Consider the following 144179-nt stretch of genomic DNA (forward strand, 5'->3'; position numbering starts at 1 on the left):
GCTGATTTTCTCATTTTTTCTTTTACATAGTTGTTACCGTTAGAACCTTGCTTCGCGGACGGGCTTCGCTCGGTATTACCTTTACTATTCAATTATTCTTCCTGTCCTTAATCCTTTGATTTCTTTCCTGTGTTTGACTATTTCCACATTTATCTTGTTTTGAGAAAACACGTGTAATTTGACAGGAAGTGGTCCTCTATCTTTGACAGTTCTCTCGAAGTTATTTCTAAAACAACGTTTCTGATTGGTCAAAAGTCTTAGATTTAAACGTTTCAGATTTCATGTTTCACTTGTTGTGCGGGGTATTGTAAAGTCGAGTTTCATTGGATAGAGGGGACATAAAAACGTGAACGAGGCTCGTTACTTTGGGTTGTGGTAAAGGAACTCAAGGTTCGACCACTCTAATATTAGCTAGGCATTGTTCGAGCTTTTGTTGCACAATTTTCTCGCCTTGCTTCTCTTACCGTTCCGTTTTGGCAATGAATTAAATTCTTTCTGTTGTTAAAACCCAACCTTAAAGTCTTGCTCAAGTTGAATTAGATCTCTTAGTTTGTTAAATAATATTTTCTTTCTACATAGGGCTTATAATTTATAAGTAGTAGTTTTATATTGCCACTGGAAAGATAGAGTAGGATACTTTAAGGTTCTGACTCACGTTGAAAAGTATGGAGGTCCATTTGTGTACTTTATAGATATATTTGTTTTTCTTAGATCTACTCCTTCCCATAATACTCAGGTTATTTTTCAATATTTTCACTTGTTAAGTTTTTTTTTCTAATTTCACAGTTGTTATTCCTATATTACATTAACTTTTGATGTAAACTCTTACACTGGTGTTTTCATTCCAGAATTTTTGTCTCATAAAGGACATAGTTCAAGTATACACGAACCTGGGTTGACAAATATCTTGAACCAATTGTAGCATCTACACTACTTTGTTTATGCGTTGTGCTTTGCTTGTATTAGATTTATTGGCCTATGAATATATTTGATTTGAATTACACTGACTACGGATAACTTCGTTTACCTGATAGTTTCTATATTCATATGAAGCAGAATTTATTCAAAAACTTCTACGCGAGAAGAAGATCTCTCGCTGTGGCTTTCAATTCGACATTTAAATATATCGATGACGTTTTGTCTATTAACAACAATAGCTTTCATTTATATGTCGATTTGATATATCCCCGTGAGCTCGAAATAAAGGACACCACAGAGTGGTCCACTTCTGCTTCATACTTAGATATTTTATTGAAAGTAGACATTAACGGCAAACTGACAACTCAACTGTATGACAAACGGGGTGATTTCAGCTTCTCCATCGTCAACTTCCCATATTTATGTAGCAATATTCCATTATCACCTGCATATGCTGTTTATATATCTCAACTGATTCGATATGCAAGAGCTTGTTCTGCGTATAGTCAGTTTTTAAATCGATGTAAGCTACTGACAAACAAGTTGATGGTACAGGGGTTTCAACAGTCTCGATTGAAGTCAACATTTCGCAAATTCTATGGTCGTTATAACTATCTAGCTCGTCAATACAACCTATCATTGGGTCAAATGCTGTCTGATGTGTTTCATACCGATTGTAAAGCCGTTCTTGACACACTGATTTTGACTGCGGATAACTCCGTTTACCTGATCAGGATATAGGGCTCACGGCGGGTGTGACCGGTCAACAGGGGATGCTTACTCCTCTTAGGCACCTGATCCCACCTCTGGTGTGTCCAGGGGCCCGTGTTTGCCCAACTATCTATTTTGTATTGCTTATAGGAGTTATGAGATTGATCACTGTTCGTTATCTTCACCTTGCATACCTTATCCACGTCTATTTTAACGGTTGGGAATTCCGGCAGAAATGTAAGTAAAATGTAAATATAAGAAATAAATTTCAAATTTTAAAATACCTGAGGGTATGAACTACGACGCTACATGTCGGCATATTGCACGAAACGCCAATGGACGTCATGAAATATGCCAACGTAAAGCGTCGCTCATTTCATGAAGTACATGAAACGTCATATAGTTCATACACTCCTATTTTAACGCGCTTCGTGGAGTATGCGGGCGTGAAGCGTCGCGCAGTTTACACCATCATGTATTTTCAAAAATGACTTTTATTCTTAAGTTTTATTTATTTATACAGCAAGGCAACGGAAGTGATCAATATAGTTCTAGCAAGAAAAGTGAAATTGTAAATTTCCTGAACGGCCTGAGGCCCTCTCTCAGAAATAAAGTGCAATAGAAAGAAAACGATAGAGTCTAATTTACCCACAGGCACTCGACGTTTTAAATATCTATAATAAAAAAAATTGTCTTCCTGTAAACATAATATTGACAATTATGTTTACAGGAAGACAATTTTTTTTTATTATAGATATTTAAAACGTCGAGTGCCTGTGAATTTACCATAAATCAGTCGGAACACAAAAAAGCGCATCACATTGGGGGAAATATAGATACTCACGAAATAAAATCAATTAAAGGGGTATCAATTCAACGGGGAAACACGCTTAGGTATATAGACAAAACGCGAGTATACAAAGAAAGACCTGATTCCAGAGGGGAAGTTCTGGGATTATTTTGCATAGAATTATATTCTAATACCTTTGGTAATTCTGTTAGACGTTGGGTTTCCTTCACCGCTTTTGTTTGGGTACCATTCCCACTCTCTGACGTCATCCTAAGTTAGGGTTCAATGATGGACTGGAATTCATTAGAATAATGTGTTGAATATAAATTGTACAAAGTATAAAAGATGATGAATTATACACGCTGCGTTACTGTCTTTTTAAGCGATAGTATGATTTAACCTCTAGCAGAATATCGCTACTTACTTATGAGATGTATTTCCCCTCAAAAATAGTATAGATTTATTAGTTCTGAAGCGTCACTGCGTCTTATTTGGAGAAACGATGCAGTGATAAAACTTGATAATCTTCCGTATATAAAGACATAATCAGCTGATCTGCCACGTTTCCTTTTTAGATTTCAATGGATATCTATCTGACATCGGAAAGTAAATTTATGCACCCACTTCGTCTTATATGTCTAAACTTCCGCCAGAGTTCGTTTGCACACAAAGCAAACTCTTCCATGCAAGCATCGTGGGATAGGGAAATCCAGCGAACCACTTTTCATAAAGATGGCGATGGGGCATCAGAAAGAAATGGCATCTGCTGAAAAATCACATACTATTTCCATGACCAGGTGGTAGTACTTAGGAACACTCTGCAAAGACAGGAAATACAGCAACTTGTTCCGACTTTGTTTCGCACGTGTTATGTCTGAATCAATGGGTTTTGTTGTTTACACCCTAGACATTACATATGAAATGACATGTGGGAAAATCGTATTTCTCAAAGTACATGGATACGGCAGGAAAGACTGGAGGAGGCACATGTCACAGTTAGAGAAATTACAGATAGTATCCACCGTCAAAAATTATATCATGATAGAAAATTACACTGGTAATCGCTTCATGCTGGTGATGTTTACTCTCCAAAACTTGCATTTTTGGCACATGGCATAAATTAAATTTTCGTCACATTGGCGGGGACCATTTAAAGTAATGGAAAAATGCTCTAATCAAAGACGAAGATAACGAACAGTGATCAATCTCATAACTCTTATAAGCAGTACAAATTAGAGAGTTGGGCAAACACGGACCCCTGGATATACCAGAGGTAGGATCAGGTGCCTAGGAGGAATAAGCATCCCGTCGACCGGTCACCCCCGCCGTGAACCCTACGTCTTGATCAAGTAAACAGAGTTATCCGTAGTCAAATCAGTTTGCCAAGAACGGCCTAACAATCTAATGTAATGTATAAACATGATGTGATTGCTACGCGTAGCCATGTCCCCCACCACCGAAAAAAAGTTAAAGCACAAAAATCCCATAACTCCTGTAACATTTGTAGAATCAATATTGCGGTAAAACAAGATCAACTGCATATTGTGGCTAACAATCCTGCAAAATTTTAACAAAATCCGTTTAGCGGTATATGAGGAGTTGCATCCCCAAAGTGTTCTTATAGTGTAGCATGTACAAATTCGACAAAGTCCCATAACTCCTGTCTTTGTTGAATTAAAATGGTGGTGCAATATGATGAACTACTTATGGTGACTGACAATCCTACGAATTTTAAACAAAGATTTGTTGTTTAGTTTTTGAGGAGTTGCATCCATAACGTGTTCCTATTGTGTATCATGTACAAATTCCCATAACTCCTATAAAATTTGTCAAATCAGAATTTGATCAACTACATAATATGGTAACTAACAATCCTACAAAATTTGAACAAATCCGTTGAGCGGTTTCGGAGGAATTGCGTCCACAAAGTGTCCCTATAGTGTAGAATGTACTAATTCCACAAGTCCCATAACTCCTGTACAATTTGTCGAATCAAAATGGCGGCGCAACATGAAATACAGCAAATAACTCCAGTAATGGTTCATTAAAGATCAATATGATTATTACATGTTATGATTGCCGCGGAAACGTCAATCATTAAAACGTTGGTGACGTCAAAAGTTCCTGCGGTGACGTAACTTAATTCAAACAAGGTTGTCGAAGTCAGAGGGTTGAACGAGGCATAAATTAGATTGATTAGAGAAGAGTAGATTTACAATTTGAAGCGTATCGTAGAGGAGCAGTTTTTAATTAGATTGAGGTGGGGAGAGGCCATCAGGCCGATATGATATATTTTTTTCATATCCAAAACAGCTAATCTTAATTAGATTGATGGAGGGTTTGAGATGGGTGGAACACTAATCCGACCTCTATTCCAAAGAGAAAACATTGACTCCCACAGCCCTCGATGCTATTAAATACATGCCAGTAATGGAAGAACTCGATGCAGAGCCAACCATGGACGAGCTGAGTAAGGTCATTAATAATTTGGCTGCAGTCAAGGCAACAGGCAATGACAGTATCCCTCCAAACTTCATCAAGCGCTACTCTACTGCATCCATTGCATGAAGTACTCTGCCAGTGTTGGAGAGAGGAGGCTGTGCCGCAGGACATGAGAGATGCCAAGATTCTCACTCTCTACAAGAACAAGGGCGAGAGAAGCGACTGTAACAACAACAGAGGCATCTCCCTTCTCAGCATCGTTGGCAAAGTTTATGCCCGGGTCCTCCTGATCCTCCTGCAGAAGCTGGCTGAGGCTGAGCGTATCTACCCAGACACATTGTGGTTTCCGAGCTAAAAGGTCCACGATAGACATGGTCTTCTCCCGTCGTCAACTCCAAGAGAAGTGCAGAGAGCAGCAGATGCCCATGTATATTGCATTATTCGACCTCACCAAGGCCTTCGATCTTGTCAACAGAGATGGCATCTTTAAGGTTCTCAGAAAGATTGGCTGTCCTCCAAGACTACACAGCCTAAACGAGTCCTAGCACACCAACATGAAGGGGACTCTGCAGTTCAACAGCAACCTTTCCGAATCCCATACGAAGTGGAGTCAAACAAGGCTGCGTGCTCGCCCCAACCCTCTTTGGGAATTTCTCGCACTCCTCCTGAGACACGCCTTAGGCACAGCCCAAGAGGGTATTTACCTGTGGACCAGATCAGATAGCAGGCTCTTCAATCTTGCGCGCCTAAAGGTGAGGACAAAGGTCCACACGACCCTCATCAGAGAAATGCAGTTCGCTGTTGACGCCGCAGTTGCGACTCACACCCAATAGGATCTGCAGCTGCTGATGGATCACTTCACCCAGGCCTGCAAAGACTTTGGGCTGACCATTAGTCTTAAGAAGACAAACATCCTGGGCCAAGACACACCGGCACCATCAGTCATCATCATTTACAACTATGAGCTCGAAGTCGTCCACCAGTTTACGGACCTTGGTCCACCGTTACCGATAACTTCTCCCTCGACGTTGGGATCAACAAAAGGATCGGGAAGGCAGCCACAACACTCATCCGCCTAACATCAAGAGTGTGGAACAATCCTAAGTTGACTGTGAAGACGAAGATGGCTGTGTACAACGCCTGCGTCCTCAGCACTCTCCTGTAAAGTAGTAAGACATGGACAACATACGCCCACCAGGAGAAAAGGCTCAACACCTTCTATCTCAGAAGCCTCCGACGTATACTCGGTATTTCCTGTCAAGTTAAAATCCACCTATGACGTCATTCTTTTGTTCGAACACTCCATCATTTTTCAGGAATGGAGTGTTCGGAAAGCAGGTCAACCTTTATACAAGTAGATATAAATGCATGCAACAAAAGAATGAAAAACGTAAGACATGATTAAAATGCACAAAGTTTAGTTTTTATTAATGTGGATTTTAAGTGGATCAATGTACTCGTATTACTCCATTCCTTAAAAGCAATGGACCTCGGCCCCTTCGGGGCCTCGGTCCATTACTTTTAAGGAATGGAGCGATACTCGTACATTAACCCTTACATAAAGTGACCAACGCTGAAGTTCTGTCTCGTGCTGGCCTTCCCACTATGTATACTCAGCTGAGACGACGTCGACTGCGCTGGCTTGATCAAGTTCGCCGTATGGAGGATACCGAATATCAAAATATTTCCATTACGGCGAGCTTGTCTCTGGGCAGAAAAGCATTGGCGGCATGCAGCTAAGGTACAGGAACGTGTGCAAGAGAGACATGAAGACGCTCGACATCAACATTAATTCCTGGGAGGACCTTGCAAATGACCGCGCCAGCTGGAGAAGCACCCTTCACAAACAGCTGCACGATAGTGAAGAGAAGCTGACAGCAGTGGCAGGAGAGAAGCGAGCCCGCAGAAATGAAATGACAGCCAACAGACAAGAATTGTCGTACAGATGCCACCAATGCGACAGAGACTGTCACTCTCACATCGGTCTCTACAGCCACAAGAGGCACTGCTCAAGTTGAGCAGACTCCCCTAACAGATAGTGGATGAAGGGTCATTATCCATGGTCAGCCTTGACCGAAGGAGGTCTGCTGCTGCTGTATGTTAGTCGTATCTAGATCGCTTATTTTACTATAAACATTAACTCAGGACTGACTCTATCTGCCATTTTGAGAAACGCACTAAAGACCCGAAATAAAAAACTTTAAAGTAGGGGGAAATAAGTAAAAATAATTTAAATGAAATAAAATAGACAAAAAACTTTTTTTTTAAAAAGCCAGAAAATAATGTTCAATTTCCTTCTCCGGGTGCACTCTTACAAGAATAATCTTTTGGTCAAATTTAAGGTTTTTGTGATTTTAAGTATATTGGGTCTTTAGTGGTTTCATGATGCTGCTGAGGTAAAGATGAGTGATGCAACGTTTACACGAAGAACATAATTCATTAAATTATGAGGAAGAAAGTATCGTATATTTGATGTGAAATTTTAATTGATCGGTCCGAAATCTTCCACATTAGTCTGAATTTAGCTGCTGTCATTGGTTAGAAACCACCCGGTGACCTGGACCGGTAAATGACCGAGTAAAAATTAGCTGCAGAACAGTAGCTCTCTGAAAAAAGTATTGTCACGTAACAGAGAGCTACAGATCCATCCCTTATAAAAGCCTTCGATTTATGGCGCACAAAAAACTGCGTTCTTGTGTTGTCTCATAGATTTTTAAAACATCAAAAAGTTCCTAACATATTTACCTCCTATACTTGTGTCCAAACATACCTTCAAATATTCCTTAAAGTCGTATACGACCCGAAAACTCACAGCTTTTGATGATTTCGTTCATGTTTTTAAAAACTGACCATACGCAGAACATTAGATTCCATTCCGTTTTCCGTTCCGCGTTTTAGCAACACCCCTAAAACCATGCACCTATATTCATTATAAATAAAAATTTAGAATTTCGATAACTTTGCGGATGAACTCGACAAATAAATCATCTTTCTTAGATAATTAGATTAATATTCATGAGGGGAGAGAGATCGATCTGAGAGAGAGAGAGAGAGAGAGAGAGAGAGATGGTTTGTTATTTTTTAAACATGTTACAGGCTATTGGCCTATACATTTTAACATTACAAACATTTGATGCTTAGAAATGTCACGGGGTCTAAAATACAACAAGAACTCTTGGTGCAGGTTTCAATTAATTTTTATTTGTATTCAACATATGCAAGGTGAAGATAACGAACAGTGATCAATATCATAACTCCTACAAGCAATACAAAATAGATAGTTGGGCAAACACGGACCCCTGGACACACCAGAGGTGGGATCAGGTGCCTAGGGGGAGTAAGCATCCCCTGTTGACCAGTCACACCCGCCGTATCTGATACTCCAATCATAAATATGACGATGACCTAAAATGAAAATGAAATATTAACACATACAATTTCTCTCACATATGATCATTTGAGCAACAAATTATTATTTGGAGAAGGCTTATATAGGCTGCATGCCTGCTGCCTAATCCATTTATGTTTCATACATAATAAAATATTGTTTAAATGAAATTATTATTTTAAAAATAGATGAAAACGATTTAAATGAATTTAGTTCTTACCAGTTATATATCTTATATCCCGTAAGGAATATACCCGTATAGGGTATCTCGTTGTGAGATTTACCCTGATGCACTGCGTTGAAGTCTTGTTAATCATTAAATTAATCCGATTTCATCCTTTTATACAAGCTCACACACATGCGCACACTACTACCACTCCCTAAAAAACTTGTTCTGCAACTTCTAATAAAATACTCACTCGCTCTACAAATACTTAACTCAGCAAAACCCTATTCACAAAACAATCATGTGACACAACGTATACAAGAACACAACACGAATACGATGACAGTGCATGAATGAATTAGTAAACAGGTGAATGAATGAATGAAAGTGTATTGAACAATCTGAAATGAATAAAATGCATATATAACATTTGATAATTAAAATATGCAATTGTCACCCTGTGACAGAAATACATATTTGGAATGTTGTTAAATATTAAAATAGAGTTAAACCTGTTTTCAAATTTCGCGGTATTAACTTGCAAAGCACTGTTTTGCTGCTATGCAACTTCGTTGGGGGTAAAGAAGCATGGCCCCAGTACGGGTATTTTATGACTACACCAAAACAAATTAGATCTGAAAGAGATTTAAACATATGATGTTACCTAATCTTCATGATGAGAAAAGATGTGAAAAAATATATTTCAATAATTTTGGTAATGAAAAGTAGACATGATTAAGAAAAATGATTTGAAACATAGAGAATATTGACGTAGGCTGATATATCCATCCGCCTGTTATAAGGTTTCACAAGAAATTCAAGATGGCGGAGCTTGGAGCTTCGTTGACAGATATGAAGTGGTTGCACGAATTGTCCGTTGGAGGAGCAATGACAGGAGGAAATGTGAACAAAGATGGTACCCAAATCTCTAAAGCTCACGGAGGACAAGTTCCAATGCGAAAAGCGCCAAATTCTCCTCTAGACACGAGTGCAACTCTTGATAAAGAAGAAGCGTCAAATCACAGAGACGGAAAACCCCCGTATAGTTACGCCAATTTAATCACATTTGCCATAAACAGTTCGAAAAATAAGAAAATGACATTAAGTGAGATATATCAGTGGATCTGTAACGAATTTCCTTACTACAAAGATGCAGGAAACGGTTGGAAGGTATGGGCCATGGAGTGTTTAGTCCGAGATTCCTCTGTTCATAATTTGTAGATCAGATATAGCCTAAATCAGTGTTTTGAAGTCAGTTAAGGGATGCGTCATATTGTTGCAGAATTAAGATGAACTGAACTGCATGTGTAATGGTTAAGTAATTAGATTATTGGACTTCACTTTAAGGGGGTAGTGAATTAATAATATATAAAATAGTTATTCAGCAACCCCTTTTGGTACCTCCACCCACGCAGTGGAAATCTCATTTTTGGTAACTACTATATACTGTCAACATTATCAGATATCACTTTGGCTGTTTTTCATTTATATGAAATTGTTTTGAAGTTGGAATATGATATTAAATTTCTAGAATTTGGACATGTATACATGGTTCATCCATGTATGGTTCATCCATCTTTTAGATGTTCATTACCCATTTTATATTTAAAAGGGGGGGGAGGTAACAAGAATGCAGTCTTCAGCTTCCAGAGAAGGGAATGGAATGGGAGACATCCTTAGATTACAATATCTCAAACAGACTTTTAAATTGATTGATGACTGATTATTATCTATATTGTGAGACTTCGAAATATCTAAAAATGTTTTTTGTTAAAATTCTAATACAATTTGTACAGTTTCTACAATTATAGGGAAATTTTTACTGTTGAAGGGCAAGTATTGATTTGTTGTCAAGAGGGCCTAGGGTGTAAAAAGAACCTAGATAAATCCTAGGTACATTACAGGGGTTTTCCTACCAGGCCATTTTTCACACTGGGTCCAGGGTTTGTAGAATTGGGGAAAATTGATGTGTAAAATGTTCGAGAACTTTGGTAGAAATTTCGAAAAATATTACTTTTTGCTTAATAATTAATAAAAGTGAAGAAAAAATGTCTTTATGCATTTTAATTATCTTTGAGCAAAACATGATATTCTCTATTTTAATATAGCAAAATCTTTGTCAAAGATTTTGTTCCACTCTGTCTAATTTGTACCCATGTATTAAACACAGCAACCATAATCAAATCATTTCTATCAGAAAATGTTAATATTGATATTTGAATATTAACCAAGTCTTCATTTCCAACCAGTTAATTAAACATAAAATGGTCCCGATTAAGGTTGATCGATCCTCATGTGACTTATCATTAATAATGGTTAAAAGTGCAAAAACTGTATTAATTTACATTCAATATAGTTAAATTTAAACAATAACCATAGAAAATGTGTATGTTGCCACATGTTTAAAGATGTCAGACATAAAAAAAGGAAGTATATGTTAACATCAGAAAATCACACATTTTCGTTGTACAGAAGAATTAAAATAGATAAAATCTTGTTGAAATGACAAATTTTAAATGTCAACAGTTTAAGAAAACTTTTAATTCATAAATATATATAAATTAATTGTGGATATTAGGGAAATCATGCATAATAGACATGCAGTAGGAGAAATACCAGCATAGGAGTTATTGCCCTTGACAACATTTTTTTAATTATAAAGAATTGATTATCTATAGAAAATATACACTTTTTCCAATATCAATAGTTTACCAAATTTTTTATTTTATGTAGTAAATAAAATTCCTCTGAAGATATATTTCTTTCATGCGCAAAGTTTAATTTGAAAAAGATTTTTGCAAAAACCTATGACATCACACGAGGATCAATTAACCTTAAATGATCAATCTAATTACACACAACAACACAACTTCATTGGTACAGGGCGCACACACACTCATAACATGACATTAAAGGACTTTTGTGTTTCAATACATGGACTTTCCTCCCCTTTTCAAGTGCTTCTAGTGGAAGAAGGGTGGATGTCACTGGATGCCCTCCAAAACTCTACTTTTTTACCCTCAAGACTTACCATATTCGTCCTATTGAGCGCCTCGGGTGCTTAGAAAATCGGAGGGAGGGGGCGGTTATTTAGTACTCTATGCTGAAATATTCCCATTAACTTGGAATATTGAATTGAATAAATTTGAAAATGTTTGAAATAATGAATATCAAATTGCACATAAACTTTGTTACATTTCTTTTAACACTGATAATTAATCCATTCACGTCTATATTTCAAATCGTCAGTTGTAATACAGAAAAATATCCGGTAGTAGCTATTACTTTTACTTTCACTTCCGTTTGTGTCATTGACGAATACCACGTACGATTTACTAAACTTTCGGTTTCACTTTTGCAGTACAACTATGGCCGTGTACGAATATAGTTCTTGCATTAGGGGATTTCATGTTTACAGAGATATCTGGGATCCATTCCAGGGAGAAACTCTCGAAACAAAAAGATAGATCAACAATCTTAGGGATAAATATGCAATTGCTGTTGTAAAGGACGGTGCAGTAGTTGGACCATAAGTAAAGTTGTAGCATTCTTTTTAAAACATGGGGGGACTTTGAAATGCATTGTAAATAGAAACTATCACTACTCCGAATATACCAGTATTGGTGGATTAGAGATACCATGTATTATGAAATTCGGTGCGGAACCAAGATTGCTAGAAAGATTAAAAACTCTGTAATCAGAAATGTGAGTAGTACTGTGTTTCAAAGGGAGCCCCTTAATTTTTGAGAGTTGAAAAAAGTCCCAGAGGGCACTCAATAGGACGAATACGGTACTTGAGTTCATAACACACCAGCTTCGAAAACGATAAACAATAACCGTAAGTTTGCAGTCAGAATATAGAATTCAAACTGGATGCATGAAAGAATTTACTGGCCTTAATTACTTATAGCAATCAAAACTTTTCGTACAAGTTAGGCCTAGATAAATAAATTGTGTGTTTCAGGTTCCCCAACCGACCCTAAAATATATGAGCCGACACTGAAAAATTTATCCGCCGATATACTTCCCAGAAGTAAACAATTCTGGTTTCACTATTAGAAATCGTAATCTCTATCATTTCTGTGTTTGAGAAAATACATATCCTATACGCATTAATCAGAAATGTTCTGACAGCGATTTCTCTGGGGGGAAATGGCAGCGTGCTTGCCTTGCCAAGCATATTGCTGGCAATTACAATAGGAAAATGCAAACATCAAGAGGGAAAAAACTTTATGACTACGGTTGAAAACAATGAATCATTGTTTAGTATTTTTGAGATACATCATGAAGGGCCATCTGATTGGCCAAAACACTGCAAAACTACAATATTATGTTGGCCAAATAAATCACATTCCAACAACACGGAGTCGTATTTCAGGGCAGTATTTCTATTGGGGATTTAGCCGGATTTGAAATGAAATATTTAGAGATTATTTGTGAACTGGACGTGGACCCTACATTAGATGCAGGGTCGTTAATGGCAGTTAATCGGTGACCAAAAAAGCTATAGATGCCTTCCAGGTTTTATTGTTGAAAGGACGAGCATTTCCAAATTAAGAAAAAAATGTCCCAGTAGCTTTTGCATAACTATGTCGGTGTAATATGCATTTCTTAAAATAGTTTCACATGTACACAATATGCTTTAATCCTGATATGAAATGTCATATTGTCGAAGTTGAATTTTAAACAATAAAATGTTAAAATAAAATAAAATGTTTTCCCTACCTACCCTATTTTTTTTCCAGGCTGGAATAGGAAACACACTATTTATTTATCTTGGCCTTATATAGGAAATTAAAAAAAACAACGTTTTATATTACTATCAATATGTCTTTGATACAAGTCTTGCTTTTGAATAAATTGGCAACACTCTAGCACTGTCATGGCTATCAACAGTTTTGTGCAGACCTCACTGTAAACCACCAGTGGTCATACGAAAGTAGAAAATTGCATTCAATGTTGGTCAGATGTTTGAATGATACAAGCCCTTGACCACAAGTTTAATCATTACTAAGCTTGAACTGATAAATATCTCTCTTGGGTCAAAGTTAAACAAAAATTCCACTGAACTATTTTCAAGTCAGGAAGCATAAAATAGTTGACAATTGCTGGTTGATTGGAATATCTAAGAATAGAAATGTAAAATTTCATCATCATGATTTCTTATCAAAGGGCCAGGTAATGGTTTCTCCACATGTGGTTCTTGCGTTATTAGTGGATTATATTATTTTGCAGTGTAAATAGGATAGTATGTACATGCAGTCATTTGTATGCATACCATGTGTTGCAACAATATTGATCCAAAGTAATGAAAAGCACTAAATGTGTGAATTCTGACATTTACATGAAATATGGCTAGTACAATGTAGTAGTATTTTTTGATAGCAGTTCTATTAAAATATGCAATCCATCACAAACTTGATATAAAGGAGAAGTGGATATTAGATCATGTATGTTTATGTGGACATAGGCTGCTTTCTGTAAGGTTGGGATGTGGTCAGTTCTACAGATATATATCAGCCAGCTAAATAGTTAATGCTGAATTGACATTTAATAAATTACCCCCTTGAGACATTGGGCTTGACTGGTCCTCCATCTGGCATCTCTTCAGGAGATAGTAGACAGGTAGACTTGTTTTCAAAGTCAGTTATAATCCTGAAAACGAAAGTAAAAGTCTGGTGACAAATATTCTTCACGCTTTAAAAATGCATGAAAGTTTGAAATACTAGGATGCAGAATTTAGAGTATGAAATGTTTGATAACACAAGAATTGTCTTAAATGATTGTAATGATATACAAAGATGCCTCTTGGTAATTGGTACATGGTTTTCCCCCTCTCATTTCAGAATTCAATACGCCATAATTTATCTCTGAACAAATGTTTTTTGAAAGTTCCAAGATCAAAAGATGACCCTGGGAAGGTAGGTATTTTATGAAATTTCATTGCTTACCTATATACAGATGTACATGTATTATTAATCAAAATGTCCATTACAAGTGGTGCAACACATGTGGTGACATTTCAATGAGTGAAAACTTCTATTCTTGATGGGACATAAAACAAACAACCAACAAAATAGTAGAAACAGGAGACTGTTTCCAATAACACTACCTTGATCTGGTAATTTGAAGGCATGCAGCCAACATATGTATTAAACACTTGACTGCCAGATTTTCACTTCTTGTAAATTGATTCTATGACCACACTGGATATTTGCTGATATTTTTACAGTTGAAAAAATAGTCATCTTTTCACTGTTTACTATAGATTGGTCCTAGTAAGGCATGCACATACAGTAAAATATCTCTATCTCGAAGTCCGAGGGACCTCGAAAAAAACTTCGAGATATCCGGGGGTTCGAGATATCCAAAATCAATCTTGGATATTTTTTGAAGGAGGATATTTGATGCATAGTATGGGATTTGCATTATAAACAACAACCCCGTTGCTGTTTCTTATAGTTTAATACAAGTTGATAAATTAATATTGTGGTATTTCAAAGACAAACATTTCGTTTTTTTTTTAATATATATTATATAAACATCCAATTGAATTCACAATGTGTTTCAAAATTAAGATGATCGTGCCTGTATGCTTACTTTTAAGTTTACTGATGTCCAGGCTCGACTGGGATGTAGTTATTGCGTTGTAATGAAAGAACATATCACGTTAGAAACAAAAAAGACGGATTTAAAAAACACCTTTTTTATGTTTATTAAATAAATTTTCGTGTTTTCTTTGTACTAGTTTTAATGATGAAGCGTGTGTTTTTAAATGCATTACCTTCAAGATTACTTCGACGATTTTGTGCGTTTATCTAACCCACATGTTAATGATAGAGCGTGGGTCATTCAAAACACCATCCCTGGAATTGGGAGTGTTAGTTCATAATTGGCGGTGAACTTTAGCTGTAATGCTGGAAGGCTTTACTAATCACCCAAGCTGTTGAACCATTTATTGCGACCTGGGTCTACTCAGAAAAGGCAAGCGTGGATTAGCGGTCATTAATTATAATTGATGTAGCCAAGGGTGTGAATGTGTGACTTAACGACGCTAGGTATGGTAATCAGAGAGGAAATTCGACTGCACTTCGAGATAAACCAGGTGAATTTAGGGTATGGGACCTTGAAAATACTTCAACATAAGAGGGGTATTCGAGATTACCGTGTTCGAAATATCAGAAGTTTTTTTAATCATTTATATAGGGAAAACAGCCGGGACCGGCGGTCGACTTCAACTCAAGCGGGGTATTCGAGATAAACCATATTCGAGATACAGATATTTTACTGTATATGTTTATGTAAAAATTTATTACTTGCAACTGTTTCTCTACATGAAAAATATAGGATATGGGGGGGGGGGGGGGACAACAATCTTTATGAAATTGAAAATGGGGATAAAATTGCAATTGTACAAAAGGTAGTCTTGTTTTTCCTTGATCATAACTCTGAACAACTTCATATTTTGTGAACTAGGAAGTCAAATGATAAATGAAGGTAAGGGTTTTAGGTCAAGGTCATATTTACCACAGTTTGGGTATACATGTAGTTTTTAATATTAAACATATCTTGTATGAAATTACTCTAACCCTACTCCTGTATAGGATCATAATTGGCTATGAAACTTAGTATTATTAATTTTTTTTTTATAAACTTATAGGGGTCATATTGGGCCATAGACAATAATCCTCCTGATGATTCCTTGCCATCTAGACACAAGAAACGTAAACTGATTGCTGGAGAATGGGTAAGACAATTCAAATCATATACCATACTTTTTATTTTTATAATTGGGTGACTAGAAATAAATCCTTTATATGTGTGTACACTTGTTATTCTGAAGGGAAGTACTAGTTTGCACTCTTTCTGTCAGTCCGTCTACCTTTTAAAACTTAGTTTTCTGGACTTTTTTCACCATGCTTTGATTTAGGAAGCTAAAATTTGGTATGTGGTTTATAGTGTTAAATCTAGGATCTAGAGAGGGCACACATATATGTTCAAAAGGACACTTTTCATCGCAGCAAGACAATTTCGGGGCACTTTCATTGTATCATACTATGATAGTAATAGAATAATCATTTAGCCTCTTTAAAAGTTAATACCAGCTGCCTTGATTTTAAACTTTTCAATCAACCTTGTGAAACAAAGAACAATTGTTTATATTAACAAATATTTTAAAAAATTTATAGAGAAAAAAGGACATGGTGCAATTAAAAAGGACATGGCGCCAGCCAAAAAGGGCATGGCGCGGCACCATGCTAGTTTGCTTTAGATTTAACACTAGGTTTACTAATGTATGTTTACAGATGAAGGTCAAGTTTCGTCACATTTGAGAAATTTATATGAGACTTTGTGCCAAATAGAGTTTTCTGGACTTGTTTAACTATGTTTTAACTTAGGACTCTGAAATTTGTTACCTATGTACTTACTTAAAGGACACAAGGCATGTTTCTAAACTTTTTAATTTTTACAGCAAAACTAACTCTTTTTATGCCTAAAACTACTTTAAATGTGTTTTAAATGAAATATTTTGCGTAGTTTTCGAGTTTGAAAGCGATGAAATTCAAATCTTGCAATATGCATATTTTCGTTCGCTAGTTTACGCGCCATTATGAGTGACGTCATATGCGCCCTCGGGTTTGAAAACATTTATTAGCCATTTCATAAACAGAGAAGATTTAATCGACAAAAAACCAATTATCTCATTAATGGCTTGTAAATAATAATGCATTAAGATGTTTTGTACCGTGCTCGGGTGTACTAGTTGTCGGTAGAAAGGATTTAGACTGAGTATTTTTCAATTTTTCGAAGGAAGGTACGAGAAAAAGGACGTGGATATTTTTTTTGTTGGAGCAAGAACTTTACCTTAAAAAACACACTCAGTCACCTTTTCAAACACCGCTTGGACAGAGACCCTGATAAACTGCAAGAAAATGGATATATCGAAGCTATAAGCACTGGTAGGCCTATATTCTGTTTTGTTCTTCAAATTCAATACACACTCGGATCAACTGACCTTCACCTTGTAACAACATATTTCGACGATACAATGTAACTTCTACCAACTGGTAGATTTACAAACAAGAAAAAAAAAATTAAAGATACAAAATAATTGAACTTTTAATTATACAAATAATAGAATATTGTATTTCCTAACTTTAAATTGAATTATAAAATTATTTCCTTATTGAACTCGTAGCATCTTGAGTGCGTCAGTAGGCTATAACGCCGTGCTCCCACTTCGTACTTCCTAAAGACGTGCAGATCACAATTCAAAAATAGTAATAAGATTGCTTTATCAAAATAAAATAATGTGATTACCACTTTAAATTTGAATATTTTTATTGATTTGTATGTGTTGTCTTTTTCTTTCTCTCCGAAATGCACGCGTGACAATAGCTTGGCATAGGGCCTAGTTGTCAATAATTTAACGTATCATAATTTGTCTAATCCAAAAATAATGATTGCACTGTTTATTTTAGAAAAACAGCGCCAATTACAGATGTATAAAGGAATAACATCCCCAAACAGTTTGTAGACAGCGACCCATATAAACATTATTTACTCACAATATTGCCGATTTCATACACGCTTTACTCGCTATATTTGAGTATTTACATCGTTATATGTGTGCACTGGTGGCGAACACATATAAAACTCGGACAATTTGTCAACATCGATTTAAATGTTACCCATGGTAAATAAATTAGGCCCCTAAAAGTTGAGTTTTTAATAATATCTCGCAGTACTTTCACAATCCGAAGGGCGCATGTGACGTCACTGTACCACGTGACTACCTACCTAATTAACTTGACTTTTTGAAATCGGGGCTTAGATTTAAGTCTGTATTGTGGTTAATTATCGCAAAATTTCGGCGAACGAACTATTAGAATTAATTACTATAAGCATAAAGAAGACAAAATGCATGTAATATTGTATACTTTGAAAACATGAGATGTGTCCTTTAATGAGTAGATACAGATCAAGTTTCACTTTTGTTACGGTTGACATATTTTAATGAAAATAGTAAGGCTTCATTTCATGGTTGAATGAACTATTTTAATTTTTGTTTCCAAGACTTTTTTTTCACCATGCTTTGATTTAGGAAGATGAATTTTGGGATGTGTTCACTACTGTATGTTTACAGATCAAGTTGAAGTTTTATCACAGTTTATTGAGTTTTATGATAATTATGGGACTTTTTGTGGGATATAGTTTTCCAGACTTTTCTCTTCAATGCCTTTACTTTAAAAGGAATATGAAATTTGATATGTGGTTATCGAATGAGTAGATACAGGTTAGGTTCACTTTCATTACAGTTACATTATTATTACAAAAGTTGTAAAACTTAATCTCATGGTTGACTGAATTAATTCTTGTACTCTGTCTAGTTATCTGTATTTTTAGCTTACCTGAGCTTAAAGCTCATGTGAGCTTTTCTGATCGCTTGTTGTGGGCAGTCTGTCTGTCCGTCTGTAAACTTTTCATATTTTTGACTTCTTCTCCAGAACCACTGGGCCAACTTCAACCTAACTTGGTAGAAAGCATCCTTGGGTGAAGGGCTTTCATGTTTGTTCAAATGAAGGGGCATGTCTCCTTCAAAGGGGAGATAATCACAAAAATAGGGTGGGGTCATTTAAAAATCTACTTCTCAAGAACCACTGGGCCAGAAGAGCTGAAATTTACCTGAAGGATTCCTGACATAGGGCAGATTCAAGTTTGTTAAATCCATGACCCCTGGTAGGTTGATGCCACAATAGGGGATCAAAGTTTTACATGCGAATATATAGGTAAAATCTTTGAAAATCTTCTCAAGAACCACTGGGCCAGGAAAGTACAAATTTACATGAAAGCTTCCTGACATAGTGCATGACCCCCAATGGTGGGATGGGGCCACAATAGAGGATCAAAGTTTTAAATACAAATATATATGGAAAATCATTAAAAATCTTCTTCTGAAGAATCACTGGGCCAGAAAAGTTTACATTTAGATGAAAGTTTCCTGATATAGTGCAGATTCAAGATTGTAAAATTCATGGTCCCCGGGGGTAGGTTGAGGCCACAATAGGGATCAAAGTTTTACATGTGAATATATATTATAGGGAAAATCTTTAAATATGGCACAAGTTGTCTCAGGTGAGTGATGTGGTCCATAGGCTTCTTGTTTTATTGTGTGAGATTTGTATATAATTCAAGGCATAAATTTTTTTTTCATTCGTCTGATTCACTGCATCTGTATTTCAAGAGATTGAAATTATGATATTTCCTGGTATTAAAAAAATGATATCCACCTGATCATCCAAAAATATCTGATTATAGATCTTTCAATTTTATTCAAACACACAAGAGATCTAGACATCATGTGGTGACAGAAATACAGGTAGAAAGTTGTAAATGTTGAAGATGCTACATGTAGGTAGAAGTGAATGTATGCTTCATTGTACAGAATACTGGAGGATGACCTGGTGAGGTTGTTCTAAACACAGCAATAGGACTCGAGGCTGAGGATACGATTGAAGAGTTGTCTTATGTGACAATAAAGATATATCTGTGTTTGCTAATGATCATTGGCATGTTTTGGAATGTTAAAATGCTAATTTTAAGAAATACAATTGAAATTTGAAGGGAATATTAAGCAAAAGACATGACTTGGGACCAGCAGGGGTCTTGAATTGCTAATTGCAATTCTTACAGAATGCTTGTTTGATTTATTATCATGAGAAAACCTTTATATCACACATCTAGGTATTATTTTATAAAACAATTATTTTGATTGTGTGTCAATGGCAATTGTAGCACAATGATATACCTGCCCCCAAATATATGTTTATGTAAAATACTTGCTTACTATGGTGAAGTATGCAATATTATTCATGAAATCTCAGCCTTATCAATTCATGTAAGTGGCAAGCTACATAAAAATACAGTATTTGTTTGTACATTTATACTTGTTAAATTATACTTTCAGGCATCTCCATATAGCCCCGAGTCTGGTATAAATCTGAACAACTCAAATAGTTTAAGTAATCCCCCTCTCTCCTCTCTCAACGTACAAGTATCACCAGTGCAAGCTCAGCCAGGAAATCAGGTAATGATCTATCAAAATGCTTATTATAGATAACCATTTGCAGGGAACTTTGTTTATAACGAAATTCAGGGGACTGGATGATAATTTCAGTGTATCCATCTTTTGTTATTACCAACATTATGCAAATTTCAAAATGTTTTGTTGACCTGTCGTGCTGCTTTTACACCAAAAATACCCTTGTGCATGCTAGATATGAAAGCTGGTCTTATGGTTCCAAGAACCAGGAAAAATAAACTTATCAGAAAACAATAAGTTACATCGACATATATTTTTTAATTCATTCATTTACAAGACAGAGGGTAGATATAGTTTTTATACGCCTTCTTTTGACAGGATATATTATGGTATAGACTTTCCCTTCCTTCCACTTATCTGTTGGGTTTGTTTTTTTTGTGCCTGTGTCATATCTTTTACACTACGAGGCCTAGGAATATCAAATTTGGTCATTGATGCATCTTGGGGGAGAGATGGTGTGTTTCAACCCAAAAATAGGTCACTTTGGTCCCCTGGAATTTTATGGCCGCTACAAATGTACTAATCTTGTTCAGATCACTGTGAGACCTAGAACTATCAAAGCTGGTCAGATAGAGAGGGGGAGGTGTGTTATGATCCAATAAAAGGTCATCCTGGTGTTCTTTTGGAAATTTATGGTAACGTTATACATACTCAAATCTCCTATCTTTTAAAAGCAATGTAAGATATAGAATCATTAAACTTGGTCAGTTGATGCATCTTTAGGGGAGGGTGTATTGGAAATTTACGGTTGTATATATTCAAATAGTGTCTTAATCATATTTGAAGCAATCTCAAGCACTGCTTCAAACTTGGTCAGTTAATGCATCTTTGGGGGTAGGGGGGGATTTGTTGTAATGAGCAAAAAAATGTTACTGTGGCCTCCTGATGAAATTTTATGGCTATTCATACACAAATGGTGTCCAGATCGTATCCTAATCACAGTGAGGTACAGGACCATTGTGGGAGGAATGTGTTGTGACCCAAAAGTAGGTCACTGTGGCCTCATTATGGAATTGCATACAACAGCACCACAGCTTGTGACTACAAGTATGCAAATTTAGATGTGCAACACTGAAATAATAGAATAATTTCTTTGGTTTGTTAAGCAGGAGATAAAGATCACAAACATTTCAGAAAAAACGCATAATCTGCATTAGTGGGTTGTCAAAAAAATTTCTGCAGTGTTCGAGACCTTCATCTCCCATTTAACAAATGAAAGACATTCTATTATTTTATTTTTCTGTATTTTTTTAATATAAATACTTTCAAATACATAGAATACAGATATTATTGACCTGTAAGTTATCTTACTGTGACTTGTCTCCGTTTTTGGTAATGATTTCCATGTTTGAACAATGGTAAAGGGAAATAGTCCAAGACGTAGGGCAAACTCTAAACCCATGAAATAAACCATTATAACAAAAATTAATATTTGTTTTTCTTCGATGACTTGCACACTGCTTTAACATTTTTATTTATTTGTCAGTAGATCGAAGAGGAAATAAATTCCTAATTATCACTTATTTAATTTAATGGCCTAATTCAAACATTGTCAATTTAATATATACCACCGACTGATATAAACAAAATTCATGCTTTACAACTTTTATTTTCATCTACCTAACCATCGTCGCAAGCCATGGCTGAAACGAACCCTCCTCTCCCCTTTAACACGTGGCTCTCTGCGTGACTATTTCTTGCCTCAATCGCTGAGCTTCCTAGCAAAAGTTAGTTGGAGATTTAAAGTAAGCACGCCCCCAACTTCAGGTGTAAGGGGAGTAACTGCAAAAATGTAGGCCATTCAACTTAATCTGTCTTGCTTCTGCCATTATCATCACTGTAATTGTTGCTGAATTTCCTCAATGATATTTTCATCAACTGTGATGATGTTTGCATCTATATTGATGTAGTCATCGTGTTGATTTGTTGTTTTTTTTTATTATCATAAGGAGCTCTTTGTAACAGTTCCCCAAGCTCAGCAAGGCTCATATCTTCATCTGGATTGTCTATATCATCAGGGAAAAGTAATTAGATTTTTGTTCCATTGCATAAAACATGTTGAAGCAAACAAAGAAAGAAATATGAGAAAACCATGTACATGTACATTGATTGTACACAGCTAAAATTTCTCTGCTGATATAGACATAACCTCATATTCATGAGACTGCTTGTAACTTTCCTGAAAACTATTTACTGATTTATTTGATTAATTAGCGCAGTCAGCACTGGATGGCATTGGACCAGAAGTGTTGATGAATTGATTAATTAAATCGAATGGTGCCATTAAGCACATTGTGGCTTACACTTGGTGTTTACAAAAGATATGTATAGTGAAAACTATCCTAAAATGGATATACAATAATGAGTGTTTTAGTTTACAACTGGTTTTGTTCCTTCAGGTTCAGATGCAGGGTCACACCCAGCAGACCCAGCAGCCCACACTTGGAAACTCCTTCATTGACAATAATATAGGAATAGAAGATCTCAGTGCTTCATTCAGAACCATTTACAAGAACATGTTTGAAACCAATCCAGCAGGTCTGTTTAATTTACAGTTAAACATCTCTTCCTGTAACAAACAATAACATAAAATATTACGTGTAACATTTCACGGCATATGTATTGATTGATAAGAAAATATATGTCATATTTTAGCTGACCTGAGCTATAAGCTCATGTGAGTTTTCTGATCACCTGTCTCCATTGTTTATCCATCCCTAAACTTTTCACATTTTCGACTTCTTCTACAGAACCACCGGGCAAATTTCAACCAAACTTGCCATAAAGCATCATAGGGTAAAGAGAATTCAAAATTGTTCAAACCCCTTTCAAAGGACCTGGTTAGATAAATAAGAAATATTGAAAATATGTCATGTTTTAAAAATCTTCTCAAATACCACTGGGCCAGAAAAGACAAAACTTGTATGAAAGCTTTCTTAAAGAATTGTACTTGATTCAAAATTGGTCAAATCACAGTCCCCAGGAATAGGGTGGGACCAGTATCAGTTTTACATGAGGATATATAGGAAAAAGGCCTTGACATGCAAGCATCCTCAAGCAGTGCAGGTTCATGTTTGTTCAAATCACAACCTCAGTGGGTAGATGGGGCCACAATATGGGATCAAAGTTGAAAGGAAGAAAATTTTGAAAATGAAATCAACAGGGCCATGTATGATGATTAGTCATATTGATATGCATGCATCCTTAGGTAGTGAAGACTCAAGTTTATGTGGGAATATATATTAAAAAGCCTTTAAAAATCTCCTTATGAATAGCTAAGCCATAAGTCGTGCCATCCTGAGGAAGTGCAGATTCAGATTTTTTGAAATCGATGCTTTTTTGTCATTTGTGAAAATGTAGTGTCATGGGATTATGCAACAGACATAAGAAAATGTAGTTCAAAATATTCTTTGGAAAACTCCACTTAATTTAGAAGCCAAACAAGTTTCTGGTCTAACAGAAACTTAGTATGCTAGGTTGAAATAAAAATGTATTTAAAAACAGATATTTTAAATCTATAAGCCAAATCATTGAGGAATTTTGATGAGTACAGTGTCACCTCGGTATATCACCAACTTCTGTCCCAGCCTATTTTGACGTTATATCAAGGGTGGCGTTATTATCGAGATTGGTATTTTGAATAATTTCTCCATTTTAGTTCATCAATTTGAAAAAATGTGGTAGATCAATTAATAAATTATTATCCTTTTATTGTTGTCCACATATGACAAAATATGTAAATGGATGAATTGTTTTGCTTTAATTCTTAAAACTTTGTGAAATAGTGGGATGTTCTGTGGTTGTGCATTTGCAAGACACACAAGTATATGTACACCTGTTTCATTTGTGTTATGGTAGGTTCTACGATGACTGAATACGTTGAGCGGTTGACAAACACATATAATGCAGAGTTGACGAAAGACGCCGGACTACCGGAAATCTCCGGTAAATTTTCAAACTATCTGATAAAACTTGGAACTTGATCTGACCAACTGTCTGCTAGATATTTGCCTACAAAAGTAAAATTTAAATGATCTTATGTGCATTATTTATTGATTTTTATGTAAAACTTAGTCTGATAAAGATAAGTTAAACTTGCTTTTTTACCATGACTGTCAACAACTGCTTTCCCAGAAATCTTAAGCCAACTCCATGCTTGTATTTTCAATATTACACATGTCATTCTATTTTCAATTTTACACATGTCATTCTATTTTCAATATTACACATGTCATTCTATTTTCAATATTACACATGTCATTCTACTTCCAATTATAGATTATATGGCCTATCAAATGGTGAAACAAAATTTTGTGATTTAATCAGATAAAAAAAGAAAGTCGAAAGCGTAAACACAGTTGTGAACATGATAACATACCCGCCTCCCCCTTAGTATACAAAAAGTATTTATAGAACACTTCTCTGGCAATGGCTCCCGATTTTCTTCAATTTTTATGAAAAATTGGTGTAATAGATCACATGAAGGTTGACTGGTTATATGTTGCACCATGTTGCATAATGTGAAGAAAATTTATGGGAAGGTTGAGTGAATAAACAAATACCAAGTTTTCCGGGGGAGGATCTACTTTCATTTTTAAAGTTTTTGTCTGTAGTAAGTTTATTTTGAAGATATTTTGTAGGTGCTAAAAATGGCAAATTTTATTTTTATAGGTGCATAAATACATGGTGAATAGGGTAATTAAACGAAAATTATTATATTTGTTATATAAATATTATTTGTAGACTGTTGGGGGGGGGGGGGGTGTATATGATTATGTCTACAAGCATTTGTGAATGGAAAAGGATAAAAATCAAGCTCAAACGAAAGTTTAATCCTGTGTAGTCAAAAAAAGAGAGCTGTTAAGAATAAGTTTAATATGTATTAAACTGTTGCAGTCTCTGCTTGAAAAATAAACAACGCTGAAAGCAAAATTTTAGTTTTCTTATGTTTAGTATGGTAAATTTTTAATATGTCTGGTAGATTTTTTAAAGTACCCCTGATCTACAGGACAAATTGTCTGATGTTTTTTTTTTTTTTATTTACGCTCTTTCGCCAACTCTGTAATGGCTGCAACTTTTTTGGAACTCAGAAAAATGACAACACATTAATACATACAACGGTCACCTGGTACACTAGATTTATAGCAGCTAATTGTTTCATTTCTCTATTGTTTATGCATGGTCTGTTCTACTGGACAATTTCAGAGACAATTTTTAATTAAATATATTCTAGCTGTTACCAATACTTCCCTGTTTTCATGACATGCGCTAAATTTAGAATCGTTATGATTCACCTTATTATGGCTTCTAATCCATGGTTGTTGGCATTGTTATTGGGGGAGGGGGTGTATAAAGGTAATTTGATGTTTTGTACCTGAAAACAGATGGCGAGTTTGACATAATATCGGTATTTTTTAGCGTGTATGGAAATCCATACTACATATTTCGATGGCTGTATGCCGGGGTGGTGATATACTGAGGTGACACTGTAATCAAGTTAACTAGCCGTGAGGGCACATACGCTTTACAAAGCACTAGCCCAGATCCATAATTCACTGGCCCCATACCACCGGGCCATCAATTATTCCAAGCCCTGATTTGAAATAACCATTCAAGATGAAAAGATGTTGCTAGGGATTAAAAACTCAATTCTACGCCAAGAAGTTCACATTATCCAAGTTTGTACTAATTAAGTTTGACAAACAGAAAAATGAACTAACCTCCATATCCCAACATTACAGTAGGCTAACAGACAATGAAACACAACTTGTAAACAATAAAATAATAAACAAATAAACACTGAGAACATTCCATTAATAAGATTACACTCAAAGCTTATCAAGTGTAAAACAGTGTTAGGTGTAAAACAGTAAAAAAAAAAATTTCTTGAAATGAAGACTTACTACCCTGAGTTAGTGCAGCACTCTGCAAGAACATTTGAAAATTGATGTACTTTTTTTACTAACTAACATGCACTACGGCTGAAATCAAAATTTAATTGCTTTATGGGGAATATGATTATTATGGAATAATTTAATACCTTGTTTACTGTACATAGTAGTAAACAAAGAAACCAACAGAACTGACTGCATTGTAATTCAGTAAAATGCCATGAAAATGACTTCTCGGACTTTAAAAGCTAGGTTTTTTCTACCTTTCTGCAGAATATATTATAACAAACTTGGCATATTATATGTAGGTCCCACCCCCAGTTTACCTGGCACAGACTGGTTACAGAATGTGGAGACATTAAAAGAAAGTCTACGGTTGGCCGGGTCAGGCAGTATAGATCTGAACAGTGTGGATATGGCACAGTTTCAAGGTATTTTTAGGAGATTCTCTGAAAATTAAAGCTCACCAGAATGAGTGTATGATGTGTTATGAAGATATAAGATATTTATACAGTGATGCTGCAGTATATTGCCAACTTTTGTCCAAGAGCAATTTTCATTAATGTTGGGAGCCAGAATTCTGTAATATTTGTCATGTTAGTTTGTAAATGTTTTCAAAGATCTTGTTCCTTTCTTTGATTTTTTTTTATCTTTAGACTGTTGTCAGATTCAGCATTAGGTTTAGCTGTTAAACCCCTGTGTTCTAGCTATTCACTTTAGTTTTTAGCTCACCTGAGCTGAAAGCTCAAGTTTGGTTTTCTGATCACCTATTGTCTTTTGTATTATAATATCTATAAAAAAAGTATTAAAATTTCATTTTTGAAAATATACGAGGACATGAACTGAGATGCGTACAGCATACTTCATGCAGCGCATTAGCTTATGTATATGTAGTTAGAATAATCTAACTGTGTCTCGGGACAGGCCCTCACCACAGTTAGAATACCTCCCATATACCCGTAATGTAGCAGAAAATTGCGGAATCGCTCCAAAACGATTTTTAAACTTATCAAAGAATAAACGCGTACATTTAAAGTTAAATTTATATACAACTAACCTCATTGGTAATTTGTAAGTCCTTAACACTGTAAAAAATCATATAATAATATTGTAAACTCAACACTTTGAAATGTCACTTTTCTCGATTCGAACTGACTGCCATTTTACCGGAAACTGCCATCGGAACACCCTGCTGTTTTCGAAAAACGAACGATTACCTAATTTGCAAATAAGAACGGCCCACTACCATATAAGGCATTGGTGAAAAAAAAACCGGTTTATACACATGGCGTGGAGACAGAAAGTTGACGATCTGCTGCGTCTTTACCCCTAAGTCTTTCTGTAAAACATCTTTCACAGTTCTGTCAATCTTAACCAATTTAGAAGTCAGACTTTTCTTGTTTCCAGGTTTTTTGGAACATGAAGTTTTTCCACAGCTTATGCAATTGTTGGATTCCATTTTGATTATGAGATCATATAAACCATTAAAGGAAATTAGGAATGTTGATGGCTTCATCCGTACCCGCCTTTTTCTGAAGCATCCACTGTTTTCCCATAATTCCTGCATGCCTCAGTGCACTCTGGTTAATTTTCTTTATCAATGAAATCAAATTTCAGCAAAAGTTTATATAGGGAGAATATTACTTCAATCCCATGTTACAATATTTAGTTAACATATATTTCTTGATTTCTAACGTTTATTTCAAACTTTAAATTCATTTTCATGTCAAATAACGAAGTAGTAAAGAGCGTAGTAGCATTTTCCGTAAAAGGCTATATCTCCATATTTGGAACGTCATTAATATTCAGTATTTCACGCTGTGCGCATACGCAATGACAAGTTCCGGTAAAATGGAAGGTGATAGCAGCGAAATTCAAACTCGTGGGTTTACATTCTCAAATTCAACTAATTAAAATGGATTTAACGGCAAGTGGGTCGTTAAGGTAACTTTCCAAATGCATATGAGTGATGTGTTACATAATTTTACCGAAACATGCACTGAGTGCAATTTTCATTTTGCTACATTGCAGGTATATAGGACGCATTCTATCGTTAAATCGGGTCCGTGGGACATTATCATTTTAACGATAGAACATTCTATCTAATGTATATGGATTAATGTACGCATTGATTATGACTACAACATATTCATGACAAATGACTATCGTGACAATTTGTAGAGATATCAAAGACAGAAACATTGGAAATGTGTTAAATACTTAAGAAATGAAACTTATAATTCTTTATTTGGTGCATGTATCAAACGAAAAATTGGACGGAAAACTTCATCAATGCACATAGCGCATTGATGAAAAAGTATTCAGTCTAATTTTTCGTTTGATACATGCATCAAATAAAGAATTATAAGTTTTATTTCTTAACATTTAATTGTATTTTTAAAATAGAAAAACAAATAGTTTCTCTCATCAAATAGCTTGAATTAACGTTTTTGACATGACGCTAGGAATACCTATACGTAACAATAAAAACAACAACAAAACTGGCTATGCGTTTGGGTCAGGTAGAGTTACTGTGCAGAATTATATGGATTATACACCAAATTAAAGGTGCACTGGTTAAAAGCTGAAATAAATATAAAGGAAGAGAACAAGTGGTGACTGGATGTATATTGCATTGTATTCGAGATGTTGAACACTGGTTGTATCGTAGGAACGGTGGAATGCAACTCGGCTCCATTTCAATATCAAGTAAAAAGCTCAACACCTCTTCATCTAATTTGCCCTCGTTGACTGAGCCCCATATAATGCTGTTCAATTTCATTAATATTATCAGATCAAAAGTCGCTGCTTGCTCTGTCATGTTATCGAACTCGTTAACCAGACAATACATACCGTAATCTGTCTACTTCTACCAGTCAGTGCCCTACGTCATCAAGTTGACTATTCTGCCACGTCATCACTAGGCCTATGTGTGTTGTTTCTTTAAATTAATTTGTATTTTATTCACATCTTTGGTTGTGATTATTTTTGGTAGCATCAAATGAAGACATTTCGTTTACAATGCATGTGTGGAAATTCCCGTTCTATAGATAGCGCTAAAATTAATGGGGAAGCCGCATTCCAGAGAAAAGTAGTCCCGCGTGCTTAGTGCAGATGAACTCCGGACAGCTTTCTTTTTGACACAGAAATCAAACAAATTTTTCATCCAATCAGCATCGTTGTTACGTCATCACTTTAAAAGTTATTAAATGATATGTATATAATATATGTTTGTATGTAATCTACTATGTGTGTGAAGACCACTTGTCTCATTTTAACAGAGATTGTGACAATTTTCACAGGTCTGATGGACACAATGAAACAAGCAGACCAGTCCAATTGGTGTTTGAACCATGAGCAGTTTGCTGACCTTGCGTCCTCCCTTAGCACATTCTTCAATCAATCAGGCCTCCTCCCCACAATCACCCCTCCTACTACCACAAGTAAGAACAGGGGTACCATTGGCCATATCTTATACCACTCTTTTTTCTTTTTTTACCAAAGAATGTTAATTTCAAAATTAATCATTTCTTTGATAACTACTGCATGACTGAATATATTGGACAGGTGTATTTGTAGTACGAGATTTGCTCTTGTAAATATGATATATGGTGCTAAAACTATGCTGTTGTCTTTGAAGTCTGAAAGAATAATACATACAGAATATTGCATATTAAGAGATCTATAGTAAATGGATATCCATTTTAACATCTCTTTAGGATGAGGTTTAGTAAAATTCTGTGCTCTTTTTTTTGTAGCTAACACTGGTTATTCATCAACAAGTACGAGCACTTTGACCACTTTAAGCAACAACACATCTCATCTCACTGTGCCCCAATCTTCCATCAGCCCCTGTTTGAGCCCCACATCAGCGGTAAGATCTAAAGAATATTGCATCACTGCTGAGCACTGCATATGAAAAAGATAGCCCTGTAATTAGGGCCTGAATTGTATTTCATGCAGTTTCATCTATAGATTTTAAAAATTACAGAACTTCCTGAATTAATGAGAGAATGGGGTGAATATTTCTAGTTCAACAAATAACAATATTAAGTGAGGTTTAGGCTACATGTGTATATGTACATGTAATTGTTTATCATTCAATTATCATTACCTGTTTTCTTTTGTCTTTACCATCAAAAGCTTGTATTAATAGATGGGTAGAAGTATTGTAGTCAATAATTAATTTCGAGTTGTATATATCAGGACCTTAAAGTCGATTTCATATTGAAAAATTCTTTCCTCCATGTTTCATTATTTCTTGTGTAACTTTTTTTGCGATAAGTGTTCTTCTGTATGCTGAATTGATTTAAATATTTTCAATTTGGTCTCTCTTCCAAGGTGGCTGTCTCTTCAGATTTTGCTAAGTTTGTTAAACGCAATCCTGGCGAGCCCTATTCTCCTTTTTATGTCCTCTGTAGCCCCACCACTTTTGCTGACTGTTGCACCGAGATATATGAATCTATCAGCTTCTTCCAGATCTTCCCCATTCATAGTTACTGGTGTGCTTGATGTTGGATTTATCCTCATCACTTGCGTTTTACGGGTGTTGATCTTAAGTCCAGTACTTCCTGCTATTTCATTAATGCTGTCAGTCTTTGTATCTGCTGTCTGCTGCTTGAAATCAGGGCAATGTCATCAACAAAGTCAAGGTCTTCTAACTTGCTGGTAAATTTCCATCGTATGCCTGTGTTGTTTTCTGCTGTAGCTTTTCTCATAATCCAGTCTATTACCAGTGTGAATGTGCCTTCTACAGGTACATATCATTCAAGACTTCTAAACCTCGATCCGTTTTGACAGAGAAAATCATTTGAGAAGACTCTTTGTAAAGCATTGACCAAAATTATATTTGATTGTGATACGGAAATGATATGTAGTAAATCTATGTTGTAGGGTGGATTTAGCCCACAGCCAACCCAGAATGTTATTGTTCAACCCACACAAACTGCTTCATACATCATGAATGATGTTGAGGATGATGATGAAGAATTCAATTGGGAGAGGATTTTATAGTCCTTGATAGCAGCAACATTCATTATCATTTATCACCATGGCAACTATAATTGACGAGCACTTCAGTTTACTGCAACTATGAAAAAGTTATACGTGAAAAGTGGATGCGTGTGAGAGAGGAAAGTCATGCAAAGATATCCTTCACTTAAGTGAAGATAAATGCTTATATTAGTAAGTGTGTATCATGACAACAACCCCACTGCTGGCATGCTCTACTTTTTGTAGTGAATACTCATCATTGTGTTTCCTAATATTTTGGCAATGTCTTGTGTTTCTAAGATATCTTAAATCCATATTTATATTCTTGTGATTATAAAATGCTGATCTGTTCTGTTTAATCCACTTTACAGTATTATTGTCAGACATGTGTATTCCTAACAACAACAAAAAAGAATCCTGTATTGTTTGAAACTGACAATCAGGCAACATTGAAATGTCATGGCTTCACACCTTTCATCTCTCTTACCTTAGTTTGATCACCACAGTAGTAATACAATATACAATTTGTGATTTTAAATCAATTTTTCCCCATCTGATTCCTATGGCAATATTGTTATTTTATATTATTATGTTTTATTTTGAGAGTTGTTGTTTGACTGTTTATACATTGTTTGATGCAGGGTGTTTTGTTTTTCTTTTCTGTTGTGTATCTGCTGTTGACATTATTTATTCATGAAACTGCAGGCTCAGATCCCCTAGTCTTTACAGTTACAAATCAGATTGAAATCCCCTTGATTTTGGAGCATAGAGCAAAAATAGAACTTTAAGGTTAACTTATGTTGCCATTCATTATTTAGTATTTCACCAATTTCCACTTAACAGCAGTGTTAAGGAAAGAGCATTTTATTATCAAATTGTCTAATTAGAATATTACATTCTTAAATTAAATTTTTGTAAACAAAAGTTTAGAAAACGTGAATTACAAGTCTGCTTAAATATATGAGAGAAAAAAATTATATTCTCAAATATATATTAATTAATGCTGGTCATCATAATATAGCTGTAAATTGCATCTTTTTTCCATATCTTGTCAGAAATTGGCATTTTACAACTATTAAAAATTCTTATTATTTCTTTGCAATGAAGTTGAATGTGTCCTTGTTAACATTTCAACTATTGATCTCAAATATAACTGCATTTCATTTTCAAAACTGTGTCATTTGAATCATTGACTTGTAAAGCAGAACACAGACAAAAGAAATGCATTGATGAGAAATTATTATAATTCTTTAAGACCATTTCTGTTTTTAAAAAATCCCTTCCACAGTTGATATAAGTTGTCTACAGATAGTGCTAAATATGTTTTTTGTATGCTCAGTAGTTTAGAGACGTGACTGTTATAATCAGAGTAATGATACTAATTTATTATTCCTGCATAAATCCAACCAAACTATGGGCATGTTGTAATTGTTTGAACTTTTTGCTTTTATATATATATATATTCATTTTTATGTTTCATTTGCCTGGATGTTAACAAATCTTTTCTTTTCTTTTTTTTTTCCTTTTTCATAAATCATATTGATATTCATTTTAGTGGATTGTAGCGAGATTTATATATTTTGTGAATTGGGAAAATTCTAATTCTAGTGTGCAAGGATGACAGGTGACATTTATTTGAAGATTTGGGTGTGTGATTTGCTAAACATTTTGCAAACTAGATATTTAATGATGAAAAAATTGTGCAATGTATTAGTACTGTTTATTGCTGTAGATCTGTGTGTGTGTATATGATGTCTTGTTTGCCGTGGAATTAAAGTTAGGTGTAGCACATTTTGCTTACAATATAAAATTATCTGGATTTAGCTTGCTCTAGTAGTACATGTAGAATCGGAATGCATGTCACCCATTTAGATCAATTGGCAGCTTTATGAAATATGGTAGGTATAGAAATAGCCAATGAAACTGTCAGGAACTGGTCATGTGATTGTCAGGGCAGTATTTGCAAATGCTTGGAATTGGAAAACTAAAAAAAAGATTTATACTATTAAAGTGACTGAGAATTTCATTATGCAATAGACTTACTTTTTGAATTTTAACATAATCTAGATATTAATTTTGGTAATGACCTTTTTTTTTCAGTATATGTACAGAATGCCTTTGGTGTATAAAGAGATATTTTTCTAGCTTTCTGTATGGAATGTTCATAATGCTGTATATAGACTTTTTATCTTGGTTATTGCTTTTTAGAAACTTTATTCAGGTTATTGACCGTCCATATCGTATATACTTTTCTCTGAGAAGCCGTTTGCCGTGCTTCATAACTTGCATGTTTTATGTTATGAAAAAATTGTAAGTTTATATACTAAACAACATTTTCAGGAATGATGAATTACATATTCTTTTTAGTTTTATCAGAGTCTAAGACTTGGGGTTCAAGTACCTCATACATGTAAGGGGGGGAGGTGTAACAGAAAAACACTTGACATAGAAAGATTTATGATTTATACATAGAGTAAATTGATTAATGGATTTTAGTTTAGTTATCAGATTACGAATAAAATATATTTGTGTATGTAAATAATGCTGTGAAATTGTTGACTTTTAATACAAAAGTAAGGTGTTCTATCTGAAGATGTTTTTTTTTTTCTAAGATGTTAATTAATGCTATGCATATTGTAAGATTTTTTTTTACAACTATTTTTAAAACAAATTATGCCACTTCAATCAAGTTACACAGTTATTCATTGTATGTTGTGCCTGTCGGAGTGTTTTAAGGAATAGATTAGTTCTATTCTTTTATGGCAAATGAGTTGTCATTGCAACCTTTCATCAATAAAGTTGTTGAATATCAAGTTATGGAAAAGATATGTTGTTTTCATTGATATTGGTTGATTTAAAGGGAAAGGCAGCCCAAAAGATTTTTACATGATAAATGATAGGATTATTCATATGATAAAGATTTTGTCATACAATTCTGTTGATATATGGCCTAGATATGCTTCAGTACTAATTTGAAAACGTAAAAATTGAAATTCCCGCGATCTATAGAGGCTGCCATGATGTGGAACTCTTTTGTATTCAAGACCACAAAAATCAATAATTTAAATTCCCGACTCTACCAAGTAATTTGAAGAGGAAAGACTATGTAAACTGTGGATCCATCATTTGCGTAATGACAAGTTGAGGTTCGAGACATTTGTATGAAGAACATGTACCGTCTGCCTGGTCTGCGACTCGACTGAACATCTTTTCTCAATTTCTTCTTGGGGAAAGAACGGGCTCAAATCTATACGGCTCCAAACTTAACTGTTCGTGACTTGTCATGTTTACAGTGCTGCTGATGAAATAAACTGGAATAGACGGTGTGACGTCATAAATTATAAACTCCAATGGCCACTCTCTTAGTGTCGGGTAATTTAAAATACATGATAGATTAATATTGATTTAATTGTTAAGCAAGGATTTTTGTAGTTAAAGACTGTCAATTACGATATCATTAAGTGATACTTTATTCATAAAAGCAACTATGTGGTTAGGGTTGCCTTTCCCTTTAATTGTATAAATGTCCAGATAATTTCACCATTTCGCGTCAACAACAATAGATTTGGAAAGGTGTCCATCCCAAACCATGACAAAAAACATAAATTCTTGGACTATGGGATTGACATTTCACAACCAAGTCATAATGAGCTACAGATATTTAGTACATATAGGTAGTCATTATATTCAGTGCAAGCATTAACTAACCCTGATTCTGTTGCTTAAAACTTGATATTCTTCTCAACAGTATATCAGTTTCAACCAAGAAGAAATGCAAATCCATAATTTCTTAGCTCACCTGAGTTGAAAGGTCAAGTGAGTTTTTTTGATCGCCTGTTGTCTGTCCATCTGTAAACTTTTCACATTTTCAACTTCTTCTCCAGAACCACTGGGCCAATTTCAACCAAACTTGGCCAAAATCATCCTTGGGTGAAGGGCATTCAAGTTTGTTCAAATGAAGGGTCGTGTCCCTTTCAAAGGGGAGATAATAACAAAAATAGGGTGGGGTCATTTAAAAGTCTTCTCAAGAACCACTAGACCAGATGAGCTGATATTTACATGAAAGCTTCCTGACATAGTGTGGATTCAAGTTTGTTAAAATCATGATCCCTGGGGGTTGGATGGGGCCACAATAGGGGATCAAAGTTTTAGATACAAATATATAGGAAAGATCTTTTAAAATCTTCTTCTCAAGAGTCACTGAGCCAGAAAAGGTGAGATTTACATGAAAGCTTCCTGATATAGTGCAGATTCACATTTGTTAAAATCATGGCCCCCAGGAGTTGGATGGGGCTACAATAGGGGATCAAAGTTTTACATACAAATATATAGGAAAAATCTTCTCAAGAACCACTGAGCCAGAAAAGCTGAGATTTACATGAAAGCTTCCTGATATAGTGCAGATTCACATTTGTTAAAATCATGGCCCCCAGGAGTTGGATGGGGCTACAATAGGGGATCAAAGTTTTACATACAAATATATAGGAAAAATCTTCTCAAGAACCACTGAGCCAGAAAAGCTGAGATTTACATGAAAGCTTTCTGACAAAGTGCAGTTTCAAATTTGTTCAAATCATGGCCCCCGGGGGTAGGATGGGGCCACAAGGGGGATCAAAGTTTTGCATAAAATATAGGGAAAATCTTCTCAAGAACCATTGGGCCAAAGGAAAGTTTTCTGACATAGTGTAGATTCAAGTTTGCAAAAATGATGGCCTCCAAGGGTAGGTTGGGGTCATAATAGGGACTAGGTTATACATGCAAATATATATGGAAATTCTTCAGATATGGACCAAGGTGACTCGGGTGAGCGATGTGGCTCATGGGCCTCTTGAATATCACAAATAATAATTAATCAAATTGCAATATTTGATTAGCAAATTTAGGTTTTCAACATTCAATTTAATGGTCAGTTCACTGATCTTCCATCTTTTCTATTTGCTAGTAAATTGTGATATTTTCAATCACTCCTTCTTATGTAGACATGGGTTTTATGTAGACATGGATTAAACTTGCTGATGGGAACATTGTCCTTTTGATCCACTACCACCATGATACACTTGTATCTTGTTATTCAGTTTCACTAATATAGTACCATCCTTAGTTTGTTAGCAGATGAATACTGTTCGGTTATTAGATGTCCTTATATAGGGTTATTGTCAGCCCTTGCTGTTAAAGACATCGGAAGGGGGATCCGATGGAACCTTTTTCAGGGATTCCTCAAAACTAGACAGGTGTATTTATCAGACTTTTTAGACAGATTTCACGGTTAGAATTAATTCTGTTTCTGAATCTTTTATATTGTTACAAAGTTATTTATAAATGTCAAGATTGTCATTGGAGATACTAGAAGAAAATGGTTATTTTTTGCCACCACCCCCCACCTGAAAATCTGTTCATTCGGCACTCATTAATATTCACTCCACCTGACAATCTCTGTATCCGCCCCATATATTGTGACATTGTTTTGGGTTACGAATGCCTACTGGGATAATTTTAAACGAAAGAAAGTGTGTTTAAAGGCGTAATAATACAAAAGAAAGGTGCAATAATGCGAATGAAAGAGTACGTCTTGTGTAACAGTGGGGATTTACGCGAAAGAACAGCCTAATAACATGGAATTGAAAGGCATACTTACGCAAAACAAAGGCGTAATAAATCAAAAGAACGGCGTTATAACACAGATCTAAGTTCACTTGCACGTTTAATTTTATATAGAGGGATGTGACCCTTACATTGGTAGATAGTTATTTTGTTGTGTTTTTTTTTTTTTTTTTTTTTTCTACTTTTAACTCTGTGATCAGGAATAAAAATATACACGATATATATGACAAGGGTATTTTTACACAATGTTTTAGAATAAAGATCCTTCATAAAAATAAGAAAATGATTGGGTATCGTAGCTTCTCGTAATTACCCCCCCCCCCCCCCCCCTCTAATGCTGAATCCGGAACCCCCCCCCCCTTTTTTTTTAAAATTAGATACTATATGTAAGTATGGGACCAAACGACAAACAATCTGAATAAAACACACATATCGCAAGAGTCTTGAAGTTTTTATATTTACATAAAAATCAGAAGAAGAAAAATGTACACTCCACTAGAGAAGTAGTTAAAGTCAAAGTTAGCTTCATCACTTCATATTTCTACAGAAAGTTAGCAGCTGAAAATTATTGTCAATATATATATATATATATAAAATTCCATCAAATTATTTCCTTTGATTGAAAAATGGAATAGATATATATATAGACAAATCATTTCGAAGGGGGGGGGGGGTTCAAAGCTCATCACCTCCCTTGTATACTTAGCCATGAAATTTGTACATATTGCAGAGTACATCCCGATGTTACTTCATGATGAAAAAGAAAAGAAAAAACCTTATTGACAAGTGTTTTATTTTTGTGAATATGTACCCTCAAGGAGTAAATTTACATCGAGGTCGAAATACTTTAAATAGTAATGAAACGTGACAACTTCCGGGAAATCCAAGAGGTAAGCTGGCCAGCTAAGCAAGGTTGTATCTTTGAAACATATCACCACGGTCCAAAGTTTAAATACTCATCGGTTTTTATATCACATGGTCTAGTTTATTCCTGACTACACAGTATACTTTCATCATGTCTTCGACAGTTGTTTTAAAGGTTTGGGATGACAGATTTGAACTCGGATTACAAGTGAATCAGTAGCTAGAGTCTAGAGATAATCTTGCGATGAATACTGAATGCGTTATTTTTAGAAATGTATTTTTATATGATTGTTAATTTATCATTATTCTGGTTGCGATATAGTAAACTGCGCATCTTGTTGTGAAATATGTATGGAATTTTTAGAACTTCAGAGTGAGGAAATTCGAGTTATAGTTAACTATATCGTTGAAAATGACTGGCGATTTTCTCGTACCTGTTTGCTCTGAATATTCTCGTACCTGTCTGGTCTGAATATTCTCGTACCTGTTTGGTTTGAATATTCTCGAACCTGTTTGGTTTGAATATTCTCGTACCTGTCTGGTCTGAATATTCTCGTACCTGACCACGTTAGTTTGCCTGACTCTGGTATCTAACACCACTAACGAACACTGGAATATGATAGAATAAAAGTGTGCCATATTTGTTCACTGATAATCTGTAAATGATAACAAACAATGCAACATTGCTTGAATGCACTATTGAAAGCCTAACACTTATGAAATATTTCTGATCTCATTTTTGCCACAAGGGCATAGTTCCGCTGGAAAAATTGTGTCGATTTGTCATTCATATCTAAACTGATATCAGGGTTCAATTCATACTGGGATGAAAGCAAAATGAAAATCAGAGCAAGACTTATGTACATGTAATTATTACTTGAGGACCAAATGACCCATTATCATCTTTGAATATTAAATGTATGCACCCAATAGGAAAACTTTTAAATAATGAAATAAAGTTTAAAGAAATTATATCGCTAATGCAAGTGAGATTTGAATTGACAACTGAGTACAGGTGATTCTCGATGGCTCCGAACATTTCCGGTTACTGTAAAATCTGAACCATATCGGCGGACCTTCAATTTCTGAATTTCGAACTCTCGATTTCTCGAAGTTTTATCAAGGTCCCTCGAACTTCGAATTATTGAGAGTCACCTGTATGTGTATACATGTAGATACTCAAACATATTTCTTGGTTTCCAACTTCTGATTAAATTGTGAATATTTACATTTGCCAATGCACTTCCTTATGTGACAGTACTAATGAAATTGATGTTCAATTTCGTGTGACATGAATTTGGTCATGTGATCAGTTTGTTCTTGCGTATGATTACAATCACCGCTTCAAAAGTCAGTTCCTGTATTTTCACCTGGCTTCTTGCATATGCAATGCAGTGGGGGATTTAGACCCCCCTCTCGCCACAAATTTAAATAATAGAAATAGTGCGAGTAAAATTCCAGATTGGCACCCTAAATGGCTCAGCATTTTGGCTAGTTCTTGACTTTCACACACACCCTTTCGTAAACCCTGGATCCGCCACTGCAATGACATCATAACAGAAATAAACGCAGCAGGATATTTATATGGTTTATTTTGTAAACAAACAAGAATTTCATCAATTTATGAAATAGAAACATTAAACATATATCGTTCTGTTGTTTCATTTTATACAGTTTTAAAAACCGTCTGCAACTTCTGCATGGCGAATTTATAAAATAAAGTTCTATGATATTGGAAGCGAAAACATGTAGGCAGAGTTATAAGCCTACATGTATTTACTTCATGATGATAAGTTAACCTGTTGTTTCCTGGCAACTTCCATCACAGCTTTGACTCGGCATAATTATATATAAGCGAGGCTGGTTTCGAGGCTCGAAAAATTTACGTTCATGTCAGGGTACCGGTGCGAGTCTTCATTAAAATCCTACAACAGAAATCTCTCAAGTGAGCAAAAACTCCGTCAGTTCGTTTTTATTTTATTTTACACACACTGAAGGTAAATAAAAGACGCAACCTACCTGCACTTGGTCTAAATCTGTCCTACTAGCTGTCTTGAATCGTCTCCTGCATGGCTACAACTGCGAGTCCTAACGATGAACATACCATTGTTTCTTTCCAAAAACCTGACTAAGAGCTTAACGTTAACTTGACCCATCATATCCACCATCAATTCTCTCAGATCCTTTGAATTTCTGTCGAAATCTGTGATCAACAATTACGTTTTCAATTTAGTAAGCTAGACCGACGCCAGTTTCTCCATCGCTGATCGCGACCAAATCACACCAGGATGTAGTTTACTCCGCTCTTCTTGTCGTCATTTCAGTTAACTTTACGTTCTAAATTACCTTTATTTTTACACATGTTTCGTCTTTTTTTAACATTTTCAATTAAATATCTATATCTTATATTCTCTTTGATATCGTTCCTAATTTTTTATTCGATAAAACTATTACGAACTATATTTTGTGTTCTACGATCATTATTTTGGTCATCTGCTACATAATCATGGAAGCTCGGTAAGATCACAAATCAAAATAAAAAATATAAATATAAGAAATAAAATATCATTTTTGAATGTTGTTGGGATATGACATGAAGTTGGTACGTGATCAAATCTACTATTACGCCCTTCGGGCGTTATAGGATTTGATCACGTGACCAACTTCATGTCATATCCCAACAACATTCAAAAATGATATCTTATTTCTTAATTGGTGACTTTTCACTCTCTCAGTAAACCTCTATAATGTATTAATAATTGTAATTGGTGACTTATAAAAATTTTGTTGTAGGCATTTTTAACAAATTAGTAAGGTATGAGTAAGTCAACAGGAAGGAAACGAACAAAACCTCAAGAAGTAAATGGGGCAACTAAAAGACAGGAATCCAAAGAAGAAAAGATGTTGGACTTGCTGCATGATGAAAGAAAAGAGAGAGAAAAGATTGTGTTATGGCGACAACCTTTGACAACGCTGCACTACTTTTTCAGAGAGTCAATTTGCCTCATCTCAGAGTTTTCACAAAGGTACTTTGAGTATATCTTAGTCTAAATCAACTGAGTGTCTCTGCTACAACTATCACCTGGCCTTCTAGAAGGAGTCTTGTAATGCTTTCTATACAAAATTTATCCTTAATGTCTTAATTAGGGCCCCTAGAGGACTTGTTTTGACTATCCCAGCAACTATTGAATTTAAAATATATCAATGCATTACAGATCATCTTTGAGTTTGGGTTTCTTGACCTTTGTTTGAATGAATTTAAAAGGACCTTGAACTTAGTAAAATTGAAAGATTTGATTGTTTTTCAGACTTTTTATGCCCACCTTCAAAGAAGAGGGGCATATTGGTTTACACCTGTCAGTCGGTCGGTAGACCACATGTTGTCAGCTCAATATCTTGAGAACCATTCACTTGATGATAATGATATTTCATATGTAGGTTGGTTATGAGTAGAAGAGGACCCCTATTGTTTTTCAGGTCAAAGGTCAAGGGTCAATCTACTCTGGACATAGTAATATAATGTCTGCTCAATATCTTGAGAACCCTTTGCTTGACAGACATCAAACTTGGTACACCGGTACGTCTTCAGAAGAAGATGACCCCTATTGATTTTGAGGTCACATGGTCAAGGGTCAAACTGGACATAGGAATATACTGTCCGTTCAATATCTTGAGAACCCTTTGCTTGACAGACATCAAATTTGGTACACTGGTACATCTTCAGGAGTAAATGACCCCTATTGATTTTGAGGTCACATGTTTAAAGGTCAAGGGTCAAACTGGACATAGTAATATACTGTCCGTTCAATATCTTGAGAACCCTTTGCTTGACAGACATCAAACTTGGTACACTGGTATGTCTTCAGAAGAAGATGACCCCTATTGATTTTGAGGTCACATGATCAAAGGTCAACGGTCAAACTGGACATTAGAATATACTGTCAGCTCAATATCTTGAGAACCCTTTGCTTAACAGACATCAAACTTGGTACACTGGTACATCTTCAGGAGAAGATGACCCCTATTGATTTTGAGGTCAAAGGTCAATGGTTGAACTGGACATCGTAATATATTGTCTTATATATTTTAAGAATTATTTGCTTGATTGACACCAAACTTGGTACACGGGTACAGCATAAGGAGTAGATGACCCCTATTGATTTTTAGGTCACATGGTCAATCCACTCTTGACATAGGAAGATATTATCTGCTCAATATTTTGAATTGATGATACTACTCTCAATTAAATGATGTGTGTGTATAACCCTTTTCAATTTTGCACCATGGGGGACATATGTGTTTTACAAACATCTCTTGTTTTGTTTTTTTTGGCTATCCTTGCAGCTATTGATTTGGAAATGTATACTTGAATTTTTATCAATGAGTTACTCTTAAAGTTTCAGTGTAGGCTTTGCTGACCCTTTTTGAAAGAGTTATGTGTCTTTAACTTAACAAATTAATATATATGACAGTTTTCTGAACTTTTTTGGGTTGTCCCTGTATCTGTTGGTTGAAAATTTATGCATGAACTTACATCAATGGGTTACAGATCATGTTTGAGTTTTGGCTTTAATGACCTTTTTTTTTTAAAGAGTTAAGGACCTTGAACTTAGCAAATAATGCCACAAAGCTGACTCCTTTTGTGAGGCTTGCCAGCACCATGATATCTACCTTGTATTTCATATTGCACCTGTTAATCACTGCAGAATATCACTTACACATTTCTACAACTGATTTCGCTGATAAACTTTTACTATTTCAGGTTATTAAAAAGGAAAAAGACAGTAGCAGCATGTGTAATCTTATTTATAATGGCTACAGTTTTGTATAAAATTGAAGGACCACATCAACAGGTAAAAAAAAATTCTCCTAAAATCTATATATTGTAAAACCTATGCAATAATTTAGGACTATTAAACTTCAAACAAAGAAGAAATAAAGTCAAGATTTTGTTCTGTGTTTGCATTCCTGAGTATTTTATGTGAGGAAGTTGAATACATATTTTTACAGGGAATAAGTGCAATGCAGAAGTCTCTACTCTGGTGGGGGTACTGGGTTGGTCTAGGAGTGTTGTCATCTGTAGGGCTTGGAACAGGATTGCACACATTTCTGCTATATTTGGTAATTTTTGTTTTGTAATTATCATTGTGTTAATGTCAGTGTATTATACTGGACACTTCTAGATTAATAAGGCCACATTTTTTTTATTTCTTGGTTTACGGATCCGCCGACCCTAATTTCTTGGAAATCGGGGGGAAAATAAAATGCGAATTTCTGCTTCTTCTTTTTTTAATTCCGCCGATCAAACCGAAAATAAAAATAAAATGCATTTTAAATTTTACGAATAGAAAATCGTGAAATGCAAACCTATTGATTTGTATTTGGTAATCACTATTCGTTTTGCGAAATATCTTTATTCTGTATTTTTAAAAACCATGTAAACAAATATGGCCACGATGACAGTAACGATACCTGTATATCGTTCTTGTCAACAAAATATATGCCAGATGGCATTCCGTCACCCCAAAAAAGGGAATTGATAGAAATAAATATTTCTCATACAATTGGCGGTATTTTTGCAGTGCTATTTGGGTGTTTAAAGATGAGGGGAAAGGTACAGTTATTAGCGACTTTACTAGATAGGATGTTCTATTGTTAAAGTGAAAATGTCCTATGGACCCGGTTTAAGTGTGGTGAGGGCCTGTCCAGAGATACAGTTAGATTATTCAAACTAGTGACTTTATACCACAGCAGTACATACCATAATAAATGTATTTAAATACATGTATGTGCATTTCTGCCGTCCAAAATCCGAACAGGGAATAGAACAGTGTGAGAAATTGTTAGATGCTTTTGATACTTTATGAACGCCCGTAAAAAATATGACAAATTCCCAGATGAAACTCGGAAGGGTATGCATATTTCTCAAAAATTAGTATACCTTGTGTAGTGGTGGAGAGAATTTGAGTACCAAATAAAAATAAAAAACTGAAAACACTTCAAAAAAGGTGGTAGAGAATATTCTAAGGGCATATCTATGTGGGGAAAAATGGGGTTAAAATTATTTCATGGGGTATGAACATTCTGAAATTAAAAATGGAATTAGTACATAAAATTGTAATCATGTAAAACTTATACGGTACCAATTTTGATGCACCAGATGCGCATTTCGACAAATAATGTCTCTTCAGTGATGCTCAACCAAAATGTTTGAAATCCGAAATAACAATGAAGTTTTAGAGCTATTTTAAGGAAAAACAGTGTGCCAAAAAAGTGGAGTCAAATTCGTCTAAGGATAAGAGTTATGCGTGAGGGAGATCATCCTTAATTTTGAAATTTTGTAACAGCAATTAAATATACATCCGTATTTTCAAGCTAGTAACGAAGTATAGCTACTGGGCTGTAGAGACCCTCAGGGACTAACAGTCCACCAGCAGAGGCCTTGACCCAGGGGTCATAATGCTTCTATATTAAATTTTTTTCATTATATTTACAATTTGTAAATGTAAAATCTTTGTTGAGCATATACAGCAAAATTACTGAACAACGTAATATAAATACTGGATACTTTACAACACCAAAGAGATATGACCTTACACATTTTCTCAGCTTATGCTTTACCAAAGTGTAACATAGATAATAATTATACACTGAATTAGAAATTGCATTTTTTTCAAAATTCATAGCATACTAGTCACTCTGAAGAATTTTTTATCTAATATTTAGCAGTGATTTAATACATGGTTTGTTTATTTTTACTGACGCATACTAACGTTTTATTTTCAATAAATCATTAAGATTTCTTGAAAATAAAACGCTAGATATCAAAAATGTTTATTTTAATTTATTTTTTTTCTCCCGACCGACCCTAATTTTTAAAACAAAAATCCGTAAAATTAAAAAACTGTGGCCTAATGGTATAAAAATAAAAAAAAAAAAGAACTATTTTAAAAGATTTGTTATCAGTTTTTGCAGCTTTGTTGTTTGTTCGCTTCAGGGACCACATATAGCAGCGGTAACCCTGGCAGCATATGAATGTAATTCCATCAACTTTCCTGAACCGCCTTATCCTAATGAGTATGTATTTTTATTTTTTTTTCAGTTTTCTGGTACGGTATCGTAATAAGGGATGGGAAGTGTTGTTTCTGTATAGTCTAGATACTTCTTGCTTGTTTTATCAAGGAAAACAGAATAAGGAATAGTTTTATTAGATTAAAAATTTTCTGAATTTGTAGACATCCAGCAGGAAAATGTTTGCATTATCATAATGAACAATGGCCCTCTACCAAAATTGTGAAATTCATGTCTTGACAGATATAGTACATCAATTTCAACAACTGGGAGTTCTGACAGAAATGAAAATACAATAAAATTTAAGAAATGAATTTCATTTTTGAAAATAGATAAGGGTACAGACCCTGAAACGTGCTACTACACCTTAAAAACGAACCGAACCGTTCCGTGCAAGAAACGAACCGTACCGTTCAAGAAACGTACCGTACCGTGCAAAAAACGAACCGTACCGTTCAAGAATCGTACCGTACCGTGCAAGAAACGAACCGTACCGTTCAAGAAACGAACCGTACCGTTCAGAAAGCGTGCAGGATAATATTATGCAAACCCCGCCCCCAAAAGCGTACCGTACCGTGCAGAAAGCGTGCAATTTATGTCACGTGACCCACTTTTTCAGCCACAGTATATTATTTTCACAATGGCGCCCGATGGGAAAGGAGGTCGTAGACTATCGCTGGCTATTCGAAGCATTATCCTCAAACATTACGAAGCTGGGTATCAACTGTGAAAATCACCGAGATGCTTAAAACATCTTTGATATTCTTTTTTTAAAAATTACTTTCCGTAAATGTCACATTGTTTCAGTGCATATATGTGTATGTATGTTATCAACAAGTACCCAAGTTTTGACTGAATTATGCATAAAAATTCGTTTTATACTGTGAACTGTTAACAGAAATAGACGTCAGATCACTGCACGGATTTTGCATGCATGCTTCTGCAGCCAGTCCTGTGTACTGTGGATGTATATTTCACTTACAGACTTTTAAAGAGTGAACCAAGGGGCATTTCGTTGTTTTAACAGACTTTCTGTTTCAATCAATTCTTTTAAATTCAAGGGTGAAGTTAACTACAATACTGTAATAGTACTTACAAGTAGCCTATTTAATTTCTTCATATAATCAGGGACGTCGACGTCCCTGATAATGCTACTACACGTATGGCACAGGGCTTGCCGTAAGAAGATGAAATTGATATTTGTAGCGTTAATGTATTCAATATGTACTTTCCTACGTACAGTGTCTGAATCATATGAGAAATTTCTAGACCGATTAGAAAAATTGTCACGTTCTACACTGTAATATTTTCATTACTTTATTAGCAATAATTTTGACATATCTTTTTCTCTTCTACATTGATAACGACCCATATAGATAGATGTAGATTGGCGGATTTATTATATACACTAATAAACAATTTTTAATTACATCGACAGAGAAATAAATAGATACATACATGTGTAAAAGAATGTAAACAAGTTAAATTGATGCAAAGCATCAAATCGGCCACAAAAAATTATTCATTTCAGCATTTTCAAGTATTTCAACAATATATAGAAAAGGTATATGAAACATTTTTATTGCAAACTATACACTTGCCTTACTTTTCTGTTAATTTTTTTTAAATTCAATTTTCAGTGATCAAAAATAAAGTCAGGGAAATGAAAATCGGACTTCGCGTGATAAAGGATAGGAATATATATGTATTATCATCATTTTATTTGATTCAAAGACAAATGCAACAGATATCTAACATTATTAATTATGAATGACTGAATGCTGACAAAAAAGGACGTACAAACTTCACGTGCAGATATCCTGGATCTTTCATAATGCCGATGATAAATCACAATAAATGTGAAGTGCAGAAAATAATCATTGTGTCATTTGCGACTTTAGTGTATTCAAAACAAAATTCACTTCTTCTTAAAAACTTTTCCAATTTAGGCACTGTAATTTATATCCGGAAACTTAATACGCTTTGTTTTTACACTTACGCACGCCCATGTCGGGGAGCAGTTCATGTAACAACTTTTTATAAAATCGTAAATTAATAAATGTCTGATGAGAAATGAAAAACAAATTGAAACGTAATAACAACCATTAAGACTTAGACTTAAGCAAATTCAAAAAACTTTTATTTATAACTTTATGTACGTTATCAATATGGAATTATTCCATCGAAGCAATAAAAAATAACGTCTCATTTCCCCATGTGCACATTCTAACACAACCACAAAAGCCGATAATCAAAGAGCAGAATAAGACCGATCGAGTGAAAACAAACTATCGAAACGTACAATTTATACGAAGTCAAAGCGTTCAGGCCACGCCCACCTCATTAATAAAACGTGCAAACCGTTCACAAAACGTGCAGCTATTTTTAGCAAACCGTACCGTGCAAGAAGCGAACCGTACCGTTCAAGAAGCGTACCGTACCGTGCAAGAAACAAACCGTACCGTTCAAGAAACGAACCGTACCGTTCAGAAAACGAACCGTACCGTTCATAAAGCGTACCGAACCGTACCGTGCAACTGGTGTAGTAGCATGTTTCAGGGTCTGTATATTAACTTCAATGCTTCATGCAGGCATACTTTTCCTGAAGCATGCCAGTGTGAAATGCCGTAACTCATATCTTATATATTTTTTAAAAATTATGAATTTATTTCTTAATACAAACTGTGTGCACCTTCATGAGCATTTGGTTTTCTACTAAATGTACTGAATATTCAGGGTTTTATAATCAAATAAAAAAATCACATTTTGCTATGATGTAATAAAACTTAGGTACAGTATATATCTCCTATAAAAGAATTGTAAATCATCCATTGTGTATGATATTTATACCAATATATTCGTCATCTAGTACAAAGTATAAAAATGGAGGAGCATAAAAAGATCACAGGTAGCACAATGATTTCTAAAGATCAAAAATGTGAATACTCGGGTGACTGTTAAGTCCCATGGGCCTCTTGTTTGGTTATCCCTGCAGCTATTGAATTGAAAATTTATACATGCACTTGAAGTCTCCTTTAAATAAAGCCACAGAGTGGGGTCTTTTTTATGCTTGCCATCACAATCATACTAAGATAACTAGTTATCTTTGGTTTCTGTAGTACTTTTATATCTCGGATACATCATGTATGCTTCTAGAATTACCTCCTTTTTTAAAATTTAAATACCAATAATGATTGGAGAATAACAAACTACAGTTTAATAGTAAATCAGAATGTTACATAATCAGTTCTTGTCCATTACTTTCAGTATTATGTGCCCTGAGGAGGACACCAGCCACAATGTTATAACAATATGGACAATTATCAGTAAAGTCAGAATTGAAGCCATCATGTGGGTGAGTAATTACCACTCGTACCGTGAGATGAGTAAGATACAATGACTACTCGTACCGTGAGATGAGTAAGATACAATGACTACTCGTACCGTGAGATGAGTAAGATACAATGACCACTCGTACCGTGAGATGAGTAAGATACAATGACCACTTGTCCCTAGAATAGTTTGACTTGTCCCGTAATATTTTCATACTTCACTCAAATAAAGAAAGATTATGTGTGGATCTTTATTTTTAATCGTTAAAGACATTCATGTACTCCGTCATGAATAGATTGACAGTTTGAGTCATTAATCAGTGTCTGAATCACAGGAAGGTGAACCTGCAAATCACAGTCTCTTTCAACTTAAATAAAACCCCAAAACAAATGATTGTTTGCTTCTTCTACATCTGTATAAGTTGCAAGGGGGTGTTTCAACGTAAATGAAAAAATGGATAACAAATACTGTCAAACAAAGACTTAAGGATCATATTATTCAAACATGTTCGACCGATATGTTCAATTTATCTAAAGGTAAAATATACAGAACTTTTAAGATAGACTTTGGATTTGAAAAATATTTAGAAAAATTGTCCAAAAAAAATTATAAAACTATTCTTATAATTTCGCACCACAAATCACTGCCTTCCAGTAGAGACTAGCAGATGGATTAGTGTTCCATATAATGAAAGATTTTGTGTTTTGTATAACGAATCAAAAATTGCAGACGAATTCCGTTTTATATTTGAATGCAGTGCTTTGTCTAATATTAGAAAAGAGTACCTACACAGTAGGATCTAATGTTATTAAATTTCATGAAATTGTGTCAACCACTAGGATTAAAACACTTAAAAAACTCTGTATGTTTATCTAAAAAAATCTATGAGTTAGTCTGTCCTCCTTAACATATTTTGTGAATACTTTTTCACTACATATATATTGTGTATTTGTACATACTCTGACCTTATTCTTACTCAAATGTATGTTTATCTAATGTACATCATGTACCATATATAATGTGGTTTGAGTGAATAAATGAACTTGATATACATTGTACATCAATAGCAAAACACTTTCCAGTCGCATTCCAAACATGCTGTGAATTGTTATTCGTCATAGGAATAAATGACTTTATAACTATTTGTATGATTAGAAGTACCAACAAAAATATATACCAAACATCAACTAATTCTCTATTTACTTTGCTTTGAAAGTTTAACACAATAAAAAATTTTAAAATATGGGGTTTGTCTATTACATTCGTAAACCTCCTGGATATTGACATATAACTGAGGAAGTTACTCATTATACCAGTAACATCACACACAGGGAAAGTACTTTTCAGTCACAACATTGTAAAAAAAAAAAAAAAAAAAAAAAAAAAACAATTTTCTATATTTTGAAATAAAAGCCAATTCTGTATGTATGTTAAATCAATGCAAGAAAACTTGTATTGCTGGAAAAGAAGGTCCTTTCTCACTCTTTGTATCATGCAGACCATGTGTTAAATGATAAAAAAAACTCAAGAAGTTGAGATACCTGTACATATAAATTGTATCCATATTGACAGGGTGCAGGGACAGCTATTGGGGAACTCCCTCCCTACTTCATGGCCCGGGCAGCTCGCTTATCTGGTGCTGACTTAGACAGTGATGACTTCGAAGAGATTGAAGAACTCCTTCATGAAAAGCAGAGTCATCCGGAGGAAATCGTAAGACAGCTTTTATTATATACATATATTTATTCAAGTTGAAAACTTTACAGAGGGATTCTCTTTTTTTAGAATTTGATTTAGGGTTATAATTCATCAAATTAAAGTTGCAGCTTACTCCACTATAATGAAATCGCTTATTTTGAAGTATCACTTATTTTGAAATAAAACTAGATCTCCAGTCCCAATCTCTAATTTTCTGTGCATTAAAATATCGGTGAAATTGAAGTCGCTTATATTGAAATATTGCCTATTTTCAAATCAATTATCAGTCAGCTGAGTTGATAATGTGTTATATTGAAGTCCCCCTAGACAGTAGTCATGATGGTTGATGACATCATATTTACACAGGTAGATGTTAAAGTGCCTGTTGATTTGCTTTTCATCATTTTTTTTTTCATTGTGTGTTTTCACAAGAATAATATAACAGTGGTTTATAACCACTCTTTGACACTTGTGGGCACAATCATTTTTGTGAAAATGGCTTCCCAGGAAAAAAGAAAAATTTTGTCATTGGACACAAAATACAAAATTCATAAAAATTTGAAGTTGAAATCTGATTTACCAAGGGATTTTGGGATTAACCCCAGTACTGTAACCGTGATTTTCAAACAGTGTTTCACTATCATAATACAATGAAAATGGTTTTTGCAGGGTCGAGTTCACACTTAAATCTCAAACGAAAGTCCCTATATAAGATCTGACATTGACGACAATGTCTTTACAGACAACATGTCACTTGCGGAGCTTTAGCGAGCTTTTAAAGTATTTCTGAAATCCTGATGGTAGACAGTACAAATATTGACAAAGTGATTGTTTGTGGAGAAGAACCCACTACCTACATGTATATTATAGTAGAAACATACCATGAGGAAAATAATGGTGACAAGAATGAGGACAAAAATTAGGACTTTCTGGATGAAAATATAACCTACAATCAAGTTTACAGTTATATTTGTAAATTGAAAACATATGTACAAAGCTACCAAAAGTCAATGACAAAATTTTCGTAAATCTGTAGAATATTGATAAAAAAAAATTTTCATTGAAACATATATGCATATAATATCAGATAACTTAGTGTAATACCAATGGAATTTTACATTTCACATTCACCACCCATTCAAACATACTGATATTAAAGCAAAAGCATTTTTTTTTGCAAATGAATTGAGTGGACTAATAATTTAAATGTTGTAAATTTTGTAGTGTAATAAATTGATAATGAACAATGCAATAGCCATTCTGCTTTATTAATCAGGATTGAAATGTAAAACAAAGCTTGTTTTAGAAGTCTGTTTGTTGAATTTCTTTATATACTAATTTTCTTAGGTTAGAAATTACAGAAAGGTACATGTACAGGCATGGATAAATGTTGTTGGTGACTCCATATAAATAAGTTTCCCCCTGCCATTCCTGATCCTGGTTTGAATTTTGAAAAATCTGATTTACCCATTTTTAAAATGGACTGACACATTATACTCCGTTAATGAGATATGCTTTTTTTAATACGCCTGTCATTGACAAGGTCATACATGTGTATTATGGTGTAGCCTATTGCATCTGTCTGTTTGTCTTTCAGCATCTTGGGGCAAATGAAAAACTTTACTTAATATAAGGCTAGGATCATCAAACATGGTAGTACACATGTTCCCATGGGAGGGAGGAGTCTATTGTTTTTCAAGGTCAAAGTCAAACTTGCATGGATAATTTTATAGGCACAAAAGAAGATAGAAACAGGACTAGTAATGCTTGGATAATCAACCACCATAGACAGGTTGTATTGTGGTATGGTGCTGTGTGTCTGTTCATCCATTAGCATTAGGAAAACATGATTGTACGGATAAGGCTAGAGTCATCAAACATGGTGTACATGTTCCCTATGATGTTGATAACATCCATACTTTGAAAAAAGAAATTATTTTACTTCTCAAATTATTCTAAGAGTGAAATCTTTCTACTATATAATATTTTACATAGCCCTCTTATAAATATTTCATTGACACTGCCAATAGAGAAAGAGTACTGAAGGAACACGGTCAGAGCCATTTTTGACCAGTGAATGGTGTATTTAGATGTTAATGTTCTTTGATTACTGCTGAATTCTTGGACAAGCGTATTTTGCAGTGTGAGAATTGCTTGTTTCCAATGTTTTAACCCAATTTTAGCATGAGTTTTTTTTTTTTTTTTTTTAAAGATTACTTGCAATGTTAATGTTAAACAATACCGGTATGCAAACAAAATTAATACAAAACTGAAATTGATGATGTTTTTCATATATGTTATTTGGGCTCATGAATTTCACAAAATTCGTGTGTAGATCATCAATGCAAAAAGTCATGAACAAGTAGTGTGATTAAAATTAAGTCAGCTCTATTTCATGTCTTTTTCTTTTTCTCACAGGGTTTCCTAGAGAGGGCAAAAATTGGTGTGCATAATCTTGTCCAGAGAGTGGGTTTCTTTGGGATTTTAGCATGTGCATCTGTAAGTTGAATCTGCACTAAATGATCAGCATTATGTCTTCTAGGTATTTTAAAAAATAGTACATGCACAATGTCATTTATTACTCATGAGGGCAAGTTGTTATAGACAATCTTCAATCCTTGCACATTTTTGCAAAGCTTGTACAGTGATACAAAATTCCTACTTTATGTGTATATTACTTGTGTCATTGAGGAAAAAATAGAAGGAAACAAGACACATCACCAAGTATTATAATGAAATAATCACGTATCATTTCTTACTATATTGACAGTAAAAGTTGGCTTAGATTCACTCTTACATTTGTGTATGTTGATGTCCTCTCTTAATTCAACAGATCCCCAATCCACTGTTTGACCTAGCTGGCATTACATGTGGGCATTTCCTCATTCCATTTTGGACCTTTTTTGGTGCCACCCTTATAGGAAAAGCAATTATTAAAATGCACATACAGGTAAGGTTTATATTGATGCCCATTGTCAGATATCCACAGTTGTTTACGATTTGTTCCTCACTCAAGAAAGACTAGGACCGAAGCGTTAACAATCAACTGTGGGTATCCGACAAGGATAATTGTCATGATACAGAAGATAAAATGGAAACCTTCGAACATTTTGATGTTTTTATTTGAGAATTTTTCTGCCAAGGCTAACACACTATTTAAATTGACATGTATTTTCACCTTTTTATTTTACAGAAATTCTTCGTAATATTCATATTTAGTCATCACCACGTAGAGCAACTTATCAAACTTATAGGGTAAGAACATGATGTCAAAAGGAAGGGAAGAAAGACAATCTCTGAATTGATATGTGATAATTGCAAGAACCTGCACTTTTTTATTTTTGAATTTCTAAGTTATTACAAGGAATGTTCATACAGTTAATTCTATAGTTACCCCCACTGTATTCATTGCTATTTTCACTGTGCTGCCACGTTTTGTCAGAAATGTTTTTCTTGCTTTATAAATATCCCATTTTAAGGTAAAATTTGCATACTGAAGTGTTTTTGTATAAATCATAATGATGATATAAGCTTATTGTAGAACAAACCTATATAAGCCTATATTGAGTATGCTTATCATAAATGTATTTTATTGAGTATATAATTAAGAAATAAATTTCATTTTCGAAAATAAGCGTTGGTGCTTCATGAAAAGTGTATTCTGCATGAAGTGTTGCAGTTCACATCCTCATGTATTTTCAAAACTGAAATCTGTTTCGTATATTGACAATCAATTTTCATATTTTTGGAATTCCCAACCATTAAGATAGACAAACTATACTTATCAAGATGTATGTGTATATTGTTAATAACTGCAACATATTCATGAGGATAGGGCTGTCATTACAATTTGTAAAGATATCAAAAACTAAAACATCGTGAATGTATACACATGTGATAAAACTATCCATTTATATGCTCTATATTTAATTTAATTATTATACTGCCACATTTTTCATATCACAAAAGCCGTGGTTTAACGAAAATTAGCTGTATTAACATTTCCTCAATTCCTTTTATATAATTTAGAAGACTATGTAAAGTGTTCCACATGAAATATTTTTTGGAATTATTACCACAATAATGAAATTTTGCTCAAAAGACTATAAAAATGTCTTCGAGTTTGTTTTTAGCTCACCTGAGCTGAAAGCTCAAGTGAGCTTTTCTGATCACCTGTTGTCCATCGTCTGTCTGTCTGTCTGTAACCTTTTCACATTTTTGACTTCTCCAGAACCACTTGGCCAATTTCAACCAAACTTGGCAAAAAGCATCCTTGGGTGAAGGGCTTTCAAATTTGAAGGGCCATGCTCCATTCAAAGGGGAGATGATCGCAAAAATAGGGTGGGGTCATTTAAAATCTCTTAAGAACCACCGAGCCAGAAGAGCTGAAATATACATGGAAGCTTCCTGACATAGTGCAAATTCAAGTTTATTAAGACCATGATCCCCTTGAGTAAGTTGGGGCCACAATAGAGGATCAAAGTTTTACATGGAAATGTATAGGGAAAATGTTCTTGTCAAGAACCACTGGGCGAGGAAAGTACAAATTTACAGGTCAGCTTCCTGATATAGTTCAGATTCAAGGTTGTTGAAATCATGGCCCCCGGGATTAGGATGGGGCCACAATATGGGATCAAAGTTTTACAGACAAATATATAAGGAAAGTCTTTTAAAAATCTTCTCAAGAATCACTGGGCCAGAAAAGTTTAAATTTACATGAAACCTTCCTGTCATAGTGCAGATTCACGTTTGTTAAAATCATGGCCTTCGGGGATAGGATGTGGCTACAATATTAATCAAAGTTTTACATGCAAATATATATAAGGAAAATCTTTAAATATGGACCAAGGTGACTTAGGTGAGTGATGTGGCCAATGGGCCTCTTGTTAATCTACACAGAAGTCTTGTACATGTAGTTTTATACACGTACATAGGTATTTCCATTGTGACAAGGTCTGTCAATCTTATTTATTTTGAAAGGGCCATTCCAAAGTATGGAGAATCTTTCCAGACTCCATTTAAGGATTATCTTGAGAAACAAAAGAAGAAACTACACCACAAAGTGGGCTCTAACATTCCTGGGGTAGGTGCAAACAGGATTTACTCCATGTTCAAGTAGAAATCTGCTCATTGAATGTCTCTTTTTTTTTTTTTTTTGCAGGAACCCAATCTTCTTAGCTGGGTACTGTATACAGGGAAATATTCGCCCCCATTTGATTTTTATCCCTTTCACACTCGTTGTCACTGGGCGAATTAAAGGGTGGGCGAAACTGTTTTCTCTCATATCTCTATTTGAACACAACTATGTTTGGTCGAATTTAAAACGGGGCGAAACTGTCTGCAAGTGTAGAAAGGCAAAGATAACACGGGGCAAAAATAACCCTGTATACAGTACTAGTATTTGAGAAAGTTATAATAATCATTGTCTTTCTTTTTCTCCCCCCCCCCCCTACTAGGACTCCTATCTTCTTAGCTTGATACTAGTATTTGAGAAAGTTATACATTCTTTAAAAAATTTCTTTTACAGGAATCCAATCTTCTTAGCTGGATATTTGAGAAAGTGGTAATTGTCATGGTGGCATATTTCCTGCTTTCCATCCTGAACTCTATGGCTCAAAAGTACCACAAGAGGCTCTGCAAGACAAAGCATAAAAAATATCAACATTAAAACAGGCTTTCACATAGTGGTTCCATATCCTCATGTCTATTATATGGTTTTCTCAAGTGATAATTATTAATTTGTAATACAGTTGTCAATTTTGTCTCAGGTTTGGGTAACTTTTGGAAGATAATTTCATAATTTAGATCTCATTGTGCAAGGTTTTTTCTCTCTCTAAATCATTAAGTGTGTGCCTAATTTTCAAAGTTAAAACAGACAAGAGCCTTGCATTATATTTCACTATTTATTTCTTTTGTACATGTGTTTTAGATTACTTGTACATATTACAAACAATATATGTAGAACTGTGTGTTAAAATGACCAAATTACAAATGAAGAGTGTGGCAGTGTATGACTTTCCACATGGTGCTCCTGCAATGTGATTTTATAACTCTTCATTTCAGTAGTCCTGAATAAAGTTCTACATGTATGTTTTATATTTTACACTACCTGTGTATGCAGAAGAAACAAACACTTCACTAAATTTGGAGTGTACATGTATATCACAATTAAAATGTCTTCAAGGATTTCCAAGTTTGGTTACAGTTTTATTATGATTGAAATTCATATTTGATTATTATTTTCCTCCCTTCCTTATAGTTTTTTGAACAATGGCCTGATGTAGAATTAACTTCTGATGGCCTTCGTTGTTGTGGGTGATACAATGTACAGTATGTGTGAAAATGTTTTGTATTACTAGAATTCCATGGGTACCATGGTTGTGAAAATCAATAAAAAATACATCCTTAATTTTATGACCTAAGTTGTATAGTATATGTATAAATTCTTGCCCATTTCTTTTTAGAGTTTTAGTGGTTCAGAATTTTATTACAACCCCCAAAACACTTAGATTCATTACTGAATATAGACTTATTTTTGCTGCAGATTAATGTTTGATATTTTTACTGTGGACCAAAATTGTGAAATTGAAACTCCAGTGAATATAATGTACATGTAGCTATATCAAGCATTTACTGAGTATATAGAATGGACATAAAAACGGATTTAAAACAAGAAACTTTGAAAATGACAATGAGCAAATTTAAAGTTGTGTACTATAAACAGATCCAAAAAAGGGAAACAGTTAATTTGATTATGTGTGTGAGAGCTTCGTTTTATTTTTTTAATTTTGATGTAGTGTAGATTTATATTGAAAAATGTACATTTTTGGTCACTTGTGTCTCGGAGTGGCTTGTTGAAAATTCTTGTTAAGTTTGGATGGTCATTGTAACACTTTTTAAAAACTTGACTTCACATGTCTGTATTTATATGTAAATGTACCATAGGCTTTGGATTTATGCAATATAAATGAGAGTTGCCTTTTTATATGTTGCCATTTTCTTGTGTATTGAGTGAAGGAAGTTGTAATGTGTCTCTTGCTGTAGAGATTAAAAAGTTTATTCCATACTATGATAGTTTCAGTGTAGCTTGAGAAATATAAACTCTATTAGTTCATGTGTAATTGTCAAACTGAATCAGATTATCATTAAACTGAGTACTAAACATATTTATATGTTTTATTGTGGTCTTCAACAATGGCCTACATTTTTACAGCTGCTCCCCTTACTCTGGAAGTTGGGGGTGTGCTTATTAATGTATAGTAATTTTAAGTTAGCACCCCCATATTGTAAGCTGCCTGTCAATCAACCATTTAACAATAGATCTCTGATGAAGTGATATCTGCAGACACTGGTCTGGAGCCCCCAGAGAGGTGTTTTGATAACAATAACAGCCAGTATGTACAGGCGTTCTTTAGATCTTGAGGAAGCCCAGTATACCAGAGTTTTGATAGCATTGACCTGTCCACAACTGCTGTTTTCTTGAATTGTTTATAAAAAGACCCCTGAACAATGCACTTACAATATAATTGTAATTTTTTCCTCTCTATCATGTACCTATTATAAATTACACAATCAGAAATCGAACAATAATTTGCACAATAATTTCTAAAACTTGTAACTTATTGAAATAATTTATGTCATCAATTTATGATACCTCTATATTTATAACAGAAATTCATTGAGTCAATGACTGAGAGAGAAAGAGGGTGTGGGTGTAGAATTTGTGTCAGCTACCCTTAGGAATACAACCATTATTCAAACACTATGACCACAGAAACTCTGAGACAGGTCCTGTGTATATCAAAACTATAAAAAAAAAAAAAAAAAAAAAAAAAAAAGCATGGACAGGTAGATTTTTACCATGTTCTGTCTCTGAGTGCCATGGGATATAGCAATTGACACTTGGGTAGACCCTGGCCACTCCAGGTAAATAACATCTGTTTAGATTAGGCTCCGCCTACATTTTCACTGACCGTATGGTCATGAGATATTAATAACGAAAATTTCAGAAGTAATCTGTTTTAAAGCACAATGAAAGAATATAATATAATCAGGCACGTAGCATCGTTCAAACAAAGTGGGGATGGGGCAAAGAAGTTGAATTCACAAATTGCTGCCTGAAAATTCTTTACAAGCAAGATACTAATTATAAAAAACTAAAGCTCCAATCCTAAATCATGGGGGAAGAGTCGAGGGTTGGTCCTTCCTTTCAATTCGTCGGTTAAATTTTACTTTTCCACTAAAATTCACAACTAATACTATTCTTAGAAGGGGGACAACCAGCCTATCGAACTTTGCATGTAAAAATAACTAACTTTGAATGTTGTAATAAAAGGGAAATGACCCTCTGATGCTACATGCATGATAATATTTTTGTGCACATTTGAGTAACTGCATTGCAAGAAGAAATTAAGTTGATTTACACAGAATTTAATTTTCAATACATGTAGATTGTATCGCAGGAGAAAAAAACCCACCGAAATATTTCAACAGAAATATTACGGTAACACTAGAGATACTGATTTGAGATGTTCTGTTCATTGGTACCTGATCACCGTGTACAATGCCACATGCGGGGACCGTGATCGGTGTAGCGCGGGGTTGTGATTTTGAAGCGACGAAAGTAGGTCAGTAAGTATTCGAAGTCTTATTGTGTTTAATTGAACTAAATCTAGATAGCCAAAAGTATTGCACGGAAGACAATAGTTATTGACAAGCTAGCACTAGGAGTTGGGGAGTCCAGAACTCCTTCAAAATACTCAAACACTTCGAGAATATACAGGTAGGGTAGGCGCCGGGTATATTTTTCGGTGTATCTAATGAGAAATCTTCATTCCTACTGCATAAAGTCCACGTTTTTTCAACCAGAAACATTCCCTTTGAATGGTAACTCAATATTCTTCTGAAGAAACCGACACAAAATCATGATATGGCGAGTATTTGACTGAAAATCCTGTGTGGCGTAGGGGGGTGAAAATCTTGTGGCGTAGGGGGACCGAGATTTCTTTTTACTTTAGCAAAGTTCACATCTTCAGCATTGCATATAAATATTGTTTTGGTTCAAAATTATACAGAAAAGTCTTAAATCATTTTGTTCAAAGACAGGCATTAAAGGGTACACAAGTGAAACTATCACGCGTGATTGACGGTTATCCATATGTTAAAGTTATTCGTTTTTTGTAGAATAAAATGGATAGCAGTTTCATTGACCACATAGAAGAAGTGGATTCTCAATCAACCCAGCAAGTACATATATGTCATGTATGCGGGAAGCATTATTCGACAAAATCAAACCTTACACGTCACCTAGAGTCGCATGCGCATAAGGAAAGATAAATTGTTGAGTGGAAATTTGCGTTCCTCAACTAATGTCAGAAAAGAAATAAAAGCGTAGTTCAGGCCCAATGCTTCCAGTTTCTGGGCAACACTGTCTATGAGGTGGTGTAATTTTGAGCATCGTGGTACTCTTGAATTAGCTTTAAATGGAGAGCAGGATTTGGGATAAGGTGAAAAAAATTCGTTGACGTTTCGGTGTTACAATTCCTAAGGGAGATTTTCGCTTAATAGTTAATGAAGAATTTTTCTGTCTTTTCGGAGTAACGTTTAGTGGTGTTTCTAAATTCCTCTTTTTTGCCAATATTATTCGTTTGGGTTTATTTAACCACAGATTGCTCTTTTTTCTGGTCATTTCACTATCTGAAATAATAAGAATCCATGTCAGTTTCATTAAGGTATGAAACAATGTTTTAAGCATGTGGTGTCGTGGTAATATTTTTAGAGAATATTTTTTAATGAACATTTAATGATATAAAATGTCAAAGGCACTTCATTATAGGGTTACTGTACAAATACCGGAGTAGCCTTAAACAAGTTTGAATTTGACATTTATATGTTCGCTGTGCTCAAGATGTGGATTTTGACAAGAAACTTTGCTAAAGTAAAAATAAATCTCGGTCCCCCTACGCCACAAGATTTTCACCCCCCTACGCCACACAGGATTTTCAGTCAAATACTCGGCATATCATGATTTTTTGTCGGTTTCTTCAGAAGAATATTGAGTTACCATTCAAAGGGAATGTTTCTGGTTGAAAAAACGTGGACTTTATGCAGTAGGAATGAAGATTTCTCATTAAATACACCGAAAAATATACCCAGCGCCTACCTTACCTGTATATTGTCGAAGTGTTTGAGTATTTTGAAGGAGTTCTGGACTCCCCAATTCCTAGTGCTAGCTTGTCAATAACTATTGTCTTCCGTGCAATACTTTTGACTATCTAGATTTATTTCAATTAAACACAATAAGGCTTCGAATACTTACTGACCTACTTTCGTCGCTTCAAAATCACAACCCCGCGCTACACCGATCACGGTCCCCGCATGTGGCATTGTACACGGTGCTGATGTGCAATGAGCAATGAGTAGTTTTGTCCACAATGCGAAATTATTGAATTTTGTAGATTGAATAAAATGTAGATATTTCACTGTCAATTGTTGATGCTTACGAATTTTAAGCAAGATCATAGACAATTTTAAAGATAAAGGATAAGTAAATGCCTGAGATTAAGTACAAGCTCTTGCACTTTAAACAATGAGGAAGTGTTTAGTTGTGTAAGTCATGTCAATCCCTCCATTTTTTTAAATGAGGAGTTGTAGATAAAATTAGCATAAACCCAAGAAGTATTCAGTTATGTGTGGATTTTTTTTCAGAAAATGTTTGTGTGCTAGAATAGATAAGATAAGTTTATTCCAATTTTGGGCCGAGAGGGCATGCATTTAACAGCAAGACATGCAGCTTATAAAAAAGGAAATTTCAAAAAAGTTTACAAAATTAACCACGGATTACATGAACTGCGAACTACATGTGGATGTAGCATGTGGGGGAAACGAGTACATACATATATGAATTGCAAATCGGGTGTATACACAAGTAAATGGACAATATCATGCAATATTATACCAACATATGAATAATGAACTCTAATGTTAATAATAATATTTATGTAGTGACATATTTTGACCAAATGAGCAATTTTAAGAGTAATATGATTGTTGGAATAGTAAAATACAATCCAGACAAAGTGTTAACTTACCAATCTGTATGTATGTAGACATAAAAAAAATTGCCCTTTGGTTGTAATGAAGACACAGCATAGTTTATAAATTTTGAGGCTACTCCCATCAGTACTGTCAGTACTTTGATTAGTCATTACACTTAATTCTGAGAAAAATTCCTTAACTGGTAACCAGAAATAGTAAAAAATTTATCTATTCCTTTTAGGACACCATCCACTGAGGACCGCAATGTCCTGCGTGCCCTCTGTATTCAGGGGGAAATAAATTGTGCTGCATTGTGAAAAATGTATACCATTAAGTTATAAATTGAATTGATGTTTAGCCAGTAGTGGAGTTGATCTATCTGTAGGCGTTGTGGTAAAAATCATCCATCATATGCGAAATTGAAATTTTATGGCTCAGATTTGGTAAAAAAAAAAAAAAACACCTTGTATTTTGATGTTAGAAATTTTCCCCTGATGATTTCATAAATCATTCTCAATGACCAATGTGTCACAACTTGCTTAGCTTTCCAAGAAAAGAAATGTGAACAATTTTGAATAATTTAAGTGAAAAAATTATGGAAATCAGATTTATATTGACCTCACAATAAGTGTTTATAAAAATGGATTTTCCAATGAAATATATAATGAAAAAATGAAATGTATACACACACACACACACACACACACACACACACACACACACACACACACATATATATATATATATATATATACACACACACACACACAAGCACAAGTTCCAACACCGGATACCTAGAAGTGTCGGATCCACAACGTGGATACCAGGTCAAATACAAAAACAAAAAAAATGTACAAAACACTAAAGTGACCAACGACACGAACTGCCAGACTATCAAATTTTCCACAGGTGCTTGGGTTCAGGACCTCCTCCCCCCAAATAACCTGCACGACTGAGTTGATTTAATTAATTTTGTGTTGAAAATCTCTCTAAAGCATGCATGTCAACAATATCTTGCATACCTCAAAGGTCCAAAATAACTCAAAATAAGCCCCCTTTGAAAAATACCCTCACTTCTGTACGTTATAATATCCAGTGAAGGTACTAGTTTTCAAAAGTAGGGGGAGGGGGGGGGGGGGGGCTGAACCCAAGCACCTGTGAAATTTTCGGGACGACCTGTCCCTTCTTCAGGACAAACGAAAAGAATTACATAATATGACCAATATTAACAGAGAATTATATCAAAACAACATAAATACACATAGTACTACAACTACACTAATCTACAAACGCATTTACTCCGCAGACTACATGTTTTTGGTTTCAAGCGGAGTGAAATGGGACATGTCCTATTCGTCCAAGAAGCTGATCCATAACGTACGAAGTAGTTATAATAGACCCTATGCGCAATAGTTCAATCGATGCCCATTGCCCTCTTTAATTGAATTAATTAAATCATTAATTCAATTGATCAATGCGCGCAAAAAGTATTAAAATTAGAGAGTAATTATTTGATAAGAGACACCTTTAATTCAACATATCCACAATTCTGAATTATTGATTTATTTAAGTGAAGGATTTTACGCACATTAATTTCTTATACGAAATCGTTGTAAATGATTTAAGATATATATATCTTCAATATTGAATCTACAGAGGTGCGCGCATCAATTCAATTAATGAGAGCAATAATCTATTTAATGCGCGCATCAATTTCCCACAATATTTAACTGATGTGTGCATCAATTCAGGTGATGAGCAATCTGATTAAAATCCGATCCTATGATCCGCTCACTTAGATCGCAACACTACAGATTGGGTGATGAGATCAATAATTGATTTGATATGCGCTCATGCATCAATGAAATGATTGGTTGCAGTAATTGTCTTTATATTAATTTGGTACTCCAAATATATATGATATATTTACTGCAACTCGTGTTAAACTGATTCCAGTTAGGGGTTCCAATTCTGAGAGAGAGAGAGAGAGAGAGAGAGAGAGAGAGAGAGAGAGAGAGAGAGAGAGTTGAAATAAATCTTACTATGGCCAGGGTCTTTCATTTTTGTCAAAAGCATTAAGTTTTAGTGATTTTATTCTATTGTAAAATTATCTAGTAATCTGCATTTTATTCCATTTTAAATGTCGGGATCGACATTCACACCAACGTGGTATGCATTCAGAACTTTTCGCCCTTTTCCTATTCACAGTAGCTGAGGGGCGATGTGCTCCGAATTCGTGGTGTGGTGAAATTCGATTTTCTAACAACATTTGCTGGTAAATTTCAATGTTGCACCAGAAGTGTGTAACCGTAAGGTGTATTCATTGTGTTGTGTATGAAAAGTGTCATACATTTAGACATCAACATCTTATCAACCCGTATATGGACGTTCGTAAATAATGTGAGTAAAGGACCTGGGTGAGTGGGTCATTATCAATATATGGTGTTGGCACTGCTAGGCCTAGTATTTTTACACCTGCTAACCATCTAACATCTCTATGTGGCATTTGATATCTTAATATGTACAGACCAAATCACCTATTTCGGTATTTTCCGTGATCTTTCGTTTTGAATTAGTGATATGTCTGTACACCACGCAAGGCAGCTGTTCAGCTAAGATTTGACATAACTGAAAAACGAAACTTTTATTCCCAAGTGGAAGGGGGGGGGGGGGGGTGATAGGGATTGTCCAGTGAAGCTTTCACTTTACTCAGCAGGGGTGCATAGAATCACCGAAATTACTGCTAATCACTGAAATTACCAAAAGAAATGACCTAAATTACCAATAAAGGGCCAAACAAACTTGGCAAAAAGCATCCTTGGGTGAAGAGCTTTTAAGTTTGTTCAAATGAAGAGCCATGTCCTCTTCAAGGTGGAGATAATCATGAAAATTTAAAAATAGGGTGGGGTCATTTAAAAATCTTCTTCTCAAGAACCACTGGGTCCGAAGAGCTGAAATTTACATGAAAGCTTCCTGACATAGTGTAGATTCAACTTTTTTAAAATCATGGCCTACGGGTTAGGGATGGGGCCACAATAGGGGATCAAAGTTTTACATACAGATATATAGGACAAATCTTTAAAAATCTTCTTCTCAAGAACCACTGGGCTAGGAAAGTAGAAATTTACATGAAAGCTTCCTGACAATGTGCAAATTAAAGTTTGTTCAAATCATGGTCCCTGGGGATAGGTTGGGGCCACAACAGGAGATCAAAGTTTTACATAGAAATATATAGGGAACAGTGCTCGAGCTGGGCTTCGCCATTTTCGCCAATGGCGAATTTTTTTCAAAAATGGCAAAAAAAAATTGAAAGTGGCGAAAATCCCTTTTTGCAATAAATTGTATTTTTAATCCTTTGTCAGTGACACATTATCGCCTGTTTGTTTATGCAGTCAAAATCAACGCGTGCGACCGGAAATCTCGCGTCGCTCCAGTGCACACAGAGCTGGTCACAGCCTCAGGTAATTTATGGCTGCAAAAAAGTCGGTGATTATGTAATAAAGTACATCGGACAACTGTTTACCCTGCTGTGGTCAATTGTTTAACATTTAAAGTCTTATTCATTATTGTGTTTTCATCTCCACATTAATGTCAATTCTTAACCAGAGAACCGGCCGGTAATTAAATTGGCCGTATTATTGTGTATAATGTATATCTGAATACATCAATTGTTTGTTTTTGTGGCCAAACTCGTTGATTACAAGATTTTGATGTGTTTGATTTTAGTTCGAATATTTCATAAACAATGCGGTCGGTCACCATTGATATGGACATAGCAATTTTAATAAATAATTTTCTTTGAAGTTCGGTTCGCAACAGTATAAAAATGCTAATCTCATAAGACTATGCACCCCATTCTATTTTGACCGTAAACTTGTAGCTTCTGACCCTAGTCAGTATAAAATTAAAAAAATATCTATGTTTGGCTTTACAGTCAACCCCACCTCTTCAAACATCTGATTCTGTCCAAATTGCAAAATCTTCCATACAAAAACGGAAATTTAATAGGGAATGGTTGAGATACGACTCTAAATTGGGCTTGATGTTTTGTGACATCTGCATTTCGGCTAATGTACACAATGTTTTCACTGAGGGGTGTAGCATCATGAAGTTTATATTTATATGATTTATTATCTGAATTTTGATTTCCATAATAGAATTTATCTTATTATTTCAGAAGGAAATGTTTAGGTATGGTTGCTGGATATGATTAAGTAATGTAACTGATTCAAAATGCTAAAATAAGTGTAATGAATAAAATAATATATAATATGATGGAAATAATGGCCTACATTTTCCATAACGCTATGCGAGTTATTTCCCCCTGATTACAGGGCGCACAGCAAATTGCGGTCCTCAGTTGACAGTGCCATATATAAGGAATAAATAGAAAATTTACAATTTTTGATTGCAGTCAATTGCCAGTTAAGGAATTTTTCCAAGAATTAAGTGTAATGACTTTAAAATAGTATAATTGAACAAAATATTTTAGTCCCTAATTACATTTATACGTGTCCCTTGTGTGGTTTTCTCGCAAGCAATGTATGGTTATGATGTAATAAAGTATGTAAATATTACCTAGTCCTCGATTTCTTTAGATCAGAATCATGATGTCCTTAGTATATCAGCAATTCTTCATTATTAATTTTTATCAATATTTTCGACAACCAAAACACACAAACAAAACATGCAATACAATATGCCTAAAAACACATGTAAAACCAACGCATACCGGTACCAATATATGGTTTCACACTGAACAAAACTACTTGTTGCTAAATGTACACTAGGTGCCAATAAATAAAGCATGTTAATTATCTCGAATTGGTATGTCTAGTGTAATATTTTTGTTAAATTTTAATATTTTTTTCGCGTGTGATTTGATTTTTTGAAAGTTATATTTTGTGTACATCGACTTACACCTCTTCTTGCACTTCAGTTACTCAAACGAGCACAAAACAATCATCAGACTCGTAGCAAGAATGGGTCTGCCTCCTCTTAACATTACATACAAACTTGGTTGTTTTCACATGCAGAGAAAGACCTATAGTCGGATAGCCCCCCCCCCTCCCCCCCCCCCTTCCCCTTAGAAAAAGCATTGTCGTGAATGGTAGTGGAAATGTAAAATTTAACATATGAATGGAACTGAAAAATCAACCCTTGCCGCCTTCCCTCTCGAGCTTTGGATTATTATTATTTTTAAAATTTACTTGTCAAGAAATTTTAGACAATATTATGAAGTCAACTTTTCTCTCTCTCACCCCCCCCTCACCCCCACCCACCCCTTTCGATGCTACGTGCCTGATTGTATCATATGCTTTCAATTTATGTGTCTACATCGTTTTTAAAACAGATTACTATTAGACTCCTTGGTATTAATTGCATAATTTGGACAGAAATAAACTTCAAATACACCTATAACACCCCCCTTCCACAACTCTACAATTTCACAAAGTGCATACTTTAAAACGTTTTCTCCATAAAATCGAAGAAATTAAACCTTGTTTTTGTCATAGATATATTACAACCTGTTAAAACTTGGTATACTTAAGAATTTGGTAACATAAGCTATACTATACACTATTTGTTAATGCTATTTATGTGAAGCTTAGGACCGCAATCGTAAGCGCCCCCCCCCCCCCCCCCCCAACTTCCGGTGTAAGGGGAGTAACTGCAAAAATGTAGGCCATTGTAAAGCATGTGATTATTTGTGCCGCACCACTCCCCGAAAAAGTGGCGAAAAGGAATTCTGGTCCAGTGGGAGCACTGATAGGGAAAATCTTTTAAAATCTTCTTCTCAAGAATCACTGAGCCAGAAGAGCTAAGATTTACATGAAAGCTTCCTGACATAATGCAAATTCAAGTTTGTAAAACATATGGCTCCCTGGGGTAAGTTGGGGCCACAATAGGGATCAAAGTTTTACATGCGTATATGTAGGGAAAATCTTTAAATATGGGCCAAAGTGACTCAGGTGAGCGATGTGTTCCATGGGTCTCTTGTTTGAAAAGAATAATACTTATGAAGATCACGGAAGAAAACTGATTCATGTATTTGCCACACAGGCTAACTAGATTTCAATTTTATGCTCCCACCTGAAATTTAACTCGTATTTGGCGAGTGGACAAGTGTTAAGTTTGTTTGTAGACAATATCATACTATCATTCAAAAGTTGACTGGACATTGTGAATATTTATACTGTTATGTCTTTTGTTTATGTCCTCAAAAACTCTTTACTGGAAGAATTTGGAAGTGGATTCAATTCATGAACAACTGGGGTACAACGGGACATGATATTTCAGCACAGATATTACTGTGTCATTTTTAACTTTCGTTAAATGTGGAAATAATAACTGCAGTGAATTGTGTTTTTAGCTCACCTGAGCAGAAGGCTTTCAAAGGGGAGATAATCACAAAAATGCAACATTAGGATAGGGTCATTTAAAAATCTTCTTCTTAAGAACCACTGAGCCATAATGCAGATTCAAGTTTGTTCAAATCATGGCCCCCTGGGGGTAGGATGGGGCCACAATAGGGGATCAAAGTTTTACACAGAAATATATAGGGGAAATCTTTAAAAAATCTTCTTCTCAAGAACCAATGAGCCAGAAGCGCTGAGATTTACATGAAAGCTTCCTGACATAGTGCAGATTCAAGTTTGTTCAAATCTTGTCCCCCGGGGTTAGGTTGGGGCCACAATAGAGGATCAGAGTTTTACATAAGAAATATATAGGGAAAATCTTTTTCTCAAGAACCATTGGGCATTTACGTGAAAGCTTTCTGACATAGTACAGATTCGAGTTTTTAAAAATCATGACCTCCAGGGGTAGGTAGGGGCCACAATAGGGACTAAGGTTTTACATGCAAATATATAGTGAAAGTCTTCAGATATGGGCCAAAGTCACTCAGGTGAGCGATGTGGCCCATGGACCTCTTGTTAAATTTTTGATTAAATATTTGTTACATGAAATGAAATAGAGTACATTGATATTGGAATGCCTCATGGTAACATGTGAGAGGCATTATATCCACACTGACATTTAGATGCTTCATATTTTGATAACTGTTACTATGTATTTGTTATCTATATGAACCCTTTACATTTATTTCATGAAAATCTTGTGTTAGAATGCAGTAAGTGAATGCGAAAAATAACAAGATTAGAAAATACAGGTGAACAAAAATAGGGAATATGATTAAATTGGAAAGTATCTGTGGGGCCAATAAGGTCATATTGTGAAAATGTTTTAGATTTTAGAATGATGTTCATGAAGCTCTCTACTAAATTGTGAAATTCATGGCTCCTGTGTCAGGGGTTCAGGCCCTTGGATGGGGCCAATATGGCCACATAATAAAAATGTATAAAATTTAATTTTTTCTTCTCCATTTTAAAGGGACTGGTTCACGATTTTTGAGAAAAATATTTTTCATTTTTTGATGTTAAACATTAAAAATATAACCCATTTAATGTTGACAGCCAAAATTTTGACTCTCTGAATGCAAGAATAAAAGCAATATTTTAGCCTTAAAAATCTGTGTTATGTAAACAAAGACTCGAGTCTTTTAATGTATACAAACAAACCCGTGAAACAATAATTTTGTAATATAAAGCATCTTAATTCTGCAAAGTCACAAATTTCAACTTTTAGATTACACATTTTACCCAAAGAATGGTTGAAATGTGAAAGATATGATAAACTTTGATCAATATTCATTTCTTTTGAAAATTTCGTAAACAATAACACCACAATCTTTGTTAACAAAACAAATAATAAACTCCCTAAAATGAGCTTTTGTGATAATGTATAACCTTAATTTTTATGTGAAACCTTTTAAACATTTTAGACAGTAGATTTTGATCATTAAAAGTGAAAAACAAAATTTTGGGGAAAATCGTGAATCAGTCCCTTTAAATGCATAATATGAGGTTCGTAATGTCATCTTCTTAAATTGTGAAATTCAGGGATCAGGGAGTGAGGGTGTTAGAATGATTGATATGTTTCAAACTTCCATTTTTCCTTCTGTACAGTAAATGAATAGGATTTGTGTGCATATTTTGAAAGATCATAAACATACGCAGGAAGGGCTCCATATTGAAATTTAAATGCAAATAGGAGACTCCCTGTACGGACTATGATACTCAGGTGACAGTTATTAAGGCTTGTGGGCCTTTTGTGAGTTTTATTATTGTCAAATTTGCAAAGGTATTTAAAGTCCATTTAAATTTCTAAAACTACCCAATTTGATTATAAAATTCCTATTTTTAGCCCTAAATTGCATAAGTTTAGCCCTTTAATTAGCCCTAATTTTTTGTCAACAAGTGCTGGGCAGTCTGTATTATGTGGTTTTAACAGTTGCCTGTCTTTTTAGCTCACCTGAGCTAAAGACTCAAGTGAGCTTTTCTGATCAAAATTTGTCTGTTGTCTGTCATCGTCGGCGGTGACGTCGACGTAAACTTTTCACATATTCGACGTCTTCTCAAGAACCGCTAGGCCAATTTCAACCAAACTTGCCACAAAGCATCCTTGGGTGAAGGGCTTTCAAGTTTGTTCAAATGAAGGGCCATGTCCCTTTCAAAGGGGACATAATCACAGAAATGGGGTGGGGTCATTCAAAAATCTTCTCAAGAACCACTGGGCCAGAAAAGCTGAAATTTACATGAAAGCTTCCTGACATGGTGCAGATTCAAGTTTGTTCAAATCATGGCCCCATGGGGTTGGATGGGGCCACAATAGGGGATCAGAGTTTTACATACAAATATATAGGATAAATCTTTAAAAATCTTCTTCTCAAGAACCACTGAGCCAGAAAAGCTGAGATTTACATGAAAGCTTCCTGACATAATGCAGATTCAAGTTTGATCAAATCATGGCCCCTTGGGGTATGATGGGGCCACAATAGGGGATCAAAGTTTTACATACAAATATATAGGAAAAATCTTTAAAAATCTTCTTCTCAAGAACCACTGGGCCAGAAAAGCTGAAATTTACATGAAAGCTTTCTGATATATTTCAGATTTCAGTTTGTGAAAATCATGGACCCCAGGGGTGGGATGGGGTCACAAGGGGGGGGGATCAAAGTTTTGCATACAAATATATAGGGAAAATCTTTAAATATGAGCCAAGGTGAGCGATGTGGTCCTTGGGCCTCCTGTTTATTTTTCCAGTAAAGTGTAATCGATGTCGGATGACAGAATCTTACAGGAGATTTTATCTCCCCTCCCTCTAACAATTTGAATTTTGATTTTTGTCCAATATTGATCTTTTGATCTCGCCCTTAAGGGGCAAGGTCTGAAAAAAAAACTTCTAAATTTGCAATTTTCCTCAAGACTCCCTTCCCCTTAAAATTAGTCATCCTCAGGTCAAGGTCACAAATCTTCTCAAAAGTCACAGAAATGGAAATTGTGAAACGAATATCCAATGATACCCGTAAAATCAAGCCACAGGGGCAGAACATGGATAATGCAACTGCTGAGTGAGCAATATGGCCCATGAGCCTCTTGTACAGGGTTAAGGATATCATTAAAAGTCAGATGGCAAAAGCGAAATTATATTGCAGGGATTTTCAAGGTTTGGTTATCTTGGGAAAGGTTATCTTTTTCCTTTCATGGGTAAATTATTTCCCATCAGTTATGGAAATGTCCTAAATTGGAGACATATTCCTTTCATAAGGTTGAATATGAATTTCAATGAAAATCCTGTTCAAATATTGTTTTTTTCTGCTATCATTGAAGTCCAACAATATAGATAATAATCAAAGATCAGTCATTTGAGATTTTGTAAACTGAGAAGGGTCCCCCCATTTGGGAGGTCCCTCCTGCATCCTCAAACATTCCACTTCAATATTAAATGGACATCAGTAACATTCTATGTCAATATTAAATGGGCATCAGTTACATTCTACCTCAATATTAAATGGGCATCAGTAACATTCTACTTCAATATTAAATGGGCATCAGTTACATTCTACCTCAATATTAAATGGGTATCAATAACATTCTACTCTCATATTAAATGGGTATCAGCAACACTCTACTCTCATATTAAATGGGTATCAGTTTACATTATGTGACAGAGGTGGAGTAGACATCCGTATGATTGATAACGTTTTTGTTTACATTATGTGACAGAGGTGGAGTAGACATCTAATTGCAAATATACACAGAATGGCAACCAATATGCTGAATGATTTAGAACCTGGCAAAGCAAGAAGTGACAATGGGATGGAGGAGCAGCAGAAAAGTGCAGAAGGAATCGATCCGTCCACTAAATCCAAGTCAAAGTTGAGTAAACCCAAAGTGGGCAGCTACACTCAGCTACTGAGACAGCACCAAAAAAAGTCACCGAGAGATGTGGTAAGGTCAAAATTAGTCAGTTTATGTCGTGGAAAAATAGCATGGGTATTATCAGTTATTTGTATGTGAGAGTTTTATGACTGATTAAAAAATATCCGATAGCCATGAATAAGGCTAACTACTCCAGGAAAGCATTATATGGAATACAAATCATCACAATGTAGAAGGATAAAAGATAACAGCTATTTATTGAAATCTCTATGAAATACATCTGGTGTGGCTCCAGTGTTACTGTTGTTAATTTCTAAGTATTTAACAGGTTATACTGATTTATCAGTTTTATGCAATCAGATAATGATCTATATGAAATCAATTATTATGAATGGAAGAAAGTAGAATTATGCCGTGCTACTTTGGTTGTGAAGTTTGAACTGTGACTCTTCAGCTGGGCTAGCTATCCAATTCATGTGAGAGAAGAATAGAAATGCATTCTCCTCTTTGAAAAACCCTATCATATTACCAGGTTGAACTGGCTGTTCAAAGGTCCAGTAACATTAGGACATACACAAATGGGGAAGTGCACAGTGTGTATAAAAATATGACATTCCGAATGGCCTTAAATTACAGAAAGGCATTTGATAAAAGGAACAAAATTACATAGATGAGCTTTAATACAAGGACTGCATATTGTATTTTGAATTTGAGGGTGGGGTGGGTGGGGGTGTGACACCCGTATTTCCAATAAGATTGATATAAGGATAGAGAAAGAAAAGTGTATTGAAGAAAGAAAGGTCGAGGTTATCTCTTGTATACTGCATATTGTTAGTAGATTCTCTTGTAGATGTGAGTATTTAATATTTAATTCATGTGAAATGAAAGTTTTTGCTTTAAATTATACATTTGTCTCTGATTTGAGATTTGACAGTCTTTCGAAGTATACTAAGCACTTATGATTTTACATTGTTGCAAATTAACACTGAATGGTGTTTAATGAAATTAAGTACTTGTACTATGTATGACATAAGAAATTTATAGTGATTGATAAAATTAGCATCTGTGCTCTTTATTCATTACCATGGAATACACTTCATATTGAAACCATTGAAGAATACCTGTTTATTTAATGCTTCATTGACTTAAAACATAGGAATTCATGATTCTAGAGTAGGACTACAGAGATTGATTTGTTGTAGGTGGATCAAGAAGAGAAGAAAACTGTTCCAACAAAAGAAAACAAGAAGAAAGTGTTTGAAATGATTGTCGATTCAACGCAAAAATCTATGGGGAATGAGGCGAGGGGTACTGAAAGAATAACTTCAAATATATTACAAAATTCGGAGGATATTTCTCTGAACAGTTGTGAGTTTAAACCTTTCATAGTAAAATCTCGGGGTAAGAAAACTGAAAACAGTGCATTTTCTGAAAAATTAGAAGAAAGAGAAAGACAAAATGATGGCGGTGTTTTAGAAGAAGGGGCATTTAAATCTTTTGTTGTGGAATCTCAGAAGACAAGGCCAGACAGTAAGGGTAAACGTGCTGCAGCTCAGACAGAGAAAAGACCGGATAGTGTGAAACCTAAGCAACGTTCCCAGGGATCTGAAAGCCCAGAGGGAAATCCGAAAAATAAAAGGAAGAGTAAAAATGAAGACAATAGAACTTCTCAGCATGAAACTGATGATCATGTTGATAGACCAAATAGTGGAAGAGGAAAACGAAAAGATAAGAAAAAGGGACAGGGGGCAGATTCTCTAGAAAATCAACAGGATGAAAATAGTAAAACAAACAGAAACAAGAAATTTGTAAGAAATCAAAAAGAAAATAGAAGTAGAGCTGGTAGTGGAAAATTGGTTGAAAATGAAAGTAGAAACAGAGAGCAGAATGAAGAGGGAGTAATTTTCAGTGGGAGACCTGGGAGTCATCAGAATCTGGAGGGAGAGTCTAGGGAAGAAGCAATGGAGAATAATGTTGCTCAAGGAAGGGGCCACCATGGAGGGAAAAGAAATAAAAAAGGTATTTAACTGTAATTAGGTATGTCCTGATCTGATATCTCTGTTGATTTTGTACCATTTGAGCTTTTTTATGCCTCACCCTGGAAATTTCAGGCACATTTAGTGTCGGTCATTGTCCATGACTTATCCCGTCTTCTGTATTCTGTAAGTGTTTTCCCAATTTGCATTTAGCTCATTTTTAAATTAACAATACAAAGTCTTCGTAGAGATTTACATCGTATTGACAGCATGACATCTATGCCCAATATTTTTTCAAACCCACACCTCCTTTATGGCCTTGACCTCACAATTCTGGATTTCTGACTTTGCTATTATGTACAAAAAAACATCTTTGTACGTAGCATAACAACTAGGCTCAATTTGATCACCATAACCTTTCTTCTGAATTGATTTCACATTCCCTGGATTTTGCATATATAACTCATTTTTGATTAACATGTCTTCTGCAAACTTTATAAAAACATTTAAATCTCACATTTTCAGATTTTCAAATTGCATTCACATGTAGCTTAGTTATGACAATCTGATGCTGCTGCCTTCATCTTGGCAAAAGCATACACATGTAACTATTTTGCCCAGAAGTTTTTACCTTGGTCCTCAGTATGTACTTAACCTCAAATTCCTAGATTTTGAGTTTTTAGCATGTTTCTGAACAATCACATTGAGGTACAGTGGAGCCTCGTTAATCCAGACACTTTGGTTCTCAGCAAAATCGTCCGGATAAATGAAGCGTCCGGATAATTGAATCGCATATTTTCTATCTTTACATAAGTAACCAATATATGCCTACTTTATTGATGCATAGTGAATTAAACACATTCTATCATTGGATTTGACAATTTGCATTAGTAAATAAACTAGAGCAAAGCTCGTTGCAAAGCAACGAGAGGTCTTCCGTCGGAGCTGTGTGACATAAAAACCTTGAATTTTACCAATGTCCTTGGGTCAGGTCCTAATGCAGCCTCAGTTAACATGAAAAACTGAAGAGAATACTTCATCGAGTTTGAATTATTTATACATACAAATCACATAAATTGCTCTCAAATCTTGAATATTTTTTAAAACTTTAATATCTATCGGCGTAAATACATGTAGGTATATTATGTACACAGTGTGCACAGAAGTCGCGTATGAATTTCACGCTAGGGACACGTGCTGAAGTTACATAATTTGGACCAGGAGTTCTGAATCAATGTTTAATCAAAGTCATTGTTTTTAAACCAGGGCTTTCAACAAATTTAAAAGTAGGAGGCTGAAATGAAAAAGTAGAAGGCGATCCAATGCGAACGGCACAGCCGTATCGCACGCCGAGCATAGCTCGACGCCCTTACAGCCGGGGGTCTGGGGTAAATGACGCAAAATCCTGCATTCTGGCGTTTTCCTGGCACTTAAATGCAGCTTTGAAATTGTCATTTTTTTGCCTGAAATTTTTACTTTTGCCATGAATTTATTGTTTCATATGTGAAATTTTCTGTTCATGCAAAGACTTAAAAAATTCAACATTGCAAAGTACTAATTTTGATGCAAAATGAAAAATAAAGTGCATCAAGATAACTACATGTAATTATGTTTTGCAATGCTGTATCAATTAATTTTTGCTCACCCCAATATTTTTTAAATAAAACCCAAACAATCTTTATTACAAATTAATAAGTAACATTTAAATGACCTATAATTTTATTTTTCCACAAATTCAAGTTAACAGCTACAGATTTGTTGGTAACATAGCGAATTTGTGCTGAAAAATTCTACTTTCGTTTTTATTTAATACCACATGGGCATTTGCAAATTAAAAAGAATAGCAAGTCTGAAATCTTTCCTGAGTAAATTCTGTTTTCGCTTTAAAATTGTTGATTGATATTATACTTGTGTCACTTTCACTTCTGGCCTTTTTAAAGCCGAAACTGAACAGGGTATTTGTTCTCTTCATTCCGTCAACATCATTGATTTTTACGTTCAGGACTTGTTGTTATCTTTCGGAACTTCTCGTCTGTGTTGTCACGAATTGGGTAAATCCGAGGCTTTCCGACTATTGCAATTGAGTATTATTTTCTACACCAACAGACGACCAATCAGGTGCCGGTATTTACCTGAACTAAATTTAGCGCAAGTAAACATGTTTTTACATCCTAGTTGATACGGCCGCGATTTCTGAGTCTACTAAAGTTTGGAAGATGTTTAAAGTTTTATAAAAGTTTTTTTCATTGGACATACATTTTTGTCACTAAAGTAGCCGGCACCTAATGTTACTATAGGCGGCGGAAATCCGCCGGCTACCGGCTACTTTTGAAAGCCCTGTTTTAAACAATAAAACAACAAATCATTTGAAATGAGACTGGTCGGCTATGGGTTTCTGAATATTCTATACGCATGTTTAGATTTGGTTTAATCATGATTATAAACTATTGATTTCGAAACATGCTCAGAAATAATTCGTTATGTTTGTAAAATGTATCCATTTTCTTTTTCACAACGAAGAATTTGAGTAAAGCTTGTGTGTTCAGTTAGAGTAGTGTGAAATCACAGATTGCTTGTTCAGCAGCGATGAATCTCCGATATTAAATACACATTCAATTAGACATGATTGAGAAACGAACTGTATATTAAATTGCAGATTTTAAAATTGATGCCTGACTCAATGCTCTAGAGTTTTGAATTTAAAACAAATCAAACGTAAGACCAGGGACGTATATAAAGAAGTGTATACATCCCCGGAAAGACTGAATTATTCTAAAAATCCAATATAATCAAAAACATAACATTCTGTGTTGTATTTAGGACAACAATGTTTACTTTGTGTACATGCCCTGGTTCACACGCGTTGGTTCCTCGAGGCGGTTACGTAATTGTAAACAAAAACAAACCCCGCGGTGTATGTAAGATGCGTGTAGTTAATGACTGAGTTATTCTATGCTTGAAGGTTTGTTTCTTCAATCAAATATATCGTTGTTTTAATAACAAACGTAGAAGAGATAACCTTTTCCTCTTTTTTCTTTGGAACGATTGTTTATATTAAAGTTACTAAATAATAACAAAAGAAAGTTGTCGATAGATGATTTTTAAAGGAACTATAGATCACGTTAAAACCTTATTTTAAAAGAATATTAGCATTTCATGAAGTCAGATTTATCAATTAAAGCAAGTTTATTTAAGTTATACGCATATTTTCCCCCCTTCACCTACTTAATGATACGGTTACCTGTTTGCGGGTCAAGCTTTTTACTCATATATAACGCAATACTCGAGCAAAATATCATGTTTATGAGATCAATAAGATGTTAAAAAACAACTTTTCCAGCGAAAGCCATATCGAAATATTTACCGTTTTTGAGTTATAAAGCGAAAACTTTGAAGATCACCAGATCCCTAATTGAAGGGGCCAGCCCCTTTTTAGGAATATCAAAAGAAAGCTCTTAACATTTTGCGCAACTTTTGTTCTACATGTCTTAACAAAATATTTTTAGTTTAAAAGATACAAAGGAAAATATGTGTAATTTTTTGCTCCTTTAGGCGTCCTTATTTTTGAACCCTGTTAACCACCATTTCGAACACTGTAATCAAAAAACGATGTGCACAACTACAATGCTCCTACTTTTCTTTTTCAATGCATTTTCTGCTCAAGCTTTTACAGTCTCGGAGCCTTTGTCTGGAAACCAAAGCCCCTAAAATTTCATTCAAAGGGGAATAACTCGTGAACAGAAGGGTATTTCTGAAATGTAGTACATGATTTTAAAAGTGTTCTGTAAAGTTTATAAACCCTGAAAATTTGAGCAAAATCCATGCAGAAATGAACGAGATATGAAGCTTCAAAGTTAGCGTCTAGGAAAAAGAAGAAAAAAAAGAATAATAAGAATAATCCTAACCAGCACAATCAGTAGAAGGTCTTCCGTTGTTACGGAAGACCTTAATTATGATGATGTTAACATTTACATGTATTTCAAAGCACTAAAATTTAATGTACGTGTTCAGCGTATTTGCCTGTGCTTACATTGTACGTATATATGAACCCTACAAATAAATATACAAAACTGTGTACCGTATGCACTAAAACAAATAATGAAGCACTGTATGTAACTATAAGTAAATTAATCATTAGTAACTAACATAATCAATTACACTTCAAACATTTCATCACACTTTTACTTCTTAAAGAGGCCTGTAATTTCCATCTGTCATGATTCTCAGGTTCGGCGGTCTGTTAAAACAATCTTCATCGTCCAAAGTTGATATAAAAATTTCGTGATTATCATGTCAGTTGAAACATTCTTTAACCAAAATTCAATCTGCCAGAGTTTATATTTCTTGTTCTATAATTATCCAAGACAATATCGGGAGAACAAAAATCATTTAAGCTCGTAATATCAAGACCTACTACTGCTTTGATCTAGCCACGTGCATCTATTATTTTCATGATGCGATGATAACGGAACAAAACTCGGGTGAAACTAACATTACGGGTACATACAAAATTTAATTGTCATTTTCCTTAAAATGGTAATTTTCTCACTTCTACCCAGAGTTTAAAAATTCGAAAGCAATAAAGCGCTACAACATCGTAACAAGAATCAATCGTACACAGGTACATTCTACATGCGTGACATTCTAAACGTTAAAAACTTATACTACATGTGCATGAACATACATGTATATTTCATGCCAATCAACAGTATAAAATCCAGAATCTAGAAGTATAATCTACACTCTTTAGATTTGAATAAGCCGATATCAATTTACGAATCAGGACAACTGATATGTGTAGCAGTTAAAAAATATCATTACGGCATGATGTTTAATTTATTAATACTATTAGGGTATTGATCAAGACTATAAATTAATATGCTACAGATTTATTTACAAAATTCAACACTACATGCAATAAAGATCTTATGTGCAAAAATTGGCAATACAATGTCTCGATCGGCACGTGCTATCTAACGGACTTATCATCACACACCATCGAATTGGAGGGAGGTGTTGACAGGGTACAGGTAATTGCTTCAATTAGACAGTTTGGCTTGTTTTCTTTATAATTTACGCCTTGCTAAAATTGTTCGACACAGACCTTCCCTAAACAAAATTACCGTCCGGATTAACGGTACAATTTTCAATGCATTATAACGTTTTGTAGTAAAAAGTGACCGTCCGGATCCGGAACGCGAATTTCCGGATTAATGATGCAAAATAACATATAAATATTCCGTTCCCAAGAAAAATCGTCCGGAAGGTGAAGCGTCCGGATTAATGGCGTCCGGATTACCGAGGCTCCACTGTAATTCATGTAATATAAACATATTTCTAGTTTCCTTTTGAGTTTGCTAGGGAAGTAAATTACAGTATCACAATGAATTAAATGAATCACATTGGTGTAATTCATGTAATATAAACATATTTCTAGTTTCATTTTGAGTTTGTTAGGGAAGTAAATTACAGTATCACAATGAATTAAATGAATCACATTGGTGTAATTCATGTAATATAAACATATTTCTAGTTTCATTTTGAGTTTGTTAGGGAAGTAAATTACAGTATCACAATGAATTAAATGAATCACATTGGTGTAATTCATGTAATATAAACATATTTCTAGTTTCCCTTTGAGTTTGTTAGTGAAGTAAATAACAGTATCACAATGAATTAAATGAATTGTATTACCTTCATTGGTAGTTTTATATTTCACCACTGACTGACAAGTCAAATTCTATAGTTAAAAGTTCGTATTTGAATTTCAGGTCAACAGCCAAATAGCAATAGGGGACAGTCTACCAAACAACAGGTAAAAATAATACATTGCATCATCGAAATATATGTATTTATAGAAGAATGTCTATTATACATTGAACAATTATGTGAAAAATCATACATCAGTCATCAGATGAAAATACATGAACTCTTTTAGAAGTATATGTAGATATATTTTTTTTACAAATGTGAAAAATTATACATAATTAATCATTATAAGTTACAGGATGAACATGCGTGAACTCTTTTAGATGTATGTGTAGATGTATTTTAAAATGTGCAGTGGAAGTGAAATGGCGACTGTTGTTGGAAACTTATCAGTTTGATTTATTGTATAGCATATTATTATGCCCCCTTCAAAGAAGAGGGGCATATATTGCTTTGCACCTGTCGGTCGGTCGGTCAGTATGTTGGTCGGTCGGTTGGTAGACCATGTCATCCACTCAATATCTTGAGAACCATTCACTTGATCATAATGATATTTCATATGTGGGTTGGTTATGAGTAAAAGAGGACCCCAGTGTTTTTCAGGTCAAAAGGTCAAGGGTCAATCTACAATCTACTCTGGACATAAGAATATACTGTCCGTTCACTATCAGAACCCTTTGCTTGACAGACATTAAACTTGGTACACTGGTACATCTTCAGGAGAAGATGACACCTATTGATTTTGAGGTCACAGGGTCAAAGGTCAAGGGTCAAACTGGACATTGGAATATACTGTCCACTCAATATCTTGAGAACCCTTTGCTTGACAGACATCAAACTTAGTACTTTGGTACAACTTCAGGAGAAGATGACGCCTATTGATTTTGAGGTCACAAGGTCAATGGTTGAACTGGACATAGTAATATATTTTCTCCTATATTTTAAGAATTGTTTGCTTGATTGACACCAAACTTGGTACACTGGTACAGCATAAGGAGTAGCTGACCTCTATCAATTTTTAGGTCACCTGGTCAATCCACTCTTGACATAGGAAGATATTGTATGCTCAATATTTTGAATTGATGATACTACTATCAATGTCTGTGTATAACCCTTTTCAATTTTGCATTTGGGGGGGGGGGGGGGGGGACATATATGTTTTACAAACAGCTCTTGTTGTATAGCTGTTTGATTTAGTTTGTTTTATTGTATAGCAGTTTGATTTAGTTTGATTCATTGTATAGCAGTTTCATTTATTGTAATGCTGTTTGATTCATTGTATAGCTGTTTGATTAGGTCACCTGAGTTTACTCAGGTGACCTATTGCAATTGGTTGTTGTCCATCGTCGTGCATTAACAATTCAACAGTTTTAACTTCTTCTTCATAACTACCAGTCCAATTCTTTTCCTATTTAGCATGAAGCATCTTTGGGACAAGGGGAACATAAATTATAATTTTTAGGACTCCAGCACCCCTGGGGTCCTAGGGGCGGGGCAGAAACTGCCCAAAATTTACCAATTTTCAAAAATCTTCTTCTCTACAACCACACATGTGTAAGAAAAACTGCATAGTGATATAGAGCAGGAAAGTCTCTACTAAAATTGTAAATTTCATGATCCCCGGGGTAGGGGTTCTGACCCCAGGGCTGGGCCAATCTTGGTATATAGTGTTTATGTGTAAAACACTTAAATAACGTCTTCTGTAGTGCTATTGATACTAAATAGATATTTAGAAAGAACAGGTAGTCCTTTACCAAAATTGTGAATTTGATGATCCCAGGGGTAGGGGTTTTGGTATAAGGGTGGGACCAAAATGGTCATTCAGCCCCACTGACGACTATACTCGTCGTATTTATAGCGCCTTTATCTGCAGTGACGAGTATAGTCGTCGGGAAAACCCCACTGTCTGTGGCCAATGACGACTATACTCGCACATTTACTAGGTAGTTATACAAGCTCTGATTGGTGGGATAAAAAGAAAATGTCGGACTTTTGGGTATTTAAACCAATAGAATAAAGGTTTATAAATGTTTTGGTGTTGTTAATATAATTTATTCATGATAAAAATAGACATAGACAAAGAAATTGTGAAGCGTGTAAACAGATGTTGATCGTAATGGCGGCAGATGTTCAGAGTGGCGATAGTGGCAAAGAATTTGAAGGTTTTACCTTAAGGTATTCCATGTATAATGAAAGGATAAGGAACAATTTTGAAGGATTTAGATCAACATAAAACTTTATTGTTAAATAATGATGAAAGTGAAGCGGATGAAATTCACATGACTGGTAAATGATTAGAAGCTGACCTTTTTGCACTTAAGACTTTTTGGAAGAGTTGTCTACCCTTTGTAAAAATAAGAAAAATCTAATTTTCTAAAAATGTGTGTGGTCAATGATTAATTTTATTTCATATTTTCATAAAAAGAAAGTGTATGTAACTTTCTACCAAGAGATTAGTATGAATATATAATTTGTTTTTAAGATATTGTAATAAAAGATGCTTTTCCCATATACTTCAATGTTAAATTCTAGGTCTATCAAGCAGTAAACAAAATTTAGAAAATTCCTACCGTGGGTTATTTTTATTTGATGAACCCTTCAAAATGATACCATGGTTACAAATATTCCACCATCCATTTATTAGATATGAAATATGGTCATTATACATTGAATACCTTAAGAGATGTTGAAGAAGCAGAAACTAAATATGTTGCATTATTAGAATTAGATGATGCAGAAACGGCAGGATCTGATTTAGAAATATCGAACATTGACAGTGAATCGGACGAAGAAAGTGAAAGTAGTGACGATGACGTTGTACTGGCGGATTACAATCGTTGGAGTGACAATTTGCGACAAATAAATGTTCCCGCATTCACAGGCCCACAACCTGGTCCCACCAGTGAATTACAGGAGTTCAAAAAGGAAATAGATTTCCTAAATTTGGTTTTCCCTACTGATATGTATACGATTCTGTCAAACGAAACTAACAGATATGCAGAACTTGCATTACGATCGAAAGCAAATCCAAGTTGGTACAAAACAACTCCCGAGGAGACGCGAGCATTCTTGGGGTGCTTGATTGTGATGGGTATTGTTTCTGCCCCATCTCAGGACTTGTATTGGTCTAGGGACATACTCTTTCATTTATCCTGCATTGAAGAGAGGTTTACTCGGACCAGGTTTGAAAGTATACAACGCTACTTTCATGTCGCTGACACTACAACAAACCCTCCTAAGAATCAACCAGGACATGACAAACTTGCCCATGTAAGACCAATCCTTGAGGCCCTACGTGTAAATTTCAAGCGGGAATACAATCCATACATGGAAGTATCCATAGATGAAGCCATGATAGGCTTTTCAGGGAGGCTTGGATTCAAGCAATATGTGCCATTGAAACCCACAAAGCGTGTGTGAACTATAGACATTTTTAACTTCTTCTTGATAACTATCATTCCAAATCTTTTCAAATTTGGTATGAAGCATCTTTGAAAGAAGGGGGACATGAATTATAAATTTTAGGATTCGTGCACCCTGGGGCCTTAGGAGTGGAGTAAAAACTGCCCAAAATTAACTAATTTGCAAAAATCTTCCCAAGAACCACACACGTGTAAGAAAAACTAAATGCATAGTGATGTAGAGCAGGAAAGCCTCTACCAAAATTGTAAATTTCATGATCCCCGGGGTTCTGGGGTTCTGACCCCAGGGTGGGGCCAAACTTGGTATATAGTGTTTATTTGTAAAACACTTAAATAACATCTTCTTTAGTGTTATTGATACTAAATTGAAACTAAATGGATATTTAGAAAGAGCAGGTAGTCCTTTACCGAAATTGTAAATTTGATGATCCCTGGGGTAGGGGTTCCGACCCCAGGGTGGGGGCCAAACTTAGTATACAGTATTTATCTGTAAGTTGCTGATACTGTATACAATCTAAATGCATACTTAGGGATAGCAGAAAAGGATGTACAAAATATAGTGAAATTCTCAACCCAGGGTTATGACTCTAGGATGGATCCAAATTAGTCATATTTAATGTTTTAATTTTAATACACCTATTGTATTTAAAGCCTTTCATCAGTGTATGCACTTTTGAGGGCATTGAAGTTTTAAGTACACATCTTGTTTTATACTGTTGCTGAATGATAAAATTTAGCTTTATAGATATTCAGAACAGGATTTTTTTTTCTAGATTTCATAGCCCTTAAGAGTAGTGATAATTTTTCACTAGTACTCAGGTGACCGATAAGGCCTGTGGGCCTCTTGTTTATTGTATAGATGTTTGATTTACTGTATATCTGTTTGATTATTGTATAGATGTTTGAGCCTTATTGGTCCTCTGAGGAAGTATCTGCTGGACTGAAACGAGGGGAACTGCTTGAGGTAAATAAATAAGGCATCGGAAGAAGATGTAGTGAAAAGTTAAAATGCATCAAATTAAAATTTGATATGCAGTACATGTATCTGAATTTATTGTTTGTATAAAACATTTCAGTGTTTTATAGTCTGCAGCTTTTTTTAAGGTGAATTTTATTTGTTTTTTAAGGGTCAGCTTAGGATTAACATGAAGAATTATGAGGAGTGTTTTATAGACCACCCAGTGAGTACAATATTTTCTGTGTACACAAGCAATGTTCATGTACTGTGATAAAAAAAATTCTATATTGAAAATGTAATTTACAGTTTATAGTTATATTTCCTCTATTGACAAATTGAATTGAATGATTTCAAGTTAAACATTTACATGTATAAACGTTCAGGTAATAGAATCTTGTAGCTACGGATGTTAGTAAATTCATAATGTGTATTCATGTGTATAAAATGATTAATATGATCTTGAATAATATTGTGATGTTGTATACAGGATGGTATGAGGGACATCCTCATTTTCGGGACAAAAGATCGGAACCGAGCCTTCCATGGAGACATTGTGGCTGTCCAATTCAAGGACAAGATGGAGTGGAGGGTAGGTGTGAATCATTTATAGGAAAAACAGAAGTAGAGATTAAGATTGACCCTGTGAGAGGTGTAGTCTAACTGATGCTTGTGCATTGATTCCACTCTGTGTACAAGTGTTGACAGTTTCTTATGCACAGAATTCTGCCAAGCTACCGGGTATATTGTAAATATGTTTCTTTTATAGTGCAATAGATTTATAAACTTATATTGTCTTTGTAGTTTGTTTGGCACAAATGTGAGTTTATGCATGTATAAATGATGTCTGTGCTGACAGATAGAAATTTTTATGAGATGTGACATTCCGGAATGGGTTTTTCATTTACAAATGTAAGATCTCATTGGTCGATATAAATAGACTGTTTGTGGTGGTGAAGCTGTATACTTTATGTTATCAGCCCCCACTCCTCCACTTCCTTCAGTGCACCCTATCTGTAACATGGCAAATTATTTAGTTTTGCTATTGCAAATTGAGATGGGCCTGGGCATATTTCATCAATCAATTACGATCTTGCTAAAATAATTTACCCCAAAATACGCTGTGTTTAGTGGTAGATAATGTCAGATAGCCATGGCCCACTAGCTGCGCTATAAATGGTATACTACTCACGCTCAACAATTTGTCTAGCTTACAACAGCTGGCTCTTGTTGTAGACACCAGTTGTTGAAGATCTCAACTTCCGGTTCTTGCAGTGTGACTGCCAGTTCAACTGGTCACTCATCGAGTTGTTGATCTTTAACTGTCAGCTTTTGCAGTGCACATCGCTTATGGCACAGCTACTGATTTCAATCTTGAGAAGTTTGACAACTCAAATTATGTGTTTTGAAGTAAGCTAGACCTATTATGGTTTACAGTTGCATAGCTGAGTTTGCCCTTATGCCAAGTCATGTTGTAAATATGCTTCATTACTATTACAATTGATTTAAAAACTTATATTGTCTTTCTTGTCTGTTCAGCACATACACAGAGAATGGTAGATACAAGTAGATAATTAAGTCTGTTGATGTGGTGGTCATTTTGTCTTTATTTATATATTCTATACCCCATTCGAACATTGAATTTTCAGGTAAATGAAAAACACCTAACTGATCTAGAAGAACGAAGACAAAAGTGTGATGAGAGGGATACTGACAATGCCACTGGGAATTGTCACGAAGGGGAAATGGATGCCAGTGGTAGTAAAGTTGACAGTCCAAAATACACTCCACGATCCACTCCCCAGAAGAAATACCTGTCTGTACATGGGGCCCTTACTAATAATAGCACAGTTGTAAAATCCCTCTTTCAGGAGAAAGCAGAGAAGAAAGATGATGGACTAGAAAAGAAGCTTCTGCAACCAACAGCTAAGGTAGGGAAAAAGGTGTATCTTTTGATCAGGGTCTATTTTTATGATTGAATGCTTTAACCTGATATTGATAGTTTTCTGAAATCACACATAATTCCTGTTTGAGTTGAAATACTCGTATGGTAAGAATAAGTAATAGTCAGATTGGTCTGAAGTATGAATAAGTACAGTGTAGATATTCACTGTACATCTAGAGTGCACTGAAATACCTTTTCATTTTCCTGTTGTCCTTGTAGGTAGTGGCAATAATAGAGAAGAGGAATAACAGAGCTTGTACTGGAAATATTAGTCTGATGACAGACAAAAACAAAAACTGGGCCTTTTTCAAACCCATTGACTCTAGAATGCCGCGGATGAGAATTCCAATGGCAGAGTGTCCCAAAGGTATGTCTATTTTGCAGGTTTTGCTACACTGCCACAATTTGAGCAATAAACACAGTCTCTATGTATGTTTCCTTTGTGCAGATTTTTATGAAAGACCAGATGATCACAAGAACACCCTGTTCATTTGTAGAATGATAGAATGGAAAGACAACATTCAGGCATTTGGGTAAGTCTAGGGTCAAGTGAATGTTGCATTAGAGGGGTAATTTTGTCTGCGTAGTCAAGGGATTAAAAATAAAGAGATATTTCAGGAAAATATGTGTGTAAATGCATTGCCATTGAGTAAATAGGGAAAGCACTTTGTGATTTTAGAGAAATGTATGTTGAGGTGTAAGAAAAATTTTGGAGATCATAATCTTTTGTAGTCCTTAAACAGGTAATTAAACATTGTGAATTGAAAATACATGTATGTTGATTGGATATTGGTGATTTCTGTGATTTTGTCTGTTGAATGTTTAGGTCCCTGATGAAGAGTCTTGGGGAGGCAGGGCAGATTGAGCCAGAGACTGAGGGAATGTTGATTGAAAATGATGTTGACTCCTCGGAATTTCCCCAGGAGGTAATGTAAAAGTTTTTCAGATGTCTAAGATATTAAATTAGTGTTACTGTGCCAATGTATAATACTATATGTGTAGTATTTTGTCTCCAAAAATTTCTCTTGTGGTATGTTTTTCTAGCTTCATTTAACATGTACTGTACTTTGAACTAATGATGAAACATTCATTGACTAGGCCATTGACACCTTGCCTGTCAAGAACCTGCCTTGGAAGATTCCTGTGGAGGAATATCAGTCTCGCCGGGATTTCAGATCCCAATGTGTGTTCACCATTGATCCTGCCACTGCACGGGATTTAGATGATGCTCTGTCTTGTGAAAGGCTTCCTGATGGTAAATATTTCTTCTTTGTAGTAAGTCTCTTTGTTTTCTGCATTGTATTCTGCAAGTCATCTGAGTCACTCAGATTACCTATTGCAATCCCTGTCCATCAATCTGTCACTCAAATATCTTTTCCAGTGCCAGTAATGACAAATAAGTTGTAGACTGAATTTTTAATTTTGATAATTAAGTAGAGCCAGAAGTTTTACATAGAATGACAAAAAATACTGCATAATTTTTTTTCTCTTGAACAACAATATGCAAACATCATTCTATCAGAAGTCCCCCCCCCCCCCCCCCCCCCCCCCCTTGGGAATTTACCACTTTGGAATACCAGACCATTTGCTTGTACATGTGTATGTACATCCCGTTTAAATAGGTTTGTCACCATTGAAGCCATTTGTATCATTTGTTTTGGCATAAGAAATATGTTGCTTGATACCTAGGTGATCGTTAAGGCCAATGGATGTTTTCTTGTTTATTGTGCATATTATCGCAATTCACCTTTGAATTAGAACACTTTACCCGATATAGTATTGCGTTGTGTGACGACACAATTGAATGAGACGATTGAACAATTTGAATGACATGTTCGATGTACATGTAATACAACAAGAGTTTTCATTGACCGATTACAGCCCGCCCACTTTCTCGAGCGGATTCAGTGTAGCTGGAGAACTGTACATAGCTCTCTGAAAAGATCCACCTCTATAGAAACCTTCGATTTACGGGTCACAAAAAGATGCGGACGGTTGAGGCCTGATATCGGTGTATTCTTGTGTTGCTGTCTCATAAACTCAATATAAAAAAATTTTAAAATATTTTCCTACTATATACTTGTGTCCAAACATACTTTCAAATATTCATTAAAGCCACACAAGACCCGAAAACTCGCAGCTTCAAATGATTTTGTTTTTTGACGTAGCCATGTTAGGTAGCCGGTCAATTCGAACTCTTGCTATTGGTATCTATTCATAAAATTGGTTGTAAGTTATGTATTCGCTCTTCATTTATTATCAACATGAGTAATTAATAGAAATTAAATATTTTTGTACCAGTTTTTTGGAAAGGTAAAATAAGCTCTTGATTATCGAAAATGCTACATAAGCCATGCATTAGATCGGAGACCGGCCGGCGCAGCCGCCCATGACTAATGAAAGCCGCATTGCCGTGAGTTTTGCTATTTGAATGATTATCATTGAATAGGACTGGGGTGGTATATTATTTAAACTATTTAGCTAAAATATTTGTGGGGTATTAGTACACATCTAGATGCTATTGTGCGAGTATGGAAATGAACAGGGATTTGAATTGACTGGCTACCTAACATCGCTACGTCTACGAACGAAATCATCAAAAGCAGGTTTTGGGTCGTATGGGACTTTAATAAATATTTTAAGGTATGTTTGGACACAAGTATAGTATGAAAATATGTTAGGAATTTTTTTTATATTAAATTTATGAGACAACAACAACACAAGAATACAACTTTTTCTCTTTCTTCCTTTGAAGTTTTTTTCCATCTAGCATCTGGCCATCATGTTTTCAAATGCTGACTACTCCCGTATAAGGGAATTTGGGCGGACTTATACATATGGACCAATGAGAGTTTCTTTTGCATTTCGCAATTGTATTACAAACGGATTCGATTGTGTCGTCACACAACACAATACTATATCGGCCAAAGCGTTCTAATTCAAAGGTGAATTTGCGATAAAGACTAACATAAAGATTGTACTGCACAGATTTAGCAGCAGAAATCCTATAGTCCATACTGAACAAGTACAAATAAGGTTTAGCTGCAGAAATTGTATAGTCCATACTGAACAAGTACAAATAAGGTTTAGCTGCAGAAATTGTATAGTCCATACTGAACAAGTACAAATAAGGTTTAGCAGCAGAAATTGTATAGTCCATACTGAACAAGTACAAATAAGGTTTAGCAGCAGAAATTGTATAGTCCATACTGAACAAGTACAAATAAGGTTTAGCAGCAGAAATTGTATAGTCCATACTGAACAAGTACAAATAAGGTTTAGCAGCAGTACAAACAAGACAGTTGATATGATGAACAGCTTTGGTAATTTTTTTCCCTTGTTGTGTAGGTAACTTTGAAGTAGGTGTTCACATAGCTGATGTGAGTTACTTCTTGAAGGAAGGAACGGTACTTGATAAAATTGCGGGTCAAAGAGCCACCAGTGTTTACTTAATACAAAAGGTAAATCTTGATTTTAATCATTGTGGATATGAAGTCATGTTATACTTTGATATGAGTTTTGTGAAATTAATTCAGAGACACTCGTTCTGTAAAATATATATGCAACATGTAATACCAAACAGTGTACATAGTTCAGTATTATGAAAACAAGTAAGTTTCACTTTATTAGATGTAATTGAGAAATAAATTTCAATTTTGAAAATTTGTGAGGGCATAATTGCAATGTTTGATGCCGTTATATAGGGCTGAAACGATTCAGGTAAACTGTACCTCACGGTTCGGTTCAATTTTCGATTCTTAGGCCACGATTCGATTATTTTCAATTCAATTCAATAGTTGTCAAAAACTCTAATAAACAATTTAAAAAAATACACAACTTTCATGTTTTTATTAGGTCACCTGAATCATTCAGGTGACCTATTGCTATCTGTTTTTGTCCTTCATTGTGCGTTAACATTTGAACATTTTCAGCTTCTTCTCTGAAACCCCTGAACCAATTTCAACCAATTTTGGCATATAGCATCTGTGGGTAGAGGGGAACAAAAATTGTGAAATTCGTGGTCCCTGCCCCCCTGGGGCCTGAGGGGTGGGGCAAAAACCATCAAAATGAGTGTAATTTTAAAAATTCTTCTTTACTCCTGGACATCAAGAAGCCAAACTGTGGGCATAATTATAATGAGCGTTGAGCCCTCTACCAAAATTGTGAAATTCATGGCCCCTGGATCAGGGGTTCTGGTGTGTTAGGGTGGGGGCTCTATTGGTCATATAGTGAAAATGTAGAAATTCTTTGAAAATCTTCTTCTCTGTCTCTGGGTATTAAGTAGACAAACTAATAGCATGGTAATGATGAGCAAGGATGCCTCTTTCAAAATTGTGAAATTCATGGCCCCTGGGTCAGGGGTTCTGGTATTAGGGTGGGGCCCTATTGATCATGTAGTGAAAATGCATTTTATTTCTTTGAAAATCCTCTCCTCTGCTGCTGGGTATTAAGTAGACAAACTAATAGTATGATAATGATGATCAAGGATGCTTCTTTCAAAACTGAAATTTATGGCCCCTGGGTCAGGGGTTCTGGTGCAAAGGCGGGGCTGATTGATTATATAGTGAAAATGCAATATTTCTTTGAAAATCTTCTGTTTTTGTCTGTCGTCGTGCGTTAACATTTGAACATTTTCAGCTTCTTCTCTGAAACCCCTGAACCAATTTCAACCAATTTTGGCATATAGCATCTGTGGGTGAAGGGGAACAAAAATTGTGAAATTCGTGGTCCCTGCCCCCCTGGGGCCTGAGGGGTGGGGCAAAAACCATCAAAAAATCTTCTTCTTTACTCCTGGACATCAAGAAACCAAACTGTGGGCATAATTATAATGAGTGTTGAGCCCTCTACCTAAATTGTGAAATCCATGGCCCCTGGGGCAGGGGTTCTTGTGTTAGGGTGGGGCTCTATTGGTCATATAGTGAAAATGTAGAAATTCTTTGAAAATCTTCTTATATTGGTTTTATCTAAGGAGTAAATAACCCTTTCTTTATGATGTCTCAGACCTAGGTTTTTTAAAAAGGATTATTGATTGAACATAAAAATGACACATGTACTTCATGACCACATAGCTATTCAATGTTTCTTCCATCCAAAAGTAAAATTCTTATATTTAAACACAAACCTAATTCAAACATTGGAAGGTTGTTACATGATACTCAGGTGACCTCCGATGGATAATTTCATACCTGGCCAGTTGGTCAGTCAATTTGCACACCTGGACGATCTTAATTAACCTTTGGCCAAGATTTTCTTGTCTTCAAAAAGTGGCTGGTATGTTAAGGGTAAATTACACATGTTTGTTAACAAATGTACTTTAAAAAGTGGCCGATGTCCGGTTTTCAGGGGTGGCCGGTTTTTTAAGACTTTCTTTGTAAGGAAATGTTAAGATTTCTGCCGGGACTTTGAAAATCGGCCGATATTCAGGGAGAACCGGTATTCTGAGGGGCCGGTTTGGAGAAGTTTCACTGTAGACACACTGTATTTATCAAAATTCATACGCGCATTATTTACAACTGCAACACATTCATGAGGAAATGGTTAGTAGAATTTGTAAGATATCAAAGTCAAAAACTTTGACTTGGTAAATGTAAATATTTTCATATGCATGTAGAAATTTCAATAAAAGACCTTAACTCTTTTTCTAGGTAATTCCCATGTTGCCGAGAATTCTGTGTGAGGAACTCTGCAGTTTGAATCCCGATGAAGATCGATTGACATTCTCTGTAGTTTGGAAAGTTTCAGAGAAAGGAGAGGTAATGGACAAACACTGTTCCTGTGAGCAGAAAGAGTTCTTGTGTAAAGATATACAAATTTGGTAATATAAAAATAGAATGGTGATATTGTTTTACACTGAAATAATGTTTGTCTATTATCAGATTTATGAGGAGTGGTTTGGTCGATCAGTGATTAAGTCCTGTTGTAAGCTGGCATATGAGCATGCTCAGGGATTTATAGAACTTCCAGATAAGGAATGGTCAGTAGAGGAGTTACCTTCCATTTCTGAACCATTCTCTGTGGAGGAAATCAAGGAGAGAACCTTGAATTTACACAAAGCAAGTATGCAGATAGATTTTATAGGAAAAGGAAAGCGTATCAGATCTTACAACTACTAGTATGCAGTAATACAATAACTATGAATTCATTATATTTGGTTGAATTCTAAATGTATGTTACTCTTGTTTCATGAATTTAAAACCTTTATAAGATAATCTATTTATATAACATTGTAATATACTCAAACCACATCCATGAAATTACATCGTGGCGAAACTGTAAAATCGTGGCAATCTGTGGAATTAGGCTGCGGAAGATGTGTTTTAAGATTTCACTGGATATTAGATTGCAGTTAATCTAAGGAAACACCGAATGGACAGTGGGGCGCTAAGACTGGACCAGGTCAAGTTACAGTTCTGCATGAATGATGAAACTGGGCTTCCTAATGGCTACAATATCTACAAGCAGAAAGAGAGTAACAGGTAAAGGAATTAATGACAAGTTGTTGTTGGGGGGGGGGGGGGGGGGGGGGGTATACTGGAATTGGGTTGTCCGTCCGTCTGTAGACGCAATGGTTTCCGGGCATTATCTTTTCCACCTACCGTCACCATATCATACATATGGACTACCCATGGGATGAAGATGTTCCCTATCGATTTTGGGGTCAAAAGGTCAAAGGTTAAGCGCACTGGACATCGAAGTAGCAATATGGTTTCCGGGCTCTAAAGCGTTATCCTTTCCACCTACAGTCACCATATCATACATATGGACTACCCATGAGATGAAGATGTTCCCTATTGATTTTGGGGTCAAAAGGTCAAAGGTCAAGCGCACTGGACATCGAAGTAGCAATATGGTTTCCGGGCTCTAAAGCGTTATCCTTTCCACCTACAGTCACCATATCATACATATGGACTACCCATGGGATGAAGATGTTCCCTATCGATTTTGGGGTCAAAGGTCAAGCGCACTGGACATTGAAGTAGCAATATGGTTTCCGGGCTCTAAAGCGTTATCCTTTCCACCTACAGTCACCATATCATACATGTGGACTACCCATGGGATGAAGATGTTCCCTATTGATTTTGGGGTCAAAAGGTCAAAGGTCACGCACACTGGACATCGAAGTAGCAATATGGTTCGGTTTATCATGCCATTTGTTTTTTACACTCAGAAAAGAGGTAGTTTATACCTATTACCAACACATTCTTTGGAAGATTGGGGTAAGGGTGGGGGGGGGGGGGGTATTCTTAGTGAGCATTGCTCACAGTACCTCTTGTTATATTCTAGATTCATGAATGAAATTAAGGATATTGTGTGTTTCAGTACTAGTTTCTTTGATATTAGTCCGAATTTTAAAAAAAAAAAGAATAACCTTCAATTTTGTGAGAAATAAGTATGTATTGTAATTTTTGTGACTAATTTATGCATTTACTTAACATTTATTTTGTTGCTAGGTTAGTAGAAGAGTTCATGTTGCTAGCTAACATGGCTGTGGCTCATAAGACGTATAAAGAATTTCCTAAACAAGCTCTGCTGAGACGTCACCCACCACCTAAATCTAAAATGATGGAGGACATGGTAGGTTTCTCAGAAAACAGATTTGAGGAAAATGATCGATAAGTACATGTATTTCTTTAATTGTGAAGTAAATGCAATTTTTTTGTTCAGAGTTTATGAGAATTGAAACTTTTGTACTATATAGAGAGACCTATGTGCAAGCCTTGGTGTTCCTATCGACATCAGTAGTGCAGGGAATCTACAGGTAAAATTTGGAAATCTAATGCACACCTGTATACAGTACATGCATTTCAGTTGATTTTTGTTTATTCAACACCTATCTGTCTTGGAGATTGCATTTTATAGTTATTTTCAGAGGTCCCTATGGAGCTACCTTGGGAATGATGAATACTCTGGTGCTAGAATGCAAGTCCTAGTCAGTATGTGCTCCAAGCCAATGCAGGTATGGTGGGAAGATTTTTTTTTTTAAATATTTCTACCAAAGGATATTTGTCATAGACTATAAAGTTTTTGTTATTGCAGTCATGGAGTTTCTCCATGATGCATGTATGATGTTCTTATAATGTTCCTGTAATAAAACCTACATAAAAAACATGGTTACAGTAGTGAACTCATTCCTTGTAATTGCTGATGGATTAGATAATTGGCTATCACGAATTGTGCTTATAACAAAATAACCTGACCCTGGTCCTTCACTCTAAAGTAGGTTTTACTCTTTTACAATGTGTTTTGTGCATTTCAGAATGCTCTGTATTTTTGCACTGGCTGCCTTGATGATGAAGAGCTGTACAAACATTATGCCTTAAATGTCCCTCTCTATACACATTTCACCAGCCCCATCAGGCGATATGCAGACGTCGTAGTTCACAGAACATTATCAGCTGTGCTAGGTTAGTTTATGATGCTTATTTAAGTGACATGTACTTATCAAACAGTCATTGTTTTTCTTTGGCATTAGAAAATGTTACCTGTTAATGTTCATGTTAGATGTGTCAAATTGACAACTTCCCTATACCACATTTGGGTAATAGTGAAATCTAGAAAATGTTTAACCACATATTTTGGTACCCTTCATATCTTTTTCCATGTTCGTAAGCATCAAAGATGCATCAAATGATCATAGTAAAGTGTATAAAAACAAGACTATCCTTTGATATTGGCAGACTGGTTCTTTTGTCCTAGATAGGTGCACAGGTCCTTAATGTTTTCTCGCACTGTTGTAGGATACAGTACAGAGATTAACTTAACTCCTCAGCAAATTAACAAGCAGGCCAGCCATTGTAATGAGAAAAAGACCAACTCCAAACGGGTGCAAGAGCTCAGTTCCGACCTATACTTTGCTGTATTTGTGAAGGTACTCTTATTTTATTTAATTCTCACACCTAAGAAGTACTGTAAATATATGTATTTTGTTATTTTGTTGTGTTTTGGAAGTGTTTATGATGTACATACATGTATTAAAAATGTGCTATAGCAAATAAGCCATCTCACAAAACGTGTTACATGTAATGAAAGAAAAGTAAATATATTGTCATGGAAATGCAGTGCTTATGATAATTGCTTAACTGATGTTCAGCTTGGTGCATTGTCTTGAGAGGATTTTAAATTTCAGGAAGCTGGTCCATTTGAAGAAAGAGCAATGGTGATGAATGTGTTGGACAAAGCATTTGATGTCTTCATCATGAAGTTTGGAGTCATCAAAAGAGTTTACTGTGATGTGAGTTCATTTCTTGCACTAAGTCTGAAGATAAGACCCTTAAAATCTGTTTAGCGATAGTTTCATTACATTTGGAAGATTATATTTATGATATACCCATCAATAATCCAAGTTATGATTCTGTTAAGTTCACAGTGTAGTCTGACTTTCCAGGTCATGTGTCTCTGAACTAATGATATCACAATGCATCAACGCACACTTTTGTGTAAAGCGATCAACCGCATCATACACAAAACTGCGTGCACAAAAAATAATTTCACTTCATGTTTGTCTTTTTGCTAAGGGCTATTCCAGAAATAAATACATGGGGGGGTCGGGAGACACCTTTTGTATATACCAAGCACCCATAAAAAAAAATAAAAAATTACCCCTTGACCCATCAAATTAATAAACTCATTTTACAATGACCCATCTAATAAAAAAAAAAAAAAAAAAATAACCAGACCCACCACAAAAATATTTTTAAAAATGAAAACGGTACAAATCTCGCGAGGTTTTCGGGACAAACATTCTAGTCAATGACGCGGTAATGCCTGTGCGACATTGTATCACAGTAGTTCTGAAGAAACGATGTCACATCAACACTCAAAGGCATCTATGGCGGGAATGTTGGAAAGATTGGGAGTCCAAACGATGCTATTATCATGAAATGGGTATGGATATGTTTTTCCACGAATCGTTCGTCTTCTAATGGAGCCCGCGCCTGGAGGCCTCTATATCACCGTCACACCGACTGATAAATATAACACATCGGTACCCTCGTATAAATCAACTAAGGTTTGCCTATTTTTATTAGAAAACGGAATACCTATTGGTTTCAAAATATTCCCAGTCGATGCACTGTAGACTGTAATAATCTACAGAACAGAGTTCGCCGCCATCACGTCCAAAGGGACCCTTCTAAACGCGCCTCTAATTTGAAGAGTGCCGTAATGGAAAGTTATGCGCTGCAAAGAGCGACAACTCGAATAGTTCTATGTTACTTCCGATTTCCGAAGCAGCATTTCGAAAGCACGTTTTCAATTTTCCCTCCGACGTTTTGTAACCAACACGACAAGAGCGACAATAAAAATATTCTGAAAACTCAACACCCATGTGGCACAAAATAAAACAATAGAAACTACCCACTACCCATAATAAATATTTTTTTAACAGTCCAACCACGGACCAATTAAAATATGAAAAAATACGACCACCCATACAAAAAAATATCGTTTGCCGCCCGACCCCCCCATTTGATCATTTCTGGAACAGCCCTAATTATGAATAATTCATTATCATACAAATGCGTATTTATAAATAAATAAAATGTAAGTGGTATATGATAAGATTTATCATTAGGGCTGTTCCAGAAATGATAAAATGAGGGGGTCGGGCGGCAAATGATATTTTTTTGTGTGGGTGGTTGTATTTTTTCATATTTTAATTGGTCCGTGGTTGGACTGTTAAAAATTATTTATTATGGGTAGTGGGTAGTTTCTATTGTTTTATTTTGTGCCACGTGGGTGTTGAGTTTTCAGAATATTTTTATTGTCGCTCTTGTCGTGTTGGTTACAAAACGTCGGAGAGTAAATTGAAAACGTGCTTTCAAAATGCTGCTTTCGAAATCGGAAATCGGAAGTAACATAGAACTATTCGAGTTGTCGCTCTTTGCAGCGCATAACTTTCCATTACGGCACTCTTCAAATTAGAGGCGCGTTTAGTAGGGTCCCTTCGGACGTGATGGCGGCGAACTCTGTTCTGTAGATTATTACAGTTTACAGTGCATCGATTTTGGGAATATTTTGAAACCAATAGGTATTCCGTTTTCTAATAAAAATAGGCAAAGCTTAGTTGATTTATACGAGGGTACCGATGCGTTATATTTATCAGTCGGTGTGACGGTGATATAGAGGCCTCCAGGCGCGGGCTCCATTAGAAGACGAACGATTCGTGGAAAAACATATCCATACCCATTTCATGATAATAGCATCGTTTGGACTCCCAATCTTTCCAACATTCCCGCCATAGATTCCTTTGATTGTTGATGTGACATCGTTTCTTCAGAACTACTGTGATATAATGTCGCACAGGCATTACCGCGTCATTGACTAGAATGTTTGTCCCGAAAACCTCGCGAGATTTGTACCGTTTTCATTTTTAAAAATATTTTTGTGGTGGGTCTGGTTATTTTTTTTTTTTTTATTAGATGGGTCATTGTAAAATGAGTTTATTAATTTGATGGGTCATGGGGTAATTTTTTATTTTTTTTTATGGGTGCTTGGTATATACAAAAGGTGCCTCCCGACCCCCCCATGTATTTATTTCTGGAATAGCCCTTACTACAATGACTTGATCCGAAGGGTTGGATCATGTCATGTTGCAGGCACGGATCGTCAGATTAAACTTAATGCTTCATATCTTGTTTGATCCCGTAATCGGTGCCTATCAAGTTGATGTGATCTGACTCTTTTGATCAAGTTACTGTAGTAATAATATATATCTATTCAGATTAATTTCTTATTGAAATATGTAACAAAATTTTAATGGTGAATTTATATAAGACATTATCTGTATTTTCAGAAATTGGACATCAAAGAGAAGATCTTCATCAAAGAACAGAAACAGTCTGTGATGACACTAATATGGAACCCAGAAAAAGAGGGGGGAGACTGTGTGCAGGAACGAATAACTATTTTCTCATTGGTTGATTGTGTAATGGCAGCAGGAGATATTCCACTACAATGGCTAGTAAGTTTGAAAAATTGCCAAATTTAAAATCTCCAAGAAAAATGCGGCTGATAAATACTCCCAAAATGGTATTCTATATGTTCACGCAAATCCTTTTATGAATATTTTTCAAAAATCATATTAATTGCAAATTTAAGGAATGATATTAGGTCTCCAGCACTATGCCTTATGAAATTTTACACGTATAATAGATTGTAATTCACCACCAACCCAGTATTATTAAAGGCGAACTTAGAATCAATCAGATTAATTTTTGCATTATAGCTAGCTTTTTGAATAGATGCTTTATAGTAATATATCAATTTAAATGTACACATATGTGATATTTGTATGCATGTAAAGTGACATGGGCATTTTCTTTCCTTTTATTACAGGTTAAAGTTAAACCTCCTCACAAGAGAAAGAAACAGACAGATGATTTAAGTGCTCACATGGATAACTTGGATCTCAGTTGATTTAAATGAAAACTTAGTGCAATTTTTGAGTGATATATTTTCATGATAGACCATTCGATAAATTCATTAACTTGTATTTCTTTCTATTTATTTGAGAATTGAAATGAGAATAAAAATGCCAAGCAGAATAATCTCATGACTTTTTGTAAAACATACATTGTACTGTATTATCAGATCTGCGTGTATATTATAATTCTGTACAACAATACGCTACAGAAAACACGAGATCTACAGGAGTGATGTGTAATCTATCTACATCTTTAAAATGCCATACTTTTTCCCTGGAAAATTTCATAGATTTAATCAAGGGGAATGTGATCAGTTGTGATAAAAGCTTAGGGCTGTTCCATTATAACATGGGGTACCAGGGGAAGGCAGTTTTTTAAAAAATCTATGGGTGATTCACATTGGGGGGATATGATTCTATGGTGGGTGGCTTTTGCACAAAATTGCTTCTATGGGTGGTTATTATACCAAACTGTATACCAGGGTAATTAGTGATAAGATAATCAGAAGAACACATAATTGACTGAGGCAATCTTGGCATTGTGTAAATTATGCTTGAAAGGGAATTGCATGTATTGAATACTGAAATAAAGTTGATATCAAGATGAAGATGTATTTTGTGCTATATAATGGGGAAAAAATTTGATTTGGGAATATTTTAAATTCTACTTTTTGAATAAATAAATTTACTTCTGTAAATGCCCAAAAAGCTTCATTATTTGCCTTATTGGGTGGATACCAAAATCACATTGATGGATAGTCGTCCTAATTTTCAAGTACCCTCCCCCGTCCCTTATATGTTTTACTGGAACAGCCCTTGAATGAAGACATCGTTGAAATTTGTGGAGATATTTGTGGTAATTATACGATGTTCTGATCATCTCTTGCTATATGACTCCTTTGTGTGTAGGGCAAAGTTGTGAAAGTACGAGAATGAAGAAGTGAAGTTGCAAAGTTGACATCTAGCAAAACTACATGTACATCTTTACCCTTGCAACTATGCTCTTTAGCTTCTTTGCTCTTGTTCTTTCACCCGTGAGCATATTGTAATGCATGCCCAGGATATTTGACTTCTGCATTGTAAAAGTTGTTTCATCTGGGCTATGCTCATGCTGCAATGAGATTATTAATGTCCGTAAACAATTTTGAGCTTTAAGTGAGCTTTTCTGATGACCCGTTGTCTGTCATCTGTCTGTAAACTTTTCATACTTCCAACTTTTTTTCCAGAATTACTGGGTCAATTTCAACCAAACATGGTACAAATCTTTCTTAGGTAAAGGGGATTCCGGTTTGTTCAAATGAAGGACCATGGGGAGATAATTACAAAAATAAGGTGGGGTCATTCTTCTCAAGAACCACTGGACCAGAAAAGATGAAATTTATATGAAAGGTTCTTCACATAATGCAGAAAATCATGACCACCTGGGGTAATGTGGGGCCACAATAGGGGATCAAATTTTTACATGCGAATATATAGGGAAATTATTTACAAGTCTTCTCAAGAATCACTGGGCCATAAGAGTGGAAATTTACCTGACAGTTTCCTGGTATAAAGTGGGTCCAAGTTTGTTGAGATCATGGTCCTCTGGGGTAGGGTGGGGCTACAATAGGGAATCAAAGTTTTGCTTGCTGATATATTGAAAAATCACCTTCTCCAGAGCTAATGGGCCAGTTGCAACCAAACTTGGTACAAATCATCCTTTGCTGAAGGGAATTCAAGTTTGTTCAAAAGAAGGACCATTCCCCCTTCAAAGGGGAGATAATTGCAAAAATAGAGTGGGGTCATTTAAGAATCTTCTCAAGAACCACTGGACCAGAAAAGCTGAAATATACATCCAAGTTTGTTCAGATCATGGCCCCCAGAGGTAGGATGGGGCCACAATAAAGGATCAAAGTTTTACTTACAAATATATAGGGAAAATCTTCTTAAGAACCACTGGACCAGAAAAGTTTATATTTATATAAAAGCTTCCTGACATAGTGCATATTCAAGTTTGTAAAAATCATGACCTCCGGGGGTAGGTTGGGGCCACAATATGGATCAAAGTTTTACACGCAAATGTGTATGGAAAATCTTTAAATATGGGCCATGGTGACCCAGTTAAGCGATGTGGCCCATGGGCCTCTTGTTCTCTTGTTGAATAAAGTACTTTGTTAGCAGGAAGAAAATCCTTTGTTCACATGATTTGATTTATTTGTATCAGTGTGTGATAATGCACTGGTCCTGTACATCTGTGACTAGTTAAATGATTTAAACAAGGAAATATTGAGATTTGCAGATCCATATATTAATGCACTTAAAATGTGTATTCTAGTAAAAAGTCTACTGCAACCCAATCAGTATCAGACTCCATTGTTGCTGGTTTCAGGCATGCATACTGACAATATGCAAGTATACAAAAGCAAAGGAGCAGAAGTGTGAGGGCAAACTCTCTGCTCTGTTGCCCTCTCAACTTCACATCATTGTCCTTACAATTGTTCCTTTGCATCCTCACCAGAAAGAGCGAGCAGTCTGATGATATGTTTTTGAAAAACGCAATATTGTCATATGAAATGAAGAGTTTGTAGCATGTCAAAAATACACAAAGGCTCTGCCAAGTATGACATCCCATCACAAAATGGCCTATCGTAAGAAGTGCTATTGAAATCAGAAACATAAGGAAGTTGTGCATTAAGAGAGACTTTGACTGTTAAACTTGGAAGACCAGTAAGCTCCAAGATAATGGTGTAAAACAGCATCCTTACAAGTGTTTTTGAAATAAAATACAATGTACACAATTTTATATTACCAGGAAATTACTCCTTGGATGACCTTGACCTTTTCCCTTAAAAACAATAGGGACCCAGGTCTTTATCCAAGGTTTCATTCCTAGACATTTAATAGGAATTGTACATGTTTGTATGTTGTTTTTAGCCCCATTCAAGAATTTTTCACTCATAGAGATGTCACTAAAGGTGAAGTGCCACAAATTTTGACCCAAGTATGGCATTGGAGGTTGCACTATTGAAGGTTCCTTTTCATGCCAATGCAATTTCATTCCTACAGAACTGGCAATTCCCTTTTGATGACCTAGACCTTTTATATTTACTCTTGAAAACAAATAGACACCAAGATTGTATGCAAAGTGCCATTCCTGAAGTAAGATAAAAATTGAAATGTCGTTTAAATTTTGTATAAACCTTCAAAATTTACTTTCCGTAACCTTGACCTTTGACCCGCTAGTCAATGTTTTTATGCCAAGTACCATTCCTGCAAGTTGGGTAAATTTTGATGAAAAACCTCAGCTTAAATCTTGTACACAAGGAATTTTGGATTTCCCCTTTGGTGACCTTGAAAACCTACATGTATAGGAACCAAAGTATTCATACAAAGCATCATTCCTGCAAACCAGGAAAAACACTTAAATCTTGTAAACAAGGTATTAAAGTACACATGAAGGAATGAGCAAATTACTATATTATCAACCTTTGTTTTTGAACCAGACTGTGACAATGCTTTGCTGGATGTGTATTAAAGTGCTTTGATTTATGCTAACTATGCTTTCCATAACAAAACTCCAGAGACGAAGCCCCTTCATTGTACGACTGTTCATTAAAGAAAATTCCACATACTGTAAGTTGGACAGGATTTTACTGTATAATCACCTCTACACTACGAGTGATCCACACCTTTCTGACCACGGAGAGCTGAACCACCATACAACACAGATTCGTAAGTTAATGTCTGGTTTATTTGTATTTGTAACCTTTCTGACCACGGAGAGCTGAACCACCATACAACACAGATTCGTAAGTTAATGTCTGGTTTATTTGTATTTGTAACCTTTCTGACCACGGAGAGCTGAACCACCATACAACACAGATTCGTAAGTTAATGTCTGGTTTATTTGTATTTGTAACCTTTCTGACCACGGAGAGCTGAACCACCATACAACACAGATTCGTAAGTTAATGTCTGGTTTATTTGTATTTGTAACCTTTCTGACCACGGAGAGCTGAACCACCATACAACACAGATTCGTAAGTTAATGTCTGGTTTATTTGTATTTGTAACCTTTCTGACCACGGAGAGCTGAACCACCATACAACACAGATTCGTAAGTTAATGTCTGGTTTATTTGTATTTGTAACCTTTCTGACCACGGAGAGCTGAACCACCATACAACACAGAATCGTAAGTTGATGTCTGGTTTATTTGTATTTGTAACCTTTCTGACCACGGAGAGCTGAACCACCATACAACACAGATTCGTAAGTTAATGTCTGGTTTATTTGTATTTGTAACCTTTCTGACCACGGAGAGCTGAACCACCATACAACACAGATTCGTAAGTTAATGTCTGGTTTATTTGTATTTGTAACCTTTCTGACCACGGAGAGCTGAACCACCATACAACACAGAATCGTAAGTTGATGTTTGGTTTATTTGTAACCTTTCTGACCACGGAGAGCTGATCGAGCCACCACATAACACAGAGCCATAAGTTAATGTTTAGTTTATTTGTAATTGGTGCTTACTTTCAGTTTTATACAAAAATGATAACAAAGAAGAATAGATAAAAAGAATTAAAGAGGAAATATCAACCACTGCATCTGACAATAGTTACACTGAAATGTACATCTAAATACAACGTGGTAATGTGGGGGAAAAAATACCGAGAAAGGACAGAAGCAACAGTACGTGTAAAAGCCGTCTTCTTCTTAATACAGTATTGCACAACATAGGAATAATCACACAACTCCGAACTTAAATTCTGTAAAATACGACATTACTGAAACCATCATAAAAGTTGTCATTATGATAATATATAATAATTTGTTTAAGCTGCAAATTCAAAAGGAACCTTACATATCATGACCAAAAACAAAAATTTAACTACCATTAATGATTACCATGTTTTTACATTAAAGATTTTGAGAATTGCAGGGTACTCCTGCTAACAATGTACCTTTTTTTTTTATCACAATACTCAAATTTTTAAAGAAAATTGGAAATTTCTTATAATTCATCAGAAACTTCTCCTGGTTAATAGTACTCACCCAACTGAATGGTCCTTGATATATTGAAATAGAGAAAATACATCTTCAAAGTTAATAAACCAGAGATAACACCACAAATTTTTCTTTCACTTGAAATTGTAGTTTCATTTTCTAACCCGACCCCCCCCCCCCCTATCATACTCTAGTTGAAAATTATGACGACTAACAGAGTTAATTGGCTCTACAATAGCCCATCCCATGTAGATTGTTATATAAATCAGTTAACATTTTCTACATTTATAAAAGAATTAATAATCAACTGAGAAGGGATAAATTACATAATGAAGGTACCAGAAATACTGTAATGTAATTATCATACTCTAGTTGAAAATTATGACGACTAACAGAGTTAATTGGCTCTACAATAGCCCATCCCATGTAGATTGTTATATAAATCAGTTAACATTTTCTACATTTATAAAAGAATTAATAATCAACTGAGAAGGGATAAATTACATAATGAAGGTACCAGAAATACTGTAATGTAATGCACAAACATTAAACAGCACTTGGTCATCATCAACGTCTCACCTGTATTCAGATAAGCAGAATACAATGTATTACTTACAAATATTCATTTGTGAAACAATCTGATTGGAAACTGACTCTTGTGAAACAATCTGATTGGAAACTGACTCTTGTGAAACAATCTGATTGGAAACTGACTCTTCATTATACACTTTTAAAAAGTGAAAAAAAAAATATTCAAGGTTAGTGTATCAAATCGATTTCCCAGACTGTACCAATAAATGAATGTTTTGTATCATTCCTTACACATCATCATGGTTTATAGTACACAAAATTATCTAGTCGTTATTAAGTTGTACAAGTATATCAAATCATCACATGAACAGTAGAACAAACATAGAGAAGAAACTATCACACCAAAAACTGGAAATTAATCAAACATTCTGAATTCAGTGAAATAAAAAAGTACGACATTTTCACAATCTTGGTCCAACTTCTACCACAGTAATGAAAGACTAGCGAAATGTATGCATGGCGGGAAACACTTAACAAACATTGCTAAAATCCTTTTGAAGGAATATGAATTATAAATAAGAGGTAAAATGTCTTGGATGGTTTTCTATAAGGTGTAAATTGTCCACAATGCCTGCTCTAGATGTCCTCGATAACCCCGAGTCCTGATTTAGATGTCAATGACTCCGGCTGCAGAAATCGAGTTGATGCCTACAGATCCATTTTGGACTGAGCTCATTGTTTTGACTGCATTCAAAACTTCATTTACCGTCACTTCTACAGACCTATTAAGAAACATTTACAATCTCATACTTATGCAGTGTACATAATATAGCTACATGGGTCTGATTAGAGCTAATAGCTGGCTTGCAATCAGTGCTCACTTTATTTGTTGGAGTGTTAAATATTTGATATATCTTGTAATACTTATCAGATATTTGCAATCATTAAAACACTACACACAGGGATTTTTAAATTTCAATACTCAGCTTTGTTACAATATATAAAACTGCAGTGAAATTTATTATAATGATTTTGGCAGCATTTTTCATCTGTGAATATTACACAAAATGAATTTTTCATAAAATCAACAGACAAAAAACCTGCACAAGGCAACTGTGAAAACACTGGCATCCAAAGCATATATAAATTTTAGACATTTCTTGAACATAATGTGACTTTCATTGAGGCTGGCTTATCAATCAGCTGAAATAATATTTCATGATTTCGAATTACAAAAGCTCACCCCCAGTTCTGAGTTGATTCGGTCACCGTGGTGGTGTGGATTTCCATTTGTCTCTGTAAGCCACTGATCTCTGACCTTAGAGAACTTAAACAGTTCTGAAGATTGTCCAGAGGTCTGAAGAAAAAGGCATACACATACAAACTTTCTAATTCATAGAATGGGAGACTCTTACAAAAATGTACACATCTTGCATGAAATCTGTTTTACAGTTGACTATTACCACTAATTAAATTTTTTTGTCTATAATTCTATAAATACATGGATTCAAAACAGTATCTCATACATATGCATGTGCTTACTATTTCTACATGGCTGCATACATTCTACGAAAATTAAGATAAGAGATCCACTGGCAATGTTTTCCTGAGAAACACCAAGATTCATTGGCTTTTGTATCTAAAAAAAAAAAACCCAAACAATTTAGACCACTCACTTGCTTGCCATAGCCTTGGCTGAAGTTTCCTGAATTAGCCTCTCTACAGCCTCCAAGTCAAAGGGCAAAGGTGGAATGATGACATCACGGTTTTCTACCTGTGTGCCAGCATCTTTAGAGGAATCAGAGTTCTCATTTATCCTTTTTGTGAGCTGCAGGAAAATAAGTAAATGTATCATGTACAGGTGCGCATTAAACATATACAACTACAGGATCATTCAAATGTTTACAAAGGCTATAATACTTTTAAAAAGAGACCCACAAAATGGATTTCAAAGTCCAAAGGATGATTTCAAAGTAACATTGAATGAGTTGAAAGTCTGATCTGAAAGCACTGGATTTTGTTTCAGGGATTGCAGTCCTTGCTGTTCCTACCTTGTGATGTTGCACAGAGGCCTTGAGTGTAGTCCGGAGTTCAGTCACTTGGGCCTGCTGTTCCACTTTCTCCTTCTGGGCTGTTCCAAGTTCCTCCCTCAGATTCTCCAGCTCGGCCTGGTTCTCCTCTATAGTTTTCCTCAAATTATCGATCTCCACCTGCTGTCTCTGCTCTGTCAGGTCCATCTTCTGCTGAATGGCTGCCACTTCTTTGTTCTTCTGGCTGATCTGCCACTGCAAACTCTGTTGGAATTCAAATCATGAGACCTTTAATAAGACTGTACTCAAATGCCTACACGTTACAATAAGGTGGGTAGGTCATGAAAAACTGACTGGAATAAAATCTGTGAAACAATGCTACATCATGATAAAACAAGCAGTCTGTAAGTATTGCATACCAATACATTTCCCCTAATGGCTCCAAGTCAAGTCGTATGCATAATATTCTGTATGAATAATCATACATCAACAGTTTATGCACAAGAATAACCGGGTCCCATAAAATAAAAGCCATATATGTCGGATTCAAATTCCATATTTTCTATGTCAAAGGGCCATAACTCAGCAAACAATCAATGGACCAGAACAAAATTTGTTCTTGATCTGTAACTTGTCATAGTAAAGCAAAGTACCAAATATCGAATGAATATCTGCAAGCATGATGGAAAAAAAAAAGGTGGAAAACTGAGTATTTGAGTTAATTTTCTAAGTTCAAGGAACATAATTCAGCAAAGTCACTTGATTGTTCTGTTGTTCAGCTATATTGTGAATTTTAAGATTTTTTTTAATCAACCTTTATTCTCATGAAACACACCCCATATTGTGTCCCCAACCTAGCCCCAAAGGATCACATCATAACTCACATATAAAGAGTTGCCTCAACACCAATATGACTAACATGATCTTGCTGTTCTGGATAAAACTAATGTCACACGGTCATAGATCATGGTATGATATGATATACCTTGTCATTACATTACTTTGTGCTTTATATATATATATATATATATATATAAGAATTTTTCTCTTTTAATTTAATCTTTTTATATTCCAATACACTTGTAATACATGCATTAATTGGCTTCATACCTGAATTTGCTCTTGAATAATTGGTTCTTTGGCAAGATTGTCAGCAAGTTCAAGTTTTGCTTTTTCCAGATCACGTCGTAAGTTTTTATTTTCCACTTCCAGCTGATTTATCTGGCTGACCTTTCCTTGATGAAGGTCGTTACTGCTCTCTAACTTTGATCTCAAGTCATCTGATTCTTTAGTCTTGTGATCTAAATCCTGTTGTAGGATTTCCTTGTCATTTTTTAAGGAATCAGAATTTCTCTTTAATTTTTTATTCTCTGTAATTTTCACACCAATCTGAAAAAGAATCCCATTCAATCAAAGTAAAACAAGCATACATATTATCAACCATTTTTTATGCATGCATATTCTACTACTGTATTAACATCAATAACAAATTAGATTCTTCAACCACAAAATCAAGTCCCTGCATACGTGTACAAGCTTTTTTTCTTCTGTTTATACATATATGCAATCGGCATGACCTTTTTTTAAAGCTTACAAATATCTTTGTTGAGTTGCAGTTTTAAACCCCTACTCAATATAATTGTGATGACAAGCATAAAAAAGGGCCCTGCTGCTTTGTATCATTATTTAAAGGAGATTCAAACTTTATCTGCAGCTCATTGAATAGGTTCAGGTATAAATTTTTAATTCAATAGCTGCAGGTATAGCATAGAGCCAAAAACATCTGGAAAAGGTTTTGCACAGATAAACAGATTCACACACACAGGCTGATCACTAAAGGGCAACTAACCTGTTTTCTAAGTTCCCTTTGAGCCTCTTTTTCAGCCGTTTGTTCCTCTTCTAGCTGTTGAATCTTGATAACATACTCCCTCTCTTTATTCTCAGATTCTTCCCTGATTGTCTCCATTTGTGATTCCATATCTTCTAAGCCAGTTTCCCTCTCTGCCAATGCACTCTCTAACTGCTGAACATGGTGTTTCAGGGAACTGTTCGTCTGAATCAATCCTAAAAAAATAATTAAAAAATACAAAAATTGTGTAAAAATCAAATTAAGCTAATACACTGTATGAACTTGAAAAATGAATACCCAATTCTTCAAAATTCACTCAAGTAATCAGGAGTAAATTTCCCTACTGAGATTGGCAAAGAAAATAGCCATGTACTACACATCTGGAAATTCTTTAAACATGCACAGTACCTTCAACTTTTCCTTTCTCTTTTTCTAAGTCTAATGCAAGCTGTTGATTGATTTCATCTTTCTGCTCAGCTGAAGCAGCCACTTCTTGAAGCTGACTGATTTGTAAATCAAGTGCAGCCAACCTTTGCTGGTGCTCTTGAATCTGGTGCCCCTTCTCTTGTTGTAGATGATGGAGCTGGTTCTCCAGAGCTTGTTTCTCCATTTTCAGTGTCTCAACTTCATCAATCATTTGCTGGAAAGTACAGACAGTAGAACATTCAAGTGCTGGTATATAGTCCTCATGTTATGATGCAGTCTACCAGTAACTTAGTTGGAACAATTCTTTTTAAGTTCAGTACACACTTTAATAACAATAATGTAAAAGTTACATTAATTCATTTGTTTGATTTAAGTGATCCTAAAACATTCCTACCCTACCTGCAACATTGTTTTCATTTGATCCTGTTGTTCAACCACTCCTACTTCAAACTTTCTCTGTGCTGAATCAAGCTCAGTTTCCAAACGATTCTTATCCTCGGAAATCTCTCGGATTTTGTTGGTCAGTAACTCAACATTTGCATCAAAAGTAGTCTGTCTTTCAGTCAACTCATTCTGGAGAACTTTCAAATCAGCACTTAACTTTGTAGCTCTAGCTTTTTGTTTCATCAGATCCCTCTGATGTTGTTTTTCCATTGAGGTTATTTTCATCTCCAGCTTTTCATTCTTCTCCACAAGTTCACTACTGTCTCTTTGCTGTGGAACCTCTACAGTTTGTTGATTTTCTTGAACTTGAACTTGTGTCTCCCTTAGTTTTATCTCAACTTCACTCAACTGAGATTTCAATTCAACCAATTTCTCCTGCAGTTCTTTGTTTTCTTTCACAGTCAAACTATTGGATGAATTTAACACAGCTACATCATTCTGTAAACATTTGACCTCTGACTCAAGTTTGACCTTTTCTTGCTGAAGTTCATCTATGATATGTTGTTTTTCATCTGACTGACCTTTAGTGGTAAAAATTTCTTTTCTCTCTTTCTCAAAATCTGCCTTACATTTCTCTAGCCTGTCCTGTAATTCAGTCTTTTCTTGTAATACTTGATTACATTCAGATGATTTATTGTTCAGATCTTGCTTCATTTGCTTGAATGTCTTTTCCACTTTTCCCATGTTCTTCTTCAGATCATCCAAAGCAGAATCAACACATTTCTTCTCTTCCATGGCAGATTTCAAAGAGATTTCTGTGGCAGCCTTTTCCTCCTTCAGTTTCCATATCTCCGAATCCAGTTGTAAGACTCTCTTCTGAAATTCCTTCAGTTCTGCTTCTACACTCAGTAATGTCTGCTGCAGTTCCTCCACTACCCTATCTTTCTCTATCACCGTCTCTTGAGAAAGTGCCAGCTCTTTACAGAGTTCAATTTGCTCATTTTCTAGTAGAATAATCTGAGATTGCTTTTTCTGCAGATCACTGTGTGCTTTATCAAGACGAGATTCCAAATCATTAGTGACTCTAACAAGAGACTGGCATCGTTCCCTTTCATCCTCCACAGACTGTAATTTTGAATCAAAGGTTCCCTCCAACAAAGTTCTCTCCCTTTGAACCTCCTGAAATGCCACCTCTCTATCCATCATGTCTCTCTCAATTCTCTCCAGCTGCCTGGCTAGCAGTTCTTTGTCTTTCAGGCTCTTTTGTTGGATTTCTTTCATTTGATGCCTCAGTCTGGTGCTCTCAGTCTTCATTCTCTCAATTATGCTGCCCTGAGATAGGGCCTGGCCCTGTAGCGTTGTCAGTTCCTGCTGCAATTGTAGCTTGCTTTCATTTGCAATCCTAAGCTGTTGCTGATACCACTGCTTAGCACTGATCAATGAAGACAGGTCTGTTTTGGCTGCTCTGTGCTCATTATCATTATCGATCTTGGCTTGCATGTGCATTTGAACTTCAACATATAGTTCAGCTATTTTATTTTTCAGTGCTTGAATTGTCATATCTTTGGTTCTTGAGTTGTCCCTAATTTCCTTCAGGCGGATTTGCAGCTTACCATTTTCATCCTGGGTAAGCTGTAAATCTGTTTCAATGACCTTCACCTCTGCAAGCTTCTCTTCTAGAATTTTCTGTGCAGACACCAGGGATTTCTCAAGTACTGTACGATTCCGCTGCATTTTTTCCACCTCTGACTTCAAGGCCATCTTTTCTTCATCATTTGCTTGGTCTCTATGGGATTTCAATTTCTGTTTTAGTGTTACAATCTGGGATTGTAATTCTGACCTTTCCTTTAGTGAAGTTTTTGCCTCATACGTTAACATTTCTAACTGACCTTCCAATTTAGCCTTTTCCATTAATGCTTCATTTAACTTTCGTGCAGAGTTAAATCGAATATCTGACGAGATATCATTCTGAAGAATATTTTTCGCTGTTGCTGAATAATCATGTGATGCCTCTGTATGTGTTGGTAGATAAGATTTAGGTGTGCTTGATTGCTTTGGAGACACCTGTGACTTGGAACTCTCAAAATCAACACTTATTCCTGAGTCAGCCATGTGTGGAACATAATTTGTTTGACGTTCAACTTTTGGCTTCTCACTCTCTACATTTTGTCTCGGCAAGAACTGATCAAGCAGTGGTTTGAATGATACGTCTTTTTTTGTAGCTGTATGACTTGAATAACTACTAGAAGTTTTTGGGATAAAATCACTGATATCAATAGTTTTAGATGGAGGTAAGGAACTAAGAAATTTATCCATATCAGAATGTGAAAAAGAATCTGTTGATGCTGCCGAAGCAGAGTCACTGGCAGTTGATTCACCAACCAGATTTAAGTCATGGGCAGATAACTCCGTTTCAGGACCGGGGTGACTTCCCTTAATCCATGACGTGGATTTCTGTGCTGAGACTTGAAGACTAGATGCAGGAATTCTAACAAGTTCCGGTATGTCCTGTGTTTGGGGTTGTGTGTGAACACTACTGTGGTCTGAGACAGGCACTGGATGTTTTAATGAGGAATCTGTACCCTAAATTGAAAAAAAGCAAAACTGTAAAAACAATGGATTTACATTGAATTTGGTATCCAAATGTTGATACATTACTCTCTACTTTGATCATTAAAAACTTCTCTCCATTGTGTTTTGCATACATACATGTATAAGGTTCTCTAATAATAAACAAGGATACTTTACCTTAACAGAAGATTCTGGAAATGACTGCTCTCTTAACTTCTTCTGAGTATCTGCAATCACTTGACTAATCTCCTCGGCAGTTGCCATAGGAACTGAAAATTCAGATGGAGCTGCGGCGGAAGAAGTTGTAGTCTGGGTTTGCATCCGTCTCTGAGTTTCAGCTATAGCTTTTGCTATTTCCTCTGGGGATGCCATTGGAACCAATGAAGTTCCACTGGTTCCACTGGCTGGTTCGCTCAGTTTCTTTTGAGTTTCTGCTATGATACGAGCTACCTCATCTGGTGATGCTGGTGTTATTTTCTTTTCACCTGGTACAGAAATAAATATAAGAACCACATGTAAATTTGAATTACTTTACAATAAAAATTGAAGGAACAACTCATCCATTTATCATTTAATATAGATCTCTGCTTTTCACAGAAAATTAGTTCTGCAATCAGATAAGCTTCTTTTTTTCTACCTATGACAGACTTCTGGAGATGAAGAGCATCAGCCATTGTTTCAAATGCTAATGTTCCATCAACCTTGTCCAGAATTGGCTGTTGGGACATGACTGGTTTTCGTGGAAATTTCTTGGAGGAAGAACTGTTAGAAGTAACCTGCAATAATCATTATTCTTTATTCATTTACCGATCTAGATGTGTCAATATGACACAAATGTCCCCTGCTGACATTCAAGTTTGAAATATTTGAAAGTCCAAAGATGTGAAATTAACATTGGGTACCAATGAAACAAAAATAGAGTATCATGTTGATGCTTTTAGTTTTTCTAATCAGGTATGAAGAGAATTGAATTACATTAGCTAAAAAGACATTGAAGTGCAAGGTGCACCTTATTAGGGCTGAAACAATTCACCGAAATATCGATACTGTTCAATATAAACGCTCGATTCAATGTTCGATTTATGGCCTCGATTTTCGGTTCGATATGTTTAATACAAACGGGTTCAGTAAAATACATCAGACTCGGCCTGTACTTATTATTTTTACCTGCATGAGGGACAAAATGGCGTTGAATAAAGTTTAGAATGTTGTTTACCTTGAGGTTGATCAAAATAATAATGAACTTTATTAGTTTAAACTACAGAGCCAACAGGTGTCTTACTGTTTGGCAGTTTGGAAACATTTTGCTTTTAAAATTAAGATTTTGATTCTTGGTAATTAATTTTTTCTTCGATGTTATTATTGGTTTCTTCTGTAAATTGTATCGTATTGAAAATATTGAATCCTGGCATAAGTATTGCAATATGTATCGTATCGTGAAGGGGGCGTATCGTTTCAGCCCTACACCTTATAATGAATCATTAAGACACTAATACATGATTACTAAGACACACTAATTATGTTCATTTGTTCATTATTCAATGTTTGTGGGGGGAAAAGTGACAGGGACGTTTTAAGTCTAAGGGTAATAACTCTGGTTCAGGAATATAAAGGTACATGCTGAAAACCTGCTTATCATCTACAAGAACATCAGGAAAAAGTCTAGAAAACAGTGAATTTTAATAAAATACGTAAATTAACATGAAATTCAAACTTGATCTGTAAGTCTTATAAGCGAGCACAGGAAAAACATATCTGGAAAACAGTAAATAATAAGAAATTTTCAAAGTCTAAGGGCAATAACTTTAATGAAAATAAGGCAATTGACATGAAACTTGGCCTTGATCTGTAAGTTATCAATCTAAGATTACCTCATTATCTACGAGCACAGCAAAACATGGAAAACTAACTATGACGGAATGATAGAAAGACAGACGGACAATATGGCAGGGGCATACAGTTTTGAATGATGTGAATCCCCTCTCTTCACCACCATTGCACACTGTACATAGTTAGGGTAGTAAGTAAATATTCAATACATAGAAAATAGCTTCAGTCAACACACCCTCACCTGAAAAAGTGTGCGTATGTCTGTTTGTGATATGTGAATAGGTTCCCGGCGAGTGAAGAAACTTTGTGATTCAATAAGATTGTGATGTGGATTGATCAGTGCTTCTTGAGGAGGACTATAACTATAAGATTCAGATCCAGATGAGTCCCAGGAGGCCTTAGGAGAGGAATTCCCGTGAGCTTTAGAGGAGGGAATGGATGAAATAGACTTGGAGTAGATCTGTGTGGACTTCAAACGACTGGGCTGAGCAATTCCTTGTGGGAGTTTTCTTAATTTTCTTGGTTTAGCTATAAAAGGAAATACAAAGATGTTGTAATTTTTTTTTTTTGGAAACTTGAAAGGTTGGATAGAGAAAAACACTTCAACAAATTCAAGAAACATGTTGAAAGCAATCTTAGTGGACAGAATTAAATCAAAACCCATTAAGCAGTGTCAGAAAAGCAATGTACTGTGTGTGTACTTATTTTGGCATATCAGGGCAATCAGAGCGGATGCACTGTTTAGGAAATCATAAAATTAACACTTCTGCTCATGATAATGCATAACTAAAGGATTTCATGTATCAACCCCAACTCAAATTAGCCATCCTCCCTAAGCATCAAAGGTGCTAAAATCATAATACCATGAAAATAAGTACACACACAGTATTTTTGTTAGTATGCAATGTAAATGTACACACATGTATCAGTCTGACTACCACCGGTATACATGAAACATGTGTATATGACCTTTACCTGGCACTGTTCTCAATTCAATGTTAGCGCATATGTAGTCTTTTTCTCAAAAACAGTTTATAGTTTAAAAATCAAAAAGGCCCATAGGCCTTTAAGTCATCTGAGTACCATTTAACAGATTTTAAATTTCTCTCCAAACCTTAATGCAATAAAACAGAGATTTGCTGTAGATTCCTTTCATGAGTACTTTAAAATTTGACAAAATCACAATTCAGTGTCCAATCACAAGAACAAAATATCACGAGTACTATACCCCAAAGGACTTCAATCTATATTAGTTAATAATAAGTAAATATTTATAATGCAGGAGTATTTTGGATTTTGCAAGAAATGATTTTCACAAATCAACACAAATATTTATTACTAGCATAATATAATATGTAATTTAAAGTACAAGACATGAGGCCAATGGGCCACATCACTCACCTGAGTCACCTTGACCCATATTTAAAGATTTTTCTTATATATTTGCATGAAAAGCTTTGATCCCTATTGTAGCCCTAACCTACCCTAGGGGACCATGATTTTTACAAGCTTGAATCTGCACTATGTCAGGAAGCTTTCATGTAAATGTAAACCTTTCCGGCCCAGTGATTCTTCAGAAGAAGATTTTTAAAGATTTTCCCTATATTTGTATGTAAAACTTTGATCCCCTATTGTGGCCCCACTCTACCCCTGGGGGCTATGATTATAACAACTTAATGTGCAGTTAAAATTGTCAGGAAGCTTTCATGTAAATTTCAGCTCTTCTGGCCCAGTGGTTCTTGAGAAAAAAATTTTTTAAATGACCCCAACCTATTTTTACATTTTTTTGTGATTATCTCCCCTTTGATTTGCCCTTCATTTGAACAAATTTGAATCCTCTTCATCCAAGGATGCTTTGTGCCAAGTTTGGTTGAAATTGGCCCAGTTGTTTTGGAAAAGAAGATTTTCAAAAGTCGTCATGTATTTTCATTTTCGCTATTATTGCCCCTTGGAAAGGGGCATAACCCTTCATTTGAACAAACTTGAATCTCCTTTACCCAAGGATGCTTTGTGCAAAGTTTGTTGAAATTGGCCCTGTGGTTCTGGAGAAGAAGATGAAAATGTAAAGAAGTTGACGACAACCACAAACAACGAACAAATTTCATGACAATCAGAAAAGCTTACGTGAGCCTTCGGCTCAGGTGAGCTAACAATGCAGGTTGTAGACTAATTTATACCTAATTATGGGCTTCTAGAATTTCTCTCTTAAAACATGAAGTCCTGGATAGGAATCCCATTTTTTTCCTCTTTGAATAATCAAATTGAGACCTGTTATCAAGAGCAAATTTAGTACAGGAGGACTGTTTTCTCACATAATCACCAAGGTGAGACTGACACTACCCAACCATGTGAGATTTTTCTTTTTTACACTGCAGTGACATTATTGTCATATATTTTTCTATGATTCACATTAAATGGTGATGTAAGATGTTTTGTACTGTTTTCTTCAAATTTCAATTTGATATAGCTTTCTGGAGGTCAGCCTTGGGTATATAAGTTTACACAAAAAGTGTAAAAAAAAAATTTTGGTATGCTCTTTCTGACTGCCTAATTAATTTTTGCGTTTAAGTTGAAACAAGGATAAATTTTGATAACTTTGAATTTTCTCAAAGCTCCTAAATTAAAGTATTAAACTGTAGATAAAATGTGAGAAAAATAATCCTTCATTATTTACTAGTAAAAAATAGGGAAATTCCATCTCTGGAACAAGATTCACTGTCTAGGACTTTGCAAAGCCTCCTCCTAGACTGCAAATCTTGTCCCCTCAGTAAAATTTCCCAATCTCACACTCATACTAATGAAGGATTCTACTAATCTTTATGCACAGGTTGTCTCTCAATATTCAGGAGGAAAGGAGAATACAAATTAATAAAGACTGCACTATATCTAAAAGTTTTATTCCCATCACTGCGGTTCCAGAGGATGGAAACTTTGAAATTCAAAGTTTCTATACTACACTTTAGTAAATCTATGAGGTGTTTATAGTCATATATCCCATTTTCAGATGTAAATCAGAAAACAAATATCAATTTGAGATGTTAATTAGAAAACAAATATCAAATTAAAAATTTTTTACTTATCCCAATATCTAAAGGTTTTGATATAAAAATATTGAGTATACATTGTAAATGTGTAACAGGCATTCATCTTGAACTCTGTGGATAAACCTGTCTGGTTTAGACTGGCTATTCAGCTTCAGATAATAGTTTAATGTCCAAGAATGGATGGACAACAGATGGCACAAAAGGAACAATAAACAAGGGCAGACTGGCACAGATTGGAGATGATCACCAAAGACACAAAATCTGGGTTTTTAAAAATAAAGCATTTACTAGAATTATGTGTAATCTAAATATATCACTAGTATTTACAGTACCTATCCTACATAAAAATAATGCAGAGGATTATTATCTAGCCACTTTAGATGATTAATTCTTTTAGATTACAGATATAATGTGTACACGTATATATGAGTACAGTAAGTGACACACACAATTTACCCTTAGATTTTTCCAGTCACTGCAGATAAAGCAGGGATCTTACTGCAAAGTTATTCAAAATGAGTAATACACAAATTAATTACATTATTATTGGCATACATCATAGCGAAAAATTAATTTTCACTACTTTTATGCAGAGTTGTATCATTATTCAGACATTATGTGCTTTTATATATTAGATCAGAAATTTCCATGTGTTAAATCTTTTAAATATCTAAATCTCCTTCCACACATATTTTACCTACCTTTGTTTTCGGAGGCTGCTGTGTAAGTTAGTGGGGTGGAACAGGTTGTAGGAACAGTATCTATTTGACTGAATTGGGAATCGTAGTGTACAACAGTACTAAACGAGTCCAATTCATCTGGAGATTCAGCACCCTCTTCATAGGTTACTTGATGGAGTTTGAGATCAAAAGGCTCCATCTAATATTTGATATTTCTTCCCCTGTCAACAAGTCCATCCACAACTGAAAAAAAAAAAGAGAATTAGCATGAGGAGGGCTAATATTAAAATAAACAATTTGTTGTAATCAATATCCATGTTTGTTTATGGTCACTTAAAACTTCATATCAGACTAACCCCCTTTCTTTTATTGTTTTTACTTTGAAAGGCAATATTGTTTTGTATGACCCTCAGCTAAGTCATCAATAATTGCCAAGTTGGCTATCCTATTATTTTCTCACAGATTTACTCCTTTGTTGATGTCATCAATATTTCATCATAATGTTTTGATTTCTAACTTTTATGAGAGCATTTATATATCTGCCACCATGTTAGTGTTACGTTATTTTATCCATGATTCATCAGGGTTTTTTTTTTTTTTTTTTAGATTTCTAATAACTTTTATTTGACACTGTCAAAGAGGTTTATTTGTGATATGTTAAAAATTCATTTCACTGTTTCTTTTGTTAAATATCGAACTTACTTATAAAATTACATATGATTGTGAAGCTGTTACAGGACAAAGGCTACTTTTATATCAATTCATGTCTACCTATAATATCCTGATCGAGTACATTCGCCTACTGAAGTACATATTTACTCTTAGCATAGAACTAGTTTGTAATATTCAATAAATCAGGATTTTACGATATTCACCAAGACTGCATATGTAAATATAATTCCAGTTGGTTACTAGTCGTGGTACTAGTTAGTGGAATTATTTTAGAAATCAGTCAATGGTCTTAATTTTGAGAGCCATTCTTTTCCTGTTTAAGTACTATTAGTCAAATAGAGAGTACTTCTTAATTTTACTGGTACTGTGACGGTTGAAAGCATACCTTTCTGTCAAGTTTAGTAGCCAGTGAGTTGAGTATTCATTTCTGTTTAAGTAATATCAATTGTAATGATCTATTCACCTTTCATGATAAATTACTAACTTTTATTTTGCCCTAAAATATCTTTATATGCAGCAAGATTGCTTACTTTAGCATTACAGTACCAAAACAAAATTATTGAATATATCATGCGTCATACTCATAGTTGCAAAATCCTTTTAGAAGGCTCATTTCTGGTATATTTCATGCTATCGTACCACATCCCTGATGACAGAATTTTCTCCAATACGGAACTTTTGGGATGTGCCGGAACGACCGATTATATTTGACATTTACACACCATGGTCACGTGATAATAACCAATTGTAGGGCAAAGTTGACATCGATACAAATTATGTTTAGCTAGCACACGCTCCGTAGAGAGCCAAGCGCAGTCCCACTATGGTGATCCAAGTCACTATTGGTGCCTAGTACCTGGGTGTAAATTAGATGGAGGGGAAAAGGTGCATTTAGACGCGTATCATTGGATGCAAGGTGTGAGGTTTTACCGATATCCTCAAGATATTCCCTAGATTTATTTCCCTCGCCAACTCGCATGTTTTAATCAAATGCATTTTCCTATAAAATGGTTGTAGTAATTCCTTTCTTTCAAAGATAGCATTTAAATGCAGGAATTTGATAGCAATTGAAGAATTCCACGTTGGTTTACTTAGTTGTTATTGTAATCCGGAAGTGACATGTCCTACAAATGACGTTCAACGCGCGATAAAAGTCGAGTGGATCCGTATCTCGAAAGTCCCGTATTCATTCATTTACGAAATTCATCACCTCCAACTTTGAAACTGAACAGGTTGGAAACACTTCCCCTACAGCGAGATCTTCTCGCTAAAACGCTATTATCCCTCTTTAGTGAAAAAGTAAACATTACCATAAACAGATGTTTTGGTGTCTTTATTGAAAATAATGGCAAATTCCGTGCAATGCTGAATAAGTGCGACACACATTCAACATGGTGCATATTGTATCTATAAAATTGACAACACAGTCAAGAATTTGCATATCAAAGTTGCTGCATAAGAGGGAAACAGTCTGAAATCCAATGTACATCTGAGAGTTTTTGTTTTGATTGATATATTTGCATAAGTATCAGGCATTTCAGCACTTTTTCTTTCACGTGAAACACAAAGAGATGTACTCCACGGGTGTTTTTCTCGGTTGTACGGGATATATTTGCTCTTGTTAGAGAGGGATAATCGCGTTTTCACGAGAATATCTCACTGATGGGGAAGTGTTCCCAACTTGCTGAAAGTTGCACAATGAATCGCAGTGTGCGTGTGGTAGTCCTAAAAACCCTCACTGCAATATAATATACTTATCTACTTTGAAATTCTATTTCATTGTTCAAAAATAAAGTATCAGTGATTTTCAATCGATCGTGGACGTTGTGTATTGTTCATTTGAACGATCAACTACATCTGATTATATTTGACAGTACATCAGTGATTTCTCAATTTTCTGTAATCAACCTCTGCGCGTTAGGACCACTCTAGTGAAATATATTGTTTATGTCTGCATTTCTTTCAAAATACGTAATTCTGTGCATAAAACAAACCATTATGTGTTGGTTTTACAGAGGAAAATTATCGATAAGTCACATCCTCAGCCTAAAATAAGAATGATCCTGACGTGTTAAAATGTAGACATGCAACTGACTTCCGGCTTGACTGGCACTTGTTAATTGAGTTCAGAACTAATTCGAAAATGAATTTGTTACACGGCAAAATGAAGTTCTCGCTTTGTAAAGTTTTATCAAATAAAATATAAATAAATATTTCAATCTTTGTGTGTTTAATGCTCAAAGAGACACGTAGCTTCGCTTTTTAAAAAAAGGGGGGGGGGCGGGCCACGAGGCCTAATATAATAATTCTTTTAAAACATGACAAGCAAAAATAAAATACAGAACAAAATAAAACGATCAATATAAGTCACCAAAAGATGTTGGGGTGGGGTCATACTTGATTCTAACAATCTGTCGCAATCGGGTAAACAGACGACTTGATTAGCATCCCGCTAGTGAGCCGGAAAAAAATGATGGGGACAGGCGGCTGAAGTATGGATATTACACACACACCTTTATGATATTTTTTTTGTTGGCAATAGTTTCTCTGAAATGTGTTAATTCCCTATCTATCTCATCCCTCTTTCGATTCATGTAATCGTTTCACGCTAGACAGGGAATTCACACATTTCAGAGAAATTATTGCCGCCAAAAAAAAAATTATCATAAAAAGGGGGGAGGTAGTAATATCCATACTTCAGGTGCCTCCGTCCTGCGATTTTCCCCTATTTATATTTTTTTAAATGATAAAAATCTACTTGTAATGTATTTAAAAGGTTTCACATACACACACAAAAAATGATTAAGGTTATATATGTTTTGACAGAATCTCATGATATAGAGTTTATTATTTGTTGTGTAAACAAAGATTGAGGTATGTTACCGGTATTGTTTACAAATTTTAGAAAATATTTGGTTATCGATCCAAATTTATAACATATAGCCCTATTCAAGTATTCTTTGGGTAAAATGTGCCGTTTGAAAGTTTGATTTGTGTCTGAGCAAAATTAGGATGCTTTGAATTACAAAATTAACAGTTCACTAGTTTGTTTGTAAACATAAACAGGGCTCGAGTCTTGTACCCGTATACATGTACATAACACAGAGTGTAGGCTAAAATATAGCCCCTATCTTTGCATCAAGAAAGTCCAATAAAAAAATCACCAAAAATGAAAAATACTTTTTTTTTTTTTAAAAAGTGAGTCCCTATAATACAGTTTCAGTTTTCATGTTTAACACCAAACATGAAAAATACTTTTTTTTGTTTAAAGTGAGTCTCTATAATACAGTTTTTTCTGCGCATGATGAAGACGTGCTTGCAGTTGCACTCATGGAATCCTCATTACACCCTCCTCTAGAAAATACCCCAAATTTGGTGTATATCGTACAGATATATATCGGCATTTCTTGCTTGCTAAAGATTGCTCTAAATTACCTGCAAGTGTTATCTAAAACATTTTTGTACGTAAGATAAACAAAAATATTCATCTTTGAAAAGCATTGAAATGAACAATTAAAGACAAGTCGCTTTTAAGTGTCTTTTTATGTCGTAAATTACTTAGCAATACCCACCAGTTTACATATCCAAGATTCATGTACAAGTACCAGAACTGATCGATCTGGTATACATGTATGTTTTCTTTCTTCGGTAACTTCATGTTCATTTATACATTGTTATCTCACATGCTTACCCCTTCGTAGACCTGTATCTTTAACAACAAGACTTAAGTGAGTTCTGCTTTCTGATTGGTTAATGTTGTTTAAAGTTTTCCTGGTTAAGAGAGCTCTGTTTTCTGATTGGTTGTTTTTAAGTTAAATAAAGAATACCATATCTATATAACACACTTTTCATACACTTTGTACGCTCAAAGGTGCGAGCTCTGCTTTCTGGTTGGTTGTTTTTAAGGTTTTACTGGTTATGTGAGCTCTGCTTTCTGATTGGCTGATGTTTAAAGACCCAATTTTAAGTTAACACCCCCAAATTTTACCTGTATCCTGATCAGTTGTAAGCCGACTGTCAATCAAACATTTAACAATATATCTCAGGTGGAGTGACATCTGTAAAACTGGTCTGGAGCTACCACAGAGAGGTGTTTTGATACTAATAACAGCCAGTACCTACCAGCATTCGAAGTCCTGTTTTCTAGAGTTTTGATAGCATTGAGAAGTCCACAACTGCTATTTTCTCGTAATTTTTTTTTTTTTAAAGTCCCCTGAACAACGCAATTTTAATATAATTGCATTTCCCCCTCCTTATATACATGTATTATAAATAATTATTACACAATCAAACAATAATTTGCACATTAATTTCTAAAACTTATTCAAATAATTTATATTATTAATTTATCATATATAGCTCAATATTTATCATTATATTATCATAAGAAATTATTTATTGAGCCAATGACTGAGAGTAAGAGAGAGAAAGAAGGGGGGGGGGGTGGATGTAAACTGTGTGTCAGCTACAGTTAGGGATACAACCATCATACACACACTAAGACCACAGAAACTCTGCAGATGGCCCTGAGACATATCCTGTGTATATCAAAAGTATAGATAACACCCTGATCTCTGGTAAATTCCAGGTAAATAACAATGACCATAGATAAGCTCCGTCCACATCCAGTGATCTGTGAAGAAACCGTACGGTATTTTAATGGGGTTTCCTGGTTAAGTGAGCTATGCTTTCTGATTGGCTGTTGTTTAATGTTTTCCTGGTTAAATGATCTCTTGTTTTCTGATTGGCTGTTGTATAAGTTTTTCCTGGTTAAGATATTTCTAGAACCACTGATCCGAACTTGGAAATGGTATATTCAAATCAGGGACCAAACTCCCCAATATACGGTAAATCGTGTCAGGACGAGATTAAGGGGTCAAAAAGTATGTATATACATGTACAGGACAAATCTTTGAAAATCTTTTTTTTCCCCCTCAATGACTAGATCTACTGCAAACTATAGATTTTACAATTTTCTCTGTTCACAATCATGATTTCAAATGTTTACTGCCAGGATAAAATCCGCGAAACAATGTGACGTATATTAAATTCCGATTTTATTTTTTATGTAAGTTTTATTTATGCATAAAATAAACCATGCAGCTTCTAAGATCCAAAGAAATTCGAAATGTTAATAGACTGATGACGTCATGACTATACATTGAGTGACGTCACATGCAAGGAATTTGTTAATGTGTGCCATGCAAATATCGACAAAATGTGGAGTACATGGGATATATATGGAATATATATGTGAAACGCTGAGAATTTATTGATATTATGAAGGTATGTTGATTTCATTCATTGACATTTCATTTAGCATGTCGATCCGATTTTCCTCTGTCACACACTAAAGTAGCACACCACGTTGCATACTTTTAGAGACTTTTTATACACCGTGTGAAAGGTCATAAACTAATGTAGACGACAATTACTGATAGAATCGTCTGTTAAGAATTTTTTTTAAAGAAAACTGCATCGCATCAGTGCAAAATGTAAAACATGGGCTAGATGGTTTCGTGTTTAAATGTTTAATAATTATTTCTTACTAAAGTGGTAGGATTCTATCAGTAATTCTGATATATTATGGGTGTTTTACCATCATTATCGCCAGTTAGACCAATATTTAAATCCTGGGGTAGTGTGCGACTTTCCATTTTCATGGGTGGTACATCCGTGATGTTTGTCAAAAGCATAGGGTCTATCTTTCATCTCAAAAATGACATCACAATATTTTGCAAGAAGAACTCCAAAAAACAAATTTGTAACTACAGTTGTAGTATCATATTATGAGTTATGAGCGCTTTGAAATTGAAGTCATTTTGACGTGTTAGCCCTTTATAAAATCTTTGTCTGAAGGACGATTCGACAATATATTAAACTGGTACCCCGCTGATTGGTGGCTACATATGCGAAGTCAACAGGGTACCACATTCTCTACCCTGAGTTCCGTGCGCTTGTGAGAGAATGCAGGGTACCAGTTCGTATCCAATGTGTGTGTAAACATTCTGAAGAACTTTTTGTGATTTCCTAATTATGATCTTAAATTTCGCCACCTTTTCGGAACATGCAAAATTTCACCAATATCTTATACACTATGCCTTTTGGTAGCTCCCTCTCTCTGTGTACGACAGATTTTAAAAATTATGCAGTTTACGTGCATAAATGGAGCATGACATGCCCTAACATATCCGCGCATGCTGTTTAAGGCTCAGATGCAATTAAACATAATTCAATTATATTGCATGAAGATTTTAGCTTGGCTCGTGAAAACTAAGTGCACTGCAATACATTTATATTTGTTCTATGCATGCTGAAAACAGTTAAGGATGTACGGGACTGACGATTTTGAAATTACCGCGCAACTCCGAATGACGTAAATAAATCCTATGTCGTTCGCATCTCCAATTTGATTCTGAGTGTATGTTAGATAATATCTACAATGCAATTAATTCTATAGATATATTTTACATAAACTATGACAAAAATATTATTATATTCGAAATAAAAACAAATCGCGTAAATTTTACGACTTTAATTACTTTTCGGCAATGTAAACATAGTGAGACTTTTGAAACATTGAAATGCGGGGGAAACGCGGATTTCAGTAAGCTAAAGCGATCCAGCGTTACATCAAGGTTTTTTGACCCACAGAAGACGATGGAAAGCTGCCTCACCAAGACACCAGACGCTGGATCATCTATATTTGCAATCGCAGACGCAAGACATGTGTTCAGGTTTGTCAATCACTGTTAACAGGTTAATAAATTAATGCCGAGTACGCACGTACGTCAAATAAGAAGAAAACAAAATTGTTCAAGTGCAAATCTTCCCAAAAATTCCATGAAAATCGATGCTTGAAAACAATATTGAAATAGGGTATGAATTCACCGGCGCTTATTAAATTGTCAATGTCAGCTGATTGTTCATAGACTTTGAAGATCTAGATCAACCTAAATTATTTAGCCAAACATACAAAGTGTATGATACAAGCATCTGCATCTGAGTATGAATATGTTAAAGTATTTGTCAAGTTTTAATATACATCTCTATAAATTTAAATATCTGTTGGAGGAGGGGTCATATAAAGCTAGGATATACACAATAGATCAGTGGTGGATCTTTGGTTTTACATAAATTGATGAGTAAGATTTTTTTTTCCTTTAATAGTTGATGTTTGCAGTACAGAAAACAGAGACAGGACACTATAAAAATCTACCACCACATACAAATTATACAAACCCAGTGACATGCTTTGATTTATTTTCACTTTGTGCAAAATATACAGCATAATGCCATAAATGGGTCAACTTTTATTTATTTTACTATATAATTGATTTTGAAATCATTTTCATCCACTTATTAAGGTTCAATTCATAGTAACCTTTACACCATTAACAGCACAAATATCTCCAGTATCTTGTTTCAGTGTCTTATTTCCCCCCCGGAACATTGCAGCCATACACATATTATATGATTGTGTTCCACTCTTACAAAGGAATATAAGGAAATGGAATGATAAATTTCATTAATCATGTATGTTTTCTGCATCTAATGTTGCTAAAAGTTTTTGAAATCATGAATAAAATTTATGTGCAGATCAAATGTTTTTTGATAAATGTTTTAGATTTCATAAAAATGAGTTTAGAATTATGATTTAAACAAAGGTTATTTTTCATTGAGTTATAGGCCTAGCGTAAGATGTGAAAGTTGACTCATTCATGACAGTATGCTGCAATTCTATGCCAGCATGAATGTGTTGAACAACAAAAAGAATATGAATTGTTTACTCAGCTTCCTTAGGCCCCAATATTAACACTTCATGTAAATAGCCGAGGTTCATTGATGTATCAGTATTGTTTTTCAGTTCAGTAATTCAAATACCCCCCCCCCCCCCCCCCGTAACAAAAAAAGTAATTTTATTACAAAGGAATAGTAATACACTAATTGATAGCTGACTACAATAAAATTGTAAGGTAACCATGGCCTTTTTCGATCATGCAGGAAGATGGATGCTAGGTATTTTCTGCCAATTAAGTTTAAATTCAGCCCAACAATTTCAACACTATGACACTACTATTATACATGTACAACACTAAATATTTTTTTTAACAAGACGCTTCATTAAAGAAATTTATTTAACATTATTAGTTTTCTATTCACCTAATGTATTATCTAGTTTCTTCGGGCCAAAGTGTCCACTATTAAATGTCAGCTAGACCATGTAGACAGATTCAATGATGAAATCTAGTTGTATTCACCTTTTTTGTGTTACACATACCATGTGAGAGTAAAATATAATTGTTCTATATCTATTTCATGTAAACAATATTTGGGAATTGTCAAGCTAGCTGGATAATTTTGCTGCAAGGCATTTGATATCATGATATCATATTGTGCTTGTTTTTAAAATATATATGCAAATTAAAGATTGCCCAAGTCCTATAATGAAAAAATGACAAGCATGGTGTTATGATAAATATGTACATTTTTGTTATATATGCATAATTTTGCAAGGAACTCTAGTTTTTTTTAAATGCATACATACCTACATGTATATACTGCCCACCATGAATAAGTATACACTCACCAAAATAAGTTACTTGTGCATAAAAAAGAAACATGGGTTACATCATAGATACAGATATTTTGATGCAAATACATAACTCTTGCAAATAAATATATAATGGTAGGCTTTTAACTTTTCATATCCTTCTGGTCTTTTTATTAAAATACTTGATTTTCTGAATTCTCTAAATAAGAGATATTATGTAAAATTTAAATTGAAACTATTTCGAACTATTTACTAATACATATTATTTTGTATTTGATGTGAATATAGTAACTTTTATAAGACCCTTTGATTTTTCAACTGTAATAAATCAATATCACAATTTAACAGACTATATCAAAATATTGAAAGTCCATTATTGTTTCACATATATTGAATTTGTACCCTTAACTAATTATTTTATTGAGCTTAATTGAAAGTTATATTCAGTGAATTAATTTGGCTCTTTTTCATTATATCATATGCTATTGGCTATCATTAAGGTACAATGTATCTAGGTTTATATAATTGCACCTGTCAATAAGTTAGTCATAATACTAAATGCAGTTTGGGCAAGACACACATCAAATATTTGATGCAAGTGTACCTCTAAGTTTTGAGAGGAATTCTTAAATCATTTAACACGTTAAGGGGCGATGGCGAAATCAAAAGTTCAATGTCTGACAAAAAACTAAATTCACATCAAAATTGGTACCGTATACGTGTTACAAAACATGCGAGTATAAATAATACTGTTATACTTTTACTTCTGTTTATTCACAAATTAAAGTGTACATTTAAAATATTTAATGTTCATTACCGGTAAAATGTAATATATTATTATGTGGTTTTTAACAGCCACTTGTCTTTTTTCCACTAAAGTGAAATCGATGTTGGATGACAAAAACTTATTTGAGTTTTTACTCCCCCTGAGGCCCCCTAACTATTTGAATTTAAATTTTTTTCCTGACATTGGTCTTTTGATTTCGCCCCTAAACATGATGGACACTCAACAACCATGGATCAAATTCTCTATGTTGACTCTGCCATTGACCCAATAACCAGAAAACTTACTACAAAATTTATACTTAGTAATAAGTTTTTATACAGGACCCTGCATACAAAATAACCTCTAAAGTAATAATCTTGAATACTTATGATATTCATTGTAAAATTTAATATTGTTTATTTATTCTATTAATATATATCATAGGGGCACATACTTCATTACGATTTTATGTCTTATTTTAAGTTATACATACACAACTACATGTATATAATTTATTGATTCTTTTAATAGATACCTAAAATTGTTCAAATACATGTTGTCAATATTTGAACAATGCACCCACATGAAAGAAACATGGAAGAGTGTGGGATGCAAACACAAAACTAAACAATAGTAATTTGTCTGCATGCGCATGTACGCGCACGTACGTGCATTGCAATTTTGGTACAAAAAAACTGAAAATCAGAATTCACAAGGAATCAACATGAAACCTTGTTAGGATGATAGTATATCATTTGTATATACGCAAAATGATAGTTGTGTTGTCTGCACGCGTGTGCATGCACATGCATCACATTTTTCGTACACGAATTTTGTAATCAGTGTAACTTTTTTGTTGCTCATTCAAATGGTTTGATATTCATATTATAGGTAGATATTGAGATCCTTAACTGATCTGCATTGTCAAAATTACCAATCTGCACGCGCATGCACGTGCGCTTCTTTTTGATTGGATAATACATGTACTAAAACATCTGTAACTTTCTTATTAATGAAGCGAATGAGTTGATATTCACTTCATAAGTAGATGATATGTGTATCTATATATTGGTGTAACAAAAAATGCCAACGCAAACGTGCATACACATGCATCATATTTCAAAAGTTAATTTTTTGAAGGACGATAATGTTTTGGTTTTTCATCAAATTCTTTTGATTTTGAGGTTTTAGGTGTGTCTTGGTACTCCTTACAAATTGGTGTGGTTAAAATTACTGGTCAGCACGTGCACGCACGTGTGCTGATTTCTGATTGGATGATTTTAAAATCACTATAACTTTCTTGTACTTGATGCAAACATTAAGAAATTCTTTCTGTGGGTATATGATAGAAAGGCCTGTACTAGAATGACATCAACAAAAGTACGGAATCATACTCGTGTGTGCATGTATGCAAGTGCATTGCTTTCTTTTATTTCTTTGCACTGAAATGACCATAGTAAATCATAGTAAACGTACTACATGTAATTAAAGGCTAAAATAAAATGATTTTTGCTATAGGTTTACAATGACTTTACTTTTTAACTGGTTTGGGGAACATATGTAATGGTCCCAGTTACAATTAGAACTAGTTACAAATGGAATTTTGATTTTACTTTAGATTGCAGAATTTTTATCTTTGATATGATTTTATAAAGAAATGCAGCTCATTTTTAGCTCAAGTGAGCATTTCTGATCACCCATTGTCTATCGTCTGACTGTCTGTAAACTTCTCACATTTTCGACTTCTTCTCCAGAACCACTTGGCCAATTTCAAACAAACTTGTCAAAAAGCATCCTTGGGTTAAGGCAAGTTAAGTCTGATGAAATGAAGGGTAACACCCTGCTCCAAGGGGAGATAATAGCGAAATAGTAGATATATATTGACAAATTTATAAAAAATTCTCCACAAAAATCCTGTGGGGATCTGTGTTGGAATAGATCCTCAGTACCCTCTTGCTTGTCGCAAGAGGCGACTAAATGGGGCAGTCCTTCGGATGAGACTGCAAAAACCGAGGTCCCGTGTCACAGCAGATATGGCACGAGATAGATCCCTCCCTGCTCAATGGCCCTAAGCACCGAGCATAGGCCTAAATTTTGCAGCCCTTCACCGGCATGGGTGACATCTCCATATGAGTGAAATATTCTCGAGAGGGACGTAAAACAATATTCAATCAATCAATCTCCAGCACAATACTTCCAGAACAAGCAGGCCAATTTCATGCAATGAAGGGCCATGCTACCTTTAAAGGTATAAAAGAGATAATTACAAAAATAGGGAGGGGTCAATTAAAAATCTTCTCAAGAACTGCTGGGCAAGGAAAGTTCAAATGTTCATGGCAGCTTCCTGACATAGTGTAGATTAAAGTTTGTTGAAACCATGGCTCCTGGGGGGTAGGATGCCCGGGGCTACAATAGGGGATCAAAGTTTTATATCTGAATATATAGGGAACAAATCTTTAAAAAGCTCCTTCATAAAGCAATAATTATATATAAATATTTATTATATTTGATATATATATTTATTTGATAGTAAATATATATAATGCTATCCATTTCACGTAATTTTTGGAATTTTTTAATTATTCTGATGTCAACCTTACACGTATATTTTTCACAGGTTTTGAATATAATGTCTCTAGTATGGATATGTTTGACGATTGTTACCATGGAAACGAACTCACAGACCAACATGTATGTCAAAACAGGTGGGTTTTTTTGGTAAATTAAATATAGTGGTACCCATTTCAATCAATTTTAGAATTTTTAAATTAGTCATACCCTTCCGTTTTTTGGTGGGTTTTTTTTTTACAGGTTTTGAACATGATGTCTCCAGCAAGGATATGTTTGATGATGGTTACCATGGTAACGAACTCACAGACCTATGTCAAAAATGTCATTTTCTGATAGAATAGACATGCTATCCATTTCACTTAATTTTAGAATTTTTTAATTATTCTGATGTCAGCCATACACTTCCGGGTTCTCTACAGGTTTTAAATATGATGTCTCCAGCAAGGATATGTTTGATGATGGTTACCATGGGAACGATCTCACAGACCTATGTCAAAAATGTCTTTTTCTGATAGAATAGACATAATGCTATCCATTTCACTTAATTTTAGAATTTTTTAATTATTCTCATGTCAGCCATACACTTCCGGGTTCTCTACAGGTTTTAAATATGATGTCTCCAGCAAGGATATGTTTGATGATGGTTACCATGGGAACGATCTCACAGACCTATGTCAAAAATGTCATTTTCTGATAGAATAGACATAATGCTATCCATTTCACTTAATTTTAGAATTTTTTAATTATTCTCATGTCAGTCATACCTTTCCATTTTTTGTTTACAGGTTTTGAACATGATGTCTCCAGCAAGGATATGTTTGATGACGGTTACCATGGAAACGAACTCACGGACCTATGTCAAAAATGTCTTTTTCTGATAAAATAAATATAATGCTATCCATTTCATTCAATTTTAGAATTTTTTAATTATTCTGATGTCAGCCATACACTTCCGGGTTCTCTACAGGTTCTAGATATGATGTCTCCAGCAAGGATATGTTTGATGATGGTTACCATGGTAACGAACTCAAAGACCTATTTAGAAATGAATTTTTCTGTTAAATTAAAACTAATGCTAATTACTTTAATCACTTTAGGAATTTTTTCACTGCTCTGATGTCAGTTCCATACCCCCTTTTAGACAAATAGTAAATTTCAGTCAATTATAATGTCTCCAGCAAGGGTATCTTTGATGTTCGTTACCATGGAAACGAACTCACGAACCTATCTAAAAAATGTCTTTTTTCGATAAAATGAGTACAATACTATCTATTTCACTCATTTTTAGGATTTTTTAATTACTCTGATGTCAGTCCCATACATCCTTAACACCGAGTGTAAATTGACCTTGCTGTTGTTTCAGTCGCAGATCGTCTGTGTTACAAATATGCAGTAATGCACAATACAAAATAGGTGTCAATATATTGACTACAGGCCCCCAAAGACCTCATTTATTTCATAGACGACAAAAATATTTTATTTGAGTCTGCATTATTTATTAATTGTACTGACATGTTAACATTGCTAAGGTATCAAATCCTTTTAACAAAAACATTTCTATTTTTTAAAAATCTAATATCTTCTCATTGAATGGAGAACATCAATACTATTTTCATTTTATTTTTACTTCGAAAGCATCATAGGACCACTCCCTTTCTGTAAAGTTTCCTTAGTTTATTTTTATATAATGTTGTAAGAAATGATGAGTCGATCTTCTGAACGTACGTGCAAGAGTGTGTACTGGAGGGGTGGGGTGTCATAACATGCATGTACATAGTTCTAGTCGTTTAAAATATTTTAAATCTTCTATTCGAGAATATCTAAATTTACAAAAATTGAAAAAGGGTCGGAATCACAATATAAAGTAAAAAGTCAGTTGTTCAATACAGATAATTTACCTTTTAAAATAAAACACAAAGTGACCTTCGCTCCCTGACCTGGATCCACGCATGCAAATTTAACGTTATTTGCGCTCAGTGTACCGTGAGTTTTCATTGGCTTTCGTCATTGATTATGACGTCAGCGTTACTTAGCCTCACGTTGTATGTTGTGGTTACGTCTCATTCCAACGACATTAGTTGAGAAGGTCGGACGTATGATCGCCTGCAGAATACAAAGCAAAGAAATGTCATTGAGGATGTGCAAAAGAAAGATAAAGAGGGTAATATCTCGTGTTGAGATTTTCTCAAAGAAGGAACATTGGTGGATATTGTTTCAATATACAGCGTAGTGCCGTGAATGAGTCAACTTCTATTTATTTTACTAGGCCTATATAATTCATTGAAAATAACCACTTTTCTAAATCATTTTCATAAACTTATCAAGATTCAATTTATATTACAGGGCTCGAAATCAACATATGCCCGTCAGTCTGTGACTGGTTAAAAGTCTGGCGGACTGACTGACATTTGTTTTAGTCAGTCCGATGGGACTGGTTAATTTTCTAAAGCATCATTCTGGAAAATATACTTCATATGAAATTTTATACACACATTTCGCATGCTTCGATCTGTAGATATCAAACGAATCTAACATTTAAGTGTTACAATATTGTCTGAGGCATATTGAGTTAAATTTCATTTCAATAACATTAACAGAATATGTTTAATTATTTCTGGAAAACTCTGTTAGACTGGTAAATTTTTCTGCGGACTAGTTGAAATTATACCCCATCAGTCTGGCTGGACTGGTAACATAAAAAGCTAGCTTCAAGCCCTGTATTAACTTTTACATCTATAACAGCACAAATATCTGCAGTTTGTAATCTCGGTGTCTCCCCATAAAAAGAAAGAATATAACACATATATATCAGCATATGAATTACACAGGATCGGTGCACTGAGCGATTACGTTTCTCTAAATAAAACTGGAAATGATTCAGTATGCATTGCATGTAGATCACTATTGACATGTTAGGAGGGAACCCAGCAATACCTGTGTTGTATAGTAGCCTTTCCCCCAAGCCATCTTTCTTCCCGAAAAAATGGCTATACTATATAGTAGTGCCCCCCCCCCCCCCCCCCCCCCGGAAAAATGACGATATAGTAGATCTTCCCCCGCGGAAATGTGGCTATGTAGTAGGATTTCCCTTCTTTTATAGCCAGATGACCCCCTAGGAAAACATACTATATAGTAGACCCCCCCCCCTTTTTTTTTCATTCCGGTTACGTTTACGGCGGACCATTCCCATACATATTCTTTCCATTCTGAAATTGATCCTTTTCTGGCTATTCATTTCCTTTATATCCTAAATGGAGAGTTAATTTCCGAATTCCCTTCATTGAGATTTTTGGAAATATTTATTATTCAACAAACACTTCATTCAGTCGAATGTTATGTAAAACAATCATAGAATGTAAAATCATAATTTCGTGCTCGTAAAAGAGCACATATTTAGGCAACTTAGAATTTGTTAGTTAAACAAATAAGTATTTATCGTACGAAGAATCAAAATTGTCTCTCTGCATTTGATTAACTCAAAAACTTTTCATACAGATAGTGGAACCGGTAAAACTTGAATTCGATTGTCTACCCCTGATTCCAAATTGCCGCTACTAAGGAATCAACTCGCTCTCTCGCTATACATGAATTTTAACACCTCGTTAGGAGGCAGAGGGATTTTTCAATTGAATTAGAGGTTTTTGAGAGGACCCCCCCCCCCCCTAACTGTTCTCGTGTCATTGGTGGATTAGATGTGAACATGTTATCGATATAATCGTAACTATTCCAGGCGGTGCAACTCCCAGCTGTATTGTCAGTACTTTGATTTATACATATTCGTTTACAAAATTTCTCCAAAGATGAATTTATTTTGAATCTGACAGATGGACAAAGTCATTATATTTTATTCACATACGAAAAATATCTGGAAAAGTTTTGATTTTTAACATGCACTCCTAAATCTTTCTGGCTCACCTGAGCTGAAAGCTTAACTATTATTTATGTTGCCATCTCAATATATTACATGTACGTGTTCATACACGTATCTGCTATCCTAAAAGATCCTAAATTGTTTTAAAAAATGAAAACGAAGACTCGGGGTAATATTTCGTCCATTTTGTATTAAAATCTTTTGCGCAGTATCCCCCTTTGGAATTTTGAAATCTCAATTTTTTACTATGTATTTGCACCCCCAAAATTGTTGGACCCCCCCTGGAAAAATTGGGTCTATACCTAGAATATTTGGACGCCCCTGGAAATATTGCCTGGATCCACCCCTGGATTAGATTGGTTTCGTTTCGTTCCTACTTAGGCATCTAGGCTCGTTTCGTGGTTTTTTTTATGATTTCATATGTTTTATACTTTCTCAATAATACTGCAAAGCATATATCTCTAAATTTGGTCTCTATGAAAATACATGTACATGTATCTACATTCAAACTATCGGCAACATACACTTTTCGATACTCAGATCTATGCAATATCAATATTTGTTGTACAAAACCCGACTGACTTTCCATAATCTGTTTTCTAGAATCGAAACTAAAAACGTGAGGGGGTAACCCTGCTAAGGGGGAAGATATCATGTTTAGAAAAATGTACCAAACGATAAAAGAAGCAATAATTTCTTCCACTCCCAGTGAAATAAATGACAAAATATCTTTTGATTTCTTGAATTACTTGATTATGAGAACTTGCATGTATTTTTTTCCCCAAAAACCCTTAAAATTTGCGTTCATTTGATTAATTTCACCTTATTAAAAATGATAAAATATTATACAAATGACTAAATAGGAGACATATTTCAGGCTCTATAAAATATGTAAAATCCAGGATCTTCCGGGGGCTGCGCCCGCCCTGGACCCACTGAGAGCCTCAAGGTGGCCCCCAGACCCCCTGCCTCATACAGTGGCGCCCCCAGTAACCGCAATTCCTGGATCTGCCCCTGGTCTCTCGGAATGAAAAACTGGACTTTCTTTCGGATGATCGAAATTGAACCGTATGAATGAATCATGATATAAAATATTCACTAGAATAAGAATTTAGAATATTCTTACCAACGTTCGGCATTTGAGGTTCAGACCTAGCAGCTGAAGTCGCCATCTTCGGCCATAATCCACACGAAAATTCTATATGATATAGTTATGTACATGTAAAATAGGAACCCGTGATTAGTACTTTGTACGGGGACTGACGTTTAATCTTAAAGTAAAGAACTATATGCACACGCTAATACGCCTAATATCATTTTCATTTTATTTTTACCTCGAAAGCATTTTAGGACCAATCCCTTTCTGTAAAGTTTCCTTAGTTTACTTTTATACAATGTTGTAAGAAATGATGACTCTTGATATTTCTCAACGTGCATGCAAGTAAGAGTGTGTTCTGAAGGGGGGGGGGGGGGGGGGGGATGTCATGACATGCATGTACATAGTGATTCGTCTCCAGTCGTTTAAAATATTTTAAATCTTCTATTCAAGAATATCTAAATTTAGCAAAAGTGAAAAAGGGTCGGGACCACGATATTAAGTAAAAATTCCGTTGTTCAAAATACAGATGATTTACCTTTATAAATCAAACAGAAAGTGACCTTCGCTCCGTTATCTTTAGATCCGCGCATACAAATTTAACGTTATTTGCGCTCAATGTAACGTGAGTTTTCATTGGCTTTCGTCATTGACTATGACGTCAACGTTACTAGCCACAAGTTGTATGTTGTGGTTACGTTTCATTCCAATGACATTAGTTGAGAAGGTCGGACGTATGATCGCCTGCAGAATACAAAGCAAAGAAATGTCATTGAGGATGTGCAAAAGAAAGATAAAGAGGGTAATACCTCGTATTAAGAATTTCTCAAAGAAGGAAAATTATTGGATATTGTTTCAATATACAGCGTAGTGCCGTGAATGAGTCAACTTCTTTACTAGGCCTATATAATTCATTGAAAATAACCACGTTTCTAAACCATTTTCATAAACTTATCAAGATTCAATTTATAGTAACTGTTACACCTTTAACAGCACAAATATCTGCAGTTTGTAATCTCGGTGTCTTTTCCCCCTGAAACAGCCATACACATATTATTTACTATAAAAAAAAACAACCCATTCTCACAGTTTCGTTCCAAAGAACTAGTCTATATAAAGGAAATGGAATGCTAAAAGTTGATATTAAAGTATTTCTGCAATTGTTGTTAAATGTAGTAGGAAATTTCATGAAAATCAGAGCAAAAATAAGTTCAGAATGACTGCAAAGAAAGAATATTTTTCAATGAAATATAAAGCGTGCAACATGAAAGTTAGACTCATTTATGGCACTACGTACGCTGTAGGTATATTTTAAAAGGCTTTATCACAAACATGACGAAGGCGTGCTTATACTTAAATACATGTATAACATGCTTATTGCACCCTTCCTTTAAAGAATGCATTTTGGGGGTGGATTTTGGCATCTCTTTTAAAGTTGCGAGTTATGTGAGTGTTTATTCATTTTCTATTCAAAGTCCCCGAAAATAATGTACACAAACTAAAAACAATTCCGTCAGGTTCAAGGCTGTTCGTCGCAGATGAATGTTTTAAAAATGAAAATTGACAAGCTTGTGATCACAAACCAGGTCTTCAGTACGTTTCAATGTCATATATGACTTAGCAACACCCTACTCTCTTCACTCATCGGCCTAGTTTCGATGTCACAAAATACAAGACTCGTATATTAGTTGTACGTACTTATTGTCCGTTCTGGTTGATGTTTATCATCTTCTACAACTCCAAGTTCAATTACATTCTGTCTCCTATAAATCAGTTATATACTCACCCTTCAGTAGACATCTTTATGTCTGTGGTTTACTTATCAAAAGAATTGAGTCCGCTTTGCTTTCTGCATGGTTGTCTCTCTGTTAACAATTTTCCACATCGCTGGAACCACTTGTTGGTACATAATGTACTAAACTTAAAGAAAAAAATTGCATCAAAGCTTGTTCATATCAGGAACCACAGTCGATCCCTTATACGGAGAAATGAAAACCCGCGTAGTCTATGGGGGGTATAATATTAAGATCCTAGCTTTGAGGTCTCAATAAGAAATCAAAAATTGTAAAGTTGTAAAGGTACTGTAACACTTGGGCTTCTTATATATACGGTGATAACTTTTTAAAAAATTCTTGATTTGACCGTAAATATCAGATTGAAAATTTTATTAAGATAATTAAATGCTTTTTTTTTATTTTTTATTTTACAGAACTTTGATAAACCAGATGAGGCCTCGTCATGTGCCAGTGCCCCACCACCCCCGGCGTCTGGTGAGGTACGGTATATTCCGGCCAATAAATGTTATTAGATTTAAGTAAGTGCTTTATGTGTATGTTTGTAACAAAATTTTGCAACAATATCCAAATTAAATGCTTGATTCCCTGACTAGTTGTATTTTATTCTTATACACCCATTTTGTGATGGTTATCGACTTTTTCATGTATATAAAAAGTTTAAATTCGGCATTTTTGTAGGCCATACAGAAGTGGAAGAGGAGCTGGCGGAACAATAAAGTATGGCGGAGAGAAGTAAATGTGAAAATATAATTTTTTTTTTAATTTAAAAAAATAAACATATTTTTAATGAGATGCCTACAGGCCCTATCGATAACCTGAGTATTAATTAAAAGTATCATTATCCCCCATCCCTCCTTTACGGGCTACATCAGCTATAATTTTTCTGTTCTGCACATCTAAGTTAAATTCTAATATTCAGCAGCAGTATATTACAATATGTCTACTTATACAAAACACAATGCTTCCGAAAGTGTCCGTACTGAAGAAAAACTTTACGTAATATAATGCATATTACGTTAACAGCCAATAACACTATATGACAATTTTGGACCCGTCTTAGAGTTTGAACCCTCACCCTCACCCCAAAATCATAATTTTGGAACATCCATTTCTTCTTTTCCTGAATATGCATTTAAATTTTGCATAGTATCAGCAAAATTAAAGAAGCCTTTCATATGATAAAGACATTTGATTACTATAACCATTTTCGCCCCACCCTGGTACCAAAACCTCTACCCCTGATATCACAAAATTTACAATTTTGGTAAAGGGCCACCCGCTCCTTCAAAACATCCATTTAGTTTAAATGTTGTATCAATACCATTAACAAAGATGTCATTAAAACATTGTACACATAAACACTATATAAGTTAAGGTTGGCTCCGACCTGGAGTCAGTGCCTTTACCCCGGGAATCATGAAATTTACCATATTGGTAGAGGCCTTCCCGCTCTACATGACTATATGCATTTAGTTTTTCTTAGCAATCTGTGGTTTAAGTGGAGTTCTCTAAGGTTTTTAAGAATTGGTCAATTTTGGGCATTTTCTGTCCCATCCCTAAGGCTCCGGGTTGCGGGAGTCCTGAAATTTACAATTCATCTTTTCTTTGCCCAACAATGCTTCATAACAAATTTTAAAAGAATTGGAAAGGTAGTTATCAAGAAGAAAAACGTATTCAGTCGTTAATGGGCGACGGACGACACACGACGACAGACCCAATAGCAATTGGTCACTTTCATGGTGACATAAAAATTCACACAAATATACTGGGTATGTACAACATTCATTATATACTGGTGTAGGTCAAAATCATAAAAAGAAAGAATATAACACATATATATCAGCATATGAATTACACAGGATCAATGCACTGAGCGATTACGTTTCTCTAAATAAAACTGGAAATTATTCAGTGCGTATTAGGAGGGGACCCAGCAATACCGGAATTCGATCAAAAGTACCCACCTAAACAATATTTACAATGCACAGTCTCTCGGAATTAAAAACTGAACTTCCTTTCGGATCATCGAAATTGAACCGTATGAATGAATCATGATATAAAAATATTCACTAGAATAAGAATTTAGAATATCCTTATTAACGTTTGGCATTTGAGGTTCAGACCCAGCAGCTGAAGTCGCCATCTTCAGCCATCATAATTCACAAAGACTCATCCACACGAAAATTCTATATGATATAGTTATGTAAAATAGGAACCCGTGATTAGTACAATGAACGAGGACTGACGTTTATGCATTTATAAGTAATATTAAAGTAAAGAACTGTATGCACACGCTAATACGCCAAATATTATTTTCATTTTATTTTTACTTCGAAAGCATTTTAGGACCAATCCCTTTCTGTAAAGTTTCCTTAGTTTTCTTTTATACAATGTTGTAAGAAATGATGACTCTTGATCTTTCTCAACGCGCGTGCAAGTAAGAGTGTGTGCTGGAGGTGTGTGTGTGTGTGTGTGTCATGATATGTATGTATATAGTCCTGGTCGTTTAAAATATTCTAAATCTTCTATTGAAGAATATTTAAATTTAGCAAATGTGAAAAAGGGTCGGGGCCACGATATCAAGCGAAAAGTCAGTTGTTCAAAATACAGATAATTTACCTTTAATAAAAACAGAAAGTGACCTTCGCTCCCTTATCTCTAGATCCGCGCATGCAAATTTAACGTTATTTGCGCTCAGTGTAACGCGAGTTTTCATTGGCTTTCGTCATTGATTATGACGTCAGCGTTACTTAGCCTCACGTTGTATGTTGTGGTTACGTCTCATTCCAACGACAGTAGTTGAGAAGGTCGGACGTGTGATCACCTGCAGAATACAAAGCAAAGAAATGTCATTGAGGATGTGCAAAAGAAAGATAAAGAGGGTAATACCTCGTATTAAGAATTTCTCAAAGAAGGAAAATTGGTGAAAATTGTTTCAATATACAGCATAGTGCCATGAATGAGTCAACTTCTATTTATTTTACTAGGCCTATATAATTCATTGAAAATAACCACGTTTCTAAATCATTTTCATAGACTTATCAAGATTCAATTTATAGTAACTTTTACACCAATATCTGAAATTTGTAATCTCGGTGTCCCCCCCCCCCCCTAAACAGCCATACACATATTATTGACCATACTGAAAAAAGCCATCCTCACAGTTTTCGTTCCAAAGAACTATCAAAAGGAAATGAAATGCTAAAAGTTGATATTGAAGTTTCATTGGTCATATTTCTGTAATTGTTGGTAAAAGGGTTTTTAAAAATTAAAATCAGGAATATAGAATTTATGTTCAGATGACTTGTAATAGATGTAGTAAATTTCATGAAAATTAGAGCAAAAATAAGTTCAGAATGACTGCAAAGAAAGAATATTTTGCATTTGAAATATAAAGCGTGAAACATGAAAGTTAGACTCATTTATGGCACTACGTGCGCTGTAGGTATATTTTAAAAGGCTTTAATATCACAAACATGACGAAGGCGTGCTTATACTTATACATGTATAACATGCTTATTAAAGAATTCATTTTTTGGGTGTATTTTGGCATCTCTTTTAAAATTGCGAGTTATGTGAATGTTTACTTATTTTTTATTCGAAGTCCCAGAAAATAATGTACACAAACTAAAAATAATTCCATCAGGTTCAAAGCTGTCGTCACAGATAAATGTTCTAAAAACGAAAATTGACAAGCTTGTGATCACAAACCAGGTCTTCAGTACGTTTCAATGTCATATATGACTTAGCAACACTCTACCCTCTTCACTCATCCGCCTAGTTTCGATGTCACAAAATACAAGACTCGTATATTAGTTGTACGTACTTATTGACCGTTCTGGTTGATGTTTATCATCTTCTACAACTCCAAGTTCAATTACATTCTGTCTCCTATAAATCAGTTATATACTCACCCTTCAGTAGACATCTTTATGTCTGTGGTTTACTTATCAAAAGAATTGAGTCCGCTTTGCTTTCTACATGGTTGTCTGTCTGTTAACAATTTTCCACATCGCTGGAACCACTAGCTGGTACATAATGTACTAAACTTAAAGAAAAAAATTGCATCAAAGTTTGTTCATATCAGGAACCACAGTCGATCCCTTATACGGAGAAATGAAAACCAGCGTAGTCGGGGGTGGTGGGTGGTGTTATAATATTAAGATCCTAGCTTTGAGGTCTCAATAAGAAAATTGTAAAGTTGTGAAGGTACTGTAAGCTTTGGGCTTATTATAATAAGGTGATAACTTTTTTAAAAAAAATTCTTGATTTGACCGTAAATATCAGATTGAAAATTTTATTAAGGTAATTAAATGCTTTTTTTTCTTCATTTTACAGAACTTTGATAAACCAGATGAGGCCTCGTCGTGTGCCAGTGCCCCACCACCCCCGGCGTCTGGTGAGGTACGGTATATCCCGACCAATAAATGTTATTAGATAAGTAAGTGCTTTATATGTATGTTTGTAACAAAATTATGCAACAATATCCAAATTAAATGCTTGATTCCCTGACGAGTTGTATTTTATTCTTATACACCCATTTTGTGATGGTTATCGACCTTTTCATGTGTATAAAAAGTTTAAATTCGGCATTTTTGTAGGCCACACAGAAGCGGAAGAGGAGCTGGAAGAACAACAGAGTATGGCGGAGAGAGGTAAAATTAATGTGAAAATCTGATATTTTTTTTTAAATTTCAAAAAATAAACATATTTTTAATGAGATGCCTACAGGCCCTATCGATAACCTGAGTATTAATTAAAAGTATCATTAGTCCCCACTCCCAATCCGCCTACGGGCTACATCAGCTATAATTTTCCTGTTCTGCAAATCTAAGTTAATTCTAATATTCAGCAGCAGTATACTTTTACAAAACACAAATGTTTCCGAAAGTGTCCGTACTGAAGAAATACTTTACGTAATATAATGAACATTACGTTAACAGCCAATAACACTATATGACAATTTTGGACCCGTCTTAGAGTTTGAACCCTCACCCTCACCCCAAAATCATAATTTTAGTAGATCCCTTTCTTCTTTTCCTGAATATGCATTTAAATTTTGCATAGTATCAGCAAAATTAAAGAAGTCTTTCATATGATAAAGACATTTGATTACTATAACCATTTTCGCCCCACTCTGGTACCAAAACCTCTACCCCTGATATCACAAAATTTACAATTTTGGTAAAGGGCCACCCGCTCCTTCAAAACATCCATTTAGTTTAAATGTTGTATCAATACCATTAACAAAGATGTCATTAAAACATTGTACACATAAACACTATAAGTTAAGGTTGGCTCCGACCTGGAGTCAGTGCCTTTACCCCGGGGATCATGAAATTTACACATTTTTGGTAGAGGCCTTCCCGCTCTACATGACTATATGCATTTAGTTTTTCTTAGCGATCTGTGGTTTAAGTGGAGTTCTCTAAGGTTTTTAAGAATTGGTCAATTTTGGGCATTTTCTGTCCCATCCCTAAGGCTCCGGGTTGCGGGAGTCCTGTTTACAATTCATCTTTTCTTTGCCCAACGATGCTTCATAACAACAAATTTTAAAAGAATTGGAAAGGTAGTTATCATGAAGTAAAACGTGTTCAATTGTTAATGGGCGACGGACGACACAACGACGGACCCAATAGCAATTGGTCACTTTCATGATGACATAAAAATTCACACAAATATACTGGGTATTTACAACATTCATTATATACTGGTGTAGGTCAGGATACCTATAGCAAAAATCTTAAAGAAAGAATATAACACATATATATCAGCATATGAATTACACAGGATCGGTGCACTGAGCGATTACGTTTCTCTAAATAAAACTGGAAATGATTCTGTATGCATTACATGTAGATTACTATTGACATATTAGGAGCGGACTCAGCAATACCGGAATTCGATCAAAAGTACCCACCTAAACAATATTTACAATGCACAGTCTCTCGGAATTAAAAACTGGACTTCCTTTCGGATCATCGAAATTGAACCGTATGAATGAATCATGATATAAAAATATTCACTAGAATAAGAATTTAGAATATCCTTATTAACGTTTGGCATTTGAGGTTCAGACCCAGCAGCTGAAGTCGCCATCTTCAGCCATCATAATTTACAAAGACTCATCCACACGAAAATTCTATATGAATATTGTTATGTAAAATAGGAACCCGTGATTAGTACATGTATAATGAACGAGGACTGACGTTTATGCATTTATAAGTAATCTTAAAGTAAAGAACTGTATGCACACGCTAAAATCATTTTCATTTTATTTTTACTTCGAAAGCATTTTAGGACCAATCCCTTTCTGTAAAGTTTCCTTAGTTTACTTTTATACAATATTGTAAGAAATGATGGCTCGAGATCTTTCTCAACGCGCGTGCAAGTAAGAGTGTGTGCTGGAGGGATGTGTGTGTGTGTGTGTCGTGACATGTATGTATATAGTCCTAATCGTTTAAAATATTTTAAATCCTCTATTCAAGAATATTTAAATTTAGCAAAAGTGAAAAAGGGTCGGGACCACGATATCAAGGAAAAGGTCAATTGTTCAAAATACAGATAATTTACCTTAAGGTAGCTATTGATAGCTAGCTCCAAAAAAACCGCTCATTGAATTTTTTTCAATTTTATTTTTTATAACATTTTGACTTTATCCTAAAACATATCAAAAAATCAACAAAAATAATCAGGTTAATTTTCGAGGAATGCGAGATTGAAATCCCCTCTTTTGCAGCCCCAAAAGGCAAAAAATGCCAAAATTGAGCAAATTTAAAAAGAAGCCAATAAAAATTTTATTGACACCAGAAATATTGTTTGTCATATATAGTTATGTAAATTAAACACAAACAGACAAATAATCAACATTGATCAGAAATTCAAAATGCATCTAAGGAAAACATTGGGATGATTCGACTTGGCAAATGGCCAAATTTACCCTAAATATGGCGTTTCTCAAATACTACCAGGCATACATTTTCTGACAACAACAAAATTCTGCTCATAAAATTTCTGATTTTATTTCATTTTTACAATAAGTCAAGTAGTATCTAAAATATTGAATGGAAAAAAATATACCAAATGAGGTTTAATCTGAAACTATGTCAGATTTTGTAACCCTACCCCCTCCCTTCTAGAAATGAATTTTAAGAGATACAGTCAGCAGGGATAAACTATTGACCTTAAATGATTAAGCATTCCCAAATTACCACATTGAGCATTCAAATTCACAATACTAGAAGTTTCTATGAGCCATTTAAGAATGATATATAGTGTGTGCTATTGCAGTTGACCTTTTTGCACTCGCAATGATTGCCTAAATATTTAGTTATTTTTCACACAATTTCTTGTAATAACTGGACCAAATCTATTACTTATACATATTTTTTTATAGAAATTTATATCACTATACAGTATAATACACCAAATATGTTTAAATAACCATTTCATATTTCAATAAATAATTAATATCAATGGAAAGAGACCCATGGACTGCCCATGGATCACTACATGTAAGTCCTTCTGAGTCATCTTGCCCTCACAGATAAGTGTGTCTTTCATAAGTTTAAGATTTTTAATTGTAGTTTCACAATGAACCAAAAACTCACTATTGGATAACTGAGAATGCATGTACATGTATATTGCATTAATTAACAGTAGATTTCCCCAGGTGAAGGTCTATGTTCACTGTATGTATAAGGGGGGGGGGGGGTGAATTAGTTCCATTATGAAACTTTTATAAAAATTTTATATACATTAATGTATCAATGATGTATGTTTCAACTAAATTTTGAATTACAAGGAAAATTCAAACACATTGATTGAAGTTATAAAATTGATATTCTATCATGTGCACATTTTTTACTAATATATCTAAGAAAGAATAATCAACATTGAAATTTCCTTTACATCTATGCAATATTATTGTCTTTCAAAAGGCATGTACATGTAATACACGAGTACATGTACTTGTTTTCCCTCAAATTCATAATTTAGTTTAAAGTATGTTGTACAACATCCACTGCTCTGAGCTCATATAAGTGAATTAACGTTTTTCATCCAAGTCCCAAATTTTGCAGTAGTTCTTTAATCTTCGGAACTTGATCAAACATTTTTAAATTTGTGGAGTTGTGGGGGTCCAGGGGATATGTCATCATCACTGTAAATGGAGTACCTGTTCAAAATATAGATAAATATATTTAAATATAGCAAAAAAGATGAATATCTGATATACTCAGAATTGTCTTTACAAATGTTTATCAAAAGAAAATATAGTACCTCTCTTGCTGTTATACTTGTTGACTCGAAATCCACATCAACCTGCACTGGTCCTATCTAACCTCCCTTGGTCCTCAGACTGATGCCTAGAAAAAAGATCATCATAATTGATATTTGCACAGTTAGGTCTATATTATACCATTGAGTAATTAGACTGCGTCAGACAATGTGAATTTTAAAATTGTGTCGCAACACATATTCAGTGAACATTTTTATACTGATGTTTCAAAATTATAAATTGCAATATGAGATGACATGTATATATGTATATATGTTTTCATAAACTGCCATAGACTTATCATATCTGTTTTATTTACAAAATGTGGGTCAAGAGAAGGGCATACGTGTAGTATACATATCTTACTTATACATACAGTGCATACATTTGCCTATGAGAGGGCATATGCAGACTTGTGATTAATTTACATTATTTTTAAAAAGTTTTTGCCAACCTACATGTTTGTGTGAAACACGAAACCTCAGGTTTGATATATTTCTTAGGTCACTGAAATTTCAAA

At 34.9% G+C, this 144179-nt stretch overlaps 4 protein-coding genes and 3 long non-coding RNA genes across 19 annotated transcripts in view; 5 read left to right on the top strand and 2 right to left on the bottom strand.

Annotated features, from left to right (window-relative positions):
- Positions 1-8992: 8992 nt before the first annotated feature.
- Positions 8993-34225, top strand: LOC125653712 (forkhead box protein J3-like). 2 transcript variants are annotated; one of them, XM_048883277.2, is made up of 10 exons: positions 8993-9585; positions 14262-14336; positions 16076-16162; positions 20384-20503; positions 22918-23056; positions 24377-24463; positions 26718-26840; positions 29712-29852; positions 30168-30283; positions 31303-34225. In XM_048883277.2, the coding sequence occupies exons 1-10, from the start codon at positions 9238-9240 to the stop codon at positions 31420-31422; spliced, it is 1356 nt and encodes a 451-aa protein (XP_048739234.1). In that variant the 5' UTR covers positions 8993-9237; the 3' UTR covers positions 31423-34225. The 2 variants fall into 2 exon arrangements, with proteins under 2 accessions (XP_048739234.1, XP_048739243.1); XM_048883286.2 differs by lacking the exon at positions 24377-24463.
- A 3631-nt stretch (positions 34226-37856) lies between these two features.
- On the top strand, positions 37857-57134 carry LOC125653716 (vacuole membrane protein 1-like). 8 transcript variants are annotated; one of them, XM_048883317.2, is made up of 13 exons: positions 37857-37892; positions 40660-40892; positions 42629-42719; positions 42877-42987; positions 44864-44943; positions 48205-48292; positions 49843-49983; positions 51316-51333; positions 52387-52467; positions 52802-52918; positions 53162-53223; positions 54949-55051; positions 55496-57134. In XM_048883317.2, the coding sequence occupies exons 2-13, from the start codon at positions 40684-40686 to the stop codon at positions 55634-55636; spliced, it is 1242 nt and encodes a 413-aa protein (XP_048739274.2). In that variant the 5' UTR covers positions 37857-37892; positions 40660-40683; the 3' UTR covers positions 55637-57134. The 8 variants fall into 8 exon arrangements, with proteins under 8 accessions (XP_048739274.2, XP_056002977.1, XP_048739265.2 ...); XM_048883308.2 differs by having other exon boundaries at positions 37864-37914; XM_048883305.2 differs by having other exon boundaries at positions 37888-38041.
- Positions 57135-63179: 6045 nt separating this feature from the next.
- Positions 63180-97843, top strand: LOC125653691 (DIS3-like exonuclease 2). 3 transcript variants are annotated; one of them, XM_048883257.2, is made up of 24 exons: positions 63180-63280; positions 71133-71357; positions 72491-73307; positions 79036-79079; positions 83294-83359; positions 83523-83576; positions 83841-83942; positions 85000-85281; positions 85515-85662; positions 85744-85828; positions 86122-86221; positions 86394-86550; positions 88644-88756; positions 90941-91048; positions 91172-91348; positions 91635-91771; positions 92747-92870; positions 92995-93054; positions 93166-93252; positions 93553-93700; positions 94034-94164; positions 94423-94527; positions 97090-97257; positions 97632-97843. In XM_048883257.2, exons 2-24 carry the CDS (start codon positions 71169-71171, stop codon positions 97710-97712), a joined length of 3483 nt encoding a protein of 1160 aa, XP_048739214.2. In that variant the 5' UTR covers positions 63180-63280; positions 71133-71168; the 3' UTR covers positions 97713-97843. The 3 variants fall into 3 exon arrangements, with proteins under 3 accessions (XP_048739214.2, XP_056003170.1, XP_056003216.1); XM_056147195.1 differs by having other exon boundaries at positions 63181-63405; XM_056147241.1 differs by having other exon boundaries at positions 63200-63422.
- Positions 97844-102197: 4354 nt separating this feature from the next.
- Positions 102198-118847, bottom strand: LOC125653675 (golgin subfamily A member 3-like). Of its 2 annotated transcripts, none has more exons than XM_048883238.2 (13): positions 118722-118847; positions 116077-116298; positions 112573-112859; positions 111139-111277; positions 110679-110986; positions 107946-110513; positions 107529-107760; positions 107121-107335; positions 106382-106660; positions 105293-105535; positions 104918-105069; positions 104485-104598; positions 102198-104023 (listed from the first exon to the last, which is right to left on the bottom strand). In XM_048883238.2, exons 2-13 carry the CDS (start codon positions 116252-116254, stop codon positions 103909-103911), a joined length of 4830 nt encoding a protein of 1609 aa, XP_048739195.2. In that variant the 5' UTR covers positions 116255-116298; positions 118722-118847; the 3' UTR covers positions 102198-103908. The 2 variants fall into 2 exon arrangements, with proteins under 2 accessions (XP_048739195.2, XP_056003111.1); XM_056147136.1 differs by lacking the exon at positions 118722-118847 and adding an exon at positions 115832-115873 and having other exon boundaries at positions 116077-116215.
- A 4275-nt stretch (positions 118848-123122) lies between these two features.
- Positions 123123-129524, top strand: LOC130049524 (uncharacterized). Its single transcript, XR_008798081.1, has 3 exons — positions 123123-123464; positions 128665-128752; positions 129404-129524. It is a non-coding gene; the product is annotated as an uncharacterized LOC130049524 (long non-coding RNA).
- Positions 129525-135482: 5958 nt separating this feature from the next.
- LOC130049553 (uncharacterized) overlaps positions 135483-144179 on the top strand; it is an 11464-nt gene continuing 2767 nt past the window's right edge. The window contains exons 1-3 of one of the 2 annotated variants that reach the window (XR_008798107.1): positions 135483-136113; positions 139720-139822; positions 139983-140036. This is a non-coding gene — a long non-coding RNA (uncharacterized LOC130049553). Of the gene's footprint in view, positions 136114-139650; positions 139823-139982; positions 140037-144179 lie in introns of those variants that run through there. The other variant, XR_008798115.1, reaches the window with a different exon arrangement.
- LOC125664948 (uncharacterized) overlaps positions 142388-144179 on the bottom strand; it is a 2642-nt gene continuing 850 nt past the window's right edge. Inside the window, exons 2-3 of the long non-coding RNA XR_007366115.2 lie at positions 143662-143747; positions 142388-143557 (exon numbers count right to left, since the gene is read on the bottom strand). This is a non-coding gene — a long non-coding RNA (uncharacterized LOC125664948). The remainder of the gene's footprint in view (positions 143558-143661; positions 143748-144179) is intronic.

This window comes from Ostrea edulis, chromosome 1, assembly GCF_947568905.1.
Source record: "Ostrea edulis chromosome 1, xbOstEdul1.1, whole genome shotgun sequence".
NCBI classification, from domain to species: Eukaryota; Metazoa; Mollusca; class Bivalvia; order Ostreida; family Ostreidae; genus Ostrea; species Ostrea edulis.

Bases quoted from the DNA above. Each gene is read 5' to 3' on its own strand.
- LOC125653712 (XM_048883277.2), top strand. From the start codon at position 9,238: ATGGCGGAGCTTGGAGCTTCGTTGACAGATATGAAGTGGTTGCACGAA. The intron at 29,853-30,167 runs GTAAGAACAGGG...TTTTTTTTGTAG, and splicing joins CACCCCTCCTACTACCACAA to CTAACACTGGTTATTCATCA. The intron at 30,284-31,302 runs GTAAGATCTAAA...TCTATGTTGTAG, and splicing joins GTTTGAGCCCCACATCAGCG to GGTGGATTTAGCCCACAGCC.
- LOC125653716 (XM_048883317.2), top strand. From the start codon at position 40,684: ATGAGTAAGTCAACAGGAAGGAAACGAACAAAACCTCAAGAAGTAAAT. The intron at 42,720-42,876 runs GTAAAAAAAAAT...ATATTTTTACAG, and splicing joins TTGAAGGACCACATCAACAG to GGAATAAGTGCAATGCAGAA. The intron at 42,988-44,863 runs GTAATTTTTGTT...TGTTCGCTTCAG, and splicing joins ACACATTTCTGCTATATTTG to GGACCACATATAGCAGCGGT.
- LOC125653691 (XM_056147195.1), top strand. From the start codon at position 63,340: ATGAAAAGTGTCATACATTTAGACATCAACATCTTATCAACCCGTATA. The intron at 86,222-86,393 runs GTAATGTAAAAG...TTCATTGACTAG, and splicing joins CCTCGGAATTTCCCCAGGAG to GCCATTGACACCTTGCCTGT. The intron at 97,258-97,631 runs GTAAGTTTGAAA...CTTTTATTACAG, and splicing joins ATATTCCACTACAATGGCTA to GTTAAAGTTAAACCTCCTCA.
- LOC125653675 (XM_048883238.2), bottom strand. From the start codon at position 116,254: ATGGAGCCTTTTGATCTCAAACTCCATCAAGTAACCTATGAAGAGGGT. The intron at 107,336-107,528 runs GTACTGTGCATG...TTATTTTTTTAG, and splicing joins AGAGAAAGGAAAAGTTGAAG to GATTGATTCAGACGAACAGT. The intron at 105,536-106,381 runs GTATGAAGCCAA...GAATTCCAACAG, and splicing joins TTATTCAAGAGCAAATTCAG to AGTTTGCAGTGGCAGATCAG.